Source organism: Erigeron canadensis, chromosome 8, assembly GCF_010389155.1.
Source record: "Erigeron canadensis isolate Cc75 chromosome 8, C_canadensis_v1, whole genome shotgun sequence".
Classification (NCBI taxonomy): domain Eukaryota; kingdom Viridiplantae; phylum Streptophyta; class Magnoliopsida; order Asterales; family Asteraceae; genus Erigeron; species Erigeron canadensis.
The window spans coordinates 44,001,898-44,123,793 of record NC_057768.1 but is presented as its reverse complement, the minus strand read 5'-3'; the positions used below and the strand labels follow the sequence as shown (position 1 = coordinate 44,123,793).

The window sequence follows — 121,896 nt, the reverse complement described above, 5'->3', positions numbered from 1 at the left end:
TTGATTAGTTTCTAGTTTTCACATAAATTTTAGTTTTCAAGTGAACATTTCACATAACACATATACATACACGTCCACGGAGATCATATAATTGTGGTCTAAAGTAGCTATTATTTAGTTAGTGCCATTCCATTTATTTTTTCTCGGTTATCAAACTGAAGTCTGTTAATTAAATGTACAAAATAAATCTCTCATTTTAAAATTTTGTGTGTAGGCGACATAAACTATCCGTGTAGTTAATATGTATTTTATGTAGATTGATCATTCGAGATGCACATATCATGTAAGAATTAAATGTTAAAAAAACAATAATTGGTAGCAATCCGGACAAAATTTCCTGTCTAACTTTTTCTTTTTTGTTTGCAAGTAGAAGACATAGTTAAGGGATAAATTACTGAAGACCAGTGTATTTTTCTTTTTATATATGGTTGCCCAATAAACTAGAATATTGATGTGTATCATCCACAAATTTGTATATTTTGTATATGGTTAACCAAACCGACTTGCTATAGCAAGTTACACTTTATTTAACTAATGCGACAACTTAGTTGGTCATAACGTAGCAGCGTAGCTGTTAAATGTACTTTTTCTTTTTGTACATGTTTGCGCAATTTACTTTTTTTATTGATGTGTATCACCCAAATACTTGTAAATTTTGTACATGGTTGACCAAAAACACATGTTATAGCCGTTAAATTAATAATATAGATACCATGTGTGCATATACATGATTGACCAAAAATTTTTATTATTATTGATGGTATATGTCACCCTCCGTGACGAAACCTTACCTCCGTGACGGAAGATCTGCGTGACAAAGCTACCCGCTGGAAGCCTTATCTAAATATGAAAGAGATTATCTCAATCTCTTCCTTCTAAATTAGGGGATTTGCTCTTATCTCATCCCGCCACACTAAATATCCAGATCTGACATATTATTAGGGACATTCTCCAAACCCTAAACTTATTTTCAGGACAAACAACCCTATATATAGAGATAGGTTCTAATTTCTAACCTCATAAGATCATTCCATCTTCTCTATAAAACACACACCTACTGGACATATTCTCATCCTTATGAGAGATGCTCTAGCAACCTACAACAATATACTACACATATCAATAACATATAAATATACTGCGGGACGGTCTCCGTCTCGAAGCCTCTCACGGCCTACAATAACCAAGAAGGGGCACCCCTAAGTGTCGGGATATGATAATATCCATCCATGAGCATGCTAAACACGATCGAACGCATCTGGAACACATACATATATTTAATTGGCGTAAATAGGTATGAACCCTACCTTCGGGTGTAACACCCCAAGATTTTAAGGTAAAAGAAATTAACCCATTTTCATAGTTTTGACATTAAACTAATTTCCTAGTATTTTATTTTTGAATAAGGGGTTAATTTAGTTAGAACTTTAGTGGATAGCGGGTAAAATACCCACAAAAGGTGGGATGGGTCGTGGCACCTCTTGAGAATGTCAGCCATCCATATGACTTATGAGTCATTTTCCACTCTCTTTCTTCTTCTCTACAACTTCATGCAATTCTATCATCTCCTTTCAAAATCAAAAGCTTAATTCTTATAATTCAAAGGGAAATCATTGTACTAACATCACCATTTTACAATCTCCATTCAAGAATCAAAAGTTATGGTTTGTGGGTCTTAGTGGTGGTGGCCGAATTTCAAAAAGAAAAGAGGGGAAGAAGAATTTCCAACTTAATTCTTGAATTAACCTATTGTTTTTTGAGGTTGAAGCTTGCTTGTGCTTGTTCGTTTAGCGTTATTGTCTTTGTTGCGGAGGAGGTGAGTATATTTGCATACCTTTATGTTTATGTTGGGTCAATTGACCACCATGTTGAAGTATTTGTCCATGTGTGGATAGACCACCATGTTGAAGTTATTTGTCCATGTGTAGAAAGACCACCATGTTGAAGTTATTTGTCCATGTGTGGAAAGACCACCATGTTGAAGTTATTTGTCCATGTGTGGAAAGACCACCATGTTGAAGTTATTTGTCCATGTGTGGAAAAACCACCATGTTGAGGTTGTTAGTCCATGTGTGGTAATTGATTGGCTTATATGGATCCATATATGTGTTTTCAGTGTGCAAGGTGAACATGTAAATGTGTCATGACGATGCCATAGGTTACATGTAATAGTCCTTGTACTTGCCCTCCTTCGTAATCGTAAATGTATGCAAGTATATTCACTAAGCCTTTGCTTATATTTTAGTTGTTTACCCTTTCTATAGGTAGTTCCGGAAGAAGGAACTAGGATTGTTGATTTGAAAGTGTTGATTTAGAGCTTGAAGTGGTTGAAGTAAAGATTTGCAAGATTTGAAGGTATTTAGGTCATTCATGGATGAATGACAAGCTTTGGGGTTTAGAGGCTTAGTTATCCCTCTCCTTTTGGATCTTGGTACATTTTGGTTGATGGTCATATTTTGTTATATTATGTAAAAGATCAGGTGTAAAGCTTTTTAGAAAAGATGTAAAGTTGCACTTTGGGCGAAAATTGCATCAAAATGGGTAAGATGACCCGTTTACTTGTAGAAACTTGGTTTGTATAAATGGATGGTATGGAGACTTTTGGAACTGTAGTGTTAGTTGATTTATGTCAAAACTAAGTTGCTAATCAGTTGTCGGAAGCTCGGTTTTGAGAAAAAGGGGTCGAAAGTTGTTCAATGTGTCAAAAGTACGAAACCTGAAGAGGACGGCCTTTGTGCAGAGGACGGCTCTTGTGGACGGCCTCTGCAGGACACAAGAGTCGTGCTCCTCTGTAATTTTTACATTTTTTTTACCGAGGCTTCGTTTGATCTTTTCGGGTCCTGAAACTCGCATAGTAGTCTATTAACATCATTTTAAGAACATTCCAAGTGTCTTTTCTTGAATTGGAACATTTTGATTTTTCTAGTTGTTCAATGTGTCAAAAGTACGAAACCTGAAGAGGACGACCTTTGTGAACGGCCTCTGCAGGACACAAGAGCCGTGCTCCTCTGTAATTTTTACACTTTTTTTTCCGAGGCTTCGTTTGACTTTTCCGGGACTTGAAACTCTTACAATAGACTTGTATTAACATTCTAAGAAGGTTCAATTTGTCATTTTTCAAATTTGAGAACTTTAATTTTTGGCGACAATTGGCCGTATTTTTCTAAGTATAATTTAACTAATTTGCGTTTCTTTTCTTTTATGTTCATACTTTTGGACTAAATTGAGTCGAGGCGTTTCATCGGGGAATCACCAACAAATAACCACACCAATCATCAATCCCAAACATAAACACATTCACATTACATAACGTTAAGCACCACCATGCTTTATACCTACAGAGAATCGCCAACAAATCCCTAAATCATCCATTCATCCCCTTGGGATGACAACCTACTGCTTGATTAACAAAAAAAATTTGAAATTAATATTATGAATATTAGGTGTATATTATACTAATGACATGAATCCTAAAAAACTAACCTTATTCACCAAATACAAACGTGGTTTTGTGTTTTTTTAAATTGAAAAACTAATAGATGAAACAGGCATGGCTGGCTAAGTGTTTTATCATGGTGATGAAACAAACGACGAGATGAAACAGTCAACTACGTCTGTTGCATCCTGTGGTTATTGAGTTAATAAGGATGAGACCACATCTGTATTTAGTGAAAAATGTTGGATTTATTAGTTAGTATATATGTCATCATAATAATACAAACTAAATATCTATATTGTTAATGTTAATAGTAAAAAAAACATTTTCACTATTTCTACCGACCATAACATGTGTTTTTGGTCAACCATGTATCAAATTTACAAGTTTCTGGGTGATACATCAACAAAAAATATATATTGGGTAACCATGTACAAAAGAAAAAGTACATTTAAAAAATAATCTGTCATGTCATGACCAGCTAAGCTGTCAAGTCAGCTCAATAGATTGTAACCGGCTATAGCAGGTAGTTTTAGCCAACCATGTATAAAATTTACAAGTTTGTGAGTGATACAGACACAAAAAGAAAAATACATTACTCTTCTAGTGATTAATCCCTATAGTTAAAGTATCTAGTATGGTAGTTTGATCCTCAACGAAATCACATCCGAAGTTGCCAACGAATATTGACCACGGAATTTCTTCCTCCCGAAGCAAATTTCAACTACGTGGAATAATAGTATTATCTTATAATATTTGATGATTGATTCATCCTCCTCCTATAATATACTTCCTTTTTTCTTTTATATAAAAACATAAATAAAACAATTGAGTTTGACCAGACTCCTCTTCCTCCTATTCTACCGGTAAAACCCACCACAAAGAATCAGAAAACCACGGACCAGATTGCGTCTACCACCACCACATAACACGCATTAAAACCATACCATCCATACACGTGTCGGTTATTCCATCTTCAATACAATTCACAATACAATACAATTTACAATTCCCCTTTTCCTCCATATCACCCGACCGGCCCCTTCACAGATTCACTCCTTCTCTATTTCTAAAAAAAAAATTCAATTCAATCTCGATTTCGATTAATATTTTCTTTTTATAGAGTTACATTCATATAGATCGAATAGAATTTCCATTCGATTCTCGTTATCAGGTTCCACATTCCCTTTTTAATCAATTGATCTTAGCTATACGACGTCGTTTTCCGTAATTTGTTTTATCGATTTCGAAATCTAGGGTTTGTTATTCCTTCCACTTATCATTCAATTCATTTATTTTATTATTTTCTCTGTATATATATTAATGTTATTGTATCTATCTATATCTATTGCTTCCTTACAAGAAACCACCCTGTGAAATTTTTCCGGTGCGTTGTTTTAGTTTGCCCCCAAAATTGAGGGTTTTCTTGTTTAGGTTTTTAGGTTATTATCCAAAAAGTTATTAAAAAAAAATCAAAAATTTGAAGAAAAAGATCCTCAAAAAATCAAGTTTTGTTTTGCATTTGGTGATTTGGGTGAATATAGGGAGAGTATATATAAATAGATATTTTTAGGTCTATAGAGAATGGCTCTGAACTATTCACAGAGGCCGATTTTCCCTGCTCATACATCCCAGGGGATGGTTAATGGTTATGTTGCGGAAATGTCGGAGAAAGGGGTTGACGAGTTTGTTAGGGCTAGGCATGGAAATGGAGGTATGCGTGACCGGTTTGGTTATGGAAGGGAATGGGTTGATAAGGGTGGCTCGTCCGAGGCAGTTACTGCGGATATTGTTGATCTGCTGCCGTCGGATCCGTTTGGGATGGATATTGATATTGGTACTACCTTTACTGCACTAACCGGGTGGCTTGAGGATTTGGAAGAGGAGTTTGAAATTGTTAGTAATCTCGTTGATGGGAATGAAGATTACGGGTTGTTTGAGGGGATCAATTTGATTTGGAACAGTGGAATGAGGTTTCAGTCGTTTCCGAGTAATGAGGTACATGATGTGAAGGCTGGTGCAAGTTGTATGGGTGACAAGTATGCTGCTGGATGTCAGTTTAGAGGCGTTGAGGCTGACAGTGTGATTGATCGGATTCATTTTCCAGAGGATATAATGGGTTTTGATCATGGAAGTACAAGCGATTTTGTTGGAAAAAGTGAGGCCCTTGCAGTTGGTTTTAAGCATTCTTCCAATGCAGTTGGTGGAGATCCCCATGAGGCGTTCGTTCTTGCACTTAGTTATCTGGGGACAAGCGATCTTCTTTTAGTGGAGCGTGTTTGTAAATCGTTGTGTTCTACAGTTCACAAGGATCCACTATTGTGGAGGAGTATTCATATTGATCAGCCATTGAATGAGAGGATTACTGATGATATTCTTGTTCAGTTAACTAACAGGGCTGAAGGCTATCTTCAGTGTTTGACCCTTATAAAATGTCCACGGATCACTGATAACAGTTTGAGGCATGTGTTGGAGACTAATCCAAAGTTAACTAAGGTAATGCAATTATTTCAATTTCATATGTCTTTCTTGTTTATGTTATTAACATTTATTACAGTGTCAATATATGTAATGCCCTTGAATTTTGCTTGATATTTTTCGGTGTTTAATTTACTTCAACAATTGTGCATGTTCTAGCACAAGAATAATGACATAATGCTCAAGTATTTCATGTTACTAAACGGATGCAATGCCAATTTAATAAAGCATGTGCTGCAGGCTTCTCTCTGTGTCGGTTTGGGCGTGGTCATTGTACCAGGAGGACCCCCGAGTTTTTTTCTAGAAAACAAATCAAGGGAAACAGATAACGTGTTTAAATCTGAGTTTTTATTTTTCAGATAAGTTTGCATTGAAAATAGAAAACTCGGCTTTTCAGCCTATAACTTAAGTTTGAAAACTCGTATTTTATAGTTTTCAAGTATTTTTCATTTCGGAATGGGAAAATCTCTTGTATTTTCCTGACTCAACGCTAAATGCATTTTCAAATTATGTAGAGGTTTTTTAGAGAAAAATATTGATAAATTTAGAAAAACTTTAATGTAAGTAAACACAACTCTTAACTTACTTGAAAATCTGTTTTCTATTGTGGATTATCATTTTAGGATTAGTCTGAACCAAACATTTGTGGAAACAAAATAATAAAACATATGGAGGACTTTATTTTGTTAAACATCACATATGCAATTAAATTATGCTAGTCATGTTTGTTATTGTATTAAGTAGGTCAATATCTAAAATGTTTTAGACATTAATTAGTTACAGCACTGCAAAAAAGGAGTTTTGCTTTTTATAACATTGAATGTCAGTATTCATGATACATAGCTTGACCACATGCAGCAGTACTTAGCTTGTTGAATTTGTTTTAGTCTTCTTTGTGGTATGGAGCAATGCAGCAGTTGGGTTTGTCCAATTGACTGTTACAGTGTTATGTATATTATGTAAATTTTGGTTGATTAAAATATGTACTATCATCTTTGGAGAAAAAAAAACTTGACCACATGGTTTGTCGATAGTGCGTGCCATGTTCGATAAGTATTATGGGGTTAAGGCTTAATTAAATTTGTGCTACATTATAAAATTCTGACAGATGTGATTCGGATATGAATTTGTAAGTAGATTGAAAACTAGGTGTTAAGGTCTTTAGTAGATCAAGCTAGTAGACTGAAAACTAGGTGTATGAAGAAATATACACATCGCAATAAACTAGTATAAAACATTAAAACTGTAGGTCATGACTGCATCCAACCTATATTATGTCGTCTTTTGCATGTGTTGTATAATAACAGGACTTATGTTGCTAAGTAGGTCTGTTATCACTCTTCTTTTATGTTGAAGTTTATTAAATTTGTATGGTCAATGCTAGTAAATCAATATGTTCTGAAGTTCAGTGAGCAACTTTCTTTCCAAAAATCTTTGTCTCTATTTACCATATAATTTCGCTTGCAAAGTGGCTTGGTTCTATCCATATGAGCATAGAACTGCTTGTTTTCTCTATGCACTTGTTGGATTGGTTATTATGTGACATTTCTATCTTTTTGTACTTGTAACAGTTGATTTTGGTTCCATGCTGACTGTTGTGTATTGTTTTATGTAGTTATCCATTCCTGGATGCACACGACTTGGTATCGAGGGTATCTTGAGTTTATTAAAGGCTTTCAAGTCAAGTAAAGGTTTTTCAGGTATCAAACAGATAAGGACCGGTGGGTTCTATGGCGTAACACTCGAGCACTACAAAGAGTTGAAGTTTTTGTTGGGCACTGATGATAGCAGACAACAAAACAGTTACAACCCACATTATTATCATCGGGGAAACTTATATCTACCCTCTTTAGATGACCGAGATATAGATGTTGAAATATGTCCAAGATGTCAGAACGTGAGGCTTGTCTATGACTGTCCGGCTGAAAGCTGTCAAGTGAAAGACCAATGTGATGATCTATGCAGGGCTTGTATAATTTGCATACCTCGGTGTGTTCAGTGCGGTCGTTGTGTTCACAATAGCGAATATGAAGAGACATTTTCTCTGGAGTATCTTTGCTCTGGTTGTTTGAAGGAGCTGCCAGGCTGCCAAAACATCCAAGAAATGGATGTTGATGTTGATGGGTCAACCGAGATTGTCCAACTACATGGCTAGGTAATGATGATGCTTCTAGATGTGCTAAGTTTTTCATCAATGATGTGAAGTGTTTAACGTTTTTTATCAAACGTGTTGCTGGTTGTATGACATTTTAAGGATTTTTTTATATCATCACTTGATGATTTATCTGTCTTGAAGGGTGATGAGGAAATTGGAAGAAAGATAATGAAATGCAATGGATTAAAGAGGAGATGGTATAAAGTTGTATGGATGTTTCTGGTTGAGATAAGTTGTGGGTGGTAGTGGTGATGATGATGGTGGTGATGATGATGGATGATGGATGATGTAAAGTTCTTATTTGATTTTTTTTTTCTTTAACAGTATAGTCAATGCGGTTGTTGATTTCTATGGAACCCTACAACGATTTATTGTCGGAGAGTTATCAGGAAATTGAATTAAAAATTAGAGATGAAATTGATTGACAAGGTGATTACAAGTTAGGAGTGTGGATGTTTCTGGTTGAGATGGTTTATGGGCTCCTGGCATCCGCTTTAGCATCGTGGATCATCTGTGGTATAGTAAGCAAATGTTGTGGTCATGCTTTTATGCGACAGGTGGGAAGCATCAAGGTTGGCATCACTTTGTGGGCTGATTGGTAAAAGCTTAGTGTTTATATATGTGTATGTATATATATACATATCTGAAAGTGCATTGGCCTTTATATAGTTTTTGAGGTCATGTGTTAGTCATCGTTGAAGTCATGGACATGAGGCTTTAAGGCTTCACATTCATTTTACGGTTCTGTTTATCATTATTATCCTGCATAGCCATGCGCTCTTGTCTGTTTCGAGTATTAGAATGTATTGTTGTATGTTTATTATGTTGTTTGGTTTTTTGACTGGTCCGGGTTAAACATTCCTATGTTGTATGTTTTGTTTTTCAAGTATCTATGTATATGACCTGATTTTGTGGTGTAAGAAGTGTGTTTTGTTTTTGTTAATAATGCAGTAATATATTTCTGTGTGCTCTTATCTTGCTTATAGATAAAAAGGTTCCAAAAGTTCTCAGGTGTAAATGAACTTTTATACGAGTATCTTTTTAGATAATATGTACTATGTTATGTACAAGATATGAAGCATGGCATTTCAAACACCAAGTATAATCTCGCTTTTAGTATCCATGTGTGATACAAAATCTTAATTACTTCGGTGGATCTTTCGTCTTGCAAGAACAAACAAATCATCATACACTTTACAAGGCATTTGATGATAGAAGCATACATGGCAAATATGAATGGAATTCTCCAATAAACCACCATCATTCTATATTTCAAAACTACTAGAAACGAAATTAAGATTATCATAATTATTGAATAAAAGAGTCGATGCAATCTATTACATGGTTTTGCGATAGCATGTTAACTCATAAATTCAACATGCCCAGCAACTTCTCTACATAAAAGCTTTGACTCACGAGCCAGCTTTAAGCTCTTGTGAATCACTAATCCCGTTAGCTTATGAGTTGATGTTGGTTCATACTTCTTAGCTTCCTCCTCATGCCCCATCAACAATGCTTCTCTGGCCGGAATCACATTCTCCCACCAAAATTCACGTAACACCCCATGTATCAGTTCCCAATACTCTTGATCTCTACTTACCCGAAAAATAGTGCTCCCATTTGAAGTCCAGCAATACAAATCAACCCAATCTCGATCCATAACTTCCATTTGACCCTGAATTTGAGGCATATAATAAAAGGGCATTGTGGTCCAAGGCATAGCCAACTCGGGTTTTCCTTTATTAAAAGGGCATTTTACTTCAAGAATCCCGGGATTTTGGAGATTACTAAGAAGCCCATCAGGGGATGCACCGATCCAATCAAATTTATCTTCTGAATGGGTCGCAAATCCTAGTGAACTTACTTCACGACCCGTGATGGTTTTGTACTTATCAATAGCGGTTGACTCATGAAGGACACCCCATTCCATAGCATGTTTTGAAGCAGCTGAAACAGTTGAATTTGTATCTAAAGGGAATACTTTTTCATGCCAAAGTTCATACCTGCGTTTGCCTTTCCATAAACCAAGGGCCGTGCTAAAGGTGCTGGTGGTCAACTTATCCTTTCGAAGGGCAAACCATTCCTCGGACCGTTGGGCAGGTGCAGTTGATGGGGTCAACTGGCTAGTTAAAGTCAACCATTGGGGGTTGTAGACTAGATACTCGGATGCTACTGATGTGCAGGTTGAAAATGGTCTAAAATTGTCGAACTGGAATTTTTTTCTTTTGCGAAGATAAAGTGGTGCCGCTTTATGGTGAATGACTTGGAGTCTAGTGATGCAAGCATTTCTCATAGCAGAAGTCTACAAGAACCATAAACAGATCAATAAATCGTATATTAAAGAAAAAGTAAACAAAAGACGAATCAATCATAATTAAATATTCACAACTGGTTTCAGTCAAAAACCGTTGTGGGAAATAAGTTCTTATAATTATTTTAATCTCAAAAACTCATGAATTAAGCTTTAAGCCTTTAATGGTACAAGCTTCACTACATTTTACAAAGCAGGAAATTTCATCTTAATCATATACAAATCTCTTTTAAGCTAAACAGATCAACCAAACCACAGGCCAAAAAAGAAAAAAAGAACTTCAAATAGGAATTTTAGAGCCTCATTATAACCATATACTATATAATGTTTCCAACTGTCTATATGCTAAATTCGCTATGGTATAAATCAGATTGCTACAAACCTTTGAAGAAAATTTCAACATTTATAGTTAAGTCAAGAGAAACAAAAAGCAAGAGTGATAACAGGAAACAGAACAAAATGTCATACAAGAACTGCATTTTATCTCCAGTTAGGAACTCCAAACTACAACGGCTCAGGATAGTGATTGAAGTATAAATGTACATTCATACACGAATGAGTGGTCACCAAATTGTGTGACCATATAAAAAAAACTCAAGCAAAATGGAAGCTCACTAGCTTAGTAACCAGCAAAACAACTTATATGCACCCTAATATCACAAGTTCGAGCTTTAGTTGTGTATAATCACTCTCATCTGTTATTCCGTTTATCGTTTAGTTAGTGTATAGTTTATCCATTTGCAAACTGCATCTTTCTGAAATTTTTTTAAAAAATGTGCCAGAGTTATAGAAGAAACAATTACAGGTGTAAAATCACCAGACATGGCCACTTCTTACACAAAGTAGCCAATTCTTACCGGAGTTCAATGTTTCCTCTTTTACATTTTCAAAAGAACAGTATTCGCAAATAAGTAAGGCTTCAACCAAATGTTTCCCAAAAATAAAACCAGATAGGTAAATTATAAATCAGCATGTTAAGCACATCCTAAAATAGTTACAGAAACTAAAGAAGAAAAAAAAACACCACCTATAAGTCTACAACATGATAATAGTGGATAAAATAATACATAACAAAAAGTGGAACTGCGGTTTGGAAACGGAAAGCACCTGCGGATAGGTCGACACCAGTCAGTCCCCCCTTTTGCTTATACTCAAAAAAGCTCTACAATAAACAAACAGATACTGGTCAACTACAACGGATAACCGACCCATTATCAGTCACCCCACCAACCGGTCTCACAACCAACATGAGAAAGGTAAATTGCATCACATAATGGTTAAAGGGACATGGGGCCTGGATTTATAGCCTTAAACCTCCATGTCCCCAACAACTAGACTACCCTAATGCACTGGTCAGCTACAATAGACACACCATTTTGGGCATACAAGAAACCCTAAATAATTAACATTTGGCGCTTGCAAAATTGCTTGAAAAGCTGAAATGAATATATTAGTAAATATATAATTTTGAACATCAAAGATCCATAAAATAAGCAAGATAACACATACCCAATACAATTTAGGCGCTGATTGGTGGTTTACAGTCTTGAATCTCTAAAACCCTAATGTAGAAATGCTATTAGGGTTTATCATTATCAGTTTTGTTTGATGGAAAAGAGACCAGAGCAGATAGGTGAGGATTGATGCTGTCAATCAGAAAGGGTATATCTGTCATTTAGATGTTAGTTTTGATGTGAAGTGAATCCAGGACTAATCCTCCAAAATGCACCTAATTAACTCATCCGATTAGTCTTTGACCTACTAATTTTTTTGTCGTCTTCTTTGTATAAAGCATTAAAACAAAAAAAAAAAACATAAAAGGACTCGTCCCTACAGGGACTAATGACCCGGATGAGCATCAAAGACGAGTGAAGGACTAGTCATACTTAATGGTGTAGACTAGTCCCTCCATGTCGGACTAGCGAAGGATGAGCCCCATTGGGCACCCTCTAAGGTATGTGGTAAGGTGAGCATGAGTCTTTTTTTTTAATCGATTTCGCTTAAAACTGAAACCCGAATCAATTCATTCGGTTTTTAAATAACCAAAGTTGTTAAATTTAGTCTTCTTTCAGTTCTACTTGGTTCAATTTCCAGTTTTGTTTTCTCTATAAATAAATTTTTTTTTCCCGCTTTTGTATATGAAGTTATAAATTAAACATTTACGGATGTTTTTTTATTAATTATATTCTATACTACTATATAAAACTCATGTTGAGAAGTTAAAACTTTTTGGACAATGCGAAATTACTATTATACCCTTAATGAATTTACTTACACAATCATTCTATTATTTTCAGAAAGATATCCACTACTCTTTTAAATCAAAAAGTTTTATATCAAATACTTATAGCACTTGACGCATCTGCCGTCACCAAGATCGCCGCTGCATTGCGCGGGTACCATGCTTACATATATATATATATATGGTAACACTTCGGTAAAAACACTTTTAAAATAAGAACGGTGTGAACACTTAAAAACATCATTTTGATGCATTAAACATGGTGCATAACTAATTATCATTATTTAAGTGTTTAACAACACATTGATCCGTCAAAATTGAAAAAATCACGTTTTTTGTTGGATGCATCATTTTGAAGAATATGCATCCAAAATGGATGCACAAAACAAAAAACATGATTTTCTTAATTTTGACAGGCCGATGTGTTGTTAAACATTTAAATAATGATAATTAGTTATACATTATGTTAGTTTTATGGTCTTTTAATGCATCAAAATATAGTTTTTGAGTGTTCTCACCGTGTTCTTATTTTAACATTGTTCTTATTTGATTGCCCTATATATATATATATATATTGAAACGACACGACTCGATTTAGGGAAAATCAAGAAACTAGAAGTTTTTTTTTTTTTTTTTTACACAGGTATTCCACTAAGTCGCAGTGCGCAGTGGGAGCCCAGATTTCTCAAAAAACCACATTTTGACACTAAAAAAAACAACTTGCATCTCATCCAAACTTCAATAGACTATATTTTTGAGTTTAAACAAATATTTGACACATTTACAAAAATAGTTATAATATCCATTTGAACCAACATTCACATACACAACCAAATAGGTTGTTTGCCCAAGTTGACATCTTTCAAATCAAACCATACATGTTTTGCAATTCCAAAAGACCCACACATGACCAAATTTGCTGAAATGTACCAAGAACAAAATTACCAAATATCCAAGTGTGTCAAGAGCCAAGATGGGAAGGGATATCTAAGTATCTACCAAAAACACCATTATTCTAAGAATGGCAATACGACAATACCTTTAAATCTTTCAAAGCAACTTCTTCTATCCAGCTTCCAATCAACAAAATCCTAGTTCTTTCTTCCGGAACCACCTATAAAATGGTAAACATCTAAAAGGTAAGCGAACGCTTAGTGAATACATTCATATACAACTACACACATAATGAAATCAATACATGAAAACCATATCATATGTTTAATACATCACAATGTCATCTCAATCATACTCACAATTATACTACCAAGTAATGTATGAAAACATAAAACGATTTTACAAATAAACCAAGTCATTCCATCATTCCATGCGCAACCGCGTTGTCATACCTCGTAAAGTCCATCAACAATATACCTACCGACATACCAAGAATTGTATACACTACGATATTACACAAATACAAAACATGTAACTCCATACCATCAAGTATTCACTTCAAATATGTTATTCAACAACCAATCACGTTGCCATACCCTATGTGGTCTTACATCAATTGCCATACTCCCTGTATGGTCTTCCCATGACTAGCCATACCCCGTATGGTCTTTCCATGATTAGCCATACCCCGTATGGTCTTTCCATGGTTAGCCATACCCCATATGGTCTTAATCCCATCAAAATATAACTATGGTCTCCCTCCCCGTCATTCATGTGATTGACCCAATATGTATATAATCGTATATAAATTAACTCACCTTAAAGACGAATAACCAAGCCCATGATGACCACAAGAACACACATTATTGCTTTCAACCTAGCAATAATCACAATATGCACATAAGGTCAACTAACCATATATTACTAACATCGCTAACATTCTTTCACCCATTTGGTTCCCACTATATCTTTGAGCTGGTTCATTTAAAATTTCATCATGTAAACATAATCATTACAACTTGATCATTTTAAAGTTCATCGTCAAAATTATCACTTTCATTCTTTGACTATGAAAGTCGCTACAAAATTAACACTAAAATCAATCATTCAACTTAATGACAACAAAATCATTCAAATTAAAATGGGAAAGTTAAAAACAATCTTGCTTGGTCTTAATTTAGCCAACAACATAGGGTTCCAAGACAAAATACCCATTTATCCAAAATCCCTAAATTATTATATCAAGAACCCTAATTTACACAATTAAAATCAATATAAGTACCTTCAATTTGAGATGAAAATTAACTAGATGATGTCATGTAATCACACACTCAATTCTTTCCCTTCTTTTCTTCTTTATGTTCAAACCAAAAACCCTCAAATCAATTGGATTCTAAGAACCCTAGTTTCTCAATGAACAATCAATCACACCATACCTCAAGGATTAATAACAAGATGAGAAGATGAATAAAAACTAGCTTTTCTTCTTTTCTTTCTTCTAATTTTTTTGGCCCTCACACCTCCACCACACTCAAAACCCTCAATTTCAATTACTAGTAACTTGAAGTTATTATTATTACTTAGAAGATTTAATTCTTGATGATAACAAGAAACATACTCTTACGGAGAATTTAAGATGAAGAATAATTGAAATTAGGTAAGAAGTGGAAGAGTGGAATTATGAGTCACAATGGAATGAGATGGCTCACATATTTCTTTTTATGTCACGCCTCCTTCCAAATTAAAGTAGGTAATATACCCACTAGCCATTAAGGTTCTAACTAATTTAACTTCATATTTCAAATTTAAATACTATAAAATTATTTTAAAGACAAAACTACATTAAAAATACTAAATTTATGTTTTAAAAAAATATTTGGGGTGTTACAACAGGGGATGAGAATATAAGGCTGTTAGGTACCTAAACTTAGGCGTGGAATACTCCCATATTGTTTTTTTAATCCTTGAAATTCATGGGGACCCAAACATTTATTCATTAATCAAGAAATATTAAAATTTTTGTATGTGAGGAGTTCCACACCTAAGTTTAAATGTCGGACAATCTTATATTCGTTTTTTCCACACTCATACTAAATGCTGTTAGCAATATATACTGTTCTCACATCCATCTTCTTCGATTTTTAGAAGGTGATTAAATAGTCAGCCCCCTAATTGACGTAACACACTAACACCACGTACAAAATTTACAACACAAAGCTATCCACGCGTGTAAAAACCTAAAAATCACCGAGTGTAATTAAACCCATCAATTCTACAGTATTAAAGAAGAAAAACAAAAACTTTCCTTGATTAATACCCTTGATCCAAAATCCCCAAATCACACTCCTATTTCTTTCCAATTTCCAAATGTTTTCATCTCCAAAACCCCAACAACCCATCAATTTTTACCCACCACAACAACAGCAACAACAATCCAACATGATAATGGAGCCCCAAATGATCATTCCTGACGCCACCACCACCACAAGCAGCGAAGACAACACAAACACTCACAAGCCATCTGCCACCTCAGCACCACCACCACCACCACCTGTCAAGAAAAGAGCAGAAACATGGGTCAAAGACGAAACAAGAACTCTAATTATTCTAAGGCATGAAATTGATTCACTTTTCAATACTTCAAAGTCAAACAAACATCTGTGGGAACAGATTTCTTTAAAGATGAAAGAAAAAGGGTTTGATAGATCGCCCACTATGTGTACTGACAAATGGAGAAACTTGCTGAAAGAATTCAAGAAAGCTAAAGAAAATAGTGATGGGTTTTCAAATAGTTCGAATAATACTAAGATGCAGTTTTTTAAAGAAGTTGAGGAAGTTATTAAAGATAGAAATAAGACTTCCAAGATTGATTCTTTTTTGCAGTTTAATGATAAAGGTATCATCTTTTACTGTAATTCTCTTTTTACCTTTTCATAACATTAACTTTATCTGGTTTCGAGGTTACCCATCAAACAGAAAATACTTATGTGGTATGGATATCTGCGTGTGTAAGGGAAATTGTGTTGTGATTCATTTAGGTAATTGTACTTTTGTCATCACCATGACCCCGAAAAATAAAGTCTTCCGACAAGTTTTTGTTAAAACATTGAATTATTTTGGACTTAGGAATGTATTTTTCGGTGGTCTTTTGCTATAAATAGGTTCCGTTAGTAAAGATTAATAGGTTATAAAGTTGATGGTGTGAAAACGATTTTTCGTTTTGTGAAGTAATTGACTATATGAATCATGGCTTGATGGTGCTTGACTTTTATGTTGCAAATCAACCATTGTTTTTGATAAATGTGAAACAATACAAGAACGAGCGAATTGACTAGTTGTAGAATGTAAAATGCAAAGCTAACCATCATAGGTGGCACTTTCAATTTGTAGTGTTTATATTGCATTTACACAAGAACGATATGTTTTCTCAAAACTGAACATGATTCTCCGACAAAGCCTTGCATCCCTATTTTGCACTGCTTCTCCATACAGTGCTAGTACACTATTTTGTGAACAACCGACTTTTTGTTTTGTGTAACCATCATCATTTTTCTGATTAACCACAATGCTTGTTATTACCTATGCGTATGAGTATTTCTATATATCTTATATTAATGTGGTTATAATAAATAAATGCACATATTTCTCTTGTACAGGTGTAGAGGACACCAACATTCCATTTGGACCTGTAGAAGGCAAGTCATTTTTCTAGCAGACTAGCACCGGATTATTTCTATTTTAGCTCTTCTGTATTTTACCTGATTAGTATTAGCCCGTTGTGAGAAGTAATTATTGCATGTTTCATGCTGTATTATAGCATTTTTTGTTCCATTTTGTATGTGGATTAGAAGTAGCAATTTTGATCCATTTACTTATGATTTGGTCACTGTGTTTAATCTCTAGCGGGTCAAGTTAAAAAGAAGTAAGCTACTGTAGGATCTGGGTTCAAGCTTTCCCCAGCGCCTTCTAAGTAGGAAATGGGTCAAAATTTGAGGGTCCGTTTGGTTGTAGAAAATGTTTTCAAATTTTTCATTTCTAATTTTTTAGAAAATAAAAAGGGTTTTTATTTTCTAGAAAACAAATAAAAATTTTGAAAATGTGTTCTAATTAGAAAACTAGAAAACATGTTAGAGATGTGAGGGGAGAGGAGGAAAATGGAAAATGAAAGAAAAATATGTTTTCAAGTTTTCCATAGAAAAGTGGAAAACATTGTTTTCCGTTTTCTTGGAAAATAATTTTAGAAAATTATGATTAAAACGCGTGTTCTGTTTTCCATGTTTTCATGGAAAACAAAAATGGAAAACATGGGGTGTTTTCTGCAACCAAACGCACCCTGAAAGTTTTGGAACTTCCCTGTAGTGTATATTTAATGTATAAAATGTCTCAAAAAATATTCACAATAAGTTATGATATCATTGAAAAGCTGTAATTTTTGTAACCATTTACCCGACACACTAATTAATTGTAATGAAATAGACTTTTGGAAGAAAGAGTTGCGGGTCAACGTGAACAATTTGACCCGTACAAGAACTCCCATTTTGATAAGCTATATAACCTGCCCATGTTGCCATCTCTAGTGCGGATGCTCAGTACTATATATCTGGTTGCCAATTTCATTTTTCACCTAAAAAAGATAGAATTTGGTGAATATCTTTATTAAAAATAGAGCTTTTCTCAGAATTTCTTCATGCCACAGCTAATGCTAGAGGTGCCCTTAATCTAGAAAGACAGTTGGATCAAGAGGGGCATCCTCTTGCCATCACTGCTCCCGATACTATGGCAGCAAGTGGAGTCTCTCCATGGAATTGGAGGGAGACCCCTGGAAATGGTTAGTCTTGCCGTCATTAATTTTGTTACCTTTTTTGTTTTTTTCTTACCTTTCAAGATCTTGTGACCTACAGTCCTATATTGGCAGGTGATCAGAATAACAGTTATGGTGGAAGAGTTATTTCGGTCAAGCTGGGGGAATACACACGACGTATTGGTATTGATGGCTCACCAGATGCCATAAAGGAAACCATCAAGTCTGCTTTCAGGCTGAGGACAAACAGAGCGTTTTGGTTGGAAGATGTTGATAATATTGTGAGGACACTTGATCGGGACATGCCTCTCGGAAACTATACTCTTCATGTAGATGAAGGTAACGATCATTTTTTCCCTCTCTTAGAGGTTGCAAGTGGGTTATTTTATACATGGGTGACATCCAACACATTTTTTGTACAAAACTTCAAATATTCAGTTTTATCAATACTCAATGTCTTAATATGGATAATGCATATATAGGCCACCTAAGGTATAAAAGAGCATTACCCTATTCAGTGTCGTGTTTATCAATTCCAGAAAATCATAAAATGATGAAAATGCTTCAAAATTTGGATTTACAAAGTCTGAACACTTGAGTTGAAGTCAATGTGTCACAATGACTTCATTCCATCAGAAGCAACAAATCAATGTCCTTTCTTCATCATTTCCAATTCTCATCTTTTGACTTCTTTAAGAATATTCAGTTTCTATTGTGAGTTTCATTGCAATTTTTGTAATTATATAACATTTGGGTTTTGAATACTTGGCTGGCCTATGCACACAATATTCCTAGCCAACGTTACAATAACTAATTTTCAAACCAATGTATAATATATATTAATAACTCGATTAGGAGGTTGAAAATATTTGAAACTGGGGGTGACTTTCAACCCAATTAATCTGTTCCATTTTAGCTTGTATATTGACTTGTTAAAAATCTTGGTCAGCCAATATGAGTTTAGCAAGTTCGAGTGGGTTTATCTTACTGGCCCCTAGTTGAGCTTATAAAAGCAGAATGTCATACAACCTGAATAATTTAACTTTCTAGTCTTTTGTTTTGCCCTTTTTGCTATCCTGCTAATTTACCTTCGTTGAACTTTAGTTGTAACTTTTTTTAATGCACTTCGTTTAATTTGAAATATAGGGATTGAAAGTTAATATTGAAAGGAGTGTATATCAACATAGAGGTCCTATATTAAACTAAACCTATCCTTGAGTTTTTCACGCAGTATGAGGTTTTGTTTCTACAATTTGGTAAGCAATGCCAGGCAGTTAAATTTCTAGAGTTGGCACATTTCAGTGGAAGTGTTTGCAATATCTAACAACCAAAGATCAGAGACTCCTGCGTACTAATTGTAAGGGTTTTACTATTACTGAAATTTCTGATAACTTTCAACTTCCAGGCTTAATGATCAAAGTGTGCTTGTTTGAGGAGCCAGATCATGTGCCGGTCCATACTGAAGACAAGATCTTTTACACTGAAGATGATTTCCGTGACTTCTTGTCTCGCCGAGGCTGGATCTGCTTGAGAGAATACAATGGCTACAGAAACGTCGACGTTATGGACGAGCTCTGCCCTGGTGCTATTTATCGTGGTATAAGCTAGGTTCCACCATGTTGTAATGGTCAAGTGTAAATATTGATGTTAAGATGTTGTCTCTCTTCATGGATATCTATTTGGGATTGCATTCTTTAATGTGCTTCATTGAGTTTTTAAACACGATAAGCACTTTTTTACCTTTTCCGAATGTTTGGATGAAAAGTGCTTATTTGAAATTAAAATAAAATATTTCTAAGCACCATTGGAGATGCTTATTTCACTGCACATTTAAAGCATGCAGTCCCAAATACCCTATGTATAACTTTGTGTGTGTGATGTTCATTTTTTCCTATTGCTAATAAAGTTTGATAACAGTTAAAAAAAAGTTGACAACACTTTTGAATATTATTTAATTTTTTCATATCTAAGACTTTTCAATAGAGCAGAGATGAAAATCTGAAACGTCTTTCCATTTCTATCGTGATCCAATCACTGTAAAGGCATTCGAATAGAAGCATTTGTTATGTATGAATCTATGTGATTTACACGAGAATAACTTTACTCCGAGTTTCCAAGACTGCGGAATTGTATTCAGATAATTTGTTTTGCTGCTAGTGTGTATTGGATTTGGAAGGAAAGGAATGGCAGATTACTTAGGCATGATAACAATTCTAATGTTAGAGTGAAAGATATGATTTTGGAATGTATTACGATGAGGATTCCAAGTTTGAAGTTCAAAAGTTGTGGTGCACAGGTGCTTATAAGTTATAATGAGATGAAAACTGTTTGAAATCATAATCAAATGTAATTTTGGAACATAGATGGGCAATAAACATAAAAAAAAACTTTACTTCGAGTTTCAATTTAAGCCAGCTTCTGATTCGTAAACTAAATTTTTCTTTTTTTTTTTCAAACAGTTCTGATTCAAATCTTGATTCAAATGATTCACAATTTCTGGAAATATTTTGTATTCATCAAGCTTAATGGATGGTGGTTTGCTTTTCGACAGATCCTAGTTGTCACAAAAAAATACCCCAATTTCATCAATTTTACCAATTTTCATACATTTGATACCTTTCGACAAATCCAAGTTGTAAGAGTAAAGAAATCGATATTGAGAATAAAAAGGCAAAACATGAAACACTTGCGATGATAAAACTGAGGATTGTAAACAGTGATCCAATTCATATGCGAAGAAAATGCTTTGGGCGAAACACTGCCAGTAAGATGTGTGTTCTATCTGTAGTCAGTTGTGAACACATCAAGTGAACACAGTAATACAGGAAGGGCCGTGGGTTTAACTTAAAAGGCCTGGTCGAATCGTACACCCACACGATACACAATACCCAGTACAAAAAGGACTGGCGAGTCCTAAACATGTCGAAAGACCTAAAGCTTTTGGATCAAAAAATCACAACTGTACTATTTGGTGATATAGATAATAGACAATTGTGAAGAAAAGATAACAATTTTCATGAAACAGATTCTTCCGAATTTCACAGAATTTCTCTTAAGACATCTGCCATGAAAGCCAAGAAAACAAGTTTCCAGATCCAAACTATTACCCGACATAGCTTACACAAAAGTGAATCAAAATGATTCACGTTAATCTTCGAGGATGAACAAGAAAAACACAGTAATACAAGATTAAAGAACAATCCCATTTCTTATTGCTCATCCCATTCATCATTCTTGTAAGACACCATAGTGTCAACCTTGTGTATCTGCATCATAAAAACAAGAATACAATGTTAGGGCATTTGCCAAACATAAACCATATCATTACCATGGTACACCAAATGTCAATCAATCTCATTTCTTTTCCACTAAAACTGAATCTCAAACTTTTACAGTTCAACATATATCCAAAAATCGATAATTACCTTGGTATCGAAAGAATGCAATTTCACCATTTGGGGATTTGTTATCAGTTTAGGGTCACTTTCTGTCCAAGTGAAAGGCACCTCAACATCATTATCAGTATATGCTAACACATCAAAGATACCTGCAAGTTAAACATAATAAATGAATTGAACATAATACTCACATTCATCAAAATTGATTCTTATGCTCTTAAAAAGTTAAAAATAACTTAAAGCCTACAAAATAATACTAACAGGGTTCATCAAGGCATGGCAAGTATGTAATGCTGGATGCAATTTGTCTCATAATAGCTTGGATCTCCCTCATGATTTCTTTATCACTCTTTTCCCTCGATACCCTGACAATTAACAAACATCAATCCACACGAAAACAACGGGTGGGTATACTAACAAAAAGTGCAACAAATATAACACATACCCTTTCTCAACAACTTCTTTATCAGACTCTATACTGAAATTCCACCTTTCAAGTACTTCATCAGTGGCCTTACTCATAATCACAAGAACAATCCTTTGTAACTTCCCAGCTTCCAACCACTCTACACATATAATAAATAATCCCCAAATATGAAACCCTGAAACATAAACATTAAAAACGCAAAATTCACCAAAAAGTTTGAAACTTTTTCGTGATATCAAAACTTTACCCGAAAGCTGTGTATTCAAATTTGCAATAAAAGTCTTAACAGCCTCGTCTTGAGATAACAACAATGGAAGTCCATATTTCTTCACTCTTCCGAAAGTTTCTTCGGGATACACTCCACGATTGTACAAAATACTACACATTTCATTACACCCGATCACCCCAACAATATTAGCATTTACAAAATACTACACATTTCATTAAAACAAAACCCTAAAAAAGGGAAATTGGTACAAAAATTATTACCTGTTTGCTGCATAACCTGAAAGGGGGTTACATAGATAAAAAAAAAAAAAATTTTATATATCAGTGTCAAAGAAGAACCCAGAAATTAACATAGTGATGAGAAAAACGAGAGACGATATGTACCGAAAAACTCGCTAACGATGGCAGTGGATCCACGGAGAGTGATGATGTCTTTGCTGGCAGTTCTTGAAGCCATTTGTGTAATAGGAATTTCGTCGAACAGGTTATGTATGTGTTTTATGAAAAAACAATTTGTTAAGTAGAAGAAAGAGACCGGGTTTAGATAGATGAAATGGATATAGATGGTTAGTGAGCAACGGCTACTTTTTGTGTCCGGGGGATAAGCAAAACGGTCTATTTGTTGGAAGAATAGAATAATAAAGAATGGTGCGGGTGCGGGCTTAACGGTTCGATAAATGGGTCCCACCATATGAGATTCAAAGTTCTTTACCAAAACCCATGGATTGTTATTTTTTACTGTAAAAGGCCTGGGTTAAGTTTATTAACAAGGGTCAAGTTTTAGTCATCTACAATAAATCTTGCATAATACAGTTGTACACTGCGTAATAAATTTTATACATTTGTTGTAGATGACTAATATTTGTTGAATAAATATCACTTCCCGTGCATGCGATGTTTCAGGGCCGGTCTTAAGGGTGGACAAAGTGGGCGACGGGCCAAGACCTGTTTTTTTAAGGGGCCCGATTTTTTTTTAATGTTATATATATTGGTATTAGGTAGAATAAAACAAGTATTAAAGTAAAACAGATAAAACAATATGTTTCTCTTCACTCAAAATCACCGTGGATAATGAAAATCACCGTGCATCAATTGCTTCGTGAAAATCTTCGTACATCAATTTAATCATGATCTAAAGGTGAAGATCTTGTCTTATTTGTTTTACTTTAATATTTGTTTTACAATACATAACCCCTATATATATAATATAAAATTAAAACTTTTAGCGGACTATAAAGGGGAAAAAAAAGTCAAAGCAGTCATAATAATCGAAGTCAAGCGGTGCTCTCATTCTGTCACTGTGATCACAAATTGTACTTGTCTCCGTCTTTCTTTTAATTTGCAGGTGATACTTTTCTCTTTGTTTTTATTTTATGTAGATAACGATTAATTACAAACTTTTATTTTATGATTTTGCATTTTTTTTTAGTTTCTTGAAAAATAATTTTTGTTATGTTTACTAATATACCATTTATCGTCCATAAACTCGTTGTTAAAAAAATATGTATAGACATAATTTATTGCGCTTAGCCTATGTGGCCTTTTTTGACGCTCGGCCAACACTTATAAATTTTTGGGACTGGCCCTGCAATGTTTGTAGACAATTATCTTTACCAAAACCCGTTGGGGTGGCTGGGTGGGTTTTGGGACATCCTTTATAAATTATAACCAACCAATTTATATGAATCGAACACTAATGTACATCAAGGTGAGTCGGTTTTAAGTTTTGTGTTCTCCAATTTTCCTTAGCAATCCAAAAAGACTAAGATTGTTAATAATGATTCAAAGTTTGTTTTTCTCACAAACAGTTTAATCAGTATGTCATGTTAATTTTTCATTCATCTTTCCTAAATATACTTTTTACCCATAACAAATAACATATTCATTTCTTTCACAAACAACCATTTATTTACTTATAAGGTTGTTAGGTACTTAATCTTTGGTGTGCAATACTCACATATTAATTTTTTAATTCATAAAATTCACGCGGGTCAAACATTTATTCATTAAGCAAAAAATTATTAAAAAATTAGTATGTGAGGGGTTCCACGCGTACTCACATGTTCAAGAGGTAAATGCCCAAAACCATAGAGAATCACGATTCGATCCCAATTTTACAAGTCAACATCCCCTACGCCAGTTTACTCAAAGAGGGTCTAGCTAGACAGTTGATATGAGACTAAGTGATTAAATGAGACTTCTATTAGATATGAACTTAGAGCATCCCCAATTGTTTGTTTTCAATAACTTTTTTTTTGTAAAAAAGTGTAAGAGGTTTTTTAAAAAAAGTCTTGTACTCCAATGGTAAAAACCTTTTTAGATCTTCAAGTTAAATAAAATATATTCATTTAGTACAAATATAGGGTTCTTACATAACCTATAAGTGGGTAGAAATTAAGCTTTTCATCAACTTTTTTATCTTTAAATTATATTTTAATTAACTTTAAGCTTTTAAAAGCTTTTTTCCATTGGAATACAAGACTTTTCCAAAAATGCTCTTATACCTTAAAAAAAAAACTATTGAAGTTAAACAATTGGGCATCCAACTTCCATTGTCCACGTTTAGAGCTGACATAACAGGTTCAACACCACCTGTTAAGACACGACACGATAAGACATGAGACCTCTTAGAGTAGAACACGAACAAGACACAATAAGTAATTGTGTCATTTTTTCCAAACATGAACACGATACAACAATTAACAGGTAACACGATAAAAACTTGCTAAGAAACCTGTTAATTTAACTTTGCTTTTTAGATGTAAACTAAGATTCATATTCATGTGTTTATCAGATTATCAGTCTCTATATCTATATCAAATCTTTAGATCTATCTCTATATCTATAAATGTATAAAAACACATGTATACAAAAACGCTACATCCATAGAAAAATAAAAATGAAAAAGAAGAACGATCTGGTGGTGTTGAAAACTTTGATGCCGCAACTATTGTATAAATCACACGTAGATCTGAAAATCCGTAGATCATCTCGTGTTCGCCGCCACGGTCGTAACTGCCATCGACAATATCAAAGATTCAAAGCCATATCGGCCACCGCCACTGTCGTAGATAGATACATCCCAAGAGATAGATAAATATAGAGACAGATTTGATAATGAAAATATAAGATAGATTTTTGTTTTAAGTTTTATGGTTTTTTTTAGGGTTTTGTTAGTGACAACCCTTAGGGTTGTCAATAAAAACTAATTGGGTGCATTAAAATTTGTACCTTGCTGTTAGAAAAATCAGGGGGCGGTTTTTAATATATAATGTACAAGTTTTTAAGCATGTAATATGTTGTTAGTGACAGCCTTAAGGGCTGTCATAATCATTTTTTTTTTCTTTTAATTTCGAGAGAAAGAGAGTGAGATGTAGATATGAAAATGAATAGTTTGTGAAAAAGATATTTGTTTGTTTCTAACTTTGTATCACTCACGTGCAGCTTAAATAATTTTTAAAACAACCCTTGAAGTATGGTGGGTTTATAAGAACTAAACCTTCACTCTTAACATTATATATATTATTTTTTAAATTAAAAATTTTAATATGTTTTTAACAGGTCTAACAGGTTCGGACTTGTTAAGATATGAAAATTATCGTGTCGTAACAGGTCCGAACACGAACGTGTTAAGCCCAAACACAAAACCTGTTAAGCACAAGTCGTATCGTGTCGTGTTAACAAGTTTCGTGTCAAAATTGTCAACTTTATCCACGTTATTTGACTTCCATTCCAAAATACACAATTTTTTGAAAATAATTTCACTCTAAACAATTAGCCGGCCCATGGGTTTCTTAGTAACCAGCCTTTGATCTTGAAATCGTATTTGTAGTTTTGGTTTCCTTTTCTCCAAGACAACTTTGTCTCATATCATTTCCATAAAAATAAAAATAAAAAATCAATTTTCGTTTATTTTAGATTACTAGTTAATTATCCCGGGTTAAACCCGGGTATTTCTAAACAAGTTTCGTAAATACATGTTTATTATCATAAATGAAACATAAAAAAAAACGTAAGTAAAAATGTCTATATTTTAAAGGCAAGTAAGCAATGTTATTATACATTGGACTTAAAAGATTTAAAAACTTTCAAATGAAGGGACTAAAAATTTAAATTCAAAAAATGATGTCATAAATTAATTATATAAAAAAAAAATAATTAACAAGAAAAAGTTTAATAATGCCAAATAAGATTTTTTTAAAAACATATTATGTCATCACAATCTTATTTTATTTATATAAGAGATTACTGCATATATTAAAAATAAATTACATAACTAATAAACATCATCATAACTTTTGGTCTTTTATAATCAAGTTTTCTCATATATATATATATATTTCCCATATATATAAATGTATGCAATATGATTTTACTTTTATTCAATAGACACTACATACAGAAAAGTAAACCAAAAAATAGTCTTGTCACACGATCATTTTGCCAAAATGGAAATCATCATACAATTACAAAACAATGCATACTTTTCAGTTTATTTACTTTCTATTTATTTCATTCAATTCAACTAGAAAGAATTCAATAGGCCCATGGGTTTGTCAGCAACTCGAAACTTCATAATTCTAGAAGTCGTGTGGATTTCTTTTTCTCCAAGCTCGCCATCACGTGACTCATGTGACCCACCGATTTTTTCTAACCCGCCGTCCCCCTATAAATAACGTCTCATAATGTTTTACACATCACATACTCTACTCGTAACATTTTTCATCTATAGAAATCTCTTTCTTTCGTAAAAATTACTATTACCATGGGTAAGTTCTCATCCACATTCTCCTCGCGTTTTTTCAGCTGGTAAATTTTCTTCTAATTTCATGTATATTCGTTTATTCTTTTGTAGGATCTGACAAGAAGATTAAGATCGGAATTAACGGTACTTATAACTTATTGTGTTTTACATATATATTTTCTACAATTTGTTACATTTTTTTTTTCTTTTAAAATTCTGTGTGTTTGTGTACGTGGATTGTTTTTAAAGGTTTCGGAAGAATCGGACGTTTAGTAGCAAGAGTTGCACTTCAAAGAGATGATGTTGAGCTTGTTGCTGTTAATGACCCCTTCATTACCACTGATTATATGGTAACCAATTTATTCTTTTTTCACTTATATAACATTTGTATCTATATGTATAATGTATACATATATGTGTAAGTATATGTCATTAGTTGTTTAAACCAGTTAAAAATACATATATCCGTAATCCTGTACTATGTAATGGGATGCGATAGTTTAGGTAATAGGGTGGATCTGTCGTATCTATCTATGCCGATGATTTAAGGATTTGTGAATGTGTGTGTGTCTTGATTTTCAAAGTGTGACCAGATCATAGACCCTAAGCACCAAACTGAAAGTGCGAACGTTTGAATGAACAAATAAGGTGTTACAATCATTTACGAGGCGTTCACAATATTACTATTGTCAGTATGCTTTGGATTTTTAATATATGTTCAAATTGATGTGTGTGTGTCTGTATAGATGTTTGACTGAACATAGAGATTGTTGTAGGTGTGTCCTCATGCCTAATGTAGTAGTTTGTTGAATCATCCTCGGCACTCGGCGGGGCCAAGGCCAGGATAGTACTTAAGTGGGTATAATGGTGGTCTCGTCTTTTACACATATATATTTCCCTGTTAATTGTAAATGCAGACATATATGTTCAAATACGATAGTGTTCATGGCCAATGGAAGCACCATGAGCTAAAGGTAAAGGATGAGAAGACCCTTCTTTTCGGCGAGAAGCCAGTCACTGTTTTTGGAATTAGGTAACTTTGATCAGAAATCTCTTTAAGCTATGTTTGGGGATGTTTTCCATGAAATAACTTACGTCTAATGTTTGTCTTGTTATTTCATTTAGAAACCCAGAAGATATTCCATGGGGTGAAGCCGGAGCTGATTTCGTTGTGGAGTCTACTGGAGTCTTCACTGACAAGGATAAGGCTGCTGCTCACTTGAAGGTTGGATTGAATATATGGTTTTTAGATAATTTTTTAGAATGGGCCATGTTTAATTGTCTGAGAGGTTGTTGTTTACCATATATGATTTAATGATCATTGATTTACTTGTATTGCTTTTGTCTAATCAGGGTGGTGCAAAGAAAGTCATCATCTCTGCCCCAAGCAAGGATGCTCCTATGTTTGTTATGGGTGTCAATGAGAAGGAATATAAACCTGAACTTGACATTGTTTCAAATGCTAGTTGCACAACCAACTGTCTTGCTCCATTGGCTAAGGTTATATGTTCTCCATTTCAACTGTTATTATGTTGTCCATCTCTTGTACTTTTTGGCACTTTTTCCGACTGAAATGAAGAGTTTATCTGATGCATACTGCTTTATGAAACTTTCAGGTCATTAATGACAGGTTTGGCATTGTTGAGGGTCTTATGACTACTGTGCATTCTATCACTGGTATGTAGTCTTTTAGCTGGTTATTGACATTCTAGAGGTGGCAGTATGGGTGGGTTGGGTAATGTGTTTAAACTGATAAAGGTCAGAACTGGCAAAAAAAAAAATTAAGAAAGGTCAAATTGGATCATGATGTATGTATTCGTATGCACTATGGGTATTTGTTGGATTTTAACAAATTCTTTTAAGTTCACCCATTTGACACATTAGAAGTTATATATATGGGTTGAAATTATAATGTTTACATGCACCTATCAGGTTATTGCATTGTTCATAAAAATATGTTTTAACTTTGTTGAACAACATTCCAGCCACTCAAAAGACTGTGGATGGCCCATCAATGAAGGATTGGAGAGGTGGACGGGCTGCTTCTTTCAACATCATCCCCAGCAGCACTGGAGCTGCTAAGGTAACACATAGTGCCACTATAATTGCACTTACCAGGCACATAATTTTGGCTTTTAAGGGAAATGTTGACCATCAATTAAACAACATATATTATGAATGTTCTTTTAGGCTGTTGGTAAAGTTCTGCCAGCCCTTAATGGAAAGTTGACTGGAATGTCCTTCCGTGTCCCAACTGTTGATGTTTCAGTTGTGGATTTGACGGTAAGGCTTGAGAAGAAGGCTACATATGAGGAAATCAAGGCTGCCATTAAGTGAGTGTTAGAATTACTATGAACACATGGACCATTAATCAAGTGAATGTAAATTATTCACAATAATTTTTGCTGTTTTGGTAATTCAGAGAGGAATCAGAGGGCAAGCTCAAGGGTATTTTAGGATACACTGAGGACGATCTTGTATCCACAGACTTTGTTGGTGACAGCAGGTAATGACCTTGTATAAAGTACACACGTAAGCTGGAGACTAAATTACTTGTAATTCGATTCAACATGAATGCTCAATTGGTTAACCAAAGCCAAGTACAAGATAAATTCCTCAGATACAGTTCTTAATTGGATCTGAACCATGTTTCTTGTTACTTTTGCTTTCCAGGTCGAGCATCTTCGATGCCAAAGCTGGAATTGCATTGAATGACAACTTTGTGAAGCTTGTGTCATGGTATGACAATGAATGGGGATACAGGTACTTACATTGTCCCTCCTATATCTTTTCACATTAAATTAAGATACTTGAACATCGTTCATCTGTTAATTTTGATTTTTGCTTCTGCAGCTCCCGTGTTATCGACTTGATTTGCCACATTGCATCTGTTCAAGCCTAAATATTCTGCTGCTGGTTTCATTTTGGGCCATTTTGTTTGTTTGTTTTGTTTTTTCTGTCTACTTATATTTTGAGAACTTTGCTATAATTGTCTAGAAATTAGCTTTTTGGTTATGTCGTTCATTGGATAAACTGGTATGGTTACATGTATGGAATAATAAGAATTTTGGTTCTTTGACGTGTTCATATTGTATTTGAACATGACATGAGTAAGGTATGTAGGTATGTACTTATAAGGTATCTATGAAAGAGATCAGTCTTTTGCAACATTGAGAACAGTGGATGCCCCTTGTAGTTTGGGATACTATAATTGTTTGTTCCAATTGTGACCATATTAATGCAGCATGAAAATAGTTGAAAGGTTATGCAAAATCTAAACAATGCACCATTAGCGGTCTAGCACTGGGTCGCCTTTTATGAACAATACCGTTTAGCTAACCAAGCGCCTCTCTGGCTCTCTTTCACCACCTCTTTCTGTAAACTAAAAACCTATTCCAGATCTCATACCCCATCCTAATCTGTCAAGATGACTATATGCTATTTATTTATTGTAATGAATAAAACACTTGTCCTCATATCATACCCCAGGTCTTGGACCAAAGCGATGTTTGCGATTCATCAATTGTTGGGTTGTATGTTATAGTACTTTCCCTGCAATTTTCGTTTGATTAAATGAAGATGTAGCTCCCTTACAAAAATGCGAAAAACTTGGACAATAATGGAATTCCTTAAGAATAGGGGAAGTGATAGTGTTCATGATCCATTTATGGCTTTGTGATTGTTTATTAGGCTTCACCTACCTGAAACCCATTCTTGATTCTTGCATCAGAGTGGTCTAACTCTTAATTGCTTTTAACACGCATACATCAGAGTGTTTAGCCATGTTCCTGCAATGACCTGAAACTGGATGAAACAAAAACGTCAGGCAACATATCAAAACACCAACTTGGCTTTCATTTTTTTTCTTCTTTTACTGTTAGCTAAGGGTTTATAGTTAGGATACCAACTTTTGCTAATGACAGGGCTAAGAAGTGTCAATTATATGAAATAAAATGCATAAAAAAAGGTACACCTGCCAATGGGGTTGGTGGCCCATTGGTAAGGTCTTTGACCTTGGGAGGATCTACCTGGGTTCGAGTCCCATTTTCCACATTTGTGGGGGTGGATTAATAGGGTTTTTTTGAGAGTCCTGGTTAAAAAAAGGTACACCTGATTAATAGCAAAATATGCATGCAATCATTTCATTTTGTGTTCAAGGATTCGAAAAGTTAGTATGATAATAATGGTTTTACAATCTGCTGATAATTAGTAAGAACTGCATGTATGTTATAGTTGTAAAGTGAAGCAAATCTAGAAAGAATTGGCTCGGTTCAGATTGTTCTCTACTGCAACTCGAGAGACGAGAACATGAAGTAGGAAACGCTAGTAGTATTTGGTGGTTAACTCAACCTCTTTTTTGTCAACTAATACTGTAATCTAGTTATATTTTGACCCATCACCATGCATATATCTGCAATTAGGCCAAAGATCTATTCGGTAAGATTATATTTAGGGATAGTACGATTATATTTAGGGATAGTATCATATGATAAATTTGTCCCAATAATCAATAGATGGATTGGTAGGTGGAGCCTGAGACTGTGAGATCATGGGTTCAAATCTTGGTGTGAGCAAAGTGCTCCCAGGAATGGAGACAGGGGTTTTCCCATAATGGGTTTCCTCTGGAATTGGAGTTGGGTATATGAAGAGACATGGCGCTGAACCCAAATTTGTCGTTCAAAAAAAAAATCATATGATAAATTTATAGTTAGCATTAGGAAACTAAAAAAAAAACACAATGTCTACAAAACATTTAAAATGTATAAATCTGTACATATACAAGAAGTTGATAGTAGCAACAGCAGGCATTCTCATAGTCTCATCTTCTTTCACTTTTTTACTTCTAGTTATCTACAAAAATATTTCCAAAATTAGAATGAGCAGTCATGGTTAATTCAAATTACAGTTATACAGATAAATATCTCCTTTGCTGCCAAACTTCCATTTCCTCTCAGTTTCCAAATTTTCTAATACATGTGTGATCACATTGTTGGACCCATATTTAGAAACTCTAGCTGAAATCTGAGGACACAACTCAAATCCGTAGGTCTATCTTTTGCTATATATTCTTGATCTTGGTTCATTTTTGTACCTCAAAATCTTCGTAAGTAACTGAAAAAGGTGGTACTTATGGAGACTAGAGGTGATTCAAAGTTTGATACTAGAACTGCTGAGGAAAAAGCTATTGATGATTGGCTTCCGGTCACTTCATCAAGAAACGCAAAGTGGTGGTACTCTGCGTTTCACAATGTCACTGCTATGGTTGGAGCTGGTGTTCTTAGTCTTCCTTATGCCATATCCGAACTTGGATGGTATATATACAAACGCTTTTTCTTGATTTCATGTTTAGTTGTCCTAAGGTATTTTTTTGACGATATAATCATATAGAGTATAGACAGACTTTTTTAGAACGCCTTTCTCCCACACTCCCAGTAAAAATCTTTGGGCTAGCAGTATGCTTTAATCCAGTTTGAATAAAATATGAACATGTGAATAGTTGGATTTATGAAGAAAAGGTCTTTGTCCCAATTTAGATTTGAATTTACGACTCTTGGTTGTCACCTTGATACCACGAGCACGAGGTCAATGACCTGTTAAGTTTGTTAGGAACTATATCTTTTTTAAATTATTCATGTAATGTTATTTGGTCATTCTTATGATGCAGGAGCTTCGGTATCACGTGCCTAGTCATGTCTTGGGTGATTACGTTTTACACATTGTGGCAGATGGTGGAGATGCATGAAATGGTTCCTGGCAGAGGTTTGACAGGTACCATGAGCTAGGTCAATATGCTTTCGGTGAAAAGCTTGGACTTTATGTGGTGGTTCCTCAGCAACTTGTAGTGGAAATCGGTACGTGCATTGTGTACATAGTCATTGGAGGTAAATCGTTGCAGAAGTTCCATGAATCGATCTGTCCGGATTGTAACCCTTTGAGGACAACATACTTCATCTTGATTTTCTCGTCTGTTCAATTTGTGCTAGCTCATCTCCCCAACGTTAACTCTATTACTGGTGTCTCTTTGGCCGCTGCTGTCATGTCCTTGAGGTATAAACCATGAACCTATTCTAATTCATTGAACTGGACCTCTTTCTATGTGACAACATGTTCTGTGGTGTTGCCGGAGATAGCTTTTGACTTGGGTTATACTAATATTCATGATCTAACTGGTCATAACTCGTAAGGGTTTTTGTTTTACAGCTGACTTGTATATATGTCGAAGTGCTCCATAGTTAGAAGATCGTCCAGAGTGCCTGAGTGCGTTTTTATGTATATAACCCCTAAAATCATTTTATTCATAAACTAGAATATTACTGAAATAGTATACTTTTTGTGATCATATTTGACACATTAACAAAGGAGGTCAACATTTTTGACCAGAATTACATGTTTGACGCCAAACAATTTTGACCCGTTACCTATCTCTCTATACTGCCCATTATGCCACCACTGAGGTAGTTGGTCTTAATCTAAGATGGTCATGAACTTAGGGATCTACACCATACATTGCTCAATAACTGTTTCGGGTACTTGCAGTTATTCATTTATTGCTTGGATAGCTGCCTTGAATAGGAGAATTGATGAAGATGTGGATTATAGCTTGAGGTCAAAAACAACTGTGGGACAAATGTTTGGTATATTCAGTGCCATAGGTGATATAGCTTTTTCGTATGCTGGTCACAGTGTGGTCTTGGAGATCCAAGCAACCATTCCTTCGACTCCTGAAAAGCCTTCTAAAGGACCAATGTGGTTAGGTTGTGTTGTTGCATATACTATTGTTGCCATTTGCTACTTTCCTGTTGCCATAATAGGGTACTGCATCTTTGGTAACGCTGTTGATGACAACATCCTCATCACTCTCGGTAATCCAAGATGGCTTATTGGCATGGCTAACATGTTTGTCATTATTCATGTCATTGGTGGCTATCAGGTATATATGACTATGTGTCTCGTGTCTTGTTATTCCATGTTCTCACACGTTTCATGTGATGACGTGAAAAAAAAATCAGATTTATTCTATGCCAGTGTATGACATGGTTGAAACCTTCTTGGTGAAATCAATGAAGTTCAGTCCAAGTGCTATTCTTCGGTTCACTGTTCGTACATCATTTGTTGGTAAGACTGCTACTTTCTAGATGTGTCAATATGGATGGCAATTTGTTTACTTTTTTTTTTGTTTGTAACGAATAGGGCAGAATCGACAAACACTAGTAGTTTCACGATCTTATATACCATCGTACTTTTAAAACTTGTTCCTCTTTAACCAATGTGTAGCCCAGAATCAAGAAAAGACGAGCATTTTCATCATTTATAGATAACCTGAATAATTTAGTTTGTAAACAAGTGATAGTGATGTGTGAATTCTCAAAAGGTTAATTGAACAGTTCTAGAAGAATCCAAACATAAGTTATTAGAGAACCGGACATCAGCCTCATAAGGAATACTTGAATGCACTTATATATGTATATTCAGTTATCAACCAACTAGACTTTGTAAGAGATACTACATAAAAGATTGAATCAGCTTATTTGTGGTATATTTAAACTGGGCACCCCTGCTTTGTGTTAGTTGCAGCAATCACCACTTTTATTGGAATCACATTCCCTTTCTTTGGTGGTCTTCTTGGGTTCTTTGGAGGCTTTGCATTGGCACCGACGTCCTATTATGTAAGGCTACAATCCATTGGTCTGTTCTTTTCAAGTAAATTATCACACCCTTAAGATCAAGTTAAACATTCTTGAGGAATCCTTGTTAAGATACCCCTATATTATTTAATTCTTTTGTTACTTGTGCAGCTTCCTTGCATCATTTGGCTAATAGTCAAGAAGCCCGCAAGGTGGAGCATAACTTGGTGCATAAATTGGGTATGTCATGACTCCTTCATTCATTAGTCATATACTCAGCGTTGCCAATGGGATCTTTTTCTATGAGTTGCTGACTGTGCCGAATGTTTCAGGTTTGCATAGTAATCGGAGTAATCTTGATGATTTTAGCACCCATCGGAGGTCTAAGGCAAATAATTAAGTCAGTTGGTAGCTACAAGTTTTACTCATAAACTACTTCTTCAATCTCCTCTTTTGAAACTTGGTAATAGTAGCTGATTTGACCACCAAGAAGAAGATGAAGTTTGTTCACTAAAACCCATCAAGACAGTGCTTCTCAGCTTTGCAAGGGTCCAAGACATGATCTTTCTTTTACATATTTTTATACAAAAACGACTGAATCGTTTTTTCCTCAATAAATTATGCAATAAGCATTGACCGACAAATAAAATTTAGCGATTAACATCAATATAGGTGGTGTGGCTACATCCGAAATGCTAGATTTTGGAGTTTAATATGGCATTGTGAAACGGGTCCATTGCCCGTAAGAGAGTGTATAGTCGGAAAAGTTTATCACTAATCGTTACTTTCTAAATTCGTGTTTAGAAAGACGATTTCCTCATCAGCAATACACATCCATTGGATCAAATCACTAATCGTTAAAATCAAACACAACCGAAACGAATAACACAGCACACAAAACAAAAGCCAACAATTCACAATTTCCAGTTTGTTATATGTTAGTTAATAGAAACTTAAAATTAACAAAAAAAAATTCTTGAGGGACCAATTATGTAAATTTCTTTAACAACATCAACTGAAATCAGAAGTACAGAATCTTGAAAACATTGAAAGAATAAAAAAAGATATAACCAAAAATTCAGTAAATTCCAAAACTAAAAAGACAGAAAAATGTAACAAGAAAGTGCATCAAGAAACCAGGTCGAGAAACAATACAACCGCCATTACTTGAAGAGCTTACAACTGGAGTGGCCGGAGAAGGGGTTTCGTCCACCCGCAACAAGGACGGCGGCGGTGGCGGGGGAGGAGAAAGATTGACGGCCGGATTCTGAGCAGCGTCACCGTAAACAGTGTAATCAAGAATGGAGTCAATGCCATGGACAGAAACGATGTCGTTTGAATAAAGATCAGGATGGATGATTAAAGAATCATCAATGGTGAAATGATGAGGGGAGTTGTTTGTGATAATGATGGTTTTAGAGGGGAGTAAAGTGGGAATTCTTGTTTGGGTTTTGAATAATTGGAGGTCTGAGAATGTGAAATGGTGAGGGAGGATATGGTACGGGATTACGAACGGGTCGAAAATCAACGACGACGCGGCCGAGGATGAAATCGCGTCGTTTCCCGGGAGGAAAATGGTGGCGCTGCTTGGAATGGTGGTGGTTGTGTTTGCGTTTGTGGGGTTCAACAGAAGGTTTAGCCATGATGTGAAGTCTCCTGACCCGATTAGCGCGTCGAGTATGTTCTTTAGTTGTTGTTGTTGCATGTATTCTGGTGGTGCTGGTACGGTGGTTGGTGGTGGTGGTAATGGGGAAAGAGCGGGTGAGAGGTGGTGGAGATCGGTGGAGATGGTGGCGGGGGTGGTGAGGGCCACCGTTGTGAAAAAGAGAAAAATGGGGAAATAATTTGACATGGTGTTTGTGTGTGTGTGTGAAAGAAATTAGTCAAGGGATTGAATGATTGCTTTTGCCGCTCATACTATGTGTTTAAATAGTGTGGTGATCGATGATTGTGTTAATTAATTGGATTAATGTTATTTCCATAACTTAGATTCTAAATCAATAAAGTATTTTATAATACTCGTAATATACTTATTTGGGTTTGCACATTATTAAAATTAAGAGAAAATGATTTATGATGTTAACATCATCTTTGTCGGATGATGTTGCTCTTACAAATTCACTTAAATCAATTTTTATATATGTCAAAAAGCCCCTCATGATTTTAATGGTTTGTGAGAGCAACATCATCCAACCAAAATAATGTTAACATCATCCAAGTTATCCTTTAAAATGATTGTAGAAGATCGAGCTACATGTAATTATATTATGGTCGCTTTATTTTTTTTCCTTTTGTATGATAATTAATCATTAACCGACCTTCTGATAATCTCATGTAATCATTCTACACCATTGAATATCTATATCTATCAATTTATCTCTCTTTATACATAAGAATTCAGTGACATGAAACAATTTTGGATCTATTTAACTACACGCGGCGGTGATGGTGGTAGCAACAAAGGTGTGGCGACGGTGATAATGATAGTAAATATAAATTAATTGATGTAAAAGGGGTTAATATGATTTTTAAGGGTATTATAGGTAAATAAGTAAAGATGTTTAAATTAGTAAATAAAAAATAGAGATAATATGGCCATTTCAAAATCTTAGTTACTTAAAGGAATGAGGTAGTTTGTTATTATGAAGTTATTTATGATTATTTTTTTTTGTATGTAACAATAGCTAATTAAATACGGAGTATTATATATTAAGTTGAGTGACATGAGTTTTTTTATATATCTATAACTCTTATAAAACAATAGTTAACCAAACATTTTAAGCCCTCTTGCAATCTAAAACTAATTTGAAAAAATGTCACATAAGATTTTATCCTATGTGTCAACTCCATATTTTTCTTTAAATAAACAATATATTTAGAAAACAAATGAACCTATATATGTTAAAATAAATAAATATATATTGTAAGAATCTAAGATCTTCTCATTAGATAAAATGATAACTTCTCTTTAGTTTAAAAAATCACGTCTATACCTAATGATATTTTATTATCTTTTTTATTCAACATTTATATGAGGTTCCTTTCGTTTTTTTTATGGTAATTATAAAAAGGTTTGTTCAGGCTGTTGGTTAGTTGGAACTCTCATCGCATTAATCATTAGTGGCAATATTTAAAGTTTATAAGCTTTTTTTATCACCACTGAATTATATTCATCTTATATGAGTTAAGAGCTTTGTATAATATCATACCTTTTTGAAATAGTTATGTTATGTTCGTCCATATGTTTTTTTACAATCATTATTTGACCATTCCATTAACTCATTTGTTCACATATTAAGTGTTTCATTAAATATTTTTTTAAGCAAGTTTAACTCAAATCTCACTTTATTTAGTACCATTTTAAAGCAGCCGCACATCGTGCGGGTAAAAAAATCCTAGTTATATATAAACGAGGACTGGTTCAGTCTTTTTTGAATAAATAACAAAATAAACATTGTTATGTAGCACTGAAACGGGTAAGCTAAAGCGTAAAGGGGTACGAGACCGATACAGAAACGGATAACGGTAACACTAAAAAGTCCAAGAACGGATACGACAATTAAAAAAAAATACAGTTATAAATTATATTGATTTTTTATAGAGAGAGATTTGAGACTTGATAGATTATGTATAATTGTATATGTATAATTGTATAACATATATTTGATTAGTGATCACTCATTGAATGTTTAGTGTTTAGTTATTGGTTTTGGAATAGAAAAAATTGAATGTTGATCATAATGTATATAATATAGCATGCTTGGGTTTGGGGATATGTACAATCGCTAAGATGGCAGTTGCTTTTGGAATAAAAAAAAAGTTCATTAAAACCCTGATATTAATTAGAAACGGTATGAAAATTTCAAAATAACGTTTCGGGGTCTACATAAAATTCATGGAAATGTTTCATACACGTTTCGTACGCGGAAACATTTCCATGGAGTTTCTGAAAAGAATACGTCTATATGTTTGGAGTTTCGGTGCATCGTAGTAATCACAAATACTTAACATCAATATAGGTGGTGCGGGCTACATCCAAAATGGAGTTTGATATGACATTGTATTGCCCAAAATGGAGTTTGATATGACGTTGTATGTGTATGTAGTTTGCAAACATCGTACCAACCAGTAATTGACCAACTTATTGTTTACAAGCTCGTATTGAAATGCAATATCAAAGATTTACCCCTCACTTTTTTTTTTTAAAAAAAAAAATTTTTTAACGGCAAATTTGGGCTCAGCGACATGCCTCTTCATATATCCTACTCCAATTCCAAATAAAACTCATACTGAGAAAACCCATGTCTTCGTTCCTGATAGCATTTTGCTCACACCAGGATTTGAACCCAAGACCTCTCAATCACAGACTCCACCATATACCAATCCATCTATCGATGATTGGTTACCCCTCACTTCCTTTATAGTCTACCTTTTTTTACGTGCCACATTTTAATTTTCATTATCCTAAGAGTTATTCATATGTGTTCTTTAGATCGATGAATACTACTGATTGTTACCATACAATTTTACAGATGGTGAAAAAAGAGTAAAGTGGACAGTGAACTTAGTGTACATGAGTTTACATTTTTCTTATTCTTGCTTTGTTAGTTTTTGTCAAATTATTCACTCGTGTAGCTTCAACTTATACCTTACATTGTTGTTTTTCGTAAAACACACATACATATATCAATGCACGAAATATATACTAATGCATAAAGACTCTCATGAATTTGTAAAATCCTTCATCTGTTTTACAATAATAGATGTTTTATTTAAACCATAACCATTATATATATCTATTAGTGTTCAGACCGGTCTAATGGACGAGTAGTCTCAAAATATATTAATCAAAGCTAAAAAATTGAAATTCAAATATATTAAAGTCATGTATAATAGTGTCCTGCAAATAACAAAAAAAAACATGAAAAAAACTGGTAAGTTCTGTTAGTGTGTTTCTAATTTTCTATGTATTTAATCCAAATTTAAAAGATAAACCCCAAATAAATTAACAATAAGAATCGAATAAACATCTTTGCATACAGATCCAAAAAAATTATTCCGGATAAAAAAGGAACCCAACTAAGGACATTCCAGAAGTCGACCAAGTGATTTTATCGGCTAATGCAAAAAGATATGGAAACAAATTGTTGATAAAAAAAAAGAGTCGTGCCAAAAACCTTGCAAAGTCATCTCATGTTGTGTTAAACCTTAAACATAACGTGGATCAAAGGGGTTTATCTAAAGGTATTATTTATAATTGATATCATGTTTTTCATAAGATCCGAAGTATATCTGTTATACACAAACTAAAATGATGAATTGTTCCACCATGCTAAATAATCATACTAAAACATTCAACAACATCTCAATATGTAATATTTTTCCCTGATAGAATAACGACTAAAAAATTACACTATTGATGAGCTAGTTTCAAAATAGATTCAAAAATAATCATAGTCAATATATTAAAATAATCATAATGTTACTCATATCAATATTTGACTTTTTATTCAAAAGCTTATAGAAAAATATAATCGTAAATCTTAAGTATACACCGTTAGTGAGTTACTTTCAAAACGATATTAAAATAGTCAAAGTCAATATATTAAAGTAATCAGAAACCTACTCATAGCAAATTTAGACTTTATACCTAAAAGGTTATAGAAAGATATAATTGTAAATCTTAAAAGTTAATATAGGTTACTGATACAAAATTTAATATATAATATTTAAATTAGTTAAGTCATATATCACAACTTAATCGATACGAAAGTTAAAAAAGAAACATACGAAAATTAACTCCATATAAATATTGATTACAGTTTACCTTTTTTTTCAACTTTAGTTAAATAAAAAAAAATAACAGTTTCTTATATTCTAAAAGTATAAACTATATAATTTGAAAAATACATACCAATTCATCAACAAAGAACATCTCGAATGTTTTTATTTTCTTCGGGTTGTGCCACTCCGCAACAGTCCATACATGCAAAATACGGAGTCGTAAATGATGGTTAACATGTGTTGGCTTAAGATCTTCAGATGAACTAATGTGGTCATATTTTTTGTTATTAAAGAAAAATCCATAACGAACCTCAAATTAAATTAAAAGAAATAATAATAAAAAATAACATAAAAATTCAATGTTAAATAATAATAATAATAATAATAATAATAATAATAATAATAATAATAATAATAATATGTACAAAGTATATAAAAAGAAAAACCCTTTTGTATTTAATCGTGGCTTCTTTTTTTTTTTTGTCGTACGTGAGTTATATTATAAATTACAATAAAACCGAAAAGTGTAAATTAATTATTTTTAAATTGGGTGAAATTGTAAATTGGTGATGGAAAACCAAAAAGTGTAAATTAATTATTTTTAAGTGTAAATTGGTGATGGAAAACCAAAAAGTATAATTAATTATTGTTAATTTTGGTTAAAGTGTAAATTGGTGATGGAAAATGTGTAAGTTAATTATTTTTAAATTAGGTTAAAATTTAAATTGGTAATGGGAAACCAAAAAGTGTAAATTAATTGTTTTAGATTGGGGTTAAAGTATAAATTGGTGATGAAAAACCAAAAAGTGTAAATTAATTTTGATTAATATTAAAAAATTAGATGATTAATAATGATAGAGGATTAGGCTAAAGGAGGGGGATTAGGGTTACCAACTATACCCCCAACCCCCTCTTTTAGTTATATTATAGATATATATATCTATACGCTATACTATATTATAAAACAAAAAGCTTCTGTCTAAATTTTAAGTTTCAAGTTTCAACATTTACTTTCCGAAAATGTCTCTTTATCAATTATATATTTACCTAAAATAGTAACTACATTACCCTTTATCTCTTCTCAAATCTCAACCAATCATTTTTTTTCCTATCACCTTCATAAATCATTTATTCATCAAATTCATTTAAAATCTTTTATCTCAAAAACCGTACATTGATAAATTATAAAAATTATATGGGTGTTCTTAAAATTCCATGTTCTTTCATTAGAGATGTCATTCGATATAATTTCGACGAATTTTTAAATCCGAGGGCGGAGCCCGGACGGCTAAGACATTTGACTATTACACTTTATGACCGATGACCACTTATAACCTATTATACTTTATGAACTATCACCCCACTTTTTCACCGTCACAACGCGTGAGTTTTTTGTCTCGTATATACATACTCATAAATGTATTGTTATGAACCGGTTTGTAAACTTAACCCAATGGCAGTTTAAGCTATTTATTTGATCTTACGACCAGCGGGAAACCATTATAGCCTCTTACCAACTGATCAAAGGGCTTATTTGTTTGTTATGCGCAAATTTTTAATACATTGATTTACCATTTTATATATTTTTCCCAAAAAAAAATAATTAAAAACTTCGGGTTTTCCAGTTCAGCCCGACCGGTTAGACCATCCGGTTAAATCCAGTACAACAAGAAGTTTAAATTTAACTGAATCTTATCCCAAAGCCCACAACTTTGAAAGCCCAATTTGACGATCGATCCACATTAGTAGTACTATCTCTCCCTCCATCACATCACACCCATGACCCACCCACCACCAAAACCAAGTTTTCGCGCCACCTAATTGTATATATATTGATTTTCCCTCCCAATTTTACATTTACAGTCTGAAACCCTAGATCGGCATGGAAGAACAAATTAGATCTGAATTCAAGAAGAACAACTTTGTTCTAGTTGAAGAAGAAACTATACTTGAAAAATGTAAGTATCATTTGCCCTACTAATTCATATTGAGTACTTTAAAGTTTAAGTTTTGTGTAATTAATTAGCTTTGTATTTGAGAGCAGGTCTTACGTTTTGTATAAATTACAAATTAAGTCCTTCAGATCTTGTTTCCAGCTGGGATTTATATTCTATCAACAGGTATTTTTAGTTTACATACAGTTTTTTTTTATACGTATAGCTAATTCACATTTGAATCTGCACCATGTCAATGTTATTGTGTTTGGTATTTTTTTTTATTTTTATATTGTTTATGAATCAAGGAAATTATAGTTACTTTCAGTTGGATAGTATCATCTCTGTACTGAAAACCAGACCAAGCCCCCAACCTGCCAATTATGGGTCTTAGTGGATACCTTCTTAGGTCAACCGGTCTCCCCAAAGCAGACACAATCCTGTTCACCCCAAACCAAATAAGTTAACATTCAACGCAACACATACCATCGATCTTGTCTCGTTTTTCGTCCCAAAAGCACCAACCCCATACCCGATAAGCCATCCTCAACACAACAGCAACAACAAGACCCAATCCGTGAGCAGGGTATGGGGGAGGTGAGCTGTAGATAGTCTTACCTCTACCCAAAGGTAGAGAGGCTGCTTCCGTAAGGACCTCCGGCCACAAAGAGGTGAAAGTCGAAAAGTGTAAAGAGTTTAGTTACCATACCCGATAAGCCATCCTCAACTTGGCCCCAAAAATGCGGTCTTGGGATTTGTTTTTTTTTTTCTGCCATCTCTGCGTACAAATAACAAATATGCAGTTTACATAGTTGTAACTTGTTAGTATGGTCGATAATAGTTTCAAGCGTTCGGGGCTTGAGCTGCTAGTTTTTGTTTGTCATTTCCTTTTTTACTTGTATTACTAAGAACAACCATAAGGTTGGTGTTATATACTTTTATATCAGTGAAAAGGAAATCATATGTAAGTAAAAGCATTGCCATGCTGCAGTTATAGCAATTTACATCATTATATGTCCATTAATCAATGTTGCCAAAATTTTGAATTGAAGTCGACTGGGTAATAGCAGCTAAACCACAGTGATTGTTAAATCCGAAAACCCTTAAGGAAATCATAGGTTTTACTAATTAATGGAGGGTTTGTGTTTTGCATGTGAAATTAGTATTGTAGTGGTTGCTGTCTTTCCTGCTAGTGCTAATATACACTTGGTAAGGACTTTCTAAAATTCCAAATAATAAAGCTACCATGCTCACATCTTTCTCAACTAAAAAGCTAAATTTACATTTGAGGGGATTTAATTAACGCTGAAAAATGGTGAAGGTATATTATGAAGTATTTGTCATTTCATCTTAATAATCAATGGTTTATGGGCCGTCATTTCATGAAGTAATCTCTCTACGACTCTACCCATAGGGAGAGGCATGACTGCACATCCCATCTCTCCATACACTGCCCATTGTGGGATTGGGTATCTTTGCTGCTGTTATTGTTGTTGCTTAACATCCCTTTCAACATTATTTGGTAGCATTGTGCTGTCTTAACTGGATTTTTATCTTTATTTTGCTCATCTAAAGTATCACGTGATTGAAGTTTATGTATCATACCACTCACTAATGAGCACAATCCTCTTTAATGTCTGCTATTAACATGTTGATGCTTTTGCCTATTAGATTTACCAAGGAAGTATACCTTTGATTTAAGGGTATATTGGAGGGATTAATGTCTATTAAATGTTAATATATCTCTCTTCTTTTGACAGGCAACTAGAATTAACAGTATCCGATGCTCATATGGATGCATTTCGACAGCAACTACAAAGTGAACAGAAACAAGCTATTATCGAAAAGGAGCAAGAGCTCCATTCATACACAGATGTCACCATGTGAGCTTTCTACAAGTTCGATCTTGTGCTTCTTCATTTATTGGTTTTTTTTTTCTTTTTTTCTGACATTATATGGACTCACGTTTTAGCCTATTTTTTATCTGGTTTGTGAAACATCACTTCCGAGTCTAGTTGTGAATTCTACAGAAGAGAAAGTATTAGATGCAATTAACTTTTCTGCTTGATACATGAGCTTCAAGTCAAAGTCACCCATCTGTCCCTTTTATATATTTGGAATCTAATGTTGCCTGAATAATTCAATTTTCTTTCTGAGAAATATATTTCACATTAATAACTTCTATAGGATAGTACGAACACAAAGTTCTATATCATCAGTATAAATCAATAACCAGAAACTGTTATCACAGGGAGGTCGTTGTTGACGATGAAGATGATAAAGAGGTTGTCCCTTCATCTCCAGAAGTACAAAAAGTTGTACAGTTGGAGTCATTTGATGCGACACCACTAACAAATGGGAAAATGCATTCCTTGGGGAAACCATTGGATCTTTTGACACCCTTTGGGCAACGGAAGGACAAGTTTGTGGTACACTCTACTCTTACTAGCCTACCCACAGTTCAAGATATCAAGAAGGAGCAGGGTGAGGATAATTCTGATGATGATGTCATCAAGAGGGTACAACCTAGCGAAAGGTGTTCGCTTGAAGTTCATTCTTCCCAACCTGCATCTGGATGCAAGTACATGTATGACAGGATAGAAGACAAGGTATTGTCACTGTTCCATGCATTTGATTTCTTTTGGTTACCATGTTCATGCTCATACCACTAACTTATTTCTCTTTGGAAAATAGTTCAATTGCCTTGAAGATAGAATCGTGAAATATTCAAAAGCCCTTGCTGCATCTCAGCTTTTTGAGGAACTTGTGGATCCTTCTGTTGCTTCACAAGTTAATTTTTTCTTTTTTCTAGTTGATCTGTTTATTGGTTCTTTTGAGTTCGCATGGTTCTTAGCTATCATGCATTCCTTTGTTTTGCTATCGTCCTTTTAGAAAAGTATAACTGCGGTTGGCATGATTTGCTGTGATGAAGAAGGTCGTTTAAAGGAAAAACCAATTGTACTTCAAAGCAGGTATTATTTTGAGGTGCTTCTTTGTAGTATATCATTATAGTGTATCTGTAAGTTCTGTTTAATGATTATTAGAGGTGAAGAAATGGAGCTTTTGAGCATGAGTCAAACCAGGATCACACCAAAATAGTTTGACATTTTTTTGCGAGTCAAAGTGGCCCGGGTTGACACGAAACACTCATTGATCAAGCTATTTAACTTTTGCATAAACAATTATTGTGTCAAATATGATTACAGAATTATATTGTTCAACAGTAATGTAATAATTAGAAAAATTGTTTGAACGTTTGACACCCTACGCCGAGAAACACCCTGTTTTACCCCCTTTTTTCCCTGGTAATCTTGTCAATCTATTTGCTTGATCCATTATAAATAAAAGATAACCTGGATCGGCCCATTTTTAGTAAATGAATGAAAGTTTTCCCCTTTAACGAGATATTCATATGCTTTTGGTAATTTCTTTTTAATGAAAGTCACTTTACTGCTAACTCTGGTTTTACCTCTTTTAACAGTGTTGAGCATTCTGGAGGACAACGTGTGCGACTTGACTTGCAGAAATTGGACCAGTTTTCCATTTTCCCAGGCCAGGTAGCTAGATAGAATATGGAAGTTGATAAGGGAAATACAATTGACATAAGCTCAAGATAATCTCATAAGATTGCATTTGACAGGTGGTGGGTGTTGAAGGACATAACCCAAGTGGCCACTATCTGATTGCAACAAAAATTATTGATTATGTACCACTATCAGTTTCTGATGATGGAAATCCTCGTCAAACAAAAAGACAAGCCTTGGATCAGGATAACCAGTCTGCTGACTCGCCTGATGTACCATTGGATCTTTCATTGGTGTGTAAGCCTGTTATCTACAAGACTATTTGCACAAATAGGTAATCAACTATGGTCCAATATGTGCAATAGGTAACCATTTTTTTCACCGGACAAATTACTTTCAATTTCAAAAGTGACCGAGCTTTCAAAAATTCCAATATAAGGTAACTTGTATAAGTTACCCAGTCAAAGAGATGATGTGGCAGTAACTATGATCTTGTTGACTGTTTTGACGTCCTGAGAAACAGGTGGTCATTGTGATTCTTTTACCATTGAAGGTTACCTTAAATAGAAAATTTATTAGGTTCAAGGGATATTGTGGGTAAACAAGCTGGTTACTAGAAACAGAAATTGGACCGAAGTTGATTCTTGTTATGTAATTCACTTGATTATTTCTTATACGAAGAGGGTACCTCTTACATGTTACGTGGGCATTTTCTGATTCGTTTTACATGTCTCTTTGACCAGATTATTGCTTCGGGTCCTTTTACCACAACTGATAACTTATATTTTGAGCCTCTATCTGATCTTCTAGCATATGCACAACGAAAACAGCCTCAATTACTTGTATTGGTGAGTTAGCACCCTTCAATAATATAATATGTTAAAATTATTTTCCAGGAACTAAAACAGTACTTGAGTATTTGGCAGTTAGGGCCGTTTATAGATTCTGAGCACCCTGAGATCAAGAAAGGAGCTCTAAATAGGACATATGATGAATTGTTTCGTGTTGAAGTTCTTAGAAGGGTAACCTCTAAAAAATCATTTTCTCTGTGTTTAACCAAGCTCTATTTTGCTGCTTTGTCCTCATTCTATATATTTAACTTATCTCCAGCTTCAAGATTATGTGGAATATATGGGTTCAGCTTCGCGTGTGTTGCTTGTGCCATCTGTACGTGATGCACACCACGATTATGTATTTCCTCAGGTGATTTGTAGTTCATGAAATAGTTAATAAAACATGAGGCAAAAATAGAAAATTTGGTACTAGAGAGTTAAGCGTATTGTATCTTCTGATCTGCAGCCAGCTTTTGATATCAAACAAGCTGATTTAAATCATCAGGTACAATTAGCTGTCTCTCAAAAGTTATTAAAGATTGATACTTTTGCACTCAATGCCATTTTGCCAAGCCTCATGCTTTTTTATTCTTTACACAGATTACTTGCATTACAAATCCAGGAATCATTTCAGCAAATAAGGTATTTGATGAATTCTCTTCATGATATCAAGTCAACCATTCTTCCTAATCACTAAGCCACAAGTTCCTGCAACTTTAACCTTTCATCTTCCTGGAGTCCCATTTTACTTGTTTAAAGCCCACATACATTGTTAGTTAAGATGTCAAGTTGGCATTGTAGACATATTACACTGTTAGGTAACCCGTCCAAATTGGTTTGGGCTTTTTTTTTTCTTTTTTTCTTTTTTCACTAAGCAATTAATAACAAATTATGCGTCAATTATTATTAGAAAAATGATATCATTATCATGACAATTAGTTCTTTGAATAAATGATTTAGGATGTTGTATGCATTAAAAATATACTTCAGGCGACTTTCAACCTTTTTAACATATATAACTCATTTGGCATGCTTCTTTTAGCCTAATATTTTTAAGAAGTAGATGGGTTGAAATTGTCACATCTTAGCATTATGTTAATATAGTAATTTCTCTGAATCTATAGGTGAAGGTAGGTTGCTGCAGTGTGGATGTGTTGAAACATCTTAGCACTGATGTAGTCTCACGGGGCATCAAGAATCGCATGAATACACTAACGAACCATCTCCTGAGCCAACGCAGGCATGTTTCTTAATGTGACAAATAAAGTACTCATTCTTTCCTTTAAATTTACTTAATGTTTTTACACCTGTGAAAACAGTTTTTATCCACTATACCCGCCCGCAGAAGACACTCCGTTGGATTTATCTCTCTCCCCAGAAACTCTTCAGATGTCGCTCATTCCAGATATCCTCATCGTCCCTTCAGATCTCACTCAGTTTGTCAAGGTAGTTTTATCTACAAAAGAAAATCACAATTTCTAAATCTTGTAAATGCCTTTTGATTTCCCATTTTCTTTGGTCTTGACATTGTTGATATTAGAGGTGGGGGGTTGGGTAACTTGTCGAGACAGGACTGGTCAAACGGATGGGTTCCCTTGAAACGCTCTTTTGTTGAATCTATCTATAAAGAGAAAGACATACTGTATCACTCTAAATTTTTAGCCTGCTAACCCTATAAGATGATGACCTGTAATCCATGTATACTCTTGCTTCATCTCTATCTTTTTATTTTGCCATATTAGTAGTATCTTGTTTTTAGGAGGATGGGTTATGAGAATATCATCGGTATTACTCTTTTATACATAATTTTTTATTTTAAATATGATTTACAACATGAATCATGAAATACTAATTTAATCCTTGAATAAGCATTTTAGTAGATTATGATCATTGTATGCAGTAAACTTACACTTTAGGCAACTTTTAGCTTTTCAGTTTTATCCATTTCACCTGTTATAATTTAATGAATTGTTATGACGGGTCAATATATCCACACACACACACACACACACATATATATATTTGGTCAATCCATTTTGAGAGAAAATATCTTGTATTCATAGGTTTTGAGCCTTGAGGGAACAAGCGACGGAGAAGAACAAGTGAAGTGCATTGGTGTGAATCCAGGAAGATTAGCTAGAGGTGAAGGAGGTGGTCATTTTGTAGAACTTAACTTTCATGGCCACCCTGAATCTTCTTCTGCTTCTGTCATTCGTATATAAATGACACCTTGAGCAAAACCATTTGAAAGTCAGCTTCGGTAGCAAGACCCACCAAATTACTCAGCATCTCAACGTTCTTGCAAGTTAACAATGCTGATTGCTGAACCGCTTCCAAGGGAACTTTTTTTTTTTTCATATGCAACAAAATTAGTATCAAGTTGTAATTAATATGTACCATGTTGGGTTTACATTGACTGTTTTTAAATCCATGGCAACATGTTAGCTTATAGTGTTTGTATTTCCAATTTCATCATCATAGTATGGTGCTAGTTATATTATCTATGTTATCTTAGTTAAATTTACGAATGGTTTATCTTATGTATGTGATCTAAAAAAATTCTGAGTTGTAAGTTTTGACTTGTATTCCTGTCAAGTTTTTTCCATTAACATTGGCTGACCCTCAGACATTATTTTATTCATAAAACCAACATAACCGGGATTTGTTTTCTCTTTCTCTAGCTCTAGAATCACGTCAAATATATATGATGTGAATGATATATCATTTATTATCAAAAAAATTTGTTAACATAATGATGAAACTTTGAAGCATATTTAGTTAGTATCTATCTCTGTATGCGCTATAGCCTGTAGATGCAAGTAGTGTATATTATCCATTAATTAAAAAGGTGTCATCTTGAAAACCATAAACAAAAAAATGCCATCAAAACCCTCTAATCTAAACACGCAAGTGCTATCAATACTAGACAAAATCAACCACCTTAATCATCTCAAACAACTTCAATCATATCTCATCACCACAGGCCATTCCCAACACCAGTTTTTCTCCTTCAAACTTGTCAGATTCTGCGTACTCTCTCTGTCCAACCTCAGTTACGCTCGCTCAATCTTTACTTCACTTGTTTCACCCAATGTCTACCTTTATACGGCCATGATCACAGCTTATTCATTGTATTCAGACCATGATTCTTCGCTCTCTTTATACCGTGATATGGTTAGAAAAAAACAGCCGAAAGTTAGTCACTTTATATACCCACATGTGTTAAAATCTTGCCCCGAGGTTTTAGGGTATAATGGTACGAAAATGGTGCATGCCCAGATTGTTAAAACGGGTTATGGTGAGTACCCAGTTGTGCAAACGGGTTTGATTGATGCGTACTCGAGGTTTATTGAAGATATCGATGTTGCACGGTTACTGTTTGATGAAATGTCTGAGAGAAATGTTGTGTCTTGGACTGCGATGATTTCAGGGTATACTAGAGCTGGGGATATGGTGAATGCGGTTGAGTTGTTTGAACAAATGCCGGATAGAGATACACCGTCTTGGAATTCGATAATAGCTGGGTGTACTCATAATGGGATGTTTTCGGAAGCTGTTAAGCTTTTAAGGAGGATGATTTTGAATGGAATGAAACCTAATTTTGTTACGGTTTTATGTTCACTTTCGGCATTTGGACATATGGGTATGTTGCAGCTGGGGAAATCGACTCATGGTTATATACTTAGAAACGGGCTTGGTCCTAATTCTCGTATTGCAAACGGGTTGGTTGATATGTATGGAAAATGTGGGAGCTTGAAAGAAGCAAGAATAGTTTTTGATGAAACGTCAAAGAGAAATTTAACCTCATGGAATTCCATGATTAATTCTTACGCACTACATGGCCAAAGTGAATCAGCACTAATGGTCTTCGAGGAAATGATGCAACAAATTATGATACCAGACTCTGTTACATTTGTAGGGTTATTAAATGCGTGTACCCATGGTGGTTTAGTCGAAAAGGGTCGTTCTTTTTTCAAATCCATGGTTAGTGATTTCAATATCGAGCCTGACATTCATCATTTGGGGTGTTTTATTGATCTTCTTGGTCGAGCAGGCCAATTTGACGAAGCAATGGAAGTTATAGCATCAATGAAAACCCCACCTGACGAAGCAGTATGGGGTTCTCTGCTAAACGCTTGCAAGATTTATGGCCAAATGGATTTGGCTGAGATCGCAGTCAAGAAACTAATTGAAATCGATCCCAACAATGGCGGATATGGCACGATGTTAGCCAATATATATGGAGCAGTAGGGGAGTGGGATAAGGCAAGAGGGGTATGGAGAACATTGAAGGAGCAAAAGGCTTATAAGATACCAGGTTGTAGTTGGATTGAAATGGATAATCAAGTTCATCAGTTCTATTCTACTGATGATTCTCATTCTAAAATAGAGGACATACATTTGACCCTGGAAAGCATATTTGGATTCTCTGATGAAAACATATTTGATCATCATATATTGCCACTTATTACAGGTAACCCTTGACCATGGATTTTTAAGCGTATATATGATTTTGATATCTGTTGTAATAGCTCTAGATATAGGATCAAGTTTTCAGCTTTAAATACAGGATCAAGCTTTCGACGAAAGTTATCAGGGTAGATGCTTGCTTTTGAGTTAAGAAATCAGATAAATTCAGATCATTTGCAGAAGTTTTGACGTCTTATACGTTATGCAGAGTGAGTTTGGAATAGCAAAGATTTGTATTGATGGTTTCATAATTACATAAGTTAATTAAAGTAACATCATGTTCTTTCTTTAGTTTGTCCTCTCCATGACATCACTTATTCATCTGTAATTAATAAAATTTTCTACTAAGTAATTGATTTTATCATTTCAAATTAGATAATCACTTTCTTTTATTATCCTTTTTCTTTTAACAGCGTACGAGAATATAATTTATCGATGGAGAAACCTATCCTCGTTATATATAATGAAGACTTCTTAGCTTCATAACTTTCGAAAATGTGTCAATATACTTGTCCACCTCTACTAATCAGATCGATTGTTTAAAAATTTGATATATGTGGCTTTGAGAAAATGGCATCCAGTTTCCTTTCCTTGGAAGCTATGTTATCATGTAACAATAAATTAAAATTATATATGTATATATTATAATGAATATTTTGTGGAGAACCTTAACATGCTGATTGAGACCAAAAATTGGAATCAGTGTTCAAGTATATTATACATGAACCTGGCCACATCATTTAATATCCCTTCTTTGGTTTCTATTACTCAATAGAATCAATCAATCCATCATCATTTCTCTTACGTTTTGCATATATATTCCATACATCTTTTATTATTATTACATATACACGTACACACCTGCACATTCTATAATCATTAAGAATTAAGGCAACAAATAAAACAAATAAAGATGAGAACGATGGGAGAAACAATGATGTCAGGAGGAGGAGGATGGAGACAATTACATGACACGGATTCATCATCATCATCATCAAATAGTAATGATAATGATGATGTTCATATAAATTATCCTCTCATTTCCGCTCTTCTAGCTTTCGTTGTCGCTCAATCCATCAAGGTCTTCACCACCTGGTATGCATGTATCTTCTTTCTAATTCAGATGCGTTTAAATTAATTAATGATTTGTGATTTCCTTTTTTTGGTGTACATTTAGAAAACATGTCAAAACACATGTTATCTTTTTCGTTCATGTGTAAATGGTATAGACTTTTCACATGTGAAATAAAATGTAATTTTGTGGTTAACAACCTTTTTTGGTTTATCTTTGCCCCAACATCACTGTTCTAAAATCATGGTAGTTCTCGCAGTTTAAGTTTTTTGTGGTTCTTGTTTGAACTTTACATTATATATGTGTTTTTTATTTGAAAGATAGTTTAGCAAACCATTTGATATTGTTACATTTAAAACATATTATTAACCTCTTAATGAAATCAGAAGCACACTTTACATAGATTTCAGCTTCTAAGTGAAGCATCATCTTGTATCCGTTTGAGTTTATGCAATTTACTATATTGTTATAGCTGGGTTTAAATTATAATACCTTATCTTTTGTAGTATTTTCAATCGATCAAGGTAACATTTTGTATCTAGCTAATAGATCAACAAGTCATTTATGATTATTTCATGTTGGCTTGTTTGAGTTCGAGGTTTTGGATGAGGACTTCGGTTTTTGTTTTAATATATGTATACACACACACACACACATACACAAATTTTTCAAGGTTCATGATATATTTTTCTGATTTAAAGATAGTTTATGAAAACTGTTGATAGCTTCATATTACTAAATTCGAAACAAAAATGCCCTCGGATGAATGAATCTTTGACATTAAATTCAACATCTGCTTGGACTTTAACATTGTATAAGTTTCATCTAGTTCATTTCATTGTTAATTAACTCAAAAAGTACTGGTTGCTCATCCCCCTGTCTCTGGCCGCTACATATATAGCCCGCATAATTCTACATGTTATAAATTTTTTTATGTCCTAATAATCATATAACTATCGTAGATATTCAGGTATAAGGAAAAACGTTGGGACTTAAAGCAACTTTTGGGATCAGGTGGCATGCCATCATCCCATTCTGCTACCGTTACTGCTCTAGCTGTTGCTGTTGGTTTTCACGATGGCATTAGCGGCACCACATTTGCAACTGCTCTGATATTAGCTTGTGTTGTATGATCTTTTATTCTCTCTCTCTTTAACGTTTCAATAAAGTTCCTTTCGTTGTCTGCTATTTTAAAAAAAAAAAAATTTTGAGCAGCAAAATAATGGCTTTATTGATAATGACCATTCTAGCAAGGTGCTAGAGGTCTAAGTTACAAACATACAAAAACAACAAATCTAGACTTCATGCAATACAATAGACTAGATTCATCCCGAACACATTGTCTGCTATTGTTTATGATATGCATCTTCTAGAATATATAAGCAACATGGAATCTGGAATTATCAAAAAAGATAGATAATTACTTTTTAAGTTTGCACACTACAACATGGGGATGTTTGAAGCATGTGCTTGTGGTGGTCTCTGCCTAATTAATGACAATCTTTCTGTATGATTTTGCATGATTGTGCTCGCAGCTTTAGGAATAACTGAAGCCCAATTACTTTTTAATATATGCGCATTTGATGAAAGACATGTTCTTAGGAAAAGGCTGATATAAACTGGAACTTTGCATGAATGATGCAATTATAACCCTTAATGTGTTATGAAATGTGTGTCAGGTAATGTATGATGCAACAGGTGTAAGATTGCAGGCTGGACGCCAAGCAGAGGTTTGATTCCCCACTCCCTCCTTGCATGCATTGGCATGCCGATGTCATGTGTCCGTGTCCTTGAAATGGCTATAAGTAGAGATAGCAAGATGGGTGGGTTAAAATGGTTGGATAAAGGTTAAAACAACTTTGAGTTTGAAACTCTTTCTTTTATAGTTTAGGCAGAGGAGGAGTGGGTTGGCTTAACCTGTAAACGCCTTATTTTTTTTGTTCCTTTTTTAGTTACGCTTCGAAAGCAATATTGATTGGTGACCTATTTTATTATTGTAAAATTAACTTTATCTCTTTATTGCAAATAGGAATTTTAATTGCTCTTTCTTAGGCAAATTGTCATTATGGTTAATATTATGGCAATTTGTCATAGAAGAAAAAGGAAAAATCGGTTTGAACCGGCTCCAGATCTACCAAAAATCCGACCGAATTTCGAAAAATGGTTCAAAGGCAAAAACCCGGCCATGATGGAGTCAATCTCCCGACTGGCTCTCAGTTCAACCGGTTCAACCAATCGGGATGACTCGAGTTTTATAACATTGTCTAGAATAACTTTTTCACATCATAATCTACAAAATTTCAGGTTCTGAATCAAATTGTATATGAACTTCCTGCTGAACATCCCTTATCTGAGACAAGACCACTACGTGAACTTCTTGGCCATACCCCTCCCCAGGTCTGTTTTTTTGCTTCAAGTTTTTGGTCTTCAAAAATCTACAATATTGTTGGACTTGAAATTCAACAATCCTACCTTTTGACATTACCTATGTAAGAGTCGCTCTTGATTTATATTGCAGGTTTTTGCTGGTGGATTGTTGGGCTTCTTTACAGCAGCATTTATTCACTTAATCTCACATGCCGATACCTGACTTGTGCTCGGTACGGATGATTAACCAGTGTTGTGGTTCTCTATAAGACACACATAGATGCATTCATGACTAGACATTCTATAGCATAATAAGAAGATAAGTTTGTTTGAAATTTAGCCTTACTAAAAAGACAGATGTATTATCAATCATTCATCAGTTATACAAACAACTATGATGTTTAACTAGTTCGACAAAAAAAGATACCTTCCAAAAATGTGTAATAGCATTCTAGTGTTTGATATCTTATGTCATGTCAGGATAAGTGGGCATGTTGCTGGCATGAAGATGAATGTTTGTCTAATTAACCTTTATTGTACATTTGTAAATCGGTGCTGTACTACATATAACAGATATAAATTGTCTTTTTGGCAATTGACCCTAATGCCTTGATTCTTTTGTTCATTCCTTCTTTTAATGTAGATTGTAAATAGTAAGAGTAACTTCTAACTATCTTATACAATAGATCTAGTACATTATATTTTTATTGTCGTTGACTCATGGGTTGAATGGAAAATGATTAATTTTTCTAAAAATTTCCTATGAATCTTCATAAAAATGACAAGTAATTACAAAGTTTTTTTTTATTAATTTCATCTTTTGATTTGTCAAATGTCATGATCTTGTAGTTAAAAGATTAATTAGGAGGATATATCATTTCCTATGGTGAACTTATATGTACATTTTTTTTTAACGACCAACTTTTATTAAATATGAGATAATCCTCAGCAAGGTACCAAAGAAGATTATGCATACATTTTTATAATTTATAACAGTTTTAAAGGTGGTTGTTAGCATGCATAAAATGAAACACTCAAATGTCTTTTTCCACGGGTTTGGATCTCAATACATCAACGGTGTATAAGGAATGTTGAAATATAGACAGTTTTATCTCTACCAAAGTAAAAAGACTGCTCTTAGGTTCTATCTAAATGATAGAAAAGAACCTCCAACCTTTGCATCGGATGATGATTGAATCTTTGACCTCTGTCTCTAAAGGTAAAAGTGTTAACCACTTGATCCAACGATACTACTTTAACTAGTTGATTTTTATCAAAATACATTAAGTGCAACTTATCCTAAAACCACTTAGATCAAACTTAAAAGCAAACACTAGCGTCGATCCACGTGATAAGATTATTTTGTGAAGAAAAGAGATAAAAAAAACATAAATGGCATATGAAATGGTCCAATCAAACAAGAGATAAAAAAAAGAGAGAGACCAGATAGAGATGGTTTAATTAGTCAAAGTTAAGTTTATAAAAATTTGTTTGTAAAAAGTTTGTAAACAATCTTTATATTTTCCATTAATTATTTATAGTAATATTTTTATTTAAATATCGATAAATAAATTTTAGTAGAATATGAATTTACAAAATCCTTCCCCCCTTTCAATATATCTGTCCCGCAATTTTCTTGCTAAAATATTTTTCGTAAATAAAATCACCGCCATTATCCAGCAACCACCCCATCGGTAATCGTCTGCTTAGCCTTCAACTTTTTGCCTTTTTCCCCTAATTATTTGTATCATGTTTTTCAATTTCTAGGTATTCGTTATTCATAGCAAGTATTAGAAAAAAATTGAGATTGCTCTATTGGATACCTAATATTAAATCTGATTTTCTTTATTATTCTTATTATCATATTATATTTCCCAACCTGTGACTGATATATATAATCTAGGTTTAGGGTTTTAGAATTCAGTGAGTATTTTGTGTATAGATATAGATACGAATCTATGGCCGCGGGAGACTACAATGAATTTAGGGAGAGTAAGGCTGATTTTCATGTATCCATTAACAAAGTTAGTGTTTCTAGAGAAGACAATGATCGCAGTAATAATACTGACGATAAGAGGGGCCGGAACCGGGTGGTTCGGGACAGGAGTAAGGTTAGGCAGAGGGATGTTAAAGATAGGGAGTTAAGCAATGGTTACCGTTCTGATACCGGTAGGAGCTATTTGAGAGGTAGTGGTGGAGTTAGAGGTAGGGAACCCGGTGAGGTGTTTAGTGATGAGGGTATTGGTTTCGGTAATAATGATAAAGGTGTTAAGGTAGAGGAAGTGCTCCGTTCTAGTCCTAGTCCTCCGCGTAAGATAAGAAAGTTCTCGCCTATTGTTTGGGACAGAGATGAAAAGGAAATGGGTGTTACTTTTAAGAGCAAGTCACCCGACTCTGTTCCTCTAGATGTTGTACATAGTTCTACCTTAGAAGTTGATAAGCTCGAGACTGCAGGACGTTTTCCAGGTAATACTCGTGTTGATATTGGGTTACATGATTCTAATGGTTTTGAAGTCGATTTTGGTAGAGCTTCATCCCGTGTTCAGAATGAGAATGTAGACTTGTCTTTTACATCTGTGAGGGATGAGAATCTTGTGTATGTTCAGAATGCAGGGAAACCAAAAGACGAAGACTATGTGGTTGCTCCCAATATAAGGTCATCACGATGGGCAAATGATGCCGATTCCCCAGTCCATGAAGGTGAAGTTTCTGATGCGTTAGGTAATGATGGGATTAAGAAGCGGAAATTGCGTCGCTGCTCTGTACCTCTTGGTTCGGGAAAGCAAGTGTTGAGTGCGGATATAGGGGAGCATCATAGAGAAGGCGCCGAAGGAAATAGCCCACGACCGCTTGAGTCCCTTGAAAATGGCTGTCACATTAGGTCTTTTAGTACTGACGATCATCTTGAGAAGGATATGGTGAGGAAGGACTATCCGGAAACATATGAGGATCTTGGTAGTGATGGATCTAGTGTTAGCCAATCGTATACCGATTCCGATAGCGACTCCGACTCTCATGGCACACCACGACAGGTTCTACCTCCTCAAAGAATTGTAAATATGCTACAAGGTTGTAGAAGTGTTAATGAGTTTGAGAGATTGAACAAGATAGATGAAGGCACTTACGGGGTTGTTTACAGGGCTAAAGATAAAAAAACGGGAGAAGTTGTTGCTTTGAAGAAGGTGAAGATGGAGAAAGAAAGAGAAGGGTTTCCTTTGACATCCCTGAGGGAAATAAATATCCTTCTATCCTTTCATCATCAGTCAGTGGTAGATGTGAAGGAAGTGGTGGTTGGCAGCAACCTGGACAGTATTTTTATGGTGATGGAATACATGGAACACGATCTTAAGGCACTGATGGAGACAATGAAACAACCTTTTAGTCAGAGTGAAGTAAAATGCCTTATGCTCCAGCTTTTGGAGGGAACGAAATACCTTCATGACAATTGGGTTCTTCACAGAGATTTAAAGACATCAAATTTACTTTTAAATAATCGTGGTGAGTTGAAGATTTGTGACTTTGGATTGTCTCGCCAATATGGAAGCCCTTTAAAACCCTACACTTATTTGGTAGTGACTCTTTGGTACAGGTCAGCATCAGTACTAGTTAAATTTCACGTTTTTGTGTTGTCTTATTTGATTTCTGACCTTTTTTATTGGCACTGGTATCAATTCACATTTTTGTGTTGTCTCACCAATATTATTCTATTTAATTTGGCTTCATAGTGTTATCCTGTTATGTTTCGTCGATCTTACTTTGCTGGTTTACTCTTTTTAGGGCACCAGAACTTCTGTTGGGATCCAAACAGTATTCTACTGCGATTGACATGTGGTCATTGGGATGTATCATGGCTGAATTGTTGTCAAAACAACCATTATTCAATGGGAAAACGGAGTTTGATCAGCTTGACAAGGTAATTTTACCATAGATGTTTGTGCTCCTTATTCAAGAATTGACAACACTGTATGTAAGTCTCAAAATCTCAAGTATAACTACCCCAGTGGTAGCTGTGGTATAATTTGGTCTACTGGATCACATTTAAAATGGAAGCCTAGTGCAAGGGTATATTGGCTGTTTGGCTACGAGTCAGGTAGCTTTACTAGTTTATGAATATCCCATGTGGGTTTTCCCCCGATGGTGTTAGTGAATCTTTACATTTTTTTGGGTTGAGTCCAAGTTTAACTTGAGATGTCTACAGCAAATCATCATAAATAAGCCTCACTCACCATCTTAATTATCAGAAACAAGTATGGCTGTTGCCCTCATATTGCAGTGCATCAATTGAACAAAATGAGCAATTCTTTTGGTTAACAACCTGTCTAAATATTTTGTATTCTTGTTTGGCCATTGGTATTGAATTGTGTCAACCTTGCAGATTTTTAAAACCCTTGGTACACCAAATGAGATGATTTGGCCTGGGTTTTCAAAGCTTCCTGGAGTGAAGCCGAACTTTGTTAAGCACCAGTAAGTGTTCCATTTCTTATATTAGGAAGTTTTCATGTTGAATATAAAGTTCACATTCTGTTTTTTGCCTGTTTTCCCAGGCTTCTAGCTTTGGGTGATTTTCTGGTCTGGCTTTTTGGCCTTTATTGGTGTAACTGATTTTCTGTTTCAAATCTTTCTTGGTTTTATTGATCAACTTTTTATTCTCCTCAGGTATAATTTATTACGTAGAAAATTCCCTGCAACATCTTTTACTGGATCACCAGTTCTGTCTGATGCTGGATTTGATTTGCTGAACAAACTTTTAACCTACAACCCTGAAAAGGTACCATTTGATGATGATATACAGTCAAAAGGTATCCACTATAAACAATATTATGGAATATGTGCAGAGGATAACAGCTGAAGCTGCTCTTAACCATGAGTGGTTTTGTGAAGTCCCTCTTCCGAAGTCTAAAGATTTTATGCCTACTTTTCCTGCTCATCATGCACAGGACAGGTATCGTAGCTGAGCATGGTGAACATGCGATATACAGTTAAACCTTTATTCTTTGGTCTAATCAGATTGCTACTTATTTCAGGCGCACACGCCGGGTGATGAAGAGCCCTGATCCTTTAGAGGAGCAGCGTAGGAAAGAGCTGCAACAAGCCAAGTTTGGGACAGGTGGTTTGTTTGGCTAAGATAAGATGCTATGAAGAATTTGATCTTGTGCTGTTTTTGGCAGGCCCATTTCATTATCTGGGTGTGAAGAGATATCTACTTCCGCTTCCTGTCAACATTGCAGGCTGACTTCTTTGTGCAAGGTGTGGCATAATGGCCTTGCTTTTGCTGTAGGGGGGAATTTATACTTAGAAATTTGTCGGTGTAACAACTTTTCTGTTTGTGTACTGTAAGAGATTCATTTATTTGGATTTTAATTTCAGAAGGGCCCTTTTTTATTACTTTCATCTTAATCTTTGTATTGTGTTTGCAAGAGGTGGTTGGTGTTGCATGGAGGGGGCATTCTTAGCTTTTGATGGAGTGTCTAACTTAAAGTTGTGCATTTTGAAGGTAATACCTTAAATCTAATATACTTGTAGTACTATTGATGATCAGTATCATTTTCTTCCAGCCAATACCAATGTCATTACTAATTTTCTAATGTAGATATTTGTATATTACTTCTGCTTTGGTAGTTACTGTTTGGTATCATAGATATCACTAAAGTGTGTACTGTTGAACAACACATTAATTTAAAATAATGATGAATGACTGCATGTGTACCGTGTTAACAATAATTTTAGTATTGGTTTTGTGCAACTATGTTTCTTCCTTTTTCAGTCTGTCCCCAAATTGGAATCCAGTTTTGGTTCTTAACCATCAAACACTAAAACTTATCTTTGAAAGTTTACATAAGGTCCATTTTTAGCTCTAGAGAAATGATTAATAAGTATAAGCTAGCTATATGAATTACGTATTACTACAGAATAGGAATATACACTTTATTTTTCTTGGGGGGTGGAGGTAAGATTAAGGATGTGATCTGAACATCTCCCTGTAATATTACTTCAGGCTTGTTGATCCTTGAATCATTGTTTCATACTTCCATGACATTGTTTCTGAGTACTCTATCTATTTATTCATATTTTGGTCAAGTATGAGAAGCTTCTGTATCAATAAATTATATCTATCTGCAACTCTCAATGCAATATTAATTAAGCAAGCTCATGAGATTGCCTGTGCACCCAGAAACCTTTAAGATTGCCTGTGCACCCAGAAACCTTTAAGATTGTCTGTGCACTTTATGCTTAAATTGTGTGTGATGTACTAAATTGAAGTTTCATATTCCACATGCTGAATACCTGTCTTTAAAATTACATTTTAACCTGCATCTAGAACAATGGTCTCCCTTAATCAACAAATTTCGTACAGGATTCGGTTTCCATATAAAAACATGTGGTTACCTCAACATAGTAGAGATCTCACGTAAAAAATGTTTGTTTGTATTAAAACATTACTCCCATCACTATTTTTAGGATGTCCCATGACATGCACTTGCATCTGAAACACCTGATCTGTTCAGTTGTGAGAAACTATCTTTTGTAGCAGTTTTTGTATAACAAAAAATTTGTAATTGTTAGTTGCCCCTCTGAAAGACACTATAAAAAATGTGACAAAATTGACATATTTGTTTTATTTATTCTTTTTTATAACTCAATATCATCACAACTGACTTGCAATCGTAACACTTGAATTACCCAATTGATGTTGTGATTGTTGGCTAGATGGTTAACAACTGATTTGGTTAGGTTGTGGTTTTACCCCATCGCCCATGGAAAGGCTTTCTTAGTTTTCTAAATCCATGAAGATCGCAGTATGTTTAAAGTTTAAGTTGGCAGTTTAAGTATTATTGTTTGGCAAGTAAAGGATCCTTTTTCTTTTTTGTTGCAAACTGTTGAATCTGGAGTATTCATTAGCAGGCTGGATTTACACTATATTCTTGAGATTGTATCTAGAAGAAAAGAAAAGAAAGAAAGATAAGTGATGAAAAGCTCATGTTTGACCAAGCAAAGTGAACATTCTTTCTTATCAAACATTTATTGTGCTGCATGCCTGCATCCCTACTTAGTATTTGAACTGAAGATATCTTGTAAAAAGGTATAATGAGATGAATCATCGCTACTCACTAGATTGATATTGGATGTTCAGTTTATAGGGTATTTATCCAGAAGTGGTATATGATGCATGATTTTTGAGGCCATGTTGAAGTGTGAAGCTCAAGGAAATGATCTCTACAGGTTCGAAAATGCTTATACTTAACATTATGAAGCTTATGCAGTTTTATATAGGAAGTATGACGAGCACAAGGATTTAGATTCACAGTGTGTATAATATGGCAGTAGACTGATGGCCAAGGGACTCTGAGATCATACTTAGGCTGGTTCCCATAGTATAAAGTTTGGCGCTGGACTCAACTGTATGTACATATAATTGAGACTCTATCTGATGTCAGGAAGTGTGGTCATTTAGGCATGTTTTATATAGAAAGACATGGACACATTAACTGCAATGTGCTGTGTTGACAGTTATGACTTCTATGAAGTTAGTGTATAATTACTTGGGATACTGTGGAAACGAATTGGAAAGCCAATCCTATTCGGATGCTACTAGTATACGTGACAAGTGACCTCTGCACTGGCCAAGTATTATGGCGTTTTGGATTATCGCCTGGCGATACCTTAGCGTTCTCCAGCCCATTCCACACGTGTGCAGTTTTTTTAGCTTGCCTTCCCGCTATGTTTACTTTCAGTTACTTGGTTTCATACCTGCTTTGTTAAAGGCAATTATGCCCCTCTTCGCTAGACATCACCCAAAACCAGCTGCTCCATTTATCTTTTAATTGCTTCTAGAGATATCTAAAATAACTTCCAAATGAAACTTAACTGTTTTTATAAGATTATAACTGGAAAAAAGTATTGTTTATTTAAATGCTTGGCGTAAAAATGATTTGTGCCTTTTTTTTTAATAATGTCGAAATAATATTTCTTTTTCATCAGCAAAGAATAACTCTTGATTATGTCATTGTGTGAATTGGGTATCAGCACGGTATATCATCAAGGGAACAAGCACCTGAAGTGCAAATGTAATATGATTTCTAAAGGTATCATCAAAAGGTTTTTCTCTTGTATGGTTTGCAAATCGAGATCTTTTATAGCTTCTATGTTCTTCCTTAGATTCGTCTCTAGTAAGTTCTCTTGAATAAGTGAAGATCAGTTCAAGCTCATAACAGGAATCCATCTGACCCTCCTTTCAGTTAACAAAAAATTTGTCGTCGTGTTTGCTTTTGTTATTTTCAGTAAAAAGGAGCGTATCAAGAACATCAGGTATGGAACCCCTGTTGCCACATCTGCAGCACATCACTTACCCTCCACCACTATAACACCAAAAGTCCAGGAATCTTCATGTTATGGGGATTCCGTGTTATGGTTCCGGAATAACTCCTAATCACTTTTCCCCAATAACAAAAGTGGTGAGTGGAACTGTGGAAGCCAATCAACATTTGATATCCAGGACAGGGGGGCCAATGATGTTGAGCACCAAGTCACCTCAAATTTTACTTTTGAGTTCTCTATAGCCTATAGGAGTCCTTTATGAAGAAAGTTGACTGATTTGTCTGTCTTTCACTCTTTGTAGACAATGAGTTATTGTTATGCATAACTAATTAAAGGTGGCAAATGGCAATCAACATTACCCCTACATGTCTTGCATAACTTCTACGAAAATGAGGCCATGATCGATATCAAATGAGGCAGTGTTGGGAGTTGGGGATGCTTAGAACTGGGTGGCAACCTATAAAGTTTATCAGTTGTGAATTTTAAGGTATTTATTAAGGAGAATCAATCATGATTTTATGGTCTTTGTGAATGATAACAGGTTATAAGATCTTGTATTGGTGATGTATCAAGCCATAATGGAGTAGTATTGGGTTTGGACAACATAGAAGCAGATCAAAACCAACAAACCTAACCTATTATTACTTTTGAGGTCTCCAGGATCATAACCGACTCAGATCCCCTCCAACAAAATGTGAATCAACTCCAACAAAATAATATCAGATGATCATAAAGCTGTCAATGATAGATTCTATATGCAGTAAAATTCTAGATACATTTAAAGATCAATTGTACCCCATTTACGATGATTATAGTGGACATGACAGATTTGACACATTAGATAACGGGAGGTGTCAAAAAGTACCACAACTTCCAGTATATATGTCACTATAGTAGGCGTTAGATGCTTGTATACCTATTGCAACAGTTGTATAATGGGGATGTGTGAATAAAAAGCTGTGATGTATCTGGTGGAATGAGCTGCAAACCTCTTTTAAAACCAGTTCACTTTCTTACAAAATACATCGTTTCTAGCTTTTCAATACCACTAAAATGTTTTACACAATCAAAGATCCATTAAAAAAAAAATGATAACGACAACCCTAAGATCTGTTACTAACAACTTATTACATGTTTAAAAATTTGTAAATTATATATTAAAAATCGCCCCTTGAATTTCAACAAAGTACAAATTTTAATGCACCCAATTAGTCTTTAAAGACAACCTTAAGTATTGTCAACAACAAAACCCTATTTATCTACATGGTTTAAAATTATGTCTTACAAACTTTTACTTTGGGGAATGGAGTATAATTGATGAGTTCATCTCCAAAACTTTTACCTGTCATTGCCCAAAACCCCTTGTAACTTATACAATTTTACAGATTATCCATAGCAAACTAGCAATGTACGGAGTACTAAACCAGCCGTTGTTGATTCGATCTATATTTATAAGCCAATAAGCTGTTAGACAATGCAACTCGGAACAAAAAGCCACAGGCTTAAAATAAAACAATACAAGCTAGAAAGCCAGCTCGTAAATAATATAAAGATTTTTAGCTTGTTTGTTACCGCAGCTCAGGTTCAACAACAAAACAAACCTAAATAAGTCAGACTTATACCTGTGAAGCTATAGCCCTAGCCTACGTATTTCATCATTAACTTACATTTTACAATTCGAGCACACGATATGACCAAATGAATTCACATTTAGCCATCCGGCCGATTAGATCGCTTAAAAAGTTTTGTGAAACGTTTATAAAAAAAGATAAACATCATGGCGAACGTTCATATGTAAATACCGTTGTCCTGCCCAGCACAAAGAGAACCAAAGACAGCTGGATAAAGAAGATTGTGTTTATAAGACTACGGTCCACTGTCCAACCATACAAAGTAATCCCTCCAGGATTGTTCTGCAGATACATCACTGCAAAAAAAGGTTCAACATCATTTGAATAAAGGGTCTGAATTTGGAAAGTCATAAGTTTGACCTAAGAAATTAAGTCATATTCATGCATTCAACTATTCATATCAACTTTGTGAATAATGAGAAAATAGATTAACCAAGGACGCACTAACTGAAAATTATACTTCATGTTTGCTAATAATGATTCAGGGATTAGGGATTGCTTACCAAATGCTTGTCTTCTATGGTATGAAGACAAAGAAGAAGACAGTTGCATGTTTGTAGGGAGTGGGATATAATTCATTGCCTCCAAATCACTTTCCGAAGACACGGCAGTTATCGCTCCATTGTTAAGTCTCATATGAGACCTCTCATCTGGACCACATGATGCCAAAGCATGCCATCTAGCTGCTAGTGCTGCAACGCCTTGAGCCCGGTGGGAAATCTTAGCAGCAGCATTCAAACACAAAATCACTCCCACAACCTGTGATATAGACGACACCTAAATGCACCAAGAGACGTTCAACTTCATCAATGTTGAAACAGTATAGGGTATAATAAAGGAAATGGATCACATCAATCAAATATGTCGAAAGTTGTCCAAAATGTACTTCTAATGCATATAACTATTGTGCCCAAAAAATATATTTTATTTGGAAAATCATATAAGCTTTAAAATCTATATGGAACACTAATTAATTTTAAACTTTGAACAAAAACTGTTTTAAACCAACTTAACACAAACCATCCAAAAGTGAAAACCCACCCATTTTGCCACCTTTAAAGTAGGTCTTGGTGTTAAACTTACCGCAAAATCACCTCCATTTATGAAAGTTACTTTGTTACTGTTTTCTGTGATTTGGAATAACATTGCAAATTGGCTAGATGTGACAACCGCGAACACAAGGAGGAGATAAATCCGGAACCTATGGCTTATCTTTGACAGATCATGCCTTAAACGGGCATGCTCCTCTATGAATACCAGAACATCCGTTTCTGTTTCCAAGAGTCTCCCATAATCATCGAAGTGGATAATTTGCAAGTTACAGACCAAATGGAACACGAGGCATGATGATAAATAGATAAAGTTCACGTAAGCCCATGAGAAAGTCAAAGCAATGAGAATACTAAAAGACTTCCACCATGACTCATGGTGCATGTACATAAGACGAATGAATTCACGTGCAATCTTCAAGCTAAGACATGGAAGAACCCATAAAACTAACAAACGCATAGATTCCTGTCATAATAAAAAAAACCTTGATAAGTCTATTTAGTTTATGATTGCCATTGAAAAACACATCATTAACAAATCAGACTTCCTCCATTCCTATAAGAAAAGATTTACACTTGGACTCTAGGGGAGGAACAGGAGAAAAGGGTCTTTCATAAGATACCAAGGATATGAACGATTCAAGTGCTGATATGTTTCCTGATGCATCTTTTGTTACACCTTCATGCACCAAAAATCTGACGCATCAGTTTGAGACAAGATGTAACATCAAGGTCTAAAATTGATGCAAACATGTTTCAGCACCATAATCTTCCTAGTTTCTTTTTACCTTGTAAGTGCTGTTTTCTCCTATACCTAAATTCTTTCCAATAAAACAGATTAGCTGATTCTGATGATTCGAAATTCCAAAAAAGAGATCATTATCACTGATCCTCCCTTCCTTTACGCCCAACGAAAAACATTGTTTCTTTTTTTACAGTTGATTATCTATTTCAAATTACTTGGTATCACAAAAAAATGATGAGGGTTAACCCCTCAATCCTTTAATGCTAACAGGGAGCGAGTATATACAGCAACTTACAGTTACCTCTAGGCTTTCTACAGTAAATTACACTATGAAACATTTGTGACCGGCCCTCTGGCGGCATCCACCGACCTGTCCCATGGCCAACACAATGGCGGAACCAGGATTAAATGTGACCCGTAGCCCAAATTTTTTTTACTAACATTGTATCGCGCAAAGTGACGATAACGTTTAGATTGTTACAAATATTAACACTTTATTAAGGATTTTTGTCTATTTTTGATTGGTTTTCGAGAGTTTTTGACACTTTCGGTCGTATCCTTTGCATATTTATTAGCACAAATACATATTTATAAGTTATATTGATAAAAAAATCTTTCAAAAGTATAAAATCAGTTACATTGACCGGTATCCTATATTTATTTGACTCGTAGCATCAATTAAAAACTACATCATTTTTCAGAAAAATTATACTACAAAAACTTAACAGACACTTAGCCTCGGCTACCCCTCGCTTACATGTAGTTCCGCCTGTGGGCCAACATGGCAGAGATAAATTATGTAACGTTATGTTTAAAGGGACATGGGCATGGAATTAAAACCATGACCTCGTCTTTATGTAATCATCACAAAGACAATTGCACAATATATATATACATATATGGGAAAAAGGAATATAAGGCTGTCGGTGTGGAACCCTCACATACTAATATTTTATTATTTATTGTTTAATAAATAAATGCCTGAGTCCCCCATGATTTTCATGGTTTAAAAAATTAATATGTGAGTGTACGGCATTTAAGCTTAGGTGTCTAACAGCCTTATATTCCCATCCCATATATATATATATATAGGGGCGGGTTAGATTAGGGACTCCTTATTTTAGGGACTGTTAAGGACTCGATCTAGACCGTCCATTTTCATCGGATCTAATCACCACTGATCATCTCCGGCGACATCTCCGGCGAGACTTACACATGTGTAAGTACATGTGTAAGTTGAATAAAAATTATGATTCGGAGCGGGCTTCGCCCTTAAGAATATTCATAAACCAAAGCTGGTGGGGGTGATAGGTCATTGAGGGTGATAGGTCATAGGGGGTAACCGGTGATGGGTGATCTACCTAAAAAAAATTGTACTTAAAACATGTGTAAGTTACTTACACATGTGTAAGTCTCGCCGGAGATGGTCGCCGTCGCCGGAGGATCATGGTGGTGGTCGGAGATGATCATGGTGATGGTGGTGGTGGTGGTCAGAGATGATGTTGGTGGTGGCCGGAGAAGGAGGTAGAAGGAGTCCCTAACAGTCCCTAAAATAAGAAGTCCCTACTTTTCCCTATATATATATCTATACTTCTATACTATATTATAAAGCAAATTCACTTTTCAACTTTCAACATTCAATTCAACAATATACACATATTAATGCATAATGTACCATACATCAATGCATACAACTTTCTCTCTCCTCCATAAATCATTTTATTCCTCTAATTCTTTCAAAATCTTTTATCTCAAAAACCGTACATCGATAAATTATAAAAATTATATGGGTGTTCTTAAAATTTCATGCTCTTTCATTAGAGATGTCATTCGATATACTTTCGACGAATTTTTAAATCCGAGTGTGGAGCCCGTACGACTAAGGCATTTGACTATGACACTCTATGACATATAACCTCCTATGACCAATCACACTTTATGACCTATCACCCTCATCATTTTACCGCCGCAACGCGCGGGTACTTGTTCTCGTATATATATAAAGAACCAAACTTTATGCAAAAAATAGTCATAACGAATCCATAGAATAATCCAATATAGACTATAATAATGAAACCTACATAAGTACTTAGAAAATTTGAGACATATATGTACTTACAGAAATCTTCTGAATATACTCCTTTGAGAACCTTTCAACATGGCCATTATACTGATCAACAAACAAAAACTTCCTAATCCCATATTTTCTCAAATTATGTGAAAGACAAAGCAAAGCAACAGCAGCCAAACAAGCATGAGAAGCAACAATAACAAGCTCAAAACCTTTTATTTGATAAACATCACACCTCAAACAGTTGGCTGTCACTAAAAGTATAACAACAGGAATCAAAACCCCAATTACCAAAAAAGTTAACCAACAAATCCCAAACCTCAAATATGAAGATTGATCAAACCCCAACAAATTTAAATAAAAAAGCAGCCTTTTTAAGCTTTGATCAAGCTGCGTCTCATGGTTTTCTTGATTTTGTTCAGCTGGATGAAGAGGGACTGATAATGGATCATTTATGCATTGTATAATTTGTTCATTTGGGAAGATTTGGGTATGATTAGTTAAAGGGGTTTTGATATCTTGTTGTTTTGATTCCTGTTGTATTGGAGTTGGGGAGTGATTTGACATTTGACACAACCAGTTCGCTTTTTAGGAGAAAATCTTACAGTATTTTGTTGTCTGTTTGTGTATGTGTGTGGAAAATTTGGAAATCATAAAGTTTGGATTAAGGGACGTACTTATAAAGGAAAAAGAAAGATTGCTTGCAATGTTTCATATTTAATATCTTTACTTTTTTTTTCTTTCTGGTTTCAATTTTTTCTTCTTTTTACACAAATACTCCGTGTTTAATTTTTATTTTTCCAATATGGAGCATTGATGATTGATGGTTTAGGTAACTAGGTTGACTAGTTACAGTTTGACCTATGTATGTTTGACTTAAATTTATAAATTTTTTTTTTTTTTTTTAGAGTTAGAGTCAAAAAACGTCCTTATGGTTTGTTGTTTTTGCAGTTTTTATTCATGTCGGGCCAAAATCATCCATATGGTTTGCATTTTGTTTATGCCGTTATAACTTTTCCGTTAACCCCCTCACAGAGAAGTTTTGTCTTTTCATCCATCTTCAATTCTTCATCTTCCCAAACAACAAACCCATGACTCTTTTAGAGTTAAGTACAAAAATTGTTCCGATGATTTGTCAGTTTTGCATTTTTCATCATCGTCAACAACAAATACATGAACTTTTTAAAAACAAGAATTTAATCCAAAAACAAATCAAACTCAAATCAAAAACCTATATATAGTTATATACCTACATATGAAGATCTAGTCAATCACCTCCAAGTGAAAACACCTATATATGATAATCTGGTCATCTTCCCCTTTTAACCCGTGTTAAATGGGTTTTCAAAAAGATAAATCCTAGTTAAAATGGTAAAGATGACCAAATCTTCATATGCATTTGAAGATGATCGGTTGACTAAATCCTCATATGTAGGTATATATAGGTTTTTTTATTTGAGTTTGTTTTTGTTTTTAGATTATATTCTTGTTTAGAGGTTGGGGATGAAAAGTTCTCATGGCTTTGTTGATGACAAGGATGAAAACTGTAAAAATGACAAACCATTAGGACAATTTTTGCATTTAACAACTCAAACCTTTTATTTGATAAATATCACACCTCAATAGTTAGCTGTCACTAGAAGTATAACAACAGGGATCAAAACCCCAATTACCAAAAAGGTTAACCAGCAAATTCCAAACCTCAAAAATGAAGATTGATTAAACCCCAACAAATTAAAATAAAAAGGCAACCTTTTTAAGTTTTTATCAAAATGGGTCTCATGGTTTTCTTGATTTTAATAGATCATTTATGCATTGTATAATTTGTTCATTTGGGAAGATTTGGGTATGATTAGTTAAAGGGGTTTGATTGAATCGATCGGGGTACCCACCCCTCTCTTGCTGGTTTCATAGATCTGTATGCTTTACTCGAGGGTACGTCTCTGATATCTTGTTGTTTTGATTTCTGCTATATTGGAATAGGGGAGTGATTTGACATTTGACACTAGTTCGCTTTTAGGAGAAAATACTAGAGGGTGCCCAATACCCTCGCCCGTCTGCTCGTTCGACTGCCAAGGACAAGTCCACACCGTTGGGCGGGACTCGTCCACCGTTCGTCCGATGGTCTCATCTGCCTGTTTCGTTCCTGCAGGGACAAGTGTTTGTGTGTGAATTTGTTTTTTTTATGTCCAACGGCTAGTAAAAGGGAAAGGACAAAAAAAAATTAACTTTCAAAAGTTGGCAAAACAGGTCCCTAAAACGACTGTTTTGACCAACTGCAGTTCAAAAAGTTAACACTTTTAGTCCTTTAACGGCTAGTTTTGAAAAGGCCTATATATACACCTCCATAAGCACTAAAACACGCATTACTTTCATTATTCAGATATATTAACACATACCAATCCACTTTAAGCACAAATCATGTCAAACTTCAACAACAAAAAAGCCGACGACTTCTTCTTTAACGATGTGAACGATTTGAATCAATCGTTCCCTAACCAACCACTACCACAACTGTTCATCCCACATCCAAATGACCCCGTTAACATCAATTCATGGCAGCTTATTATGCTTCACTTACTGCTTCACAAGCCCCTAATTTCTACCATTGGGGGGTCTTCGTTAGCAAGAGCTTTTCAACAACCTGATCAAAACTCCTTTCCCATGTCACAATCTAACCCCACACCTGAATCTGCTCCCACACCCGAATCTGTTCCCACCCCCTAATCCATTCCTGAAACACAACCAAAGAAGGGTCGTGTCTAAAGCATGGCCAAACCCACCAAGAAAGGCAAACAACCAAGAGAACCTGCTGCAAACTCGTCACATTGAAGCGATCTTGAGATGAAAGTTCTCACTGAGTGTTGGATCGATGCTACAGAAGATCCAATAGTTGGAAAAGACCAATCGATTGATTGTTTTGGGGGGAAATCATTGAGAAGTACAATGCAAGATTCCCCAACAACCCAAGAAATCACAATCAAATTAGTGGCAAATGAAGAAAGATCAAAACAAATGTGGCAAAGTTCAATGCAATCTGGAAAGGCTATGATGATCATCGATGTAGTGGTGAGAATGATGACCAAGTTATGGAGGAAGCACGTGTAGAGTACTTTACTCAAACCAAAACTCAGTTTACCATGTACGAGTGTTGGTTGCTTGTGAAAGATAAGCCAAAGTTTTTCGCTCCATCCGCTCATGATGTTCTGGGGCGAAACCTGCATAAAAGGAAAAACATTCTTAATGTTGTTGATAGTGACGAGGAGGAGGAGGAGACCCAATACGAGCCAGAGGACCTTGGTGATAATAACTTTTTCGGCTCGGATACGTATACGCGCCCCCTAAGTCAAAGGCTTCACAAACATCTGCTTCTTCCGATGCGGGGTCTGCTCATTCTTCAGCTTCCGACCTAGCCGCCCGACTCGACGGACTTGGGTGTAAAAAAGAGGCAGTGCTTGATGAACAACAACAATCTTTGGCTGCCATTCGTGAGGAAGAAAGGAAGCGCACCATGTATTCGACTCTTTCGTTCATGGGCCAAATAGAGTGTGATGAAGAGAAGAAGAGGTACATCAAGGAAGCCAAAAAGAAACTCATGGCGAAGTACAAAAACTTCCTATTCGGTCCCAATTAGTTCAGGTTTAGTTTAGTTTTTTAAAAAAATAAAAATGTCGTCGTGTTTTTTTTTTCTTCCCATTTTTAGGTTGTGTGGTTTTTTTTAAATTGTACTTTGTTTTTTATTTTTATGTTCTAAATGTATTTTATTTTTATTTTTAATGAACTTGTGTCTTTTATTAATTATTTGTGTTAATGGACTAAAATGTACTTTATTTATAGTTTAAAGGGTTAAAAGTGTAAAGTTTAGCTATAATGGTAAAATTAAATAATTGGTGGTTTAAGATTAGTCCTTGAGGAATGAGTGCATTGGTGTGTTTTGGGGGATTAGTTATTGGAGTGCTTTTTGCTGATGTGGCACTGACAGGGACTAGTCCTTGAGGGTTGAGTGGTGGGTATTGGGTAACCTCTTACAATATTTTGTTGTCTGTTTGTTTGTGTGTGTGAAAAATTGGAAATCATTAAGTTTGGATTAAGGGACGTACTTATAAAAGAAAAAGAAAGATTGCTTGCAATGTTTCATGTTTAATATCTTTACTTTTTTCTTTATGTTTTCAATTTTTTCATTCTTTTTACACAAATACTCCGTATTTTATTTTTATTTTTCCGCATTGATGATTGATGGCTTAGGCTCACTAGTTACAGTTTGACCTGCTGTATGTTTGACCTTTATTTATTATTTTAATATTATTCACTCAACTTCGGCGAGTGAGCTTACAAAAATCGTATGATAATTACATGATATCAAATTTACATCAATCCTCTAAAGTAGTTGTTTTATATATATTGATTTATTCCTTAACCATAAAAATCTTAATGTTTTCACACTTTTAAAGATCGAATTTTTGCTAATCTTTAAATTAGAGCATTTCTTTTCATTTCTCACTTCCCAAATGTTCCGACAAGTCACCACGATAGTACCTTTCAATGCTTTCTTCTTCTTGCTTTCTATTCCCACGAACTCGTGCAAATCAATTAAGGTTTTGACCCCAAAAACAAAATACATGTTTGTGTTAACCCATCTATCAATCTCGTCCCAAACAGCCATGGTAACCTCACAAGAGCAAAGCAAGTGATCCACCATATTCTTCCCAATCTTACATAAGACACAGGGCCGGCTATTGGGTGGTTCATATGGTATTTTATTATTATTGTCAAAAACACTTATCGACTTAATACTATGCTATAGTATTTTATTATTGATTCGCTATATTAGAGGCCCAAAATCTTTTTTTATCCAAACCCCGAAAAATTTTTATATCCTCGAAGACAGCAATAATAAGACACGCCTTGTATTTCCAAACATGCAATTTCTTGGTTGAAGTGCAATGAAAGTTTGGATTTTGTCCATAATCGATTTCCACATAAAAATATTACACTTCTTGTAATCCAACAGACCATTTGAAGCCGAAACTATTCCTCACCGTCACGTTCCCCATTTTATTTCTACTTTAGTATCACTAGTATTGAACACTTCGGTTAGATTGTATGGCCATGGTATTAGGGTTTATAAAATTTGTTTAAACATAATTAAAAGTACATATAATTTATAGGTTCATTAAAGTAACCAAGTTACTTTTTTTTCTCTTTTAATGCTATTGTAATAAGACCTGCATATTCGGGTTTTTACTCTTTTTTCCGGTATATTTTTTTAAAAATCATTTTATATTCCTAACGTGATTATGCATAAATTTTCCATACTTTTTTTCCTCTTTATTGTCTCTCAAAACCCAGACCATCTTTATTTTTCAAATTCTTTTTTCAATATTTTTGCTTGCCCTGTCACACTCTCCACCAAAGTACCAAGTACCAACCAACTACTTGCCCCTTGACCATTCACTACACCACCGCCATTTAACGCAAAAGCAAAAGCGTCACGCTGCGTAATATCAACGCTGTTGATCTCTATCTAGAACAAAAGAAAATTGTTGGAATATGGAGAGTATCTGCATCCCCTTATTTATGCCTTCAATCCATATCATAAACTTTGATTGATATTACTCCCCCCAGATTGCTTGGTCAAATTAGTCACGCTTTCTTTAATAGGTCACATAAGCATAGTAAAATCACCACTTCTCGGTAAGTTAACAGTGTATGGGGCGTGTAGAAACTTTCCAAGGCATTGTCAATGCATTGTTTCCTTTTACATTTCAACTCATGTAAGGTTCTTTACGTAATGCAAACAAACAAAACACGAAATAAAGCTCTCACAAATTTCTAGTGTAACAAACAAGACTTTTATTCAGGTCTTTCAAGTATCTCAGCAACTCAACCAGCTGCCGTGCATAATGCTTAGAAAGATGAAAAACTGTTGCGGAGACTTCAATGGTGAAGTGCCAATCCGATCCAAATGTTGTACCGGGTTAGATAAGGTTAAGATAATCAAAAATGAACACACACAAAAAAAAGTAAGAATAAAAAAAGAAAGCCGCATTTCCATCAAGACAAAACTTTCTGAACCTCAACAGTCACCTCCTTCGGGGGTTTCTCTGCAGGAAGCTTTGCAACTACACCCTTCTTGTTGTAGTAGTCTATCACCTACAGTTTAAACCAAAAGCAGGGTTTTTAAGAGCATTTGATGAGAATAATAGACATGTGGCCATCTACTTGAACTAGATTGTGAATCCCATCTTTGTTCATGTGTGAAGCTACTATTTACATCTTATAAATCCTAATACCATAACACTTGACCAAAAGATGAAAACATTAAATGTTCAAACCAGCTAAGGTCTAAATATCAATATATAGCAGCTTCATAAATCAAAAAACGCTGAAAGAGTTAAATGGGGTCTGCAGGGCACCCAACCTGACTCACCCATAAATCCATAATGCCATCTCTGCAACATACCCTTTAAGTGTTCAGTTAAATGACTACCCACTATCATCAGTTCAACAGAACATATATTGATGTGGTGAATATTGATTCAAGTCCAAAAGGTACTCTAGACACTTAAAATACAGTAATAAATCTACCCTTAAGAAAATGTGACAAGTACATTGATGGAACTTTAATCTTGGTGCAACTTTTCAGAAGAAGATGAAGTACACATGGACTTACAGGTTCGGTTTGGCGGTGAAAAGCCTCCAGCCTTGACTTAAGAACCGCTGCAGTGTCATCTTTCCGTTGCATTAAAGGCTCTCCGGTAACCTACATCAAGAAGAAACAATTTAGTGCATGCTAACAGAAGTCAGTTCTGAAGCAACTTCAATATATCATTCAAAAGCAGGACAAAACGTACTGCTCCCTCGTTACCAAAAACTGCTGTTATTCCAATTCTCTGTCTTAAAAGATTGCAGCACTTGCTTTTTTCATAGGTTTTAAAACAACAGTTACATATAAAAAGGATGTTGCTGATCTGGATGAACACTATACCCCTGTTTGTTTAGTACTTAAGATTATACAAGACATACTCAAACATTTTTCTTGACCTATTGACAATCAAAGGTTACAGTCTTCATGTCACAAAAGGATCAACACTTTGTAGCATCTTAAATGCATTTGTAGGTATTGCTAATCCTTTTTTTATCCACTAAATATGCGTACATATAAACACATGAGCAATAAACCTAGTTGAACAACATATAACAATAAACTAACAATTTAGAAGGAAGGAGGGAAGAAGTGAGTTCTTTGTGCAATTCATCTCGCTAAGATACATCCAAGGGGACCAAAATTAACACATGGTTTTAGGAATCTGTCAACTGTTTCTCAACTAGTCTCGGTATCTTTTACTTATGACAACATGAAAAAAATTGACCCAAAACTATAACATTTGTGTTTTTGAAAAGTTAATCAACTAATAGTTATGTATAACTTAGATAAATACTTTCCACCAAAGAATATGTTGTTATTTCAATGAGATCCCAAATTTACTGCAAAAAAATTCATTAGAAGAAAGAAGTAAGGGATATCTTGTAGCTCACATCATCAACGCCAGGCACCTTAGGAGGTGCAAACTTTGTGTGGTATGTTCTGCCACTAGAAGCATGGATCCAACGACCAGTAATTCTTTCTTCCAAGATGGAGTCATCAATTGCAAAATCAAGCACTTTATCGATCTTGGTTCCTTGCTTCTCAAGCATCTCATCAAGCTGTAGGAAAAAAATAATTCAAGGGTCTAACATTATTCGCATATTCTATCAAAGCATTTAAATACTTAATATCTTAATGAAGGCAATGATGTAAACGAATTGAGAAATGAAAAACAATCATGAGACCTTCTCTGCTTGGGCAACTGTTCTCGGGAAACCATCAAGAATAAATCCTTTTTGACACGATGGCTTCTTCATAGCATCATCAATGATCCCAACCACCAAGTCATCAGAAACTAGCTCTCCCTGACAAAACATCATTTGAAATGAGTCAGCCCATAGATTCAACCCATACCAACTATAACTGAGACAAACATATGGCCAACCATACCTTCTCCATGGTTTCCTTGGCTATAATCCCGAGTGGGGTTTTAGCTGCCACAGCTGCTCTCAACATATCGCCAGTTGCCAAGTGACACAGACAGTATTCATCCTTAATGATGGGAGATTGAGTACCTTTTCCAGACCCAGGTGGACCTACATTTCATTCATTCATTCACTCATAAACCAGTAAACATTTTCAAAACGGGCCCCATGATAACTATTTGTCTATTCCAACTCTAAGACGTAACAAAGTAGCATTTTTTACAATTGCAAACAGTCACATACATCAAATACTAAACACCACGCAGCCATAATCTAACAATCAAGGTTACATCTTGAGATCAGAGAACTATTTTTGTTTACACATTAAGTTTTTACAACTTCATATTTCTAATACCTGGTGAATTATTAAATGGTGTGGAAAAATTTGCCTTTCAAACAAACGATCCTTGTCATAAAGTTTGATGTAGCAGTAAAATTCAATCACAAATCCTTAAAACTTCTTTAAAAGAGGTTGAAGTTCAACAACCCCAACCAGCCCATGCCAGACCGCGTTAAACCCATCACTATCAAGTTCGCCTGATGGCCTGTTCAGATGGTACACAACCAACAAATCCACATTCAATCCTTCATTGGGGAATTTTCATATAAATTACTTTCCTCCTTGACTCTGGGTGGGAATTGAACCCAATATACTTTTCAAATTAATCCGTTTCCGGACGCAATACGCTCAATGCTACAAAGTACAAACCCTTCTAATCGACCAACCCCACAAAATTCATGGCAGAAAAACATTCACAGATCTAAATAACCAAACCCCACCAATTAAAAAACAAAATACATAATTAAAGATCAAAACTTTAAACTTATCTAGAAACAATAATGTAAATCAAGAAAGTGGGTACTCTAATTCATGGCATGATTTGCAGATCTTAACAACCAAAACCCTAAATTTTATTAAATCGGAGAAGTAGAAGTACCAATAAGAATGAGACGTTTGTCAGGCTTGGAAGAGCATTTGAATCGGCGAAGGAGTTCAGTCATGATGTCCACGGAAGGTACGTCTTCCAATGAGCTGCTGCTTGCCATTGTATCTACAATGAAGAAAAAATATGTTGGACGATATTTGGAGTGATTTTATTTATATATTTATATAATAATTTTATATATAAAGGGGAAGGGGGTAGTAGGTGCACCCACCACTTTTTGAATAAAAATATTAAGTTAGAAAGATGATATCAGATGAGATGATGATGAAGAAGATGATGAAGGCGGGTTTTTCAAAGAAAGCGCACTTCTTTTTCCTTTTTACAGTATAACTTTTCTTTCTCCCTTTGCAAACGAAAAAAAAAAGATCAGTCTTTTCTTAAGATTAGAGTCTTTTCTTAAGATTGATCTTCTTTAAAGAGTACGTAGATGCGTTATTTTTTATCGAGATGATACGAAGATAGTGACTTTTGGATTTAGACAAATGTGTAACATGTTACTTTTTTCTTTTCTTTTTTCAAATTACTTATAATAGAGAATTCGAAACTAGTCAAATACAAATTCATATATTTGATTGTTAACGGTAATGGTAAAGTCAAGATTTTGATTATGGAATCGACAAACAATTTTTATAATACTAAAAAACATAGAATTAATCACAAAATTAAATTACATCAGTATGAGGCTGTCAATTGTCTTTAAAACTAAATAAATATATAAAGGTAATATTATAAATATAGAATTTTATATACATTGTGAAATTATCATGTCAACCTTTGACCACCACATAGCTCTAATTGACACCGTTGTTTGGTTAATGGTAACAAGATCTAACTTAGATAACTGATTATCCGTTGTTAAGTTGGGACAATAAAAGGTTTATTTCTATTTTAAAAAATCACTTGTGAAAAGAATGTAGTTAATTTATGGTGATTTCAAATTTTGTACATGGCCACTAAATTTGCATGATCAAATATTAGTGGGATATGAAACTTGCATGACTCTTACTTGTCTTACATATGTATTGATTATCGATTGAGGAGTATTTAGACGAACTACCTGTATTGAGATACTATCCAACAATCTAGTAACGTACTGCTAGTCTGCTAGAGTGAACCACGTAGATGTATGTATGATCACGTACTTATTGTGTAACGCTTCTATCACATCCTAGTTAATATAACGAGACAAAGTACCCGTGCATTGCGGCGGGAGATGATGGGGTGATGGATCATAGATTATGATAGATAATAGAAGGTGATAGGTTATAGAGTGTGATAGCAAATGCCGTAGCCGTCCGGGTTCCGCCCTCGAATTTAAAAATTCGTCGAAAGTATATCGAATGACATATTCTAATGAAAGAGCATGAAATTTTAAGAACACCCATATAATTTTTATAACTTATCGATTTATAATTTTTGAAATAAAAGATTTTGAATGAATTAGAAAAATAAAATGATTTATGGAGGATAGGGAAAAATAAATGGTTGCAATTTGAGAAGAAAAAAAAAATGAGTGGTTGAGATTTTTTTTAAGGGTTTTACAGTATATGAATGTTGAATGTTGAAAAATTAAAAGTTCAAAAGTGGATTTGCTTTATAATATAGTATAGATACATATAATACGTCAAGAGATATGTAACTCGTTAGTCGACTTTTTCACATATGTCCATGGTAGATAGCGTATTGTATTGTTAAGAGTTACGACTTGCTATCTTAATATATACTATAAGACAGTTGAACTAATAACTAATTAACCAATCACATCGTTCGATTTCATCAGATTGACTTTTGATGATGTCATCATTTAGATAAACTACAAATTAAAAATCCTAATAATCATTATCCAAAAATATGATTATATTAATATTTATATTAGAGTTAAGTACTTTTTTTGTCCCTGTGGTTTATCGTTTTATCACTTTTCGTCCTCGCCGTTAACTTTTGGCTAAAATCATCCCGTGGTTTGCATTTCGTCCCTGTATCCGTTAACCCCTCACGTGCTTTGGACGTGAGGGACATTTATGTCTTTTCACCCATCTTCCATTGTTCTTCGTAGCAACCCAGATTCTGTATCTCATCTTCATATAAACCCATAATCCGGTCTAATAACAACCACCACTTCCATATACAACCACCGCCTCCTCCATTAACACAAATCAATATATACACAATCAACACACGCAATTAGTCACACACACAACCTCATATTAGATCTAAAAATTTTTCAACAATATTAATTCCGATTAGATCTAAAATCAACAAACATAATACAAAACAGGTGCCTCGTAATCCGTACAATTAGCGGCAGATGATTAAGATAAAGAAGAAAATGATGAACAACAACAAACACACTACACACATAAAACCAACAGACAAACAACAATCGAAGAAGTGGCGTGATATTGAAATGTATATTTGTCCCTTGGCAGCTGGCCACTTTTCCGGCCTATATCCGTACACACAGTTCATCTTCTAGATGTATATATCTTCTCTCAAAAAACCTAAAAAAGGTAATGATCTTATATATATAAGATACATATATATGCGTATATATATGATATTGAAATAGTGAGGGAATAATAATGATGGTGGTTGTACAATCTATTAGGCAGCTTAGTGGTGCTGTATGGATTGATGTGAAAATACAGATTGTAATGTACATATGCAAGATAAGGTTTTTTAATTTTTAAGAATTTAATCATTGATATAGATGTAGATATGGATGGGTTTTTTTTTAATCTTAAAGATATATTTTTTGTTTTTTTTATGTTTATGGATTTTATGATGATGAGACGAAATTGCCCCTCACGTGACTTGCATGTGAGGGGATTAACGGCAAAGTGATAACGGCAGGGACGAAATGTAAACAACGTGGATGATTTTAGCCAAAAGTTAACGGCGAGGACGAAAAGTGATAAAACGATAAACCACAGGGATGAAAAAAGTACTTAACTCTTTATATTAATTTGTATAAAAAATCTCATTAATTTACACTTTTTTGTTTTCCATCAATAATTTACACTTTTTAGCCCTGAATACTTAATTTATATTTATAGGCTAATAATGACAGTGAGAAACATATGATTATTGTACTACAGCTTGTAAAATATAACACTTAAAACCGTGTTTTTTTAAAATTGTAAGCTTTTATGACTTAAATGTATGAAGATCTGACATTGTTAATATTGTAAATCCTGTGTCCAGTGTGGGACACGGGTCTAAAATCTAGTAGGTTAACTATTTGAAACATGCAAAGTTTAAATGATAACTCAAGTTATTAGCTGGGGTATTTGTAGTGACATTTTTCTCATAGATTTTTGAAATTATTATGAATGCTTCATAGAAAAAACTTTCAATAACGATTATTTGAAAATTTGTGTAAAATTTTGTGAAACAGTTAGACGAACACTTTCCTTCAATGTTTTTTTTTCTTTTATTGACAAATATTCACTTTGGGATAGGTGAAAACCACTTATCAAAGTCTGATTTGAGAAGTACATGTTCTCACAACTACGATTCGTACCTTTGTGTCATTTTTGTCTTATCTAAAAGACAAAGAAACTTTGTTTGTATTTATCAGTAACTACTGATGAATCAACATAATACTTGGGAAAACGTTGTATCAATAAATTCTTCTAAGTCTTTTGAGACTTGTTCATTATATCTGTAAGAGCCGCTTTGTTGTATCTTCAAGTTAACATAAATTTAAAGATTTATTCCACAAATCTTTACGTTTTCATCATATTCTTTCTTTGACTTTCAGTTGAATGTTTTATTTGTTGATACTAAGTTTTCCTAATAAAATATACTTAGTATAATGTTTTAACTAATTAAATCCTAAACCCATTTCTAAAATAACAATAGTATTTTAAAGGGATAATGACTTGCGAGTGTAGCTAACTAAGCCAAAATGTCTATATAATGTAACCATCTTTAAAGCCGTCTATGCAATGCAACGAAAAACGAATTTGTGTCTATGTAATGCATGTAACCGGCTAACATACCAGTTGCCGGTCACAATGTAAATTAATACTCCAAACAACTCATAAATTCCTTATCCCATTTAACAAATGATCAAAAATCATTATAGGGAGCGAACTACGAATCTTTAATTCCATCCTCTTTCAATATATACATATACATATATCTTAGAGATTCAATCCCATTTTCTTTCAATAAATACATATACATATATCTTAGAGATTCGTAGTTGGGAACTTAGGTTTTCCTTTCATTAAGCATTTGAAGATTATTGAAAAATACAGAAATGAAGCAATATGTGATGTATGTCTGATCGAAAGAAAGTTTTAATCCCACTTCCAATCTATATCTATTTTCTTTCATGTAATCATGTTATACTTTGTTTTCCCAGATCCACATACATATATCCCACTATATCACCAATTGAACACAATTAATAAATCGTAAAACTCGTCGGAGAACAAGACTTGAAGTCGTACCGCTGCTAAGGAGCTCGCCGGAAAACTAAAATGTTAACAAAATAATGAGATCTCCAACCAACAGTGAGTGGCAGTGGTGTTGGTCTTGTTAACCTCCAATCACCATTATATCATGGCAGTGGTCTTGTGTGTTTGTCGATTTAGTATGTATATATATATATATATCATATATCATATATCATTCTTCACTATGATATGTATATATTCGAATAGGTTGTGTGTGTCTATATTTTGACCGGATGGATTTGTGATATATAATGGAAATTAGATATGTTGGGTTTTGATTTTGATTTGGGTAGATGGATCTTGTGAGATATGCTTCTTTTTAAAAAAAAAAAAATTAGATGGAAGATGAAAAGAAAATTCAAGGGTTTTTATTATAAAAATAAAAGGAAAAAAAATTGGTGACCGATAACCTATAGATTAGCCGGTTACATGCATTACATAGACACAAATATGTTTTTCGTTGCATTGCATAGACGACTTTAAAGATGGTTACATTACATAGACATTTTGGCTTAGTTAGCTACACTCACAGGTCATTATCCATATTATAAATTAAGGGTCATGATCATTTAAAAACTAAAATTTGTGTAAAAATCAGAAAACTGGTCAAACACATTATGATTGGAAACTAAACACAATGTGTTTATAGCTATCCACCACAGCCACCATCATTTTCGAAAATTGTGATATGATACGGACAAAGCCCTTAATCGAACAGTTGCCTCATTCAGGGGGCTTTGCCTTTCTCGGTCGCCGACCTCGAGGCATTTACAAAGGGGTTGGAAGCTGGATGCATATGGGAATGGTGTGGATTTGATGAACGACAATCCAATAATTAACGTAGTGGTTTGATACGGTACGGACGCTGCCCTAGTGTCATGGCTCCACCATGGCGTCGCCTGCCGGAGATTATGGCGGTGGTGGTGGTCAGCTATAAACACATTGTTTTGTTTCCAATCACTGTGTGTTTGACAAGTTTTTTGGTTTTCACACTAATTTGAGTTTTAAAAAAAATTTAACTATAAATTAATATCAAGTTACTACCTTTAATGATTTCAATGTTACAATTCAGGATTTCCAGAGTTAAGTTACTAACTACTTTATTACAATTGAAATGTTTGAGTTAATATAATGTTTGTTTTTAATACACTACCATTTAAGTTTGAAAACAATTTCCTTACACAATAATGGATTAATTTGTCGTTAAAAAAGATTAATAAAAATAAATAAATGTTATGTAATCTTAATTTTAATCTTTATCTTTATATATATATATTAAAAGACAACTGACCTAACTTCAATTGATCAATCATAACTCTTAATTTCTCAAAATTAATTAAATCAACACATGTCTAATTTAATTTACACTTTTTGGTTTTTCATAATCAATTTACACATTTAACCCAATTTAAAAATAATTAATACTTTATTGCATAATGTCTATCTAATAACAAAATATAGCTAAAAGTTATGAAGGTTACATATTTATATCAATATTTTATTTTATATTATTAACTGTAATCAAATTAAATTGTTGTTATTAATAATTGTAATCACACTGTAATTAGGATAATCATTGTTGTTATTAGTAATTAGAATCAAACTATATTAAGGATACATATTTTTCTTATATAAATTGAACATACAAATAAAATCACAACAAAACGAAATCTTTGAAAACATCACGACCAACCACTACTTTTATTGTTTTTAACAATCATGTCTAACGAAAATAAAATTACTTTTTTACAAAACATTAATGAAAACTCAGTCAATAGTGTAATCAAAGTTATATTTTGCTTTTCAATAGGAGTTTGTATGAAAGAAACTTTGTCACACCATCCCGCTTTGATATGATTTAACATTTAGTATTAACATTTGAATATCTCAAAAAAATTAAAAAATAAGTATATTTATACATTTAACGTATAAGTTTTTTTTTGGGTTATTTATGCTAATTCTTATATTGATAATGTTATAAATCCGTGTAATTGACCAATCATATCTCTTAATTTCTCAAAATTAATAAAATCAACACATGTCTAAATTAATTTACACTTTTTGGTTTTTCATTATCAATTTACACTTTAACCCAGTTTAAAGATAATTAAAAATTTATTTGGATTATTACAACTTAATATTTAAATCAATATTTTATTTTATATTATTAATTGTAATCAAACAATGTTGTTGTTATTAGTATTTGTAATCAGACTATGATAATAATAATTATTATTAATTTGAATCAAACTATATTTAAGATGTAAATTCTTCTTATATAAACTGAACCTTATAAATAAAATCATAACACACAAAATATTGAAAACCCCTCGAACCATGTGCTACTTTTATTATTCTTACAAGACATCAATAAAATGTCGGAATACTTTGTATAAAAAAAATCATGTTGCACCATTCAGCCTTGATATGATTACCATTAAGTATTAACATTTGAATATTTCAATTTATTTATAAGTATATTTTATATTTAACATATAAGTATTTTTTTATTTAATATACTAATTTTTATATTGATAATATTGTAAAATTCGTATATTTAATACGAGTATAAAATCTAGTTTTACTACTATCAAAATGTCGTAATATGAGTTAATATAATGTTTGTGTTTATTACACTACCATTTAAGTTTGAAAATAAGTTCATTGACAATAATAGATTAGTTTATTGTTAAAAAGAATTATAATGAAAATAAATTAATGACATGTTATTTTATTGATATTATTTGTTGTTATATGTAGTCAACAAGTCATGTAGAACAAGATATAAAAGTCAAGCACCGCGAAATTGAAGCTGATCTCGTCGACGACGTGGATGATTCAACAAATTCCTTTGACTTTTTTCTTATCAACCTAACTACTTCCCGATAGTGACATATGCAGTTTTGTAATATACCGATATTTAGTTTTTCTTTTGTTTAATTTCCTTTTCATCTTTTGACTTTGACATGCATGTATACTAGCTGGGTGTGTACAAGGAGTCTTATGAGATTTTAAGAGTTTAAAGTTTAAACTACGATTTTTCTTGATAAAAACACCTAGTATTATAAAAACACGTATGAGGATAGTTAAAAACAAAATTTCACATTCTAACTCGAGCTCCCATAGTCCCACTCCAGCTATTTTTACATATGTTAAAAGATAAAGCTTTAGTGTTATGATCAAATAACTCGAGATATCATTACTAAGAAAAACTCTGAAAAAGTTACATATTTGCTATTACGGCGTTGTTTAATGTGATGAAGAATTTCATGGACAATACTCACTAGTCATTACCCATTCTGTCATATGATAATATATAGAGCGTCTTTTTAAATTTTAATTATATTTTAAAGTTATTGCTAGTGAAATTCTCAACTAACAAGTTAAAATTCAAGATAAATAGAACAAATAAAATTATGGTTATAGCGATAGCGATAAAAAAAAGGTTGGATTGGTAAAGAAAATTTGGATTTATGTTTAGGTTAATACGATCTTAGTGACATAATAATCTATATCTGTACTATTTAATAAAGTATTTGTCATTCTATTCTACCACCACCATCTATAAAGATACTCTTCTAATAATATACATACATGTAGTATGTGCCGATTGAAAAAAAGATAAAAACCAAACCCCTAACATCCCCAATGTTTTATTATGCAAGAAAAACATGTTATTTTTTACGAGTATCCCATTATTAATTCTTTATACGGCGTGTTATTGACAAAATCCAAAATCATACGGTATTACCGGCAGAAAGAAAGTTGCTAATGTTTACTGTACTTTTTACTTTTACTGTTGGTTGATTTATTTTACTTGTAGCTTTAACTAAAAGAAAGGCAGTTTTGAAAAAAAGCTGTATTATCAAAATCTCAATCAAGTCTTCCTTGCTGAACTTGTTTGTTTCTTGATATTCTCTCTCTCTCATTCATACATTCATTCTTCCATTCTGTGTCGTACACATCTATCATATCATCATCTCCAACCTCTCAAGCAAAGCATCATCAAACTTTCATGTCATCATCATCATTTTATATCTTATAATGACCACCTTATTTATTTATTATGTTCTTATTTAGCTATATATCCATCTCATTATTATTTGTATGATTGTTTCCCTGTGCCCTTTTCATGTATGTTCCTTTACTGATTTGATTTGATTTGATTATTATTACTATCAGTATATTGCATGTATATGTATAGCTCAAATTGACTTCATCTTTTTGAGCTATATCCATCATTTGTTTTGATTCAAGATTCAGATTTCACATGGGGTTTTGCTAAACTTTTTGTGGTTTTCAAGTTTTTAGTGCTCATAACTTGGATTTATCATAAAATCTGACTTTTTTTTTTCCTTTCTTAATTGGGTTTTATATAAAGATCCATACGTTTAATGCATATCAAGTGTTTGTAAAAAGTTGCTTAAAATGGAAATGTATACATAATGTCCTAAATCTATTTGTCTGATTGTAGTTCTGATTAAAGCTTTGTTTTTTATAGATGCACTGTGGTTTATAACAATAACCCATAAAGGACATTTGGCTAGAAAATGGTTCTTGGTTTGAGGTCTAAGCATCGGAAAGACGGTTCTGTTCAAGTAAATTATCTAGTTCATGTACACGAGATCAAGCCTTGGTTACCATCAAGTCAAGCTTTAGCGCTACAATGGGAAAATGGCGATCAAGTGTCGGGTTTTCTATCCCCAGATGTTATAGATTCCACGATTGAGTTCAACAAATCTTTCATACTTCCATTGATATTACGTAGAGATAAAAGGGATCGGGATAAGTTCCAAAAAAACTATTTAGAGTTCCACTTGTATCAGCCTCGTAAGGATAAACCAAATAAAGATGAGCTATTAGGGTCTGCAATAATTAATCTTGGTGATTATGGGATCATTGACAATGTATTGAATCTTAGTCTCCCATTCATCTGGAAGAAGAGTTCGAAGTCTGTAGTAGAACCGGTTTTATATATTAATATACAGTCAAATGACAAAGACGAGACTAATTCATCTCGAAGTAGCTTATCAAAGCAATCTTCGTTGGATAAGTATGGGCAAGAATCTGCATCTGAAGTAGGAAACGAAGAAAATGGCAGTGAACTGGGAATAGCTGCTTTTACAGATGAAGATGAAGATGATGATTATACAAATTCATCATATTCACATCACAAGGTATCTTGATGCACCATATTGGAGGGTCGGTCAACTTGGGTAACGGGTTCAAAAGGTCGTGCCATTACACCCACAATTTTTTGGTCTTTATGATAAGTTATAATTTGGTCATCAGCAAGATATTTGTAGTATTATAAACTTACAATGATAATCTGAAGTTTGAAATAATACAACTATAGAGGCTCTCCTGTGATTCATTTCGAATACTCTGGGTTACTTTCAATCACTTTTACCTGCTTAACCTGTTTCCATTTAGCAACTCTTTTTAAACTTAATTTACTTGTTGAGACAAATTATAACCCAAATTGATATTTGTAGTATTATAAACTTACAATGATAATCTGAAGTTTGAAATAATACAACTATAGAGGCTCTCCTGTGATTCATTTCGAATACTCTAGGTTACTTTCAATCACTTTTACCTGCTTAACCTGTTTCCATTTAGCAACTCTTTTTAAATTTAATTTACTTGTTGAGACAAATTATAACCCAAATTGAGTGTTTGATTGTAAATTGGTTGAATTGCCACTCATGTTTGTTTTTATTTATCAAACTGAAGCTGTTTCACTTTTGCCGTTTCTGTAAATAATTTAAGTTGGCATGCAGGATCATGTGGATGCCAAGAAGCAAGGTAATGTTAAGCGGCATGTTCTTCCATCCGGAGGGGATCCTCCCAATAATACTTCTTCGAAACCTCCTGAAAGAAGTATGACAACAGTTCGAAAAGACAATACTGCTCCTGCCCCATTTCTTCAATCATCTTTCTCAACCATGGTTTCGCACAATAAGACGATGGAGCCTAAGACTCACATGAGAACCTTGGAACCTGAAAGCAGAACCCATGGGACTCGAGAAGATATAATAGACAATCCACAGCCTGTTATAAGTAGTTCTGTTAGTAAAACTCCAATAAATGTGGAATCTTTGCATGATCAAAGTGCAAATTCTGAGAGTGAGCAAGATGAAAGAACTGCAGACGAGAAAAAGCAGTTCTCAGAAGACAATCTTGTTGGTAAGTTTTTGGCTTCGAGAAAGCAAGATAAATTAAGGAGCAACACTCTAGTTTCTATTAGAAAACCACCTGGGGGACAGGGAAGTGGTGTGTCAAGTAATAGATTAAAGCATTTGAAATCCGTTCAGTTACCTAAAGCCAGTGGGTTTTCTGGAAACGGGCTTCCAGTGGCTAGCCCAAATAGGGCAGATAAAGATAAAGTCATCCGGACTAATAATGACTCATCTGAAACTGGAGCTATAAAAAGTAATTCTTTGAACGGTAAAGGTCATGATAGGTCTAGAATAGATATGCTTGAAGAAGAGCTAAGGGAAACTGCTGCTATTGAGGCTGGACTCTATTCAATTGTGGCTGAGCATGGGAGCTCCACACATAAGGTCCATGCCCCTGCTCGACGTTTATCTAGATTCTATTTACATGCTTTCAAAGAAAAGGATCAAGAAAGAAGGGTAAATGCCGCAAGAGCTATTATCTCTGGACTTGTTTTGGTTTCCAAATCATGTGGAAATGATGTTCCGAGGTCTGCATAAAAATTATTTTGTTCTCCAGTTTCCTGTGAATATCATAGCTCTAATATAGTTTAGTGTGGAAACTGAAAATTATGCAGTTGTTTATTCCCTTTGTCTCGTGAAAATGGTAACATTTTATATGTTAAATTATTAATATAAAACTATTTGCCACATTGTCATTATTAGATAGAATTTGGTTATGTAGGTGTCCAACCCTTTCCTTTGTTGTCATTGGTTATGGATATTTAAGACACTTGATTAATAGAACATTTCTCTTAGACCATGTGCAGATTCACTTTTCAAATGAAAATATTGGACGTGTTGTAAAATTTATAAATCTGGTGCATCTATTGTGCAGGTTAACTTTCTGGTTGTCAAATACCTTTATGTTGAGGGCAATTGTCTCACAGAATGTTGGAGAATCGCCATTTCGTGATGCTCGATCTACCGTAAAACACAAACAAGGTTCAAAGAAAGTACCTGATGAATGGCAGGACCCACAAACATTCATAATTGCATTTGGGAAGGTTGAAGCTTGGTTGTTTGCTCGAATCATCGAGTCCGTTTGGTGGCAGGTTGAACCCTGAAAATACTTTTTTTTAACTCTTTACATGTTATATAGCTCATTCTTAAAGAGGCAAGATCGACCCATATATAATTTAGATATGTTTTATCTCTAACGAGTCACTTGGTGAAACATTATATTAAGCTAAAATGGAAACTGGTTAAAAGTTGCAGAAAAGGGTTACCCCGATATAGATTATTACTAGATGGATGCCCGTGCCATGCCGCAGCTATGTTGGTAGCGGTGACGAGTAGTGTAGGTTATTGATGTAAAAGGGGGTAGTGTAGTTATTTTAGGAGTCAAGGAGCATATGTAAATTAATTAAGGGTATTTTTGGTAGACCATGTCTGTTAAATGTGTTGGTGTATAGGGGTATATTAGGGAGAGTGGTTCATGATTTGAGATTTTTTATTTTGGTCTTTTCCCCCTTTTTTTTTTGTTGTTGGGGTGGGGGCACAAATGCTTTAATAGGGTATAGAGATGTAATAATATTATACTTATAATCCATACTGCCTCTATAGTTTTTTTGGAAACAGAAAGAAACATCCACCAATGGTCGTCAAGGTGGTTATTAACATTGAGATAAATATTTGGGATTTAGAGGACTTAGGTTCAAACCTTGTCTAGTGCAAGAAAAAAATGACCATTTTTGTGTTACCATGACAGTTTCTTTTCAAGAGCTTTACCGGTATTGAGTTTTTGTGACGGTGGACTCAAACCTCATGGATCAGTCTGACATCGGGATTACCAAAAAAAGAAGGAAATTTTTACCTAGCCGCTAAAAGTGCATTTTTAAAGCGATATCTGATGCACTCATTTTGGCACATTTGTTCTTCGTAATTGATTCTGATTTCACTTTTTGCAGACCCTTACTCCACATATGCAATCAGCGGCCACCAATGCCAATGGCAAAATGATGGGTCTAACTACAAAGAAAACGTCTGGAAGTAAAAATGGGTTGGGTAATCAACAAGGGAACTTTTCTATTGAACTCTGGAAGAAAGCTTTTAAAGATGTATGTGAACGACTATGCCCTACCCGAGCCGAGGGCCATGAATGTGGTTGCTTACCTGTGCTGCCTAGACTGGTATGATTATGTTTGGACAGTAAATTTCCAATATTTTGTTACATAGTTCATTTTCCCAATAATGAAGTGAGTGGCAAGAATATAAAAGTTTCACTCTACTTTGGTTGTAGGTGATGGAACAGTTGGTGAGTAGACTTGATGTTGCAATGTTTAATGCTATTCTTCGTGAGTCAGCTGAAGAAATGCCAACAGATCCATTATCTGATCCCATTGGTGACCTGAGGGTCCTTCCTATCCCTTCTGGAAAATCAAGCTTTGGAGCCGGTGCTCAACTCAAAAACACTGTGAGTGCTAAACTGTGCGGTTATAGATGGAAAAATGGGCAGATGTGTGGGTTTCATTACAGGTTAAAATGGTTCGTCTTTTGATATGGATTGGGTCTAGTTGGTCCTAAACACTTGGGTTTAGTTCGTCTTTTGATAGGGTGTGAATTATGACCACAATTATTTCACTGTATTCAATATGTTAAACTATAACCACTAATAGGGTTTTATGCTATTAATTTTTTTTCTGGACACCTTCCAGCCCCTTTGACCTGTTTCACTTTTAACTAATTCTACCTTTTCTATGTGTTTGCAATAAAACAAAAGCAGCATCTACCCATTCATAGGTATATTGGCTGAAATGACCACCTCTACATACAATTCAGAATTACACTGTAAAACTCTGCAAAGACATAAGCTTTTACAATTTAGCCTTATCCATAATACCTATGATTTTGGAAAAAAAAAGGTATGAACATTGACTTTCGAAGACAACGACCACTTTATAGATCCAAAAAAATTCTTTAAGTATTTTATTACTACAAATGACACGAATCATCTCCTGCTCGCGACACTTTTTATATAGGTTAACATAGTTATAATGTATATTTGAAAGATACAAGAGGTTTTTATCAAGTTGGTAGTTCATTTGACCTCTAAAGTCAAAGTTTAAGAATCTAACTAGAAATTCTACATCTATGCTTCTAGATTGGGACATGGTCTAGATGGCTTACGGATCTATTTGGCATTGAGGAGAACGACAATAATGATGATAGTGATGATATTCTAGACAAAAAAGAAGAGTTTGATACATCTTTTAAGGCTTTTCGATTACTCCATGCACTGAGTGACCTCATGATGCTTCCTTTTGAAATGCTTGCAGATAAGGCCACTAGGAAGGAGGTATAACTATCACCATCTTTTGTATTTGTTCATACCAATTCAATTCTTTATTTAATATAAGTTCTCTGGGTTACTTTTCCTTTTCTCAGGTTTGCCCAACGTTATCTACTGCATTGATCAGAAGGGTTGTTTTTAGTTTTGTGCCAGATGAGTTCTCTCCAAACCCTATTCCCAATTCACTGATCGAGGCCCTGGATGCAGAGGTTAGTTATCCATCATTTTAACATTTATGTTTCCATGCAATATAATGATAATTGTGAATTATAATCTAAGTTTGATTCTATTCAATAAATATAATATTATAAAGTGACTGCCTACTTCTTGTTGGATCTGGAAAGTGCACAAGTGTATATATTTGTACATCGAAAAACAAAGAGTTTTAAGTCTAGCTCATTTTGCAAGTCTTTTTAAGTTTGAAGGATGACTTCTAATTTTTGTTTGTAGAATAAACCCCATCACTTTTTCTTATTGGGAGGTTAGGTTAGATGGATTACCAGGGTCGCAAAATGGATGGGTATGGTAACGAGACAAAACAAGTAATTGTGTACTGGAGGAGATGCCCCATTAAATTTGTCACCCAAATATTTAATACGAGTAGTATTGTGTCAAATATGATATGCTTCAATAATCTGAGAACCTTTACAGGCCGCCGAATATTTAACTTTTGTTTACACAATTCCTGCAAATGTGTGCTGGAAAATTGTATAATGTAAATGACAAAGTTACTCCTAACTTTGAGAAGTGAAAATAGAATAAGTACAGTAACTTAAATGTGGAAAGCCAATGATACCATTCATTTAATGCTTTGTTTTCTTATTAAAGAGCTATTTGGAAGAGGATAATTGTTTTTTTGTATCTACAATATAAATTGTTATTAGTATTTTAGTTTATTAATGCCAGCGGTATCTGTTTCATTATACAATATTTCGGCATACAATTTGAATGATTTGGTATAAATGAAAGCATGTTCGTATCAAATGAAAACAACCTGCATGTACATTGTCCTTTTTATATATATAAATTAGGCCTGTTATAGATGAAACACTCGTAAGCAAATGGGTTGAATTAGTAGCCTCTTCCTTGATTGACATTTTGGTCAAGCTGGGATTTTATAGATTGTTTTGAACTCCGTTTCCTTGCAACTTAAATATGCATTTTAAAATGCAGGATGACGATATAGTAGCATTTGAAGGGTCTCTTATTAACTTTCCATGCATTGCACCTGCACCGGCTTACACGCCACCTCCATCACATTCTCTTGCAGCCATAATCGGCACAGTTGGACCCCAATCTTTAAGAAGAAGTTCATCCGTGCTCAAGAAATCCTACACTAGTGATGATGAGCTCGACGAGCTCGACTCACCCTTGACCTCAATCCTCACAGATGGCTCTCGGGTTTCCTCAAGTTCTAAAGGACCACAATGGTTACCCAAAGGTGGAAGGCCTATTGAAAGATATCAACTTCTTCGAGAAGTGTGGAAAGATGGCGAATAGGCGGCACATTGTTTTTTTTGGTGATCTTATTCTGGTTTTGTAGCATATTAGGGATACACTATAAGAATGAGTTCTCATTTTTTTTTTTTTGAAATAAAATACGAGTTATTCCCACTAGAATTCATAATCAAACAGAACATTTCTTAAAGAATCAAGTCTTTTTGACGCCAAAAAAAGGAATCGCCCACCGTGGGGCTCGAACCCACGACCACAAGGTTAAGAGCCTTGCGCTCTACCAACTGAGCTAGACGGGCTTGTTGATACGCTTATCACTTTGAATAAATATCTATTAACTTGTACTGGATCCCGAACAATGGCCAAATGTACTGCTTTCTAGTTTTACACACGGTATTGGATAATGCATTTTTCTTTAATTTAAATCAATATGGTTTGTTTCCCCATAGGCTATCAAAATTTACAATCTATAGTGTCAAAATCTAAAATAAGTCAAGGTTTATAGTTTATCAATCTATCACATATTATCTCAATGGTATCTAATGTAATGAAAGTAAAAATTTTAAAAGGCAAATGCGAATAAATGGCTAATACTCCCATACAGACGCACCCACACCGGTTCGACACTGGCAACAATGAAGAAAAACTTGCGTATATAAAGATCGTCAACAAGTACAAAGACAAACCATTATGAAGACTTGACAGTACATAACTTTTAAATTTCTATTTCTACTCTTACGAGTTTAGTGTTCTCGCTCACTTTACGAGCAGATTAATTCCAAGGCTAATCACCAAGCCTGAAGTTACAAAAGGTGAGCCTCCGTGGCCACTAGGAGACTATGTCAAGAATAGACTTTCTGACATCTAGCAATTAAATTTCCTCGTCAATAAACCAACACCTTAACGATATGTATGTGTAATATTGGTTATTAATACCATAAGCAAAAACAAAGATACATGCGAACTTTACATGGAACTTATTTACTTTGCCAAATGGGTCAACGTATATGACTATCAATATAGGATAATATATCCTAAGGGCACATATAAATAGCATTTATTATTCTGAATATTCTACTTCAAAGTAGCATTTCATATTAATTATGTTATTTTTTTCCTCTCTACCATTTTTACCCTTATATTATTTCCTCTATAATTTTTTCTTTTTATGTCTACTAATTAATATTTTCAATACTCTATAAAGTTACTCTTTCATCACACCTAATTTGTACGTTTCATATTTTTCACCCAGATTATACATTGACTTTTTATCATAAAAAAAAATAAAAAAATAATTATTAATATGATAACAAAAATAGAGCCAAACTGTGAATGGAATTTTCATTCCACCTTACCATGAATATTTACTTCATCGTGCATAACCAAAAGAATAAATATTTTCAACATTTAAAATGAAAAAATGGGGTTATAATCTATTTCCATTACAATGCGTATCAGATTTTCTTTAATATTTAAGACCTACTACCTTTACATTCAAATGGTTGTGATTGTTAATAATAAAAAGAAGTTAATGTTTGTTTGGAAGTAATACTAAGAAAAATGACGGAAGAGATGTATAGAAAATGACGACAAATTAAGTGTGCTGAAAAAATAATTTTAAAGGAAATTGGAAAAAATTAATTAGTAGTCATGAAAAAATAAAATTAGGATGGAATAATATAAGGGTAAATTTTTTTTTTAAAGAATAACATAGGATCATACCTTAGTTAATTAAGAAACCAAACAGTCCGTTGGGTTATAAGTCAAAGCTAGCTTACAAGTCCTTCTAACTAGGCCAAAATAATTGTTTTATATAAAAATGAATATACAATGTTTAATTTTGTTAGTATAACTTGTATGCAGTTTTACCTATCACTTAAATAGGCTCAAATAATGCTCAATGAAAAAAAAAAAAAAAAGAGAGAAAGAAATAAAAGAATTGCATGAATGAAACTATTGTTGACAGGCTTCGCTTTGAAGTAAAAAACTCGGAAAATCTCAAAGACAGAAAACTGTATAGAAGTTGGGAATATCAAAGATAAAAATAAATGTTATTTACCTTCATTCACAAACTCTAAAAGGGGTGTTTTGTGTTAACTTATTTTGTTACTGTAGTAAAAAGGCTAATAAGTCAATTTGAAAAGGCTTTTACATCTTTGGTTTTTAAAATCAGCTTATTAAGCCTATAACTGATAGGTTCAAGAACTGTGGGTAAAAAACAAACTTAATTATTAGACTCTTAATTAGTTAAAAAGCCCTCTTAATCAACAATCTAAGGCAAACAGATAATCATTTTCAGTGTTTAACCATTTAATACTTAATTTACAAACAAATAAGTATTTGTACAATTGATTGAAGTATTGCGAGTAGCTAGCTAGTTAGCAAAGACAAGCACAATACAAGTTTACTTAAGTGACGAACCAAAAAAAAAAAGCTACTGTATATAAATTAACAAAGTAGATAGTCATGAAAATTTTGTAGTAGTAACTGTTGCTGAAAAGTTACAGAAAATTGGTTCTTCATAAGTACAAAACTATATATAAATAGCTAGAGAAAACACATATAGAATAATTTATTTTTTTCAAAAAAAGAAGGTACTAAGCTACTATACTACTACTACCTATTATGCAAAGGATTAGGACCAGTAGGTACAACTCTGTCTTCATTATTAAACTTGAAGAACTTCATCATTTTCCCCATACTACTACTGCCATGCTTTGTGGATAACCGGCCCATTATCGGTCCTCTGCCAACCGGTCTCACGGCCAACATACTACGAATTGGCTTGATGTTCAGTGATGATGATATTGATCTTCCCATGATGAGCTTCTTTTCAGCTGTTGTACTTTGTGCGGTTGAAGTTATAGTAAGTGCTACAACTATTAATGAAACAACCATCACCATCCTCTTCCTCTTCATTGAAAAGGATGCATAGAGACAAAACATAGATATATATATATATGTTGAATTGAAGTAGTAGTAATAATAATAACGTAATAAGTATGGTGAATATGACACAAGGTAGTGTAGTGGTGTTGTACATATCATATATATCGATCACAGAGAGTAATTCAAACCATATATATTTATTATTTGTACCTGAATGTTAAGGATTCCATATTAACTCTTCTTGATACATCACCATCTATCTCTCCCTTTATTGCTATCTCTATGTATCATTCTCTCACTATATATGCACACAATATGTACGTACATGTGTATTTGTTAATGTATACTAGTATGTATAATATAATAGTATGTACATGTATGTTATGTATCTGTGTGAACAGAATGCCTTTTTATGGTGATACCAAAGTGCATTTACTTCTTTGAATTCCATTGGTGGTCTATGTACGTTTCAGACAGCTACAGAATTTCAAACTTGTTTCCAATTAATGGCTTTTAAGAGTAGCACAGGCTACTTATTATAGGAATTTATAATTACTCCCATTCAACCAAACACCCCCCTCATACTTTTTTTTGCTAAAAGGCAGAACCTTGAATAGTGAATATATATAAACCACCTTTTATTGGATGTGTCGAAAGATGAGCAAGATTTGGGTTGAAGAATTTTTAGTAATCTGAAACAATATTGTTCTTTCCCTTGTTTGTGGCGTAGTATATAGTAGTACATCATGTATAAGGTAACATATCTTGATCTTCATGAGCTATTTGAAAAAGTAGATAACGTCAAATGGCATAAAGAGTGGAGTTACAGATTCGTAGAGAAGTATTTCAAGTCGGATTATTTGGTTTAAGTAGAGCTAAACGGGCTATTTGGTCTAAATAGAGAAGGCTTGGATTTTTCACATGCTTTATTTCTGATAGGGTTGGATATAGTTGTTGATGCTGTAAACAAGGTTTGAACAGTTGATGTCTACATAACTTTTGTAATGAAAATTCTAAAACTCAAAGTATGTGGGGCAGTGAATATAAAAACCAATTCCTTAGGGGTTGTAACTGGAAATTATACATAGACCTAAAAAACAGGTCTCACGAAATAAATGGGTTGCAGGTAAACCTAATTTAGATTCCTGTGAAAAGACAATGATTTAGTGATGATCATAACTTCATAAGTCAATTTTTTCTGTCTCATCGAAGTTGTGTTTTCAATCTCCTTTGTTTAAATGCAAAACTTTTGACTTCAGATTTTCAAATATATAGGAAAGTAGAAATGAATCCATGTCTTAAGTTGTAGAAATATTTATGAGATAGGTCACCTTACCAAATCAACATTTATTTCTATTGAATCATGAAAAAAGTAGTAAGCTGTAGGCAAGTAGCCAAGTACAAAGAACAAAAAGTATTATTATATGCATTTTATGTTAATATTAGTGTAATTAGATATTCTACTTCCTACGGGTTACAAAGTATACAGTATACACCCGTATAAATCAATGTATCTTGAGGACCATATACAGGGTCAAAGCGGACTATAAGAGGAAAATATGAGCCAAACAAATCATATGTTTGATTCTCAGCATATCTTATAACATGTATTACAAATGTTCTAGTATATTAATGTAACATATCATGTATAGTAAACCAAAAATAGCTCAAATTACTTCGCTCTTTAGAGCAATTGATGCATTAATCAAATCCGGTCCCTTAGGCAGAGAACCCAGGACATGATAACAAGTACCACAAAAGGTTATCCGAACAACCAAAATGAGATTACATAGCTTATAAGAATATACAGGTTGCAACAGTTCATACTAAGTGCTAAAACAACAGGTAAAGTTATAGACAGGTTCAGGTTGGGATCAGAAGACGCACCAAATTAGCTAACAATGAAACCCAAATTGGTTCAACACTGGTTAACCAAGAAACTCTTGTTTCTCCACAAAGAACTCCAAGATCTCCCCATTTTTCTCCTTGAGGCTGGCTTGGTTAAAGTCTTCACTTCTTCATTAACCCGACCCACAACGTTGTTCTCAACCTGTGAACAGTCAAAGTGCTCTGCAGGTGGGTCATGTTGTCGGCTTTGCCGAAACAGCATTAATAGTTTCTGAGCTTTTTGTTTTCCTCTCACGGTCCCATTAGCAGAAATTGACACTAAAGAAGGTATCACGCCTTCTTGAAGGACCATCTGAATGCACTTCTCATTTCGTGTGCACAAAATTAGTAAAAAAGCTGCAGCTTGCTCCTGAACTGTAGGCTCATCAATATCTAGAACCGATGAAAGCCCAGCAACCAAACCGTGAGTGGATATGATTTCATCTTTGGCTAAATTAGCCATGTTGGTCAAAATGGCTAAAACTTTCTCTGTCCATGTTTGATCATCGATAAGCGGCTGAAGGGCATTCAGAATGCCTAACGATACGAGCCGTGGGATGTTAGAATGGCAGGTTGAAAGATGGTACAGAGTATGAACAGCATCAGATTTACATTCGGAATCCATACTATCCTCGAGAATCCGGATCAGAAAAGGAACTGCCTCACTTGCACCAATGATGGGCTTGGCTTGTTCTAAACAAGAAAGATTCAAGTAAAGGGCCGCCAATGCCCTGGGGGAGCCTGAACTTCCCATCATTTTCTCAAGCAAAGGCAGTACCCCGGATGCTAACATCGTTTCTTTGTTTCTGAAAATGAATACATGATGGCACATTGGTTAAAAACTTGTAAGATAATTGCACGTACCAAATATTGATGTGACTAGAGTTGGGAACTGGATGGGTCGGGATACAGGTAAGTTTTGTAAGGGTCAAAACGGGCCTAAACGACTCTCTGACCTAAACTTTCATTCATCGTCTATATTTATGTACAGTACCAACTATGATCACAATTTTTTTCAAATAATATCATATGGGAGGTTTTATAATTTGGGTAGCTACCAAATATGTTACCCAATCACCCATTATAAGTATTTTGGGTGACAATTGACCCAGCTGATTCATTCTCTTTTAGGCAAACGGTTGTCACCCATTGACTCATTAGAAACAATCTATAACCCGAATCAACTTATGCCTCATTGACTTTCAACCTGCTTGACCTGTTTGTTTAAGCTAAATTTTTGTTTTAGTAACCCATTATAAATTGTATCCCGAACTGAGCTGCTTATAGTTACATGGTTGGAAAATGCCACCTTAAAGTGTGGGTGTAGCATACCTGTTGTTATCGACAGACAGATTGAAGAGAGCCATGGCTGCACTCTCCTGAGCAACAATATTTTTTTCATGCACAGTAGACTCAAAAAACCGTAACAATGCTTCAACAAAACCATATTCACCCATATGTATCCGAGCCTCTTCATCATCCTTGGACAAAAACCGTATCTTCTCTACAACTTGAAGCTTTTTCTTCTCACCCTTCGTGGTCAAAATGGTCAACATGTCCTCATAACTTACAAACGTGTTGACTTCATGCTCAGGCACAACCTCAAGTTCATCTACATCTCTCTCAAACTTACAGGATCCTACACTTTCAGCCAATCTTGAATTAACCGACTCGTTTTCCAACAAAGGTAAGTTCCAGTAGTTGATGTCTATGGAGTCCGGCGGACCTTCAGGAACCAAAACTCCATTCTGCTCACACCAACTAGCAACCAGACCCTTCACACAGTAATTAGGAGTCAAACAAAGATGAGCCAAGGTCTGTTGAGTCTTCGGGCAGGTGTTATGCCCATTGTTAAACCATTTCTCAATGCATATCCTTTCATATGTCTGCCCTGAGGCAATGATGACCGGATCATACATCAGTTGTAATGAAATCGGGCACCTAAGTTCCTCAGGTGGGACGGACATCTGCCCAGATCTTCTAAAGTTCGGTTTGAAGTTAAAAGAACTCATTTTCGAGAGTTGTCTGTCAAACGCATGGGTCAACCCACCTTCAAAAGATCCTTGGACCGTAGGTGAACAAGGCGTTGAACCACCTTGCGAATCGTTGTCATCTGAGAAATCACTTCTAAATAATTTTGAGTATTTTCTCATGAGATGTAAGAGATAAGCCACAATGGATTCTTTCCTTTTGTCATCTTCAATTCTAGCTTTTTCCACGAGTTTTTTGAGAGCCCTTCTTTCTCGAAGAGCTCCTCTTGAAGAAGTAATACCGAGTTTAGATGCAGCCTGGTGGAAAGTTTCTAATTCGTTTCCGTCACAGCTGCTGTTGAAATTTCTACCTTCTTGCAGCAAGCCAATTATCTCATCGCCTACTTGCTTTTCTAATGGATCAAGTGAAAACTCTATTCCCTCGAGCTCGCCTAAAATGTCAGAAATCTAGGACAATGAAAGTTATATTTTAGATTAGAAATCATTCACCTATTGACTCAATCACAACTGATTGTAATATATAAGATAGTTACAGATGATTAAGCTCGATATAAAAAAAGCAGCAGAGGTTGAAAACTGAATTCCACCATTGAAAGTTAAGAGAAGATGTTTGCTAAAGGTTTGGAGATCAGTACTTTCAACTACAGGTGATGTACAGGTTGGGTAAACGGTTAAAATGGGTCGGGTCAGATTTTCCCTCTGAACTTTACTTATAGAAGATGTATCTAATTATGATTTGAAAAAGAGAAAAAAAAGTATATGATCTTACACTAAACATTCTGAAGAAAGAGATTGTTTGTAATCATCTAAATAAACTTCTGGCGACTTTTGACCCATTCCATTCTTAACTGTCTTTTAAATTGTTACCCATTTGACCATTAATATAACCCACATCAACTCATTTATAAGTTAAATGTGTCAATAGAGCAACCACTAGGGTCCACACAAAATTTGCCTTCAAGGGGTTTAACAAGAGAGCCAAGTTACTTATATTACCTGTGAACCAATTGCTTGTGGGACGATATCCTCAACCCGTCTAAGACTGTCTGTCAAAGCAGATCTTGCCTTCTCAAACTTTAGAACAATAGAATCACCTGTTATAGCCTGCAAGGTATTTATATCAAGACATGCTTCTTTTAGCTTTACAAGCAAGCAAATCACAAATATAACAATCACATAAAATTATTAAACGCAAAAATATTGAAAAGAATATATTATACCAGGTAAAGTTTACTAGATTCTGCACAATGTTGAAGTAGGGTCTTAGTCTTCTCTAACGCTATATGCAACGAACACAATGCCTGTATACCCGAAGTGCTTCGAGGCCGAGCGGCTTCTAAATCAGGGAAAATACTCAACACTTTGACATAGATGAAAGAAAGAGTTGCACACATTCCTCCATGTAACTGCAAATTAATAAAATTATCATCTTTTACAATAATGTTCAATACCTCCTTCAATGTAACATACTCCATCCGAAAAACATAGTCGACTTTTGACTTTTTTTTAAGGTCTTTCTTATTCAATTTTGACCTTAACTATTGTGTGTATGTGTCATACATAACTTGTTGCAAAATATATTAACGAATTGTGTTTTAAATATATTTCCATTGATATAATTTTCATCAACTAGTTAACATCAGGAAGGTTTCCCCTACATATAAAGCCAAAATTGAAAATAAGATACTTCAAAAAATCAAAAGTGCATAGGGAGTATAAGGTACCAAAATGTGCAGTAAATACTAAATATAACTTTGATAGTATCTTTCTAAATATGACATTCTTGCAAGGATACTTTATTTTGGTACAACCCAAAATAGAAACCATTATGATTGCGATATATATACATATATAATATAAGTAGTGGCAGTACCTTAGGTTCACCAAGTGCAAACAAATTCTCTTCAATCTCAGAATGGTCCATGACTACTGATTTACAAATCAACTAAAATACTAGTACTTGAAATAACCTGAAAATTTGAGAAAAGAATGACAAGTTACAAAATATATCAAGATTTATAATTTACATAAAGAAATTACATTGAAGTTATAGTTTTCTTTTTTTTTTACCTGTGACAATAAGATTTTATAAAGGAAGAATATAACAATAATGATATTGATACTCCATTTTTACACCAACATATACTTCAAGTACACTAACTGTATTTCCAAGTTTAATGGAAACAACAAATACTCTGAGAAAGAGAGTGTACGTACGGACATATGGATTAAAGGGCAAGAGGGATTAGAGGAGATGGATTTGGAAAGATTGAAGACAAAAAAAAAACACAATAATAATAATAATATTATAAGAATGGGGATGGGAATATAACATTAAGAAGCGGATCTCATTTAGTATTAATTAATTTGATAGACATAATAATACCCTAATTTTTATTGGTTTTTAATAATTTATTTATTTATAAAAGATGATGATGAAATGTGGAGTGAATTGAGACACAACAACATGTACTTGTTGGTTTTAAAGATGGGAATGGATGGATGGATATTTATTTTCTTTTTCCCGCGTTTAACTGCAGAGTTACCGGCCGACAGTTGCCGACCTCCGAGTTTGTCGGTTACATAAATTGAGAGGCTGTTGTTGTTTGTTGGCTGCTGCTCTTTGTCTATTAAAAGTTAAATTTACCGAGTCCTTTTATACTTTTGAAAAGAAGGTGAAAAATAAATTTTTATCCCCTGTAGGGATGGCAATGGATGGGTATTGTCGGAGATCTTAATCCCCATCTTCATCCCCGGTTTTCACTTGTAATCCCTATCCTCATTCCACCCCATTCCCGTCGGGGATGGAAATTTCATCGCCATACCCGTTCCCATCGGGTATCGGGAATACCTTTTTTGAATAAACATAAATTTAATGTAGTATAAGATAAGTAGTAAAACGTGTGACTCGACCTTTACATTCTATATATAAACTAATATCTATGTTAAATAAATGATAAATAATGTATAACACATAAAAATAAAAAGTATTAAACAACCTATTTAAACTTTTTTTTCGACTGACAATGAAATTAGTTGGCTGACACAGCTGTCTACCTGCCTGCTAAGGTTTTTTTTTTTTTTTTTTTTCAATTTTAGTGTTTAAGTTAGCGTTTTGTATAAATGTTACTTTAACTTCTTGAGTTTTTTATTTTTCCCTTTGTTTAGAGTGTAATATTTTAGTCCTTCACATTCTAACCACTAGATCCTTTTAAGACCTTTTATTTTTACCATTAAAGTTTTATGTTTAATGGTTCATGTAATACATCTTTAGTCTATTTTAATTTTCACAGTCAAAGTTTTTAACTTTTTATATTTATCATCCAAGAACATTGCAAGTTTATATTTCGTCATCAAATATTATGTTTTAAAATTAACGGTGATTGTTTAAAGATGTGTTTTTTTCTCTAATAGTAACGGTTGACATGTTAGAATTAATTACCGGCGTGTAAGTCTATGTTCAGTTGTTATCCCCGACCAAAGGCCGGTTATAACACTAGTTTGAATAAAAATATTTTTAAAAAGTAATAAAAAAAAATCGTTAACTTTGCCTACGGCTTGTTACTATTCACCCACTTTTTTTACTTACTTTCTATAATTAGATACGAATACTTCATTACAAATATAAAAAATAGTAATTTATATATAAAAACAATCTAAATTTTCACATAGTTATAAAGACGACATATGTCGTATTTACAAGTCCAGTCTCAATAGCAATTTTCATACTAAGTAAAAATAATCCATTATTGCAATTGCAATTGTTGGTTGTGGACACTAATTTATCATGGGCCAAGAGATCGGTTGTGAACACTATTATATATTGTGGGTGATGGATGATTTAGAAACTTTGAAGATGATAAAGTTTTCTCACAAGTTACAAACAGGAAAACAATATATTTTAATCCCCTATTTATGGTTTACGAGAGTAAATATCTGCGCGTTGGGGCGGTGAGATGGTGAGGGTGATGTCATAGAGTGTGAGGTCATAGGAGTTGATATGTCATAGAGTATGATAATCAAATGCCTTAGCCGTACGGGCTCCGCGCTCGGATTTAAAAATTCGTCGAAAGTATATCGAATGACATCTCTAATGAAGGAGCATGAAATTTTAAAAAACACCTATATAATTTTTATAATCTATTGATATACGGTTTTTGCGATAAAAATTTTTGAACGAATTGGAGGAATAAATGATTTATGAAGGAGAGAGAAAAAAAATAATTGGTTGAAATTTGATAAGAGAGAAAGGGTATTAATGTATTATAGATATAGTTATTTAGATATAAATATATAATAGATATGAGACATTTTGAAAAAATAAATATTGAAACTTAAAATTTTAATCGGAGGAATTTGCTTTATAATATAGTATAGAAGTATAGATTTGTAGGAATAAAAAGTCAAGAGTTACTTGAAACGAATGAACTAATAATCTTCTCCTATTTATAGGTAATTTTCCCTTATATATTTATACTTTATAGAAACTATATATACGGAGTATTATAATTTGTTTATCAAAGATGATGATTAAAATATGAGTTTCCTAAACATATACGGCACACGCTATGGTACACTTTGACTTTTATAATAGAAAACGTACTCAAAGTCAAACTATGAACAACATAGTAGTTTGGAAAACAAATTGATTTATACTCGTGTAGTTTAAAGTCGTTAATTACATTGAGAAACTTAAAATGGCAAATGAGTGAATGACATTGTTTTTGTCATGATATAATAATCGAGAGTATAAAATACTCCTCTTAATCGATAGCTAATTGCCGAGATGCGTGATAACGAAAGGACGAAGATGATGAGGGCACGTCAATGGTTGGTTTATGGGAGACATAAGTTGAAAAAACAATTAAATGACAACACAATGATGATAATGCGAACCATATGATCCATCCATCCATTGCACGTGTGGATCAAAACAAAATGATCGATCGAGGTTCTCCAACCAGCCTGTCACAACCCAAAGTAGATCTTGTGGCCGGTACGTGTTGCTAAACCTCCAGCAAAAAATACAAAACAAATAAAACTCCGCGTAATGCAAGTTGAAATCTTTTTCAAAAACTGATATAACTCGCAATGTTTCAAACATAATTAAAGATTTGTCATCAAATAAAAATAATAACTCAATTTTTTTTCACTCACAATTTCACAACTTTAAATCTTTTTTGAAAAACTGATAAAAACTCAAAATGTTTCAATTTAGGGCTGTCACTAACAACATATTACATACTTAAAAACTTGTACATTATATATTAAAAACTGTTCCCTGATTTTTCTAACAACAAGGTACAAAATTTAATGCACCCAATTAGTTTTTACTGACAACCCTAAAGACTGTCACTAACAAAACCCATTAATTAAAGAAAAGATTTATAAACAAATAAATAAAGATATATATATATATATATATAAACAACTATATTTTTTTACTCACAATTTCATAACCTTTTAAAAGTTTAAATTTGTTAGAATTTTATCAGAAGATTTCATTCCATACATTGTACCTAACCTTTAACAAAGGACTAAAAGGTTGGTCGTTTTTGACTTCATGAGTACTACTGTAGAATCTTCAAGTAATTTGTCAACTTAGTTTATGTTGAATTTTTGTTTTGAACCAACCATCCAACCCATTTATCTAACGATAATATAATACTAGTTTTAATACTTGTATGATGTACGGTAGCTATATAATTGTATCATAAAAAAACTTGAATATGCCACATATATGATTCGTGAGTATGAAATAAATTATGGTTAAAATAACCCGATCATCGAAGCAAAATTATAATAAATAGTAATGATAGATATAATATATGTTTAATTAGAGTTTTGAATTTACCTTGAATTTTTACAATGATAGATATAATATATGTTTAGTTAGAATTTTGAATTTACCTTGAATTTTTACAATGATAAATATAATATATGTTTAGTTAGACTTTTGAATTTACCTTGAATTTTTACAATCACATCAAAACCGAACCTTGTAATTATAGTTGATGACAGCAAATAGCCTTGCGATTTTGAACCATAAACTCAAGTTTTTTCGGTCTTCATGTTAATAACATATTATTATAAGTAATATAAGCAATAGGAGTTGATAAATTGAGAAAGAAAAAGAAACATTTATATTAACGAGAAAACGATCAATCAAATAAGGTTATAATGTATTTTGTATGTATAAGGCAAGAGTTAGAGTTTGATTGTAAGTTTAATAAAAAAATTGAATCCATATACAATTAAAAAAGCTAATTTAATTAAATAAATAAATTAAAACAACACGTGTCGATCAAGGATTACACCACGTGTCGTTTTAAAAACTATCAATCATGTTTTAGTTTATTGGTAAATAGTTGCTTTTAATCATAACTTAACACTATAAACATTCTTATTAATTATTACTTTCTTTTTATTCTCCCTCTGTTCGTCACTACTTTAGCATTTTCAAAATACAAAATTCTCTTTTTCATATATTATATGCTTTTTATGTCGACACAGTTTAACAGTGAGCTCGTCTCAAACTTTAGAAGTTGCCTTATGCAGAGATTCGTTCTAAAAAAGACTAGTCCGAATCATCAGCAAAAAACCATCCAATTCTCTCTAGCTAAAACCAACCTTATACCAAGGAATAATATTTGACTCACATTTTATTTAATTCTACATTTTATCTAATTTTACACTTTCAATCCCTCAAAATTTAACAAAAACTAAAGAAAACACACATTTCATTAATAATTAAAAACAAACTACAATACAACATTTAAAAAAAACACAATAAAAAGAAAACTAAATATCTAAATACAGTGATTGAGGGACGGCGAATGCCTACCCTCATAATAGTATACCTTCTAGTGATTTGACCTGAAGTTATAGACTTATCTTATCTATAGAAAGAGGTTGGATTCCTTGTCCGACCGGGAAAAATAAAAAGAAAAGAAAAAGACAACAGTAGTAAATCCCGAAATACATGAATTAGAGTTGTATAGCTCATGGGAGACGTCATATATGCTCCGTAAGATCATGACGAAGACTATGAAGGAACCATGAAAGACATTATGATTTGAATAAATAAAATGTTTATGTATGAGTGTAGATGAATAAGGGGGAGATATGTGTGAATTATAGTGAAACGGTAATATATAAAAGGTTTGTGAACAAAATAACCGTTAAGGACTATTTCTGCCAAAACATGAAACTTCTTTTTTGAACAAACTAACCGTTGATTGACCTATTTTGCTATATGGTTAAACTTTTACAAAAAAAAAAAACAAAAAACCTATAATCGTTGCAGAAAAAAAAATCAAACAAAAGCATTCATTCGTGAAAGGGACAAGAGACCTAGGGGCGAATGGGGGACGAGTCAACACGTTGTTGACTCGTCCCTGAGAGGAGGACGAACTGAAGGACGGACGGAGACAAAGGTATAAGATAGCTTATAACAATTTAATTAACTTTTTTTTTAACATTCACTAGATCATTATCGACAATGTTTGATACAAATAACTCAGCACGTATAGATTTTGAATACTCACTAGATCAATATGGACAATGTTTGATATAAATAACTCAGCACGTATGGATAGACCAAACAACTACCTAAAATAGTTTCATCTATTCCACGTATATCTTATATTTAGATTTTAGATTTCATTTAAGTTTGGAAACTCAATCAATGTAATAACATGGCATGTGCCTTTGTAGATGTAAACATATAAAAGAAAGAAAAACGGTCACATTCATGATGATTGATGTATATTGGATTATCTATCTACTCAAATAAATCACTCCAAGGTTATTATTTTAAAATATGATTTTTCAATATATTATAGATCATGATTGGTTGTAACATGTACTATATTATTATTATTATTATTATTATTATTACTACTAGCGTTGTACCCGCACGATGCAGCGGGAAATAAAAAAAAACGCTGATGGTTTGATGATGGTTTGTGGGGCGGCAGTGATGAAAAAGAAAAAAAAATAAGCCGACGGGAGTGGATGGTGGTTTGATGGTGGTTTTTGGGGCGGTGGTGGATGGTGTTTATGGGGGATAGCGTACATAGAAGGTGGATTGCGGCGGTGGATGGTGGTATTTGGGGCGGTGGTGGATGGTGTTTATGGGGGATAGCGTACATAGAAGGTGGAATGCGGCGGTGGATGGTGGTATTTGGGGCGGTGGTGGATGGTGTTTATGAGGGGAGAAAATCAGAGAAGGGGGAGGGAGAGAAAATCGAAAATCAGATGAACGTATGTGTGTAATGAGCGTGATGTAGAAAAAATAGGGTAGTGTAAATTATGAGGGCATAAAAGACATTTTAAAGGTAGAGGTGTTAAAAGGGGGTGAGGTAGTTTGCTTATTAATGAAGTATAGATTATTATTATTATTATTATTATTATTATTATAATTATTATTATTATTTTAAACAACATTCTAATCTACTCCTAAATGATTAAAATGTAGGTTTAAAATGTTAATATCCACCTATATTATGTAAAGACTCAATTTTTTACTGTAACCTTTCAAAAAAAAGCCACGTGGCTCAAATAGTCTGACACTGCTTTCCCATGCTTTTAACTCTGTTCTAACCCTCTTTTTCTTTCCTCCATTAAAACAAAATACTGCTTCCTTTTCACTTTTTCATCTCCTATGCAAATTATCCCACACACGGTCGAGAAACAAGAAGGAGCTCAATCAGATTGTTCCCAACTACAATCTTAGATCATTCATCTTCTTCTTTTATCTCTTTCATCTGAATATTTTTACTCCACTATTAATCATAGTTTTATAATATGTCTGGGTATGTTTTCATCTTATAAATTCAGGGTTTTATATATATATATATATATATATATACACATGATTCGATTATTATTTGGGATTTTTTTTTTCAATATTATGATAGGGATCTATTTTTTTAGATTATAATATCAAGTTATATATATATATATGACTTTTCTTATTTTGAGAACAATTTTTTTGTAAGAATTATAAGAACTTTTAAATTATGTATTGGATCATATGTTTTTTTTTGTTCATTCACATGTGAAATGATATAAAAAAAAATATGTTGTAGAAGATTTTTTTTTTTAAAAACCTTCAAAATATCCTTTTGTGAACTTGTGAATGAATATCTTCACGTTTTCGTTTATATGTTAACAAATGAGTATATATAAGGTTTTGAAAAAAACTTTCTTCTGCAACATGTATTTTTATAACGTTTCACATGTGAATGAACAAAAAAAACATGTGACTCAATACATTATTTAAGAGTTTTCAAGGTTCTTAAAAAAAAATTGCTTCTCAAAATAAGGCAATGAAGCAAAAAGTCACCACAGAGTAATGTAAATATGTAATAATCTACCAATATATATATATAACAAGGTGATAATTTCATTCCTAAATAAATAAGAACCTTTGGATGGATTTTATCTTTGATTTAGAGCCATTAGATCGAATTTAATTATTTTATCTTTCTTAAATGACAATATTAATACTTATACTTTTATGATTATACAAAAAATACCCCTTTAAATTTAATTTATATTTTTTATTTTCCATCACAAATTTACACTTTTTACCCAATAATTTTAATCAAAAATAATAGTTAACATATATATATATATATACCCCTTTAAATTTAATTTACACTTTTTGGTTTTCCATCACAAATTTATACTTTTTACCAAATAATTTTAATCAAGAAATCAAAAATAGTAGCTAATATTTATATATCTAATAGAATAATTATTAATATTATTTTTTTAATATATTATTATATTATATATAATTAATGACATTTTAAATTTTTATAATATCATACATTAGTCGTCGATTAGATTACTCTTTACAATGACAAGACACTTTTGTAACAAACCCTAGTCATTGTTTCTCATATATTTATGTGTTATTTAACCACACTTTTGAAAAAAGGATACATCATCTATCAGAGGTCTCGCTAAGTAAAATTTTCATTTTTTTTTGGATAACTTCTATTCATCCGGATATGTCTGCATTCTCACTGCACTTGTGTTTTAACGTTTTGCTCGAATAGTTTAGTTATACACTAAAATTTCTAAGCAATTTAATTTTCAATTTATATATTCCAATAAAATAATAGTCAGCATATTTTAATTGAAATATTTGAGATATGTTTCATTTAAAATATACAGATCAACTTTCTATAGATAAAAATAGTAAGCTACTCCCTCCATCTCATCAAAAGTGTCCACTTTTGAATTTTTAAAGTCTTTGTCTCGCAACTTTGACCTTAAATATTTTTATTTATAATGTATAATATTTGATGAAAGTTATATGAGTTGATAGAGGTTTCGATATGTTTTCATTGAGTATAACTTATCAAATATTATATAATGCAATAAAAAAATATTTGTAGTCAAAGATACAAAATAAAAACTTTGACAAAATAAAAGTGGACACTGTTAATGAGATGGAGGGAGTATATTTTAAACCATGAAAAAGTAAAATTGAATATTAATAATGTTGTAACACCATATATCTACAATATTATATATATATAATGTCTGGTTTAGTCAAATTATCAACAGTAGTGTTTAGAAGGCCGAGTTTAGCTTAGGTGAGTGACAACTTTGAGAACATCAACTTTTAACATTGTTCTGCAATTTTAGAGCATGTGATGACAGAGAAGTTGCACTCTATTAAACAAAATAAAATAAATTATCGAAATTAATGATATATAATTTAGCTTGTAAATATGCGTGACTATTGTGATTAATATTATAAAAGAATTTGAAAAAAAATATAACGTTTTTATATACAACTATATCATCAATGTACTGTACATTCACCCAAACAAAAAAAAAAAAAATTTTCCAACCTGTTTTTTTTTCCTATTATATTAAAAATCAAAACAACTTAAAAAATTTACTCTACTAATAGAGAGGTTTATCTCAAGACTATTGTTTCCAACCAAGTGATGTACTTTTAAAGAAGAGACTTATGACAACAAAGTCAACGTTTGTATGTATTATTTATTTATTAATATTTTGTAGGAACAAAATTACAAATATACCCTTAAAAAAGTTTACATTGTACAAAAATTGAAGTCGGACTCCATCCATGGTTATATTTCATAAATTTTGCAAAGTTATTATACAATAAATCTAAACTCAATACTAATGCGTTGTCTATGATGGATTCTAATTCGGCAATTCAAAATAATTAGGATATATTATTTTTCTTTATTTTGATTGATAAAGATCACAATTTATTTTTTATTTGTGGAAGGGGTAAGGGAGGAGGGGGGGGGGGTCGAACTCGGAAAATGAAATGTAATGGATCTACTGGAAGACAATTGTCATGTTAAAAAGTGGGTGGTTTAGGTTTTGGTGGTCTACGTACTCTTAACTTAGCATTGATATGTACAAATTGATATATGACATGTGGTTCAACATCTGAATTACGTTAGATTTAAAATCATCAATATGATTCATGGTTCTGAGAGTCTGCGTTCCTGTGTAAAACAAATGGTAATAATATATGGGCAAATATATGTTCCTCAATCTCTGAGGCACATTTGATTGCTAGCCCCCTTAAGATGTTATTAAAAAACAGTTGGGAGTGAAAATAAGACAAGATTCACCAAATTGGAGTGAGACTCTATCCAAAGTTTTATTTCAAAAATTTTGCAAAGTTATTATAGAATAAAATCTAAACTCAATACTAATGCGTTGTCTATGATATATTCTAACTCGGTAATTTAAACTATTTAGGATATATTATTTTTCTCTCTTTCGATTGATAAAGATCACAACTTCATTTTTTTGGTGGAAGGGGTAAGGGAGGAGGGGGTTGAACTCGGAAAAGGTAATTAATGGATCTACTAGAAGGCAATTGTTAGGTAAAAAAGTGGGTGGTTTAAGTTTTGGTGGTCTGGACACTCTTAATTTAGCATTGGTATGTACAAATGAATATGACATGTGGTTTAAAATCTAAATTACGTGAGGTTTAAAATCATCAATATGATTCAAGGTCCTGAGTATGCGTTCCCGTGTAAACAGATGGTAATAATATATGGAAATATATGTTCCTCATTTTCTGAGGCACACCCGATTGCTAGCCCCCTTAGGATGTTATTAAAGAACAGTTGGGAGTGAAAATAAAACAAGATTTTGGAATGTTCATTGGCTTGATAGTGGCAATCTTGCAACTCGATTTATAAAGTTGTATGTCTTTGCACCATCTAAAGAATGTGTCATGTGTGATAATTTTTATGATTTGACATGAAAATTCGAATGACATATATTGAGATATTTGTGATGATATGGATAATCAATAACTTTTGGCATTGAATAATTTTTTTAATCAGTAAGACTTAATGAGCAACACAATAAGTGTTTGTGAAATTATCAAGGTAAAAAAAAACAAATGTTAATAAAGTGAAATTCAATATTTTAATTTGTTAACTATTAATTAAGAAAATATTATTTTAGATATATATATAAGTATAAAAATATATTTACTCGCGTATTAGGCCTTAAAAACACTGATTCGACGATTTTGTGTTTTTTTATTTGTCGATTCACAAACAAGGTACATATTATTTCAATTCTATTGTATATATATTTTATTTTACAAAAACTTAGTACTCCTGTTTTTTTTCTTTTCTTTTAATGTATATAGTTTTCTGAATGTTGCACAGCTATTATTTTCCCCATGAATGAAATATATATGGATTAAGAAGAAGTAAATTTTCTATCAATATAAAACAATGCAAACAAATTAAAAAGTTTCCGCTTAGGATCCGCCTCGAGTTAATAAATTTAGTTGTGGTTAGTTTTCATTTAGGATTCGATTTAATGAATGTGGGTGCGGTTAGCAGTTGGCGCAGAAATGCGAGTATACGGTTCATAGGTTTGATATAGGTAGCCAAGGGCATTTGTATTAATCATGGGCTAGACTAATAAAGTTTTAACCTAGCTCCTGTTGGTTATCGGTGAGTTTCCCCGGCTCTGCTTTATGGTTCTTTCTCTCGCTAAACAAGAGCTCTTTATGTTTGTTGCTTTGTTCCGATAAAAATATTTAATATCAATATGTAATATCATACGCATTACTTGTTACAACATTTGATGTCGTTTTCTACTACTTTAGAATTCCAGCTGTTTTTGCCTCCGAAATGTTGTTTGCTTATTTTTTGTGCTTATAGTTAACAAAAAGTTGGTTCTGAAATAAGCAGCGCCCTTCCAGTCACCCAAACACTTTACTGTGTTTTTTGGTTCTATAATCTACCATACGCAATACTCACAAAATTTTGTGTTTGATCCCGATATTAAAGCATGCTTTAAAAAAGCAGCTATATTGTAGCATATGTTGTCTAGGTTGGCTATGATGTCGTGGTGAGGTCACAACTTTGTTAGTGTATTGGATTTACTATTAAGAATGTAGAATTTGGACTAATTTTTGTTTTTTTTTTTATGGAAGGTTGCTTATAGGTTGAAATAATGAAACCTGACTTCAGCGGACTAGAATCAAGTGCCCCACTCTATGGTGAAAATAATGGGTTGTTTTTTGACGGGTTTTCCGCTGGCCCATCATTCGATATTCCTGTTACATCAGACGTGAGTTTAATCTTGATAAATTAGTCTCTGGTATATGATTTCTTTCTACGGGAAACCTGTCAATGCAGCAACCTGCTAAATTTCTCCCCATATTGTTTTCAGTTTGATGACTTCCAGAAGAAATCCGTCCAAATGGTAAAACCAGCAAAGGGTACAACAACCTTGGCTTTCATTTTCAAGGATGGTGTGATGGTAGCTGCAGATTCACGAGCTAGCATGGGAGGCTATATCTGTACGCACTTTCTTTCTGCCCACATTTATTACTTTGTGTTCATTATTTAGATTTCCGGTTCATTTAGTGGAACTAGGGCTGGGATTTAGATGTGTATTTTTTATAAATGTGTACACAAGTACACAACCTTGCTGGATTTGTATAATTTTTGACACTTTGGCAGCTTCTCAATCTGTGAAGAAAATTATTGAAATTAATCCTTATATGCTCGGTACAATGGCCGGAGGAGCTGCTGATTGCCAGTTCTGGCACAGAAATCTAGGCATTAAGGTAATCTTGTATTGTTTCTTTAGTTACATTTAATACATCATGAATGTGTAGTTGCAGGAAGTGTAGCCAACTGTTACTTGCGTGTCTTATTTCAGTGCCGGTTACATGAACTTGCAAACAAAAGAAGGATTTCAGTTACCGGGGCTTCAAAGCTGTTGGCAAACATTCTTTACTCTTATCGTGGAATGGGTTTGTCTGTTGGGACAATGATTGCGGGATGGGATGAAAAGGTACATACAGGCAAACATTAGGGCCTAATCAGAGGCGGAATTTTTGACCCATTTACTTATGAATGGGTTGATATGTGTGTCTTTTTCTTTGTTGTTTATCTGTAACATGTGAAAACAGAAGTTTTGTAGCTTAAAGGGACACAAGTTAAATGTCGCTTAAGTTGTATTTATATGCAGAGATACTCCTAAACATTTTATTTAAAAAGTTAGCGTGTTATTAAAACGAATAAAATTCCGGTGTCCATTTTTGACACACTTATTGTTTGTAGAACTATTAAAATTATGGACAAAAAGTGTCTCAGGTAAACCTAATTTGAATTATAGAAACATTTGCATTTTTATTAAACCTGTTTTGACATGTTACTCAACCCAGTCATTTTGCCACCTCTAGGCATAATACCTGATCTGCGTTAGTATATGATAATATAATGTTGTGTCTTTTGTGTTTTATAGGGCCCTGGCTTGTACTACGTGGATAGTGAAGGAGGACGACTGAAGGGTACTAAGTTCTCTGTTGGATCTGGTTCACCGTATGCATATGGTGTTTTAGATAGCGGGTAGCACTCCTGTCTATTGCTCACACCCACATATAGATAACATATCTGTTTTTGGTTATCTTTTTCAAAGCTCAGATCAAAATGCTTCCCCTTATTGGAGATCTTATGAAACTACAAATATTTCCTTTTATGAAGTTTTGGTCCAAATTGACTTGCCATTGCCAACACCGATCTGATGGTATTGATTTCGGTCCACAAGATTCCCCTGTTTTATAGTTGTTGATTACAACTCATTTGGATTATAGCCAATTCTTTTTTTGTAAATCTAGGCGTGTCCTTAATTAGAGGTGACAATTTGGGCAGGCCGAGCGTGTTTAATCCGTCAAAACAAATACTTTTTTTTTTTTTTTAAATCCGTCAAAACAAATACTTAACGTCTAGATTTTTTGTTTCCTACCAATAATTAGTGTCACGTCTGTTTATTATTCTATTTTTAATAAATGTAATTTAAATAAAGTTTTGCCTATTTTTTTAATATAATGATTTGAGAGATTTTATGCATAATTTTACACTTTAGGCCACTTTCAACCCAATTATCATGTTTCAATATCAGCAAATAGTTTAATTTTTAACTGACGGAGTATTATGTAAATTTTTTGAACTTGCCACCTAAGCACCTATGTGTTTCGTTGAATTTCCATGTATGGACTATTGTTCCGAGTTACACTTGTTTTGTAACAGAATATTTACTCATGATGACATTGATTTTATCTTTTCACTAGATACCATTATGATATGACAATCGATGAAGCCGCAGAGCTGGCTAGACGATCCATCTATCATGCCACATTCCGTGATGGTGCAAGCGGTGGTGTTGCTAGCGGTACGTATTTTTTCGCTGTCCAATATAGATATTTGTATTTTGTGTATGTATCGAGGATCTTAAAACAAATTTGATTTTTAATATTTCAGTGTATCATGTGGGACCTACTGGATGGACCAAGCTATCAGGTGATGATGTCGGAGAACTTCATTATTCATACTATCCAGTCGAACCAGGCACTGTGGAACAAGAAATGGCCGAGGCCGGAGCTCCATGAGTGCTGTAATTTCCTTAGAAATAACGGCTGTGCACAGTTTCTTCAGTTTCTTATGTTAGGTAATATGCTTTCAACAGAGACCCGAGTTGGCCCTTTAGAGGCAGTAGTATTATTTGAACAAAATGACCAAATAACCTTTTGTTTTTCTTAAAATTAGCATGGTACCCAATCAATTTGGTGGCACTGAGTAGCTTATAGTAGTTTCTCGATTTTTTTTTAAGATTCAAAATTGGAACTTAAAATTTTTTAACAACCTTGTTGGTCTAGGAGACGAGGACGGAGAGAGAGGGTGTTTAAGTTTTAAGTTAAATGATCAAGACAGTCATTGTACAAAAACTCTTGTTAATATGATATGAAAATGTAACTATGCAAGGACACTGCTGAGGTGAAGAGTGAAGACATATTATCTTAGTTACTGAACCATAACCCACATGCCAGGACTAGGAATACCTCCATGAACCAGATACAATAGGTAGTATCCTGATGGTGCAATCTCCGCTGTTGATGGCCCGACCACCATGATGGTATATATCTTAACTAACGACTCCTTTATAAATGTCGCGTTCCTAACTTCCTTTAACACTACCATTCTTTGATTCATTCCCAGAGAATGTGTTGTGAATGATGGTGCTATAATCCTTACTGTAACCCTAGCTAGCTTTAGAAACTCCTTCACTGTAAATGTTACCATTAATGGTTTCTTGTATCCCATTACTTCAGCATCCAAACTCACAATATCTGGCCTAAGCCGATTGTATTCTGCATCTAAATAAGGTGGTAAAAATGCTTCCAAGCTTAGGTCTGTAGGGAATTGAACATCTGTGAAGTTATAAGATGGGTTTGGGTTGCTTCCTGCGACTAAAACCCGTCCATCGGTCACCAAGATTGCGACCGAGTTGTAAAGCCTAGCTCTGGAGGTAGGTTGCATCACTGAAAATCGGGTGTTTGGAGACCCATTCGGGTGGTATATTACGGGCCGGGTCACTGGGTCACGGGCATTGTCCCATCCAGCTGTACCCGCACCTGCTCCATTGATGATAATTACATCTCCATTCGGTAAAATGACCATATCGCCCATCACCCTTTCAATGGGCATGTTCTCCATCTCCCAGTTGGGATTTTCATCTGCCACTTTGATCCTTCCGCATGTTGAAACCGCTCTATCAAATGTACGTGTGTGTTTGATATTTGAGTAGGCTCCGCGTGGAGCACCACCACATACCATGACTTCAGGTTCAACCGACTTGTTTTCATCTAAAGGAAGCAAAACTGATGACCCAGAGTTTGGATAACTCCTAGGATCATTCCCCGGAATAGGTGGAAGGTTCTTGACCACATGATTTTGCTTGTAATCAATCACCGCTGAGCGGACATTCACGAAAATAAACAAGTTTCCATCAGGTAACAAGTGCACAAACGGGTACAAATTGTTCTCGGTTATACCATCAGTTGTATCTCTAAGGAAATCCATCAAGAAAGAAGAAGAATTGAAGAAAGTCGTAAAGAAAGTCGGAGAACTTGAGGGATAAAACTCGTAGCTAAACTGCCGTCTCCCACCTATGATAATAATCCGTCCATCTGGTAGTAACTGATCGGTTGAAAACCACCTGGGTTCCATAAGGTACCCCGATAGTTCAACCCAGTCACAGGTTTCATTGTCACATGGTACCATAGTTCGGATCGTATGGTCCCCATTATTGTACCCACCAGTCTGAACCAAGGTCCCGTTGGCCAGAACTGCACCAGACGAGCACCATGTATCAGTTCGTATAGATAATGGTCGAAAGGTGTTGGCTCGTATATCATAGAGGATCGAATGAGCAGTGCAATCCTTTTGGAGCACATAATCAAAAGGATCATATCGACAACGGTTTAACGGAAGAGAGATATTTGAAGGGCCAAAATCGGTCCTATCGAACATGACCACTTTGTCGTTGTGTAGGAGTTGCATATGCATTGGAGATATTCCAATATTTTCATGTAATAGCTCCCATTTGCCATCGATGCTTGATCTTTCTTCTTGCATCAAGGGCTGAGTAGTTATAGGAGTGAAAATTACTAGCGAAAAAAGGATGAAACTAATGATCATTTTTGGTCGGAGGAAAGGAGTGTTGTATGTAATAGAATTTGGTGTGTTTTTGGTTAATGTCGTACTAATTAGGTTGAGGAGTCGTATGCAGGTAACTAAACGTATGTTCCATTCTATAATGATTACTATATGATTTATGAATACAAACACTGTGGATGTCATTTTATCGTAAGTTACTGAAATGCGATGAAACACAAGTAGGTGGTTTTAGAAAGTTGGACCGTTTCATTTTGCATTTTTATTGCATACCGAATGTATGACAATCACTTAAAATTATTTTCAGAGTAAATAACGTGGTCATGTGATTTGCTAGTGTAATATTCACACCGTTTGCCTACGTAATTAGTAGTTTCTGGTTCATATAGAAAATAATCAAATTACCTTCCATTGTAGCCTTGGAGGGTTTTAAAATGATATAAAACATATACAATATAAATTTAACATGTTAAAAAAAAATTACATTAGCAATGTCGATGACCATGATACTTAATCCTGTCATGTGTAATGTATGACGAAACTGTGTAAAAAATTTCCTTCCACAGTGAAAATACAATTGAGCAAATGCGTTAGGCAATGGTCTTTAGTTTTGTTCGATGTCCCGTAAATGAGACTCAATTTGGATATGACGATCACGTAAACATGTCTTACATGGTAGCTTATTAGAAGTTGCCGTCCAAAAACAAATGCACTTTAAATGGAATGATTAAAATGTGAGTGCCGAGCAGTTTCCAGTTGTGAAGCTAGCGGCATGCTGACACTGGTGCATCTCGCTATCAATGTGTGTGACTGTTGTTCCACTAAATCTCCACCTTATAAATTATATTAAAATATATTAATCTAACAATGCGAATCTTATTAATTAACTAACAACACAACCTTAAACCATCAATAACTCATTCAACATATCTCGCTCGAATCTTTTAATCTATAAGAACACAATCGACTAACATAAATAACAATCGACTAAAGTAGGTGAAAACTCTACAAACGTTCTTCTATAAAACTCCGGGGTCACAATAATATCTACGCCATTTATATTTTGAGCAATCTACATTTTTTCTCTCAACTTCAAGCTCACAATAATATTTTCGAAAGTTATAGGAGGAGCTTCACAATTTCAAATACCCGAAAATTCAAAGAACCAATTATCTAAAACACAATCTACATTTAGATTTACACGATTCCAATAAACACAACGGTGGTCCAAACTTCCCACGATACCAACCCGATATTGGACCTCAAATACAACCCGGATTTGTCACTTAACCCGATTAACCAATACATAATAAACTTATTTTATTAATTTTTTTCAATTAAATATCTTAAAATTTTTTAACAAGGTATAAGTTGAAATATTTTAGTTAATTAAAATATGAATATTTTTATATCAAAATTTCATGATACGATTCATATGGGCTATTATTAACAAGTTGATTAACATAATATCAAAATAATTTGGTTGTGCTAATCAGTTGATGTGAATATCGATCAAACTACGGAAAAAGTTTATTCCCTCGATAAAGTAGGAGAAGTTTGTAGTTCCAAAATTCCTACATTCCTTTCTCCACTCACACTCCTCAGTCTGAATGAGGTTTATACACTACCACCGGAAAATATGAGCGGAGGAGACGGCCGGAAAACGGCCAGAAACAGAATCAAACCAACCGCCATTACCAGTGTCTCCTCCGATAATCGTAACCGCAAGGGAGGATTACGAAAGGAAAGAGGCAAAGATCAGCTTCGCATTTTAGATGTTAATTTCGTTCTGTTAGGGTTTATTATCATTATATCTTCATCACTCGCCCTGTTTTTCGTGTTTCGGTCTGTTCAATTCTCCGATGCAGATCATCCATTGCCTAGGGTTATCACTCCTTTTCCTGCCCCCAAAATCATGGGCCTTGATATGGTTAGTCTGTTATATAGTTACTCTGTGTATGTATAGTAGTGTGAAGTTCAATAGATAGTCACATAAAGATCCAACTAGGAACTAGTGGATGTTCATAGGATGGTATGACAACTAGGTAAAGAAGTTTGAAATCATATGACTTAATTCACAAATGATATGATCCGTTTACAGGCAGAACGATACTCACTGATCAATGACATGTATTTTACCACATTTTGTTATCTTTTGAAATTTGCTCACTTTACTTTCATATGTGAATGGGTAAATCACATGTAATTTAGCATCTTTGTAGTTTCTGGTTTTTAGTTCTCCACCTTTTTGTGGTTCGATTTTCAAATTAGTGAATTCCATTAATTGTATGCAGTTTCAAGGCGAGCATAAGGAAAGCTTATATTGGGGAACTTATCGTCCTCACTTATATTTTGGAGTTCGTGCCAGGTAAATATTGTGTTTTCTTATCTATCTAAGGAATAAATGGAATGATTCAGATGTAAGTGGCCTAGCCAGGGAATCCCCATGACCGTTAGGTTCATACTTGAGACCTCTTTTGAGGATATCAGGTCGCCTGATGACTAGGCCACCTTGGTAGTAGTTTATCTGTCTATGGAATGATTTACTTTATAGTATTATACAGATGTTGAATAAAAAGGTTTTGACTGGTTACAAAGCGTATGGTGTATGATTTTAGTTGTAATTGGCAGGATCCCGGAATCATTGGTTTTTGGGTTGATGTGGCTTGGTGTAAAGGATGGGAGATACTTTATGAGACATGTATGCCAAGATGCAGATGATCTTCAAACATATGGTTGGAATAAACATAATGGAAGGGACTATGGACATCAGGTTATGATCGACCATGGTATGACGTTGACCACAAGTTTTTTGAAATCAAAGGTTGATTGCAGTGGCTATGGTGGAGACTGGGCTTTTCGACTTGGAGTACAAACCGACAAGTACATGCCTTACCTTTTTACTGGAATAGATGTTGAAGACCTCTTACCAGCAAATATATTGTTCTCATTATACTTACAAGTTAAAACCCCTGTTATCGCTGTTCTAGAAATCTGAGTTGCTGTGTCACTAAAAAGAGTTTGCATAAATTTGATTTCAGATTAAGTGAAGACAGGCCAGAGGTTTCACATCTTTTCTTTTATGTGGCCGATGAAGGTCAAAATGACATAAGCTTAGGTAGAAGTGTCTCGGAAATTAATGAGAAGTCTCTGTTGGCATTTGGTTCACGACAAGATGTTGGTGGTTGGGAGCTACATTTGAAATCTTTGGTAATATCATGATCATATGTACTTTTTATTTTCCCTTACCTCCCCCCACACCCCGGTTTCCAATTTGCTTTCGCTTTGTTTTCAGGATGATTTTGAAGTCCACCATATTGGTCTCAAGACACCTCACATTCACAATTTATCTGATACGGTTCAAGGAATTCTAGCGCTACAGGTAAAATTACTAATATTATATGATTTTGGTTTCCTACAACTGATTTGCTTACCAATTAGTAGCTTGTGGAGCAAGCATATGCCTGCTTTTTCAGATATTTATCATTTTATTATTAACATCATTTGCTATGTAAGTTGCCATACGTGCTGGTTAGGTTAGTGATTATATACCCCCCGTTGTGTTTAAATAGGTGAGAAAGTTTGGTCACTTGGAACTTCCAGACACATCTGATGATTTTCCAAACATATTAGTATATCAGGTGCGGTTTTTAAAATTAATGTATCTCGTATAATATACTTACCAACATAATTAAACATGAATCAACTTGTGTTGGTCTCAACTTCATACATCGTTTTACTTTAATGATACCAGATCTCTGCTAAAACTCCTTTCAAAGCAGACATAGCTTTTATAACTGGAACTGATGGTGATAATAGTGGAGTCGAAGAACGTGTTGACAGCCTCACTGGTATTTTTTGTTTCAGTCACAAAATAATACAAAATTTTTTGGATAGGATATAGTAGTCCCTTACTGTTTTATAACTGTTTCATATATTTAGGAATGTCATTGACTAGTCAGCTTCATAAGAAGGAATATGAATTTGATGATAAGTTTAAAAGAATCTTTAATCCATCAGACAAGGTATGCTTGCACAATTGTTGCATTTCCTTTCTGTTCTTTTTTCCATTATTGTGGTTCAGCTACATAGGTTGTCTCACTTTTGCTTGTGTTTTTAATTTAAATTCTCTTAT

General features: G+C 33.9%; 16 protein-coding genes, 1 non-coding gene and 1 pseudogene across 32 annotated transcripts in view; 10 read left to right on the top strand and 8 right to left on the bottom strand.

The window, feature by feature from the left end:
- The first annotated feature begins 4,251 nt into the window (after nucleotides 1–4,251).
- On the top strand, nucleotides 4,252–8,989 carry LOC122579095 (F-box protein SKIP14-like). Its single transcript, XM_043751195.1, has 2 exons — nucleotides 4,252–5,932; nucleotides 7,530–8,989. Exons 1-2 carry the CDS (start codon nucleotides 5,021–5,023, stop codon nucleotides 8,067–8,069), a joined length of 1,452 nt encoding a protein of 483 aa, XP_043607130.1. The 5' UTR covers nucleotides 4,252–5,020; the 3' UTR covers nucleotides 8,070–8,989.
- A 359-nt stretch (nucleotides 8,990–9,348) lies between these two features.
- LOC122578479 lies at nucleotides 9,349–12,018 on the bottom strand. Of its 2 annotated transcripts, XM_043750452.1 has the most exons (3): nucleotides 11,890–12,018; nucleotides 11,488–11,542; nucleotides 9,349–10,371 (listed from the first exon to the last, which is right to left on the bottom strand). In XM_043750452.1, exon 3 carries the CDS (start codon nucleotides 10,360–10,362, stop codon nucleotides 9,430–9,432), a length of 933 nt encoding a protein of 310 aa, XP_043606387.1. In that variant the 5' UTR covers nucleotides 10,363–10,371; nucleotides 11,488–11,542; nucleotides 11,890–12,018; the 3' UTR covers nucleotides 9,349–9,429. The 2 variants fall into 2 exon arrangements, with proteins under 2 accessions (XP_043606387.1, XP_043606388.1); XM_043750453.1 differs by lacking the exon at nucleotides 11,488–11,542.
- A 3,797-nt stretch (nucleotides 12,019–15,815) lies between these two features.
- LOC122579897 (trihelix transcription factor GT-4) lies at nucleotides 15,816–20,144 on the top strand. 4 transcript variants are annotated; one of them, XR_006320710.1, is made up of 6 exons: nucleotides 15,816–16,412; nucleotides 17,173–17,211; nucleotides 18,195–18,344; nucleotides 18,432–18,656; nucleotides 19,549–19,674; nucleotides 19,759–19,851. XR_006320710.1 is itself a non-coding variant. In XM_043752157.1 (5 exons), exons 1-5 carry the CDS (start codon nucleotides 15,884–15,886, stop codon nucleotides 19,475–19,477), a joined length of 957 nt encoding a protein of 318 aa, XP_043608092.1. In that variant the 5' UTR covers nucleotides 15,816–15,883; the 3' UTR covers nucleotides 19,478–19,540. The 4 variants fall into 4 exon arrangements, 3 of the variants coding, with proteins under 3 accessions (XP_043608092.1, XP_043608091.1, XP_043608090.1); XM_043752157.1 differs by lacking the exons at nucleotides 19,549–19,674; nucleotides 19,759–19,851 and adding an exon at nucleotides 19,464–19,540; XM_043752156.1 differs by lacking the exon at nucleotides 19,549–19,674 and having other exon boundaries at nucleotides 15,818–16,412; nucleotides 18,213–18,344; nucleotides 19,723–20,144.
- A 1,011-nt stretch (nucleotides 20,145–21,155) lies between these two features.
- Nucleotides 21,156–22,986, bottom strand: LOC122579763 (mitotic spindle checkpoint protein MAD2). The gene is made up of 7 exons (XM_043751991.1): nucleotides 22,755–22,986; nucleotides 22,632–22,647; nucleotides 22,390–22,520; nucleotides 22,161–22,281; nucleotides 21,977–22,080; nucleotides 21,743–21,864; nucleotides 21,156–21,583 (listed from the first exon to the last, which is right to left on the bottom strand). The coding sequence occupies exons 1-7, from the start codon at nucleotides 22,825–22,827 to the stop codon at nucleotides 21,527–21,529; spliced, it is 624 nt and encodes a 207-aa protein (XP_043607926.1). The 5' UTR covers nucleotides 22,828–22,986; the 3' UTR covers nucleotides 21,156–21,526.
- Nucleotides 22,987–27,061: 4,075 nt separating this feature from the next.
- On the top strand, nucleotides 27,062–30,193 carry LOC122609956 (glyceraldehyde-3-phosphate dehydrogenase, cytosolic). The gene is made up of 12 exons (XM_043782916.1): nucleotides 27,062–27,139; nucleotides 27,226–27,258; nucleotides 27,364–27,464; nucleotides 28,032–28,147; nucleotides 28,240–28,339; nucleotides 28,468–28,614; nucleotides 28,731–28,791; nucleotides 29,100–29,197; nucleotides 29,305–29,447; nucleotides 29,537–29,620; nucleotides 29,788–29,877; nucleotides 29,968–30,193. The coding sequence occupies exons 1-12, from the start codon at nucleotides 27,136–27,138 to the stop codon at nucleotides 30,014–30,016; spliced, it is 1,026 nt and encodes a 341-aa protein (XP_043638851.1). The 5' UTR covers nucleotides 27,062–27,135; the 3' UTR covers nucleotides 30,017–30,193.
- A 2,042-nt stretch (nucleotides 30,194–32,235) lies between these two features.
- Nucleotides 32,236–35,223, top strand: LOC122579877 (annotated as a pseudogene).
- A 594-nt stretch (nucleotides 35,224–35,817) lies between these two features.
- On the bottom strand, nucleotides 35,818–36,591 carry LOC122610935 (FAS1 domain-containing protein SELMODRAFT_448915-like). Its single transcript, XM_043783885.1, has one exon. It carries the CDS (start codon nucleotides 36,589–36,591, stop codon nucleotides 35,818–35,820), a length of 774 nt encoding a protein of 257 aa, XP_043639820.1.
- A 5,567-nt stretch (nucleotides 36,592–42,158) lies between these two features.
- Nucleotides 42,159–49,354, top strand: LOC122579321 (DNA polymerase alpha subunit B). Its single transcript, XM_043751473.1, has 16 exons — nucleotides 42,159–42,481; nucleotides 42,568–42,643; nucleotides 44,218–44,340; nucleotides 44,709–45,066; nucleotides 45,152–45,247; nucleotides 45,350–45,429; nucleotides 45,939–46,014; nucleotides 46,098–46,274; nucleotides 46,725–46,829; nucleotides 46,908–47,003; nucleotides 47,092–47,184; nucleotides 47,281–47,319; nucleotides 47,415–47,456; nucleotides 47,939–48,054; nucleotides 48,134–48,260; nucleotides 48,878–49,354. The coding sequence occupies exons 1-16, from the start codon at nucleotides 42,406–42,408 to the stop codon at nucleotides 49,034–49,036; spliced, it is 1,839 nt and encodes a 612-aa protein (XP_043607408.1). The 5' UTR covers nucleotides 42,159–42,405; the 3' UTR covers nucleotides 49,037–49,354.
- Nucleotides 49,355–49,663: 309 nt separating this feature from the next.
- On the top strand, nucleotides 49,664–55,328 carry LOC122580466 (pentatricopeptide repeat-containing protein At1g33350). 3 transcript variants are annotated; one of them, XM_043752736.1, is made up of 6 exons: nucleotides 49,664–51,288; nucleotides 52,229–52,379; nucleotides 53,327–53,483; nucleotides 54,036–54,086; nucleotides 54,661–54,753; nucleotides 54,875–55,328. In XM_043752736.1, the coding sequence occupies exons 1-6, from the start codon at nucleotides 49,692–49,694 to the stop codon at nucleotides 54,944–54,946; spliced, it is 2,121 nt and encodes a 706-aa protein (XP_043608671.1). In that variant the 5' UTR covers nucleotides 49,664–49,691; the 3' UTR covers nucleotides 54,947–55,328. The 3 variants fall into 3 exon arrangements, with proteins under 3 accessions (XP_043608671.1, XP_043608672.1, XP_043608673.1); XM_043752737.1 differs by lacking the exons at nucleotides 52,229–52,379; nucleotides 54,036–54,086; nucleotides 54,661–54,753; nucleotides 54,875–55,328 and having other exon boundaries at nucleotides 53,327–53,448; XM_043752738.1 differs by lacking the exons at nucleotides 52,229–52,379; nucleotides 54,036–54,086; nucleotides 54,661–54,753; nucleotides 54,875–55,328 and having other exon boundaries at nucleotides 53,319–53,415.
- A 1,051-nt stretch (nucleotides 55,329–56,379) lies between these two features.
- Nucleotides 56,380–64,060, top strand: LOC122611234 (cyclin-dependent kinase G-2-like). 9 transcript variants are annotated; one of them, XR_006325490.1, is made up of 9 exons: nucleotides 56,380–58,312; nucleotides 58,501–58,636; nucleotides 59,099–59,187; nucleotides 59,380–59,491; nucleotides 59,559–59,665; nucleotides 59,748–60,056; nucleotides 60,142–60,217; nucleotides 61,627–61,944; nucleotides 63,581–64,060. XR_006325490.1 is itself a non-coding variant. In XM_043784222.1 (6 exons), exons 1-6 carry the CDS (start codon nucleotides 56,682–56,684, stop codon nucleotides 59,845–59,847), a joined length of 2,175 nt encoding a protein of 724 aa, XP_043640157.1. In that variant the 5' UTR covers nucleotides 56,380–56,681; the 3' UTR covers nucleotides 59,848–60,108. The 9 variants fall into 9 exon arrangements, 1 of the variants encoding a protein (XP_043640157.1); XR_006325489.1 differs by lacking the exon at nucleotides 63,581–64,060 and adding an exon at nucleotides 62,047–62,635; XR_006325491.1 differs by lacking the exon at nucleotides 61,627–61,944.
- Nucleotides 64,061–64,541: 481 nt separating this feature from the next.
- On the bottom strand, nucleotides 64,542–69,199 carry LOC122579740. The gene is made up of 4 exons (XM_043751966.1): nucleotides 68,584–69,199; nucleotides 65,754–66,185; nucleotides 65,174–65,447; nucleotides 64,542–64,966 (listed from the first exon to the last, which is right to left on the bottom strand). Exons 1-4 carry the CDS (start codon nucleotides 69,100–69,102, stop codon nucleotides 64,815–64,817), a joined length of 1,377 nt encoding a protein of 458 aa, XP_043607901.1. The 5' UTR covers nucleotides 69,103–69,199; the 3' UTR covers nucleotides 64,542–64,814.
- A 5,165-nt stretch (nucleotides 69,200–74,364) lies between these two features.
- Nucleotides 74,365–77,806, bottom strand: LOC122578550 (adenylate kinase 4-like). Of its 2 annotated transcripts, XM_043750530.1 has the most exons (7): nucleotides 77,767–77,806; nucleotides 77,547–77,660; nucleotides 76,574–76,719; nucleotides 76,369–76,488; nucleotides 76,075–76,242; nucleotides 75,209–75,298; nucleotides 74,365–74,688 (listed from the first exon to the last, which is right to left on the bottom strand). In XM_043750530.1, exons 2-7 carry the CDS (start codon nucleotides 77,653–77,655, stop codon nucleotides 74,590–74,592), a joined length of 732 nt encoding a protein of 243 aa, XP_043606465.1. In that variant the 5' UTR covers nucleotides 77,656–77,660; nucleotides 77,767–77,806; the 3' UTR covers nucleotides 74,365–74,589. The 2 variants fall into 2 exon arrangements, with proteins under 2 accessions (XP_043606465.1, XP_043606464.1); XM_043750529.1 differs by lacking the exon at nucleotides 77,767–77,806 and having other exon boundaries at nucleotides 77,547–77,715.
- An 8,256-nt stretch (nucleotides 77,807–86,062) lies between these two features.
- On the top strand, nucleotides 86,063–93,163 carry LOC122578856. The gene is made up of 9 exons (XM_043750904.1): nucleotides 86,063–86,155; nucleotides 86,523–87,198; nucleotides 87,805–88,730; nucleotides 89,078–89,294; nucleotides 90,150–90,371; nucleotides 90,482–90,655; nucleotides 91,343–91,537; nucleotides 91,627–91,740; nucleotides 92,705–93,163. The coding sequence occupies exons 2-9, from the start codon at nucleotides 86,572–86,574 to the stop codon at nucleotides 93,029–93,031; spliced, it is 2,802 nt and encodes a 933-aa protein (XP_043606839.1). The 5' UTR covers nucleotides 86,063–86,155; nucleotides 86,523–86,571; the 3' UTR covers nucleotides 93,032–93,163.
- Nucleotides 93,164–93,212: 49 nt separating this feature from the next.
- TRNAK-CUU lies at nucleotides 93,213–93,285 on the bottom strand. The gene has a single exon. It is a non-coding gene; the product is annotated as a tRNA-Lys (tRNA).
- A 4,237-nt stretch (nucleotides 93,286–97,522) lies between these two features.
- Nucleotides 97,523–102,001, bottom strand: LOC122578429 (U-box domain-containing protein 45-like). The gene is made up of 6 exons (XM_043750390.1): nucleotides 101,824–102,001; nucleotides 101,627–101,723; nucleotides 100,974–101,159; nucleotides 100,750–100,857; nucleotides 99,095–100,200; nucleotides 97,523–98,568 (listed from the first exon to the last, which is right to left on the bottom strand). Exons 2-6 carry the CDS (start codon nucleotides 101,675–101,677, stop codon nucleotides 97,794–97,796), a joined length of 2,226 nt encoding a protein of 741 aa, XP_043606325.1. The 5' UTR covers nucleotides 101,678–101,723; nucleotides 101,824–102,001; the 3' UTR covers nucleotides 97,523–97,793.
- Nucleotides 102,002–112,284: 10,283 nt separating this feature from the next.
- Nucleotides 112,285–115,869, top strand: LOC122578644 (proteasome subunit beta type-5-B-like). The gene is made up of 8 exons (XM_043750650.1): nucleotides 112,285–112,342; nucleotides 113,231–113,367; nucleotides 113,470–113,599; nucleotides 113,763–113,869; nucleotides 113,965–114,099; nucleotides 114,553–114,656; nucleotides 115,379–115,479; nucleotides 115,569–115,869. The coding sequence occupies exons 2-8, from the start codon at nucleotides 113,251–113,253 to the stop codon at nucleotides 115,694–115,696; spliced, it is 822 nt and encodes a 273-aa protein (XP_043606585.1). The 5' UTR covers nucleotides 112,285–112,342; nucleotides 113,231–113,250; the 3' UTR covers nucleotides 115,697–115,869.
- A 110-nt stretch (nucleotides 115,870–115,979) lies between these two features.
- LOC122610934 (aldehyde oxidase GLOX-like) lies at nucleotides 115,980–117,785 on the bottom strand. Its single transcript, XM_043783883.1, has one exon. The coding sequence runs from the start codon at nucleotides 117,783–117,785 to the stop codon at nucleotides 116,109–116,111; it is 1,677 nt and encodes a 558-aa protein (XP_043639818.1). The 3' UTR covers nucleotides 115,980–116,108.
- Nucleotides 117,786–119,250: 1,465 nt separating this feature from the next.
- The window catches only part of LOC122578897 (mannosyl-oligosaccharide glucosidase GCS1), a 6,839-nt gene continuing 4,193 nt past the window's right edge, over nucleotides 119,251–121,896 (top strand). The window contains exons 1-8 of the mRNA XM_043750946.1: nucleotides 119,251–119,691; nucleotides 120,056–120,129; nucleotides 120,393–120,644; nucleotides 120,803–120,971; nucleotides 121,057–121,143; nucleotides 121,334–121,402; nucleotides 121,516–121,612; nucleotides 121,704–121,786. Of these exons, the coding sequence (XP_043606881.1) occupies nucleotides 119,401–119,691; nucleotides 120,056–120,129; nucleotides 120,393–120,644; nucleotides 120,803–120,971; nucleotides 121,057–121,143; nucleotides 121,334–121,402; nucleotides 121,516–121,612; nucleotides 121,704–121,786 (1,122 nt within the window). The 5' untranslated portion in view covers nucleotides 119,251–119,400. The remainder of the gene's footprint in view (nucleotides 119,692–120,055; nucleotides 120,130–120,392; nucleotides 120,645–120,802; nucleotides 120,972–121,056; nucleotides 121,144–121,333; nucleotides 121,403–121,515; nucleotides 121,613–121,703; nucleotides 121,787–121,896) is intronic.

Coding starts and splice junctions, on each gene's coding strand:
- LOC122579897 (XM_043752155.1), top strand. CDS start 15,884: ATGTTTTCATCTCCAAAACCCCAACAACCCATCAATTTTTACCCACCA. Junction 18,345..18,431: donor GAGGGAGACCCCTGGAAATG/GTTAGTCTTGCC, acceptor CTATATTGGCAG/GTGATCAGAATAACAGTTAT. Junction 18,657..19,722: donor TACTCTTCATGTAGATGAAG/GTAACGATCATT, acceptor TTCAACTTCCAG/GCTTAATGATCAAAGTGTGC.
- LOC122579321 (XM_043751473.1), top strand. CDS start 42,406: ATGGAAGAACAAATTAGATCTGAATTCAAGAAGAACAACTTTGTTCTA. Junction 46,015..46,097: donor TTTCCATTTTCCCAGGCCAG/GTAGCTAGATAG, acceptor TGCATTTGACAG/GTGGTGGGTGTTGAAGGACA. Junction 47,457..47,938: donor GAATCATTTCAGCAAATAAG/GTATTTGATGAA, acceptor CTGAATCTATAG/GTGAAGGTAGGTTGCTGCAG.
- LOC122610935 (XM_043783885.1), bottom strand. CDS start 36,591: ATGTCAAATTATTTCCCCATTTTTCTCTTTTTCACAACGGTGGCCCTC.
- LOC122611234 (XM_043784222.1), top strand. CDS start 56,682: ATGGCCGCGGGAGACTACAATGAATTTAGGGAGAGTAAGGCTGATTTT. Junction 58,313..58,500: donor GTAGTGACTCTTTGGTACAG/GTCAGCATCAGT, acceptor TACTCTTTTTAG/GGCACCAGAACTTCTGTTGG. Junction 58,637..59,098: donor AGTTTGATCAGCTTGACAAG/GTAATTTTACCA, acceptor TCAACCTTGCAG/ATTTTTAAAACCCTTGGTAC.
- LOC122578550 (XM_043750530.1), bottom strand. CDS start 77,655: ATGGCAAGCAGCAGCTCATTGGAAGACGTACCTTCCGTGGACATCATG. Junction 76,720..77,546: donor CAAACGTCTCATTCTTATTG/GTACTTCTACTT, acceptor AATGAAATGTAG/GTCCACCTGGGTCTGGAAAA. Junction 76,243..76,368: donor CAGTTGCCCAAGCAGAGAAG/GTCTCATGATTG, acceptor TTTTTCCTACAG/CTTGATGAGATGCTTGAGAA.
- LOC122578644 (XM_043750650.1), top strand. CDS start 113,251: ATGAAACCTGACTTCAGCGGACTAGAATCAAGTGCCCCACTCTATGGT. Junction 113,368..113,469: donor ATATTCCTGTTACATCAGAC/GTGAGTTTAATC, acceptor TATTGTTTTCAG/TTTGATGACTTCCAGAAGAA. Junction 114,657..115,378: donor TATGGTGTTTTAGATAGCGG/GTAGCACTCCTG, acceptor TCTTTTCACTAG/ATACCATTATGATATGACAA.
- LOC122578479 (XM_043750452.1), bottom strand. CDS start 10,362: ATGAGAAATGCTTGCATCACTAGACTCCAAGTCATTCACCATAAAGCG.
- LOC122580466 (XM_043752736.1), top strand. CDS start 49,692: ATGCCATCAAAACCCTCTAATCTAAACACGCAAGTGCTATCAATACTA. Junction 52,380..53,326: donor ATCAAGGTCTTCACCACCTG/GTATGCATGTAT, acceptor GTAGATATTCAG/GTATAAGGAAAAACGTTGGG. Junction 53,484..54,035: donor CTCTGATATTAGCTTGTGTT/GTATGATCTTTT, acceptor AATGTGTGTCAG/GTAATGTATGATGCAACAGG.
- LOC122578429 (XM_043750390.1), bottom strand. CDS start 101,677: ATGGACCATTCTGAGATTGAAGAGAATTTGTTTGCACTTGGTGAACCT. Junction 101,160..101,626: donor TTGCACTTGGTGAACCTAAG/GTACTGCCACTA, acceptor ATTAATTTGCAG/TTACATGGAGGAATGTGTGC. Junction 100,858..100,973: donor AATCTAGTAAACTTTACCTG/GTATAATATATT, acceptor AATACCTTGCAG/GCTATAACAGGTGATTCTAT.
- LOC122579740 (XM_043751966.1), bottom strand. CDS start 69,102: ATGTCAAATCACTCCCCAACTCCAATACAACAGGAATCAAAACAACAA. Junction 66,186..68,583: donor AGTATATTCAGAAGATTTCT/GTAAGTACATAT, acceptor TTATTATGACAG/GAATCTATGCGTTTGTTAGT. Junction 65,448..65,753: donor TAAATGGAGGTGATTTTGCG/GTAAGTTTAACA, acceptor TGGTGCATTTAG/GTGTCGTCTATATCACAGGT.
- LOC122610934 (XM_043783883.1), bottom strand. CDS start 117,785: ATGATCATTAGTTTCATCCTTTTTTCGCTAGTAATTTTCACTCCTATA.
- LOC122579095 (XM_043751195.1), top strand. CDS start 5,021: ATGGCTCTGAACTATTCACAGAGGCCGATTTTCCCTGCTCATACATCC. Junction 5,933..7,529: donor CTAATCCAAAGTTAACTAAG/GTAATGCAATTA, acceptor TGTTTTATGTAG/TTATCCATTCCTGGATGCAC.
- LOC122609956 (XM_043782916.1), top strand. Junction 28,148..28,239: donor GTCACTGTTTTTGGAATTAG/GTAACTTTGATC, acceptor TATTTCATTTAG/AAACCCAGAAGATATTCCAT. Junction 29,878..29,967: donor GACAATGAATGGGGATACAG/GTACTTACATTG, acceptor TTGCTTCTGCAG/CTCCCGTGTTATCGACTTGA.
- LOC122579763 (XM_043751991.1), bottom strand. CDS start 22,827: ATGGCTTCAAGAACTGCCAGCAAAGACATCATCACTCTCCGTGGATCC. Junction 22,282..22,389: donor TTTGAATACACAGCTTTCGG/GTAAAGTTTTGA, acceptor TTATATGTGTAG/AGTGGTTGGAAGCTGGGAAG. Junction 22,081..22,160: donor AAAGAAGTTGTTGAGAAAGG/GTATGTGTTATA, acceptor GTTAATTGTCAG/GGTATCGAGGGAAAAGAGTG.
- LOC122578856 (XM_043750904.1), top strand. CDS start 86,572: ATGGTTCTTGGTTTGAGGTCTAAGCATCGGAAAGACGGTTCTGTTCAA. Junction 89,295..90,149: donor TCGAGTCCGTTTGGTGGCAG/GTTGAACCCTGA, acceptor CACTTTTTGCAG/ACCCTTACTCCACATATGCA. Junction 90,656..91,342: donor GTGCTCAACTCAAAAACACT/GTGAGTGCTAAA, acceptor CTATGCTTCTAG/ATTGGGACATGGTCTAGATG.